General features: G+C 51.0%; 9 protein-coding genes across 10 annotated transcripts; 4 read left to right on the forward strand and 5 right to left on the reverse strand.

Annotated features, from left to right (window-relative positions):
- The first annotated feature begins 5485 nt into the window (after positions 1-5485).
- On the forward strand, positions 5486-32460 carry rev3l (REV3 like, DNA directed polymerase zeta catalytic subunit). Its single transcript, XM_030109646.1, is given in 33 exon segments — positions 5486-5701; positions 18318-18504; positions 18645-18719; positions 18815-18975; positions 19337-19460; positions 19653-19747; positions 19850-19954; positions 20072-20156; positions 21479-21639; positions 21743-21871; positions 21973-22195; positions 22317-22459; positions 22593-26295; positions 26506-26659; positions 26662-27313; positions 27445-27530; positions 27622-27747; positions 27844-28036; positions 28116-28227; positions 28307-28422; positions 28492-28610; positions 28706-28824; positions 28921-29062; positions 29162-29406; positions 29523-29631; positions 29728-29934; positions 30017-30126; positions 30288-30402; positions 30498-30635; positions 30736-30926; positions 31042-31288; positions 31530-31748; positions 31833-32460. Coding segments are annotated over 33 exon segments (8871 nt in total). The 5' UTR covers positions 5486-5562; the 3' UTR covers positions 31974-32460.
- mfsd4b (major facilitator superfamily domain containing 4B) lies at positions 32378-36248 on the reverse strand. Its single transcript, XM_030109647.1, has 4 exons — positions 35779-36248; positions 34535-34703; positions 34338-34454; positions 32378-34261 (listed from the first exon to the last, which is right to left on the reverse strand). Exons 1-4 carry the CDS (start codon positions 36049-36051, stop codon positions 32979-32981), a joined length of 1842 nt encoding a protein of 613 aa, XP_029965507.1. The 5' UTR covers positions 36052-36248; the 3' UTR covers positions 32378-32978.
- Positions 36249-38098: 1850 nt separating this feature from the next.
- On the reverse strand, positions 38099-60159 carry slc16a10 (solute carrier family 16 member 10). Of its 2 annotated transcripts, none has more exons than XM_030110381.1 (6): positions 59652-60159; positions 44223-44367; positions 42849-43266; positions 40754-40897; positions 40446-40674; positions 38099-39928 (listed from the first exon to the last, which is right to left on the reverse strand). In XM_030110381.1, the coding sequence occupies exons 1-6, from the start codon at positions 59956-59958 to the stop codon at positions 39699-39701; spliced, it is 1473 nt and encodes a 490-aa protein (XP_029966241.1). In that variant the 5' UTR covers positions 59959-60159; the 3' UTR covers positions 38099-39698. The 2 variants fall into 2 exon arrangements, with proteins under 2 accessions (XP_029966241.1, XP_029966242.1); XM_030110382.1 differs by having other exon boundaries at positions 40446-40668; positions 40748-40897.
- A 4139-nt stretch (positions 60160-64298) lies between these two features.
- Positions 64299-67875, reverse strand: rpf2 (ribosome production factor 2 homolog). The gene is given in 10 exon segments (XM_030110383.1): positions 64299-65031; positions 65567-65711; positions 65788-65890; positions 65962-66061; positions 66184-66260; positions 66390-66471; positions 66553-66591; positions 66768-66799; positions 67018-67154; positions 67853-67875. Coding segments are annotated over 10 exon segments (930 nt in total). The 3' UTR covers positions 64299-64839.
- Positions 67876-70572: 2697 nt separating this feature from the next.
- On the forward strand, positions 70573-74818 carry katna1 (katanin p60 (ATPase containing) subunit A 1). The gene is given in 12 exon segments (XM_030110245.1): positions 70573-70666; positions 71683-71845; positions 72075-72214; positions 72661-72814; positions 72817-72867; positions 72945-73057; positions 73134-73239; positions 73326-73484; positions 73609-73735; positions 73919-74053; positions 74197-74323; positions 74395-74818. Coding segments are annotated over 11 exon segments (1473 nt in total). The 5' UTR covers positions 70573-70666; position 71683; the 3' UTR covers positions 74594-74818.
- Positions 74819-74961: 143 nt separating this feature from the next.
- ginm1 (glycoprotein integral membrane 1) lies at positions 74962-78787 on the reverse strand. The gene is given in 12 exon segments (XM_030110247.1): positions 74962-76534; positions 76684-76752; positions 76755-76893; positions 76976-77013; positions 77016-77095; positions 77097-77199; positions 77274-77433; positions 77596-77750; positions 77831-77850; positions 77852-77928; positions 78007-78078; positions 78591-78787. Coding segments are annotated over 12 exon segments (1077 nt in total). The 5' UTR covers positions 78678-78787; the 3' UTR covers positions 74962-76457.
- Positions 78596-84431, forward strand: ppil4 (peptidylprolyl isomerase (cyclophilin)-like 4). The gene is given in 15 exon segments (XM_030110246.1): positions 78596-78881; positions 79066-79133; positions 79957-79984; positions 79987-80020; positions 80089-80108; positions 80111-80205; positions 80276-80418; positions 80520-80616; positions 80707-80823; positions 80907-81031; positions 81112-81178; positions 81285-81396; positions 81475-81571; positions 81682-81806; positions 83698-84431. Coding segments are annotated over 15 exon segments (1389 nt in total). The 5' UTR covers positions 78596-78811; the 3' UTR covers positions 83889-84431.
- Positions 84432-85437: 1006 nt separating this feature from the next.
- On the forward strand, positions 85438-92174 carry LOC115402489 (probable ribonuclease ZC3H12D). Its single transcript, XM_030111034.1, is given in 9 exon segments — positions 85438-85625; positions 88973-89147; positions 89150-89366; positions 90175-90314; positions 90379-90525; positions 90528-90612; positions 90689-90795; positions 90908-90941; positions 90943-92174. Coding segments are annotated over 8 exon segments (1323 nt in total). The 5' UTR covers positions 85438-85625; positions 88973-89068; the 3' UTR covers positions 91457-92174.
- A 1688-nt stretch (positions 92175-93862) lies between these two features.
- On the reverse strand, positions 93863-108862 carry tab2 (TGF-beta activated kinase 1 (MAP3K7) binding protein 2). Its single transcript, XM_030110531.1, is given in 27 exon segments — positions 93863-94807; positions 94810-94832; positions 94835-94858; positions 94951-95047; positions 95276-95371; positions 95543-95569; positions 95572-95673; positions 95675-95706; positions 97176-97419; positions 97421-97471; positions 97473-97556; positions 97558-97665; positions 97667-97744; positions 97746-97861; positions 97864-97939; positions 97941-98051; positions 98054-98248; positions 98250-98323; positions 98326-98505; positions 98508-98532; positions 98535-98631; positions 98633-98774; positions 98777-98867; positions 98869-98880; positions 98974-99042; positions 99044-99162; positions 108441-108862. Coding segments are annotated over 26 exon segments (2277 nt in total). The 5' UTR covers positions 99077-99162; positions 108441-108862; the 3' UTR covers positions 93863-94717.
- Positions 108863-137482: the final 28620 nt, after the last annotated feature.

Genomic DNA, 137482 nt, shown 5'->3' on the forward strand with positions numbered 1-137482 from the left:
TGTCGTAATTGCTAGTTTTTGACTTACCTTGACCTGCTCTTCCCCCTTCTCTTCGGAAGAGGAACCCCTCGGGCTGTCCCCCTCCGAGGCCTACGGCCCTGCGGATTGAACTTGTCTTTTGTGGCGCTGTTTCCGGGCGGTCGGGCCCCAGGGGAGGGTGCTGGAAGCTGAGGCCGCTTGGGAGGTGGAGGGCCCGTGCTCGGAGGCGGATGCATCGCCCTGCCTGTCCTTGCCTACTGACAGGCAGACAGACAGCTGCCAGATCAGCCTGGCACGTGACGGGGTTTTATGCAGGGCGTAGAACCTCTCCTGTGTCTCCAGGCTGCGGCACATGAAGTGTGACGCATTTTTTCACACCTCTTCGTCGTTTGTTTCCAAGTTCTGTAAATGAGACATGAAAAATGAAGACAAAGTAAAGAGGATGGCCTCGAGTCACAATGAGGATCGAAACTCTCCCCTGGAAAACAGTGTCAGATGATTGCAGTACTCGAGTAGTTGGAGTCCCGGGGTGGGGGCTCCCGGGAGTCCAGGCCCTCCACACGTAGCGGACCATGTCGTTGGCCTCCCCCGGCCGAGGCTGCTGAAGAAGTAATTATTCAGCGGGATTATTCTTCTTCTGAGCTGGAGCCACTGGCGGAACCAGCCGTGTTCTTCTGTGTCCAGATAAATCTGGGCCAGCCTGTATGGCCTGATGGTCTTTGTGGTCCATGACCTGCAAGAGACAGAGCAGAGGGACAACAGATGGGACAATCGATGGACTTTGCCCGCATTGTCATAGCAACGCAGCGACTGTCTATCACTCACGTTGATGAGATATCCCGTCTCGTCTGAGCCGATGGCATTCTTCACCTCCTGCACCCTTATCTTCGTCAGAACGCCAGTTTTGGATGTAGCCTCTCTCAGTTGTGATCATTATAAGTTGTGAACATTCAGACAAGTCACTAAGTTCTCACAACGTACGCTTTCAAGTATTTGGGGTTATGGAGGAACTGTCACGTCCAGTAGTGGCAGGACTCCCGCCCCAGCATTAGTATTTGAACGCTTTCGTCCGGCTGATCTTAGTGAGCGCACTTTGCCTCATCTTTTCTGTCCCCTCCGGGCAGAAGACAAATGCGGCGTACTCCTCGAGGTAGCTCTGTGAAGACACGTGACAAAAATGTGACGAACATTTAACGTAGCATTACACAACTCAACACACCTGCACACACACAACGTGTGCTCCCCTCACCTATCGAGGGAGGGAAGTGGATGGCCCTCATTTTAGACCCTCGGCTCACACCGCCAAAGTAGTTTTAATATTATCTCGAGGCACACGGGCTCGCAGATGAAAGAGGGTGTCGATAGGATAAACCGTCTCGCCCACCTCGCTCGGTGTCTCCTCCTCTTCCTCCCCCTCCGTCATCGCCTTGGCCCGAGGAGGCCTGCTGGACGTTGGCTTACGGGGTCGGGGCCCTTCTTTGGCGTGTCGCCCATCCAGGTTTTCCTGCAGCCTTCTCCTCAGAGATGTTTAATGTTCGTCCTTGTGAGAGGTTACAAGCTGCAGTAAAAGGCAAAGACCAATTATTTTTAACCATTTGGGCACATTTCCTAAATTATATCCCTTCAGATCTGAGAGACCTGCTACTGAGGGGCGGATAACTCTCTGAATGGAGGGGAGTCTCACCCTGTAACACCCAAACTCAGGGACAATGAGTTTGCTGGCTTTTGATGACTGGTTGTTCTTTACTGTCTATTTCGTATCGTGGACTGGAGACAAAGTAGAACTCTTTTCTTTGTTGATTTTATCTAACTTAGTTTTATATATGTGTATGTTATCATTACTGTTTAGGGTAATGGGGCTATACTGTGCTTTTTTTGTGTAAATGGATAACAGGCTGTCTGTAGGGATTATGGGGGGGTTGTTTAGTGTGATTATTTGATCATTTTGTTTGTGGATAAAAAAAAAAATCAATGAAGAAAAAAGAAGGACCACCGTTGAGGGGAGGCAGAAAAGAGATTAAAGAGTTTCTGCAGCTAGCCAAAGTAGCCAGTTGCATCTGCAGAGACGAGATTAACAGTGTGTGCTCCACGTGGCACAAAAAAGATCTGGGATTAATGCGAAGTAATCTGGCTTGGACTCTTTTGTTCTTTCCCTTCATGTTTGCTCCATTGTCATAAGACTGTCCTCTGCAGTCTTCAAATGGGATGTTCAGCTCTTGGAGTTAAGGATGAGTGCTGAGAGACTTTCTCCTGTTTCTTCTGCCTCCAAAAGCCCAAGAAATGTTCGTTCATTTGTGGAGCGGCTTCAGCTGCAACGATTCGAACCATCACTGACAACTGCTCCTTGTGGCTCAAATCTGGAGTGCAGTCCAAAATGACAAAAGTATTTGGAGTGCCTAATTTCTCTCATAATGGACTCCACAATCCTGACACTTCTGCAGTCAGTTTATTTTGAATGTTGTTCCCGAGGTGGGATGTATGATTGGCTCCTCCTTCCACCTTTGAAACATGCTCCTTCAACACAGGGTCAAACTGAGCCATAAGCTCCACTTCCTTTAGAAAATTGCCATTGTTGTTGGCATATTAAATAAGCGTAAATAAGGAGCGTTTTTTTAACAGCAACTTGGCGACCCCATAGACATTAATGTCTATGGCCGCCCCCTCCGGCGCCCTACGCAACCGCCTATGCTCAGCGCCGACCCTGCCACTGTGTGAGAGCGGGAGGGGAACGACCATCCTGATTGGCTTACTTGTAAAAAGAGGCGGGTCTTGGGGTTATCGTGCAAATCTGCAAGCTTCATGTAACTCTTGCAAACAATGGCGAAGAAGGACGATCGAGTCTTACTTACTCTCCAGTAAACCTCGTGTTGCAGAGAACAATGCTGATGAGCTAGGATTGTGAGGAAACGGCCAAGGCGAAATACACACATACACATTGCAGTTATTCATCAAGTTGTGTCTGAGTGGTTTTGTCTTGCAGCTCAAGAAGATGATGGAAGATGGGAGCTTTGAGGGTTTCTCTCACTTCTTGGCTGACTTGTTTGAGGCCATCAGCACATTCAGCCTTCTCCAAAGAAACGTTTTTGTTTATTGTTCAGGTAATGTTAAGATGTTAACAGTAGTATTGTTTCACTTCATTCATTTAGAGCACCAAATGAATCTAATCACGTTGTTTTTCTCCTCATTGCTTTTCACACGGCAAATGAAAATATTTTGCGGGCTGTGAGCGGGATGAGACTCTCACTGCAGACTGTTGAGGCCATGTCAGTGAGATGCGAGCTGGGTGGCTGGCAGAATGACTCTGAGACCTTCAGATACACAGAAGACAGCAAGAGGGCAATGATGAGGCTCAACTTTTAAACAAATATCAGGTGAGAAATTATTTTCACTATTTTAGCTTGTGAATTGACTTTTTCACATTTGTCTTAAAGATGGATCTTGTGTGAACTCAGGGGATCACCATCAAAGAAGAATATGCTGAGAAAAGATGGCAGCCACCGCACACCTGCAACAAGCTGTGAAGGCAACAGCTGACTGTATGATGAAGCACCTGAAGCAGGGATTCAGCATATGAAACATCTTTCTCTTCCTTTCCATTTCCCTCTCTCTTTCTGTTGATAGATGAAGGGTCCTCATCAGGCAGTGAAGTTGTTCAAGATCTTCAATCTCAATTCCTGGACAGAGCAACCAGATCTCCTGACAGTCGAGTACAGAGGAGCCGTACTTCCTGCTGGACCGCTCCTCCCCCGTCTTAACAAGGACAGTGGCCCTTTTCAGTGATCACGATAGAATTTAATAATTATATGACAGAAACTTAGTTTGATCAGGTTTTCCTTTCACTATTTTCAGAAATGGCTGTGATGCTCATCTGAAGAGAGGAGTACGAGTCCATGAAGCTTCACTACCAGGAACTATGTGGACAAGTCATACAAGGCCCTACGGGGGTGGACAGAGTAAATATGTCGACATTAATTTAGTTGGCATGATGACTTTTTGATTGAATAAACCTAAACTATTTTCCTCTTCTTTGTAGGACATCCTCCATCTCTTTGGGATCATGCTCACCCTCAGTCAGCTGTTGTTTTTTTAACTTCTGCACAATAAAATCTGAATTGAAAACCTTACAGTTTCAGCGTTTATTGTTCAAGTAATATCAGTAATAAAATGAAAATGAGAGGGAATGTGAATTTTTACTTTGCAGGTCTATTTCAATGTGTGCCTCTAAAAGTTCTGCATGCTCTCCTGAAATTTTAAGTTAGGGGCCATTGTGTTCAGAATTAAAAATGTTAGTGTGGAGTCCTGCATATATGGCGTAGCAAATCATGTGCAAAATCAAATTTCCTTTTTACAAGCCATGTGGGGATTTCTGCCACCAGAGAGAGGTTCGGTGTTCTGAAATTCTCCATTGATATAAAGCGAGAATATCCTAAACCCCACATCATTTCTGTGAAATCTGGGAAACAACGATCAACTTCCTGTCCCCCTACTGACCACACCACCATATAAAACTCATCAGACAGCTGTAACAGAGCTACACTGCAAAGTGTGGGTAAGAAAAATATCAAATATTTGTTTGACCCACAATTGACATTGTTTTGCATTGTACGTTTTCCCTAGAAAAGCGCATCTAAATGCTACTACGTGTCCGTTGATGGAGCATTTTAGAGAGTGTGTGTGTGTTCCGTTGCTATAATCTCTGGTAAAGTGGTCAGTATGGTGTTTCAGATTAAGTGGTTTCCTTGCTAACTGGTGACCGACTTCCTGTAGCACTTCCTGTTGCTGCTGCTACTGCTGCTGCTGCTAGTCACAGTCGACGTGAAATCAGACTCATATAAGGTCCAAAACGACTTCTTATCTGGTTTTTAACATCTACCGACAACAAGGGACGCCAAAGAAAGTCGGTCACAAATTAACAGGGAAACTAGTTAGTCCGAAACACCGGCTCAGCGCTCCTCCTCCGCCAGTTAGCTGCTGCGTTCAGGTGACTGGAGCATGCTTTGGAAAACTGAGACTCGGGGATGTGGTCAGTGGTTCACATGAAGGCGGCGGTGCCAGCACGGACTCATCAGGCACACGGGGGACACGTGAAGGAAGCCTGGACTGTTCGCACACGGGAACGGCTCTCGGATAGCTGTGAACCGGCTTTTGTTGTTCGCTTAAAAGAGCCGTTCAAACGACCGACTCGGTCCTTGAACGCCGCACCACCAGGGGCTGGGGAGCACCGGGACTTGTCGGGACTGGTCCTCAGACGTGATCTGCACAGATAACGCACCGGAAGCCGGGGTCGTCTCCTGGGCGGCTCGAGCGAAACCCCGCAGCCTGACCGCGACATGACGCCGAGCACCGGGCACGCAGCCACCGCCAGCCCGCCCCGTCGAGGCTAGGCTGCCGCAGCCGGACCCGCGCGACGGCGGCGGAACGTCGCGGATCTTTGTTCGGGTTTTTTTTCCCTTCTTTTTTTTTTTAATGGGACGCAGCAGCCGGGCTCCCCCTCCGCCGTGACAGCATCCAGCCGCCTCGCATGGACCCCCGGCGGTAGTCGCAGGCCGTTCCTCCTCCCCCAGCTCCGGCGGACCGTCAGTCATGTTCGCCGTGCGCATCGTCACCGCGGACTTCTACCTCTCCAGCCCCGTCAAGGACCTGGACGTCTGCTACTCGGAGTTCAGGGAGAGCGACGTGAGGAGAGTTCCGGTGGTGCGGATCTTCGGAGCGACCCCCGCAGGTAAGAACCCCCGCTGCCCGCCGCGGGTCGAGGAGCGCCGCGGGGGTGGAGAGCTGCGGGTCGGGGTGTTGACACGGTGGCAGCCTCCACCCCCCATCCCTCCCTCCCTGCGGGCCCGCCGCCCTATTGTTCCCGCTGCCCGCTCCGCCGGGGCCGCCGCTGGACACATCTGGCCCGGCGAGAGCCACATGTGGCGTTCAGGGACCCCACACGCACGCGCCCCTTTTAGCCATGTTTAAAGCAGAGCTGGCTAACATGCGGCCCGCGGGCCAGCATCAGGCCGCTGGAGGGTTAAAAACCTGCAAAGTCTTAAAATGAGCCCAGAGAAGGAGCAGGCTGATGTTGAAGCATCAGTTGTTTGTTTCTCATCAGTGAACCTGGACTCAGACCAGCGACAGATGAGGCTTTTACTGGCATAAACATCACATTATTGAAGAAAACCTGCAGAGAAACACACGTTTTCAGCTCAGATTCATCAAATGAAGCACATATCTTTAATATTCTTCAGTGCACATGCGGGAAACTGGGTGTTTTCATGAGGTGTTTTCTGGATTCAGACTTTTCCATGCTGTACTGCCGCCCCTTCAGAGCTTAAACAAAGCTGGACTCCGTGGGTTTTTAGTATTTAAAGGTTTTATCTTGCTTGTCTGCTGCACTCAGGATCAAATCTTTGTCCGTAACCCCCTACTGAAGTGAAATGAATTTGACCCCCCTGCTTTAAAAGCAACCTGTGGCGTGTGAGGAGCCACCCCGGCGTCTCTTTTCCCTCAGAAAGAGGGTGGGAGACGGGTGGAGGCAGAGCATTGTTCACCATGACAGAGAAATGAAGTGACTGCTGTGGAATAAACAGCCTGACGGGAAAACGAGACACGATTATCGGCTGCGGTTTGAAAATGTGAACCAGACAGCGATCAACGGGTGTCCTCAAAAATAACAAAAGCTACAAATAAACACGATCAGGTGGGTCAGGACAATACTGGGTTTTTTTTATTTATTTATTTATTTACTTGCAATCAGCATCTCACAATCTTTTCTCCAGTCAGCAATGCATTTACCAACAAGCTTGCATAATAGATGCAGATATTCAGAGTTGTTTGTTTGTGAGCTCTGGCACATGCTCTGCTCTTGTTAAAACCCTGTGCAGCTCTGCAGGCTGTTACCTTAATCCCCACGCCGCAAAACAATGGAGTCATTCCCCACACAATGGCACGGCGTGAGCGCCGGAGCCAGATCCCCCGGCGCTGCCGTGCCCCCGTTCCCGACCCCCGCCTGACAGGCAGCGCCGCGAGCGGCCGTCCGGTCGCAGGCTCCATCCTCACTGAACCGAGGTAATGGGAGTAAAAGTCCTCCCCCGGGCCGAGGCGCTCCGCCTGCTGCCGGTGGGAGCGGAGGTCCAGCAGGTCAGGACCAGACGAGACCGGACCCCCCAGCTCTCTGTCATCATGTGTGGATGGGCTGATCTGTATGGACTGTACACACACACACACACACACACACACACGCCCAGACGCTGCTGCAGAGGCAGGCTGATGGATGACTGTATGTTGAGGAGCGATTCAGCAGCACGATGAACCCGGTGAACACGGCGGGGCTTCAGATCTGGATCAGCCAGGAAGGAAATTAAAGATCCACTTCAGCCTGGTGCCTCGTTCGGATTCAGTGTCGCTGTGGACGTTTGTGTTAATATAACCTGAAATCACACAAATTCATGCACAGCCGTATTCCTCAATTATGACAGTGTTACTGTTGCTCTTCTGAAATGACTTTCTGAACAGTCTGTACTCCAGGGAGGTGAAGCCAGTGGCGTCTCTTTTATTTAGTGTAATGCAGAGGAGCTGACCTTTGACCTGGAGCGAACGCAGCCGATTTAGTCCCCGTTCGCACGTTTTCGTTCTCTGAAAGTGGTTTTTCCAGGGTGGAACTTTTTGAAAACGTTCCAGCTCCGTCTGCGTGCAAACAGGGGAGAACGCCTTTCTGCCAAGTAGCTAACGGCGTTCCTGCGTAGTCGAGGCGGCGGGCCTTCAGGTGAGGTTACATGAGTGTTTTTAATGTGGTTTATTCCAGACTAACCAATTCACATTTATATTCCTGAGCTTGGTGTTTACGTGGGAAAAACGCTGGGCTCTGTGAAGCGTTCTGATTGGACGGGGCGGCCATGATGTCGCGACGTCTCCCAGAAGTAAACAAAGAGTTACTCGCAATTAACTTCAATGCCGCAGCTCTGAAAACGTCGTCATTGTTCTGCTCCCGTCCGTCCACTCCTTTCATTATATCCGTTTCTTCTAAAGCTCCCGTTAAATAAATCGTCTCCGTACCAGTCGAACCGCCGCCATCTTGGAATATTGCGTCGCGTCGTGGTGACGGCCGAACAGACCGACCAGAATAAAGTCGCCTAATATCCATACAGTTCCACTCCAGAAGGAGAACAAACGGGCCAGTTTATTGGGATTTCAACTTAATGTCAAACAAAGTTTTCAGGCGTTTCCGTGGTTATTTTAGAGCGGAATTAAGCTTTATTCAGATTTAACCAGGAATAAAATGTCCCATGTGAACACACTGACTGTTTTCCTACTGTGACACTCGTAGTGTTTTCCTTTACCAGAGATGAAAGGAACTGTGGATCAATGATTCTCCTTCGTTGTGTTGACTCTATGAATGCCGGCACCTCTGACCAGTTAATCGGTCAGCGTTTGGGTCACACCATCTGTCACATTTTAACATCATCCTGATGTAAACATTCACATTATACTGACTGAACTGCAGTTAACTATAGCTATTTTACATACCTGGTGACAATCACACAAAAAGTGACCAAAAACAAAATGCTTCTGAAACGCTGCTGAGGAAACTCAGACTCACATGTGATGGAAAAGAGAAAAAACAAACGGTTCTCTGTTTAAAACGGAGTCCGATTGGAGACATAAGTTCCGGATGTTGTTGTTTGTCCCTCCTACCTCCTAATAACAGTGTTCTGTGTCTGTTTATCAATCAAGTGGTGAGCAACTGGTGACCCGTGGGCCAAAACCGGAACTGCAGAAAGGCTGCCAGAGTTCAAGCGTTTCCACAAGGTTCCACCGAACACCCCAGATGCAATGAGAGTTTTCAGATTTCTCTTAAACTCTGTGGTGTAAACAAGGCCTGGGCCGGCGCGGCGCAGCGCGGCGTGACGAAGCAGTTGGTTGGCCCGTGGTCGGTGCCCTGCAGGTCTGCGCGGCGTGATCCGTCTGTCTCTCACCGCCACTTTGTGTGTGGCTGCATTTCCAGAAATAACATGAGCTCACCCTCTGGAAGCCGCCGCGCTCTTTCCGTGCAGTCAGCCGCGCTGTGTGGGATTCCTCCCTGCGAGCGCCGCCCGCCGGACGCCTGCTCTCGCGGCACGTGAGCCCGATGTGAGTCAGCCGGGATCTGGACTCGGGTGTAAAGCGGTCAGCGGTTGGCGTGCACCACGTCCTCGCCGTCCCTGTCCTCCCCTGACCCGGGCCGTGTTTGCCCCCACCCAGCAGCCCGGTGTAATTCAACGCCGCGCTTCCTCATTTTTCCCCTCCCCTGGCTTTGTACAGCTTCAGCTGCTCTGGCTGGACCAGCGCTGTGAACACACACCCTTTTCTGGAAGAAGAGGTCAGGGAGAGGAAGACAAAGCCGTTCCCGTCGTGGTGGAAATGGTCCTTGTCGTTGTCCTTGCCTCTTATGTCCATCCTCGTGTTATGGCGGGCCGAGGTGAAGAATTCAGGTCAGGAATGAAACTGGCAGAACAATCTCATTTCCATCCACCGTGGAATTCACCGTCTCTTCTGGCAGAGGCAGAAGAATGAGAGCGCCTGCTGGGAATGTGGATGAGATGCTCTGGGAGGTGGAGGTGGGGGTCACTCCTGAAGCTCCCCCGCTCCGGTGTTTCCAGGCGGTGTCAGGCCAGGGCCAGATAAACTGCCTGACCAGTTGACCTGAATGGAGGAGGAGAGAGGGGGCCTCTTCTTCCCCTGGCCGCCCCTCCCCCGGAGATCTCTCTCCCTGTGGGGGGCCGATAATGCCATCTGAAGGAATTCCTCCGGGCTCTAATAAAGAGGATAATAGGCAGACTCCAAAGGGCCGTGCGGCTCATTAAACAGAAGGTCATTGTTCCTCCGACTGTTTACTTTCCTCTCCTCCCGGCTCCTCTAATGACTCTCGGATCGTGTGAGATGTGGGATCTATCCGACTCCATTCCTTCTTCGTTTTGGAGAGCCACATGCAGATCAGCCTCCTCCCCTCTCCGGTTTTCTTTTCTTCCTCCAGTTTGAGGCCCAGCTCTTTGTCAGGACTCTTTCCACAGTGAAAGGAAGGAAGATTGATTTCCACTTTAGGTACACACAGTTTGTTTTTATGTCGACGACTGTCAGACATGTGGATTACAGACAGCCGTTTTTGTTCGTTTCTCACTGCTGTGCTTCACATTTTCCAGTGTGGTTGGTCGGTGGTTATCGTGAGGGTTCTTGAAAAGCTTCCTGTTGTTGTAAACATTTGACTAATATCCACGCTGTGACTGGACGACCGTCCTCAGTGAGAGTTCAGACGGCCAGTGGACTGGTTTATCTCCTCAGCCACGCCGTTGTGCGTCTTCAGTTGCTCTGTTCTTACGGACGGAGCCGGGTGTCTCCAGATGTGACGGTGTTGTTCACTGGCTCCCCCAGAGGATCAATCCAGCCTCGCATCTTTAATTGCAACAAACTTTAAAAGGACTTGAGGTTTCACTGCATTTTCTACCAAATCATGTCTTTATTGGGGGTGATGTTCAATGTTTACATTTGCAAAACATTACAAGAGCAAGTCTCCTTCAAATGGGGTCAAAGGTCAGCTCAGACATGTTTGTTTTTTCTTGCTGGAAAATCAGATTTCCAGCAGCATCAACAGAGATCAGACACATAATGACTTTATTCATGATTTTAAAGTGGTTTTCCTCGTTCTGGGGCCAGATGATGAGAGCTGGATGTTTGGCTCCTCTTCCCCGGAGCTGTGTGGTCTGGGGAGGGGGGGTAGTGGGGGGCACGTGGTGCCGGGTCACCTCAGGTCCTCCTCGGTCTCCTCCTGCACCATTGTCCCCTCAGAGCGGAGGACTGTCCCGCCCCGGGCTGCAGGAGAACCGAGTGGTGCTTGAAAGCAGATTAAGTCCTCATTGAGGAAGAATGAAGGGTCTTGGCAGGCTGGAGTTTGAATCACTGTTTAGTGGGGTGGTGGTGGGGGGGGGGGGGGGGGGGGGTCTCTGAGCCCATCATGCTGTTCCTTTCAGCCTGGATGTTAACGAGGCCCAAATGTGGAAGTTTTCCTGTGGAAGTGAGCCTCCTTTTCGCTTCAGCTCAGAGACGCTCTGATTGGCTGCTGGATCCGGTCGGACATGTTTACATTCAGATCTAAATTCCTCTGGCGCTGCTGCGGTGTTCTTTTCTTTTAGATGTCGTTTCAGAACGGAGCCTGAAAGGTTCCAGGTGGGCTGTTCTGCTCTCAGGAGTGCAGTGTGAAACAAACCGAGTCCCTGGACTGTCCGGGTGTGAAGGCGCTCCTGCTTTCAGGTGTCTTCTGTCCTCTGAACGGGGCGTTCTCGTCCCGGCTGGAGTGAAGTGGAGCGGACGTGGTCCTCAGGACGGGGGGGACGCGGCAGACGTCCCTCCTCCTGCAGCCTCTCAGTCTCACAGGGCGTCTGAGGCTGCGGAGACGCTGCTCGAACATCGTGTTCCTCCTGTGCTGCTGCTGCAACATACGCTGCCTGCACTGCGAGCCATGGCTGCACGCTACAGTACAGCGCGGCGCAACACACACCACAGCTCTGTAGTGAGTGTGTGTGTGTGTGGTGAGTGTGTGTGCGCCAGCATGCTGCCGCAACCCCGAGGATTTCCCTGACTGCTGCGTCTCCCTGTCACGGCACAGTATGACCCTCCCTGCTGCTCCTGCTGCTGCAGAAACATCCAGGAAGGAATGCAGGCGGATGATTTTAGACTGTCGCTGCATCACGCAGTGAGATTATACTGCATTCATTCATGGTACAGCGTAACGGACAGCACTCTGATCACTGTTTCACTTCATTTCTGCTCACATGTTCAAGCATTCCTCTGATGGTCTGAGCACCAGCGGGGACAGGATCTTCTGTTAATGGTCATTTTCAGAGAGATGTCAAAGGTCAGGAGGCGGAGCTCTAATCCGGAGCAGGTTCGCCGTTTGCATTAGAAGAAACAGCTTTTTTCCACTCGTTCTTTGACTGTATTCGCCTCCCTCTCCACCCCTCCTGTTGCATTCCCCCCCCCCCTCCTCTTCAGCATGCGCTGCTGCTGCTCCAGTGCATTAGTTCCTCCTCCTCCGCCGCCGCCGGGGGCTGAGCTCGGCCTACATGCCGTACGCTGATGCTCTCCATATTTATGCAGAGTGCTGGGGCCAAGCAGACCTGCTTTCAGCCCCCGCCCCCACCCGCCCCTGTGTGTGTGTGTGTGTGTGTGTGTGCTGGGACGGGTTCAGCCGAGGTTATGTGGGAATAAAGCGTCCTGGTTCACTGGGTTCTTCCTGTAAGCTCTCAGCCTGCGCTGTTCTTTCACCACGTCTCCCTCTGATCTCCATCGTCTGGCCCTCCGCTCCACATTATCCCCGTTTGTTCATGTCCCTGCGTCTGCTCTCCGTCCTGCCCACATCCAGGAGAGGACGGAGCTTTCACCTCGGCAGAACTTCAGCTTTCATTAGCAGCGTGTCCACTGCGGCTCAGAGACAGTTTGTTTCTGATAGCTCGCCTATCGAGGCTCTGATCTGACGGCTTCACACGTTTTGTTCCTTCGATGGAAACAAGCCTGAAGCTTCAGTCCAGGGTTTTCCGTCTTCTTGATTCCTGTGCTGAAAAGAAACACTGATGGAAGCAAAGTTTTCAAAATAAAACTTAGTCCAGACTCGTGGAAGTTGAAAACTTTTATGTAATCTTTATTTGTTTAGTTCTGTAGCAATAGCAAAATGTAAACATCATACCGGGAGTGTGTTGAGATCGGCTGATATTCAAATCAGAGGTATTGTACGGTATCGGGGGTGGTTAAATGTGCTCAGGACACACACACACACGCACACACACACACACACACACATACACACACACGTGTAAATAAAAGAGCCCAGCGATCCTCCGTCCTCTGTGTGAACTCTGGCTGAAGAGTTGAAGAGGCGACACCTTCTTCACAGGCTGCTTGATCCTGAGGTGTGTGTGTGTGTGTGTGTGTGTGTGTTTGTGTGTGTCCTTGGCGGATGTCCAGTGATGGAGAAACGGGTTCAGTTACACGCCTCTCCATTGCTAAAGAAGTTTTTAAGCTAACGAAACACCCTGATGGTGACGTTGAAACTTCTGGATGAAGATTCTGATGGTTCTTAAAGCACAGTTTGTTTCAGACGCTTGAATGTAAATGTAGTTTTATTTTGGCAGTCTGGAAAAAGGAACACGCTTAAAAAATGATTATTTCTGATTATTTCTGATTGGAGGATCCCTAATAGAGACGTTTGCTTCTGAAACAGGATGAAATGATTTTCAGAGCTCACATTTCATTTGCTGTCAACCAGGGGAGCAGACTAGTCTTAGTGGTCGTTTTAGTTCAGTTAAAGGGATACTTCAACATTTTGGCAAATTGGCCCATTTAGCGCAATTCCTTAGTCATTTCGAACAGCATACTTACTGTTTTTTGTGATGGCGAGCTGTTGTTTATTCAGTGGTGAGTCGAGGAGTGCTTCGCGGCGGACATAATGGAAGTGGATGGTATTTTTGCTTCCCCTCGTCAAACTCATCAAATACACAATCCAACAACCCCAAAACACTCTGGTGGATACGTTATAATCCGCACATTCACTACGCTGTGAAACACCAACAAATAATATTGTAGCGTTACGACACTGAAGCAAATACTGGGAACTACTTTTTCTTTTGAAATCACTACGCCCAGACGGCATGTTTAGTAAGTAGTTCCGTCTTAGCAATTTTCGCAAAAACAACTCAATCTCATAATTTTGCATTAATATTTCACAGTGTAGTGAATGTGCGGATTATAACGTGTCAACCAAAGTGTTTTGGGGTTGTTGGATTGTGTATTTGATGAGTTTGATGAGGGGAAGCAAAAATACCATCCACTTCCATTATGTCCGCCGCGAAGCACTCCTCGACTCACCACAGAATGAACAACAGCTCGCCCTCACAAAAAAAGTAAGTATGCTGTTCCAAATGACGAAGGAATTGCGCTAAATGGGCCAATTTGCCAAAATGTTGAAGTATCGCTTTAAATGAGAACTTCTTCGGCTGTTTGACTCCTGTCAATCCGGACCGTTCTTGTCTTCCAACACAGATCTGAACATTCCCTCCCTGTTAATAACAGACTGGAGAGGATATCGGCGAGCGTCAGGTGATCTCTGGTCCTGGTCCATTGCAGTGAGAGCTGGTGAACTGACAGGAACCAGGATCAGACTCCACGGAGCAGCCTGGTCTGGAGGATCCACGGCCACGCTCTCTCTGCCGGCTCTCCTTCCCTCCGCCTGTCACGTGACTGCACACTCGTAGGTTTTCCCTCCTCCGGATCTGCAGGTCTGCTGCCTCCATCTGCTCCGTCCGTCCCGGGCCGCCCCTCTTGCCCCTCTCGCCCTCCTCCTCGTGTTTGGAGAGGTTTGTGTTGCCGTGTTTTGTCTGCTTGACTGAGAGCTGGCACCACCTCCTTCCAGGCCTCCACCTGCCGGCAGAGCTGGCTCCCAGGGTCCGCTCCGGTCCTCCTGCAGGCTCAGACATGCCGGCCGCGAACCGGTCCTCCAGGGGTCACGCAGAGGTCATGAAGGGGCGGGCCTTCAACATCCCTGTTCAGAAGGCAGTGTTCAGATTACAGCTCACAGAGTGATGGGAGTAAATGTATCTGTGGAGGATGGATGTGCTGGAACAGAGCGTTAATGTGAATATTAGCCACCCGGCGGGCCGTGGCGTTGGATCTCCACGCTTTTGGCCTGCAGCAGAGTCTGTCGGCTGACTTCCATCCAGTCTGGCTCGCCTCGCCGGTCCTCTCCCTCCGTCCTCTTCAGCTCTTCATTTAGGGAGCAGATGAATCCGTTGGAAAGGCTGTGATTTATAGACAAGCCGCCCTGTTCACTGCCTCTCCTCCTCTTCCTCCTCTTCTTCCTCACAGACAGGGAGTTTCCTCATTGTGTGGCTGTGGCTCAGGAGGAGACACTGCAGTGGTAATTATTATCAGTGCAAAGAGAAAGCTCGCTCTCTCTGCTGTAGGTTTCTACTGTAAGCTGAATTTATGTTCATTTGGGCGTTTTCATGAGATTTTCTAGTAGCCTCTTGCATGATGCGTGTTGTTTTAGATTCCTGTCAGCTTCTCCAAGTTAATGATCAAAGGTTAGAAGTCTGCCTGTGATCAAAGAAATACCTTTTGTTGGTTATTTTGCTGATATTTAAAAACTAACACTGCGTTTGGTTTTACATCTTTTACAGTGAGACAATATCAAACCGTCTATGAATGAACCAGATGATCAGAAAATGAAGAAGCTCACTGTGGCCTTCATGAGGAATGTGTTAAATGGAAATAGATTCCACTTATAGAGCGTTTCTCCACTGCTCGAGCAGTTCCGAGAGCACTTTGCCTATCGGAGAGAGAAACTGATTAACAACGTAATTGAACCTGCAACCTTCCAATTGGGAAACGGTCTGCTCTACCAACCGAGCCGCAGCCCTCCCCCCCCCTCTATGATAATATAGAGAATTGTTGATGAAGAGGCCGGTTGCAGTGAAGCTGGTCGGTCTTTGTCCTCTGCTCAGAGGTTCCCTCGGCGGTGAATGTGGAACCTTGATGGGTTCTCCGTCAGCCGCTCTGTGCCGCTGTGTCTGGAGATGGAGCGACGGCTCAGTCCCAGATTCCACTGCACTCTCTTAATTAACGCCAGCGTTGCTTTTATTAAGGTCTGGAGCCGTTCCTCCTCCTGGCTGCTGTGTGTAGAAACTCCTCCAATCACCGCTGTAAAATACAGCGCGCTGCACTGAATCACCGGCGTTTTAGGCTGTTTCTGCAACACACCGTTTACCCTGTAATGCTTTACTTAGCAGCCCTAAGACAGAGTATTTCAATGAGCACCTTATAAAGTGTTAACTGTGACGTCTTCATCAGGAAACTTGTGAAATAGAAACCATTAAACCGACTACATGTTCAGCAAACTACCATATACTACACCATCATCTGCGTACGAGGAGAATCATCTCGTGGATCTGCACGGTGAAGGAGGATGAAGAGAAGGAGCCGACAGCTCAGTGGCTTGACATGCAGACTGCACTGTTCCCGTGTATGCACTGAGACGGACTCGAGCAGATTCCAGGCGGTTATTCCGTCCTGATGGTTTGCTCAGTACCTCTGCAGTGTGACAGCAGTGTTCATACATGGACCTGGATCAAACCTGATCTGGTGTAAAAACTAATTATGGCTCCAGAACCTTATTCTATACATGCTTATCACTCTTTCTGACACTTTCAATCCAGCATGGTGCTGCAGGTTTCTTCTAAATGTTCACTTCACCTGAGTGAAGAAGCTCAACTTTAAAGGACTTTAATCAGTCGTCCAGATGTACTGTCATCCAGTCACGCTTGTCTTCCTGCAGAACAACCCCAGTGTCGACTGACAGTCGACCCATAGCGGCCCATTTGCTGACTAACAGATTGGAGAGTTATGCCATCCTTTCCTCCCAACACTTTGATTTATTTCGGGTTTTTTTATGGTAAATAAAAACCATAAACAGTCCTCCCGGAGGCCCCCTGGTGGTCATCTGGACCCTCCACACCCACAAATGTCTGAGTCCTGATTTGTCAAACGCTGCCAAACAGACTCACAGGCTACTTTTACCCAGAGCGGCTGGATCGCTCACTGCTGAGTCATGGAGCTGCAGAGGGGGAGGAGGGAAGACCCTCCAACCAGCGCCGCCTCCCCTCCCGACTCCTCCCACCCTCCACATGACCCTTTAAATCCGCGCTCCGCCTCCCGTCCTCTGAACAGCCCACATTCTCCCATCCTGCAGCAGGAGAACCACGAGGAAACTGTTAGAAATAAATAAATGAGCGACTGCGAACCGAGCATCCAACACCCAGCAGCTCCTCGTCTGCTGATCCCTGGTTAGAGGCGGAGGGTGATGGATGTTTGGACTCGCTCACGTTTCATTCTCTTCTTTGCACATGGAGACACGCACTTCTCTCTCTCTCTCTCTCTCTCTCTCTCTCTCTCTCTCACACACACACACACACACACACACACACACACACACACACACACACACACACACCTCTCTCTGTGCTCTGACCAGCTGGGTGGAAAGAACCACTTGTTTATTTCGCTCTCTGTCCATCATAGAGCTTCTGCTTTGCCTCCGCTGTTTCCTAGCAACTACGGCACAGGCCTTTATATATATGTGTGTGGTGTGTGTGTGTGTGTGTGTGTGTGTGTGCGTGCGTGCCGGGGAGGGTTTCCTACCTTCATCCACATTCAGGTTGCATGTTGGGGGGGTGGGGGGGGGGCCTTGTTATAGAACCTGTCCTCCTCCATCAGGACAGAAGGCTGCAGAACGCTGTGATCCCATGAAAGCTCAGACATGTCAGGGGTGTTTTCCAGTGGGGGACTCCAGAGTGTGAGTGGTGTGTGTTGACTGTGACGGCGGTTTGCCGGTTGGAGCCCTGCGTCGGAGGGAGAGCGCCTTGATGTCCCTCTGATTCCGCAGCTCACCTCAGACGCTCGGGCCGGGCTGCGGATCAGAGCGTAAGAGGATTACCCGCTGGATCACAGAGCCGGCCGTCCACACACCTCTTCCCTGTCCCGCCTCGTGTCTGTCAGGACTTTCTTGGGTGGGGGGGGTCGTGCGGGGGGGCGAGCTCACACTGTTCGCTGAATCTCTGCAGCAGAACAGAGCCGTGACGTACGTGTCTCGTCCTGACAGTCCCCGTCCACAGAGGACGGAGAGACAGCAGCACCGTCTCCTCCTCCACCCCGGATCCGTCAGTATCTGTCAGTGTGTGTGTGTGTGTGTTGAACGGTGTGTGAAGCCCCTCTGGTGGTGCCGATGCTTCGGCCATGAACCCCTCCACCTCCCGATGTCCTGATTCTCACACAGCCGTTATTATCCTTTATGTAACCGGCGAGCGGCGTGCGGGGAAAACGCTGCGTCCCGGAAGAGAGGGAGGGAATCAGAGCGTGGTGTCTGCAGCTCGGCTCACCTCACATGACTCCACACACAGTAACGTGTGTGTGTGTGTGTGTGTGTGTGTGTGTGTGTGTGTGTGTGTGTGTGTGTGTGTGTCTGCGGGGTTCACGTCATGCCGCCTCTCTTTTAAATACTGTATCTCCATCCCTTGTGCACCAGCTTCACCTCAGTTTCCTTTCAGACGTCTGTCCTCTTTCCTTCACTCCGCCCAGCAGCCAGTGATGCAGTGAAGGCACAGTTCAGACGTAATGCATGCTGGGAAATGGGTGCATGTTGATTATAGTGGCACAAATAACAATCGCCGAGCGCCGTTTCCTCCTCCGAATGAGCCGAGCAGCACAAACTGAACCTCTGAATCTTGGTGGGAGTCGCCGTCTGAAAAGCACCGGTTCCGTTTCCCTTCCCGCTGCAGGTCAGAAGACGTGCCTCCACCTCCACGGCGTCTTCCCCTACATCTACGTCCCGTACGATGGCACCGGGCCGGAGGAGCGCCACCTGCGCCAGGTGGCCTTCAGCATCGACAGGGCCCTCAACGTGGCCCTGGGGAACCCCGCCTCCAGCGCCCAGCACGTCTTCAAGGTGGTGCTGGTCTCCGGCATGTGAGTCACACCCGGACCCTGAACCCCGTCCCGGACCCTGAACCCCGTCCCCGACCCTGAACCCCGTCCCGGACCCTGAACCCCGTCCCTGACCCGGTTCTGTGGAACCTCTGTGGCTAACCGTCTTCTCTTCCTGGCAGGCCGTTCTACGGTTTCCACGCCAAGGAGAAGCACTTCATGAAGATCTACCTGTACAACCCTCAGATGGTGAAGAGGTGAGCGTCGGACTGAACGACGCTCCGGCTGTCTGTGGTTCTGAAACAATAACGCGGTGTGTGTGTGTGTGTGTGTGTGTGACGGTGCGTTTCAGAGTGTGTGAGCTGCTGCAGAGCGGAGCGGTGATGAACAAGAGCTACCAGCCCCACGAGGGCCACGTGCCCTACCTGCTGCAGCTCTTCATGGACTACAACCTGTACGGCATGAACCTGGTCCACCTGGGGGCCGTCAAGTTCCGCCGGAGCCACGCCCGGGGTGAGGCCCCTCCCCCGCCCGCCCTCCGTCTCCCCCACATCGCGGGAAGCGGTGTGTTTTGATCACATCCCTCCACGCACTCCCGCAGAGAGCCCCGCCCCCGCATGAGGGGGAACTAATGGCTGCAGACAGGAGAGCGAGGAGGCTCTTCACGCCTGGCCGGAGCAGAGTTCCCAGAGTTCCCCAGAACACAATGCCTCAATAACACACACACCTGTTCACCTTTTATTCTGCTCTCACTTGAAAGCAAGTTGCTAATCTGGGATCAGGAGGGAGAACAATATGGGTGTGGAGGTTCTGGTGCTGATGGAGAACCGTGTGTGTGTGTGTGTGTGTGTGCGTGTGCGTGTGTGTGTGGCAGACGAAGCCTCCTCGGCCACAGACAGACCTGCCACCAGCCCCTGGAGGAGCCCCTGTACCTCCAGACTGGACTCCAGCACGGCGGGAGGGACGTTTGTCCGCTGGGAGGAGGACTCCATCCCCTGGTGAGTGGAGGAGCAGCACCCACTAGTGGCCGTTCACGACAACTACATCGCTTTCGCATTTTCACTCAAAGCGTCGGCGTCTAAACCGGACTGTGGTCCGTTTGTTCTGTCCAGTAACGTTAAACTCCCGTTTCCATCTTTAAAGCAGAAACTGCGCTCTGCTCTTGTTTTTGACGTTCCCTCTGCCTGCAGCTCGCTGGTCCTGGACGAGGTCGGCAAGCAGAGCACGTGCGAGCTGGAGGTGGACGCCGTGGCCGTGGACATCCTCAACCGCCTGGAAATAGAGAGTAGGCACCGCCGTGTCTTTGTCCCGCCGCAGTGTGGCGCTGCAACGTGACCGCAGCCTGACCACTGTGTGTGTGTGTGTGTGTGTGTGTGTGTGTGTTCAGATCAGATCGGCAGGAATCCCGGGCTGCAGGCCATCTGGGAGGACGAGAAGCAGAGGAGGAGGGAGAAGAACCAGAGCTCCCAGATCGAAGCTCCAGAGTCTCAAGGTGAGACGCTCACACACACCTGCCTTTATTATGAGACCTTCATTTCTGTCTTCGGTCTCAAAAACCTAGTGTGCGTGTGCGTGTGTCTGTCTGTGTGTGTGTGCGTGTGTGTTTCAGACCGTGCGTTCGCCACGTCCACGGAGAGCGAGAAAGTCCTGCTGAAGAGGTTCAAAGACATCCTGAAGGAGAACAACTTTGATGTGTAAGTGGATTCTGTTTGTTGTCATGGGTTTAACACACACACACACACACACACACACACACACACACACACACACACACACACACTGGGGCACGTGTGAAGTTAAAGACAGCGATCACGTTTTCCCGCTCTTTTCTCCTTTGATGTGCATAAATCTCACTCAGGAAAACCCTCTGACCCTAACTGTACCTCTGCTGTCCCTCCCTGGGGTCCCACCCCTCAGCTTGGAACCAGTCTATCAGCTGGTGCTGCTGAGTGAGATCACACTGGAGTTACAGCAGTTAAAGGCTTGGAAATCTCACTTTTCTTTAACATTTTTTTCTATTTGTTTGTTGGTTTGGAGGGCCGAATTTAAGCCACTCGTGGGCTGGATTTGGCCCACGGGCCTTATGTCTAGACCCTTTACCCAGTCAACATTTCACTTCAGAATATAACTGAGAACACACTGAGAACTCTCCACAGCCCGACTCAGAACCAGCTCCAGGGCTTTGTTTGGGCTTCTATCTGGAGGTGAACACTCGTCTGCCGTCCAGGCGGCGGCAGCGGCGGCGGTGGTGGTGGCGGTGGCGGCGGCGGCCGTCCTGCAGGGACGTTTCTGTTGGACCGAGCCGTCTCTTTGTCTCCGGGCTGGGTGCGACGCCCCCCTGTGGATCCCTGCAGGAGCTGCGCCTCACCTCCTCTTTTTTTTCTCACGTGCCGCGTATAAATCCTGAGAGACTCGTCCAACCCGCAGGTAGCGGCCGCCGCTCGCTAAATGGCGAGTTGCTAGGCGATGCAGCGGGGCAGCATGGGTAAAGGAGCGTGATCGGCAGCCTGCAGCGGAGAGCGATCTGGAGGGAAACAAAGCTCTGCTGGCTGCCTGCCCGTTTTCCATTCATATTCCCTCTCTGGAACACACAGAGCACTTAGAGAGACACACACACACACACACACACACACACACACACACACACACACACACACACACACACACACACACACACACACCCAGTAAACTGAGCGTTTTCCCTGATTAAGACCCCCGGCAAAACGACGCTAATAAAACATGACTGCAGCAGGCAGATACCAGACGGTCCTTTGCTCTGAGATTCAGGTGTGTGTGTGTGTGTGTGTGTGTGTGTGTGTGTGTGTGTGTGTGTGTGTGTGTGTATGTGTGTGATGACAGGAAACCAACCTGAAGGTTCCGATGAAGCTTACAGTGTATTTATTTATTTTTATTTTTCTTTTAGCTCCATCACTTCTTCAGCTCACATGATGCAGAATCTTTGCAGCTTCCAGTGTTTGAAAATGTTCATAAAACTGTAATTTGTTTTCCCGCTCAGGACTCAGGAGCTGTCTGTGGGGGACCTGGAGGACCAGGGGGACCTGGAGGACTCGGGGGACCCCCCTGCTGATCTGAGCCTGCATCTGGACCCTCTGAGCCCGGACCACCTGCCCTGCTCCCTGGCTAACGCCGTGGAGGTGCACAGGGACTCACAGCCAGGTGGAGATCTGTTTCATGCCTCCAAGCTTTTTTAGACGTATCTCATGTTCTGCATCTCACACACACACACACACACTCTGACTGACGATGTTCCTGTGTGCAGACTCAGCGAGGAGCAGCAGTAAAGTCCCAGAGGAGGCAGTGGTGGACGAGGAGGCCATCCTGAGCCTCCTGGAGAGCAGTCAGTCGTTCCTCCCTCCGTCTCAGAAATCCGGCCGCTCCACCCTGCTGGGTACGCCGCTCCTCTCGACATCTTTACGGCTCTTTACAGACACAGAGTGGCCGGTCTGTTGTGTAGGCGGCGGCAGACTTACAGACTGTGGGTGTGTGCAGAGAGCAGCCAGGACCAGCCCCTCATCGACCTGCTGGCCGGCCTGGAGGACGACGGCTTCTGCAGGACCTCCGCCAGGCAGGGCTCGCAGCCGCTGGCCTACCACTGCAACAGCGACGAAGAGGAGGCGGAGCCGGAGGTGGACCGGGAGGAGGCGGAGCTCAGTGTCCTCATGTCTCAGCGGTGGGACGGCGAGGCCCCCGACGGCTCCCCGTCCTCTGTGAGGTGAGTCCAGCTCTCCAGCAGGATCCAGACAGAAGAATCATTTCCTCCACGCATCGAGCTAGATGAAGGTGGTCCACACTGTGGATTTTAATCGTGTGTGTGTGCGTGTGTGTGTGTACAGAACCGGTGTGAAGGATGCTGAGGACGCGCTGAGCGACGACCACCAGGAGTCCTCTGACGAGGACATGGAGTGGAGCGGGAACAGCTCGCTGTACGCCAACCTGTCCATCCCGCAGCTGGACGGGGCTGCCGACGAGAGCAGCGGTGAGTCTCACACACTCACACACACACTCATTACGAAGAAGAAAGACTGTAACCAGTACTGCAGAGTTGAAGGTAATACAGTTGCATGAGGAGTCTGTGAAACAGCTGAGCCTCTCCCTCCCCTGCGTTGTAGATTCGTCGCTAACGGACAGTGGCTCCATGACTCAGTCTTCACTCACAGTCACAGAGAAGATGTTGGGGAAGAGAAATCCCTTCCCCGGCGAGACGGTCCCCCTGGAAACTCCGTCCTCGGCCAAGACCCTTCTGGAGCTCAAGCATCACGAGCACAGGCCGGCTCACGTCTTGGAGAAGGAGCCGCCGTTAGACAAGCACTTTCAGCTGAAGAGCAGCCAGGACGGCAGCAGCGAATGTTCGGCAGGCTTCAGGGTCAATAAGGAGATGCCCTACATCCTGCCGGTCAAGCACCCCATTCCCTGCAAAACGGCCAGTCAGCCCGAGGTGTCGCCCATCTGCGCCAACACCGAGGACATAAGACCCCTGTACAGCTACGACAAGAAGGCTTTAAACAAGACGGAGCGAGAAAGTTTCACCAAGAACCGGAAGAAGTACGGCAGCATCAAGAATGTAGAAAGCAACTGTCTGTCCATCCTCCAGAACCACAGGACCTTCTCTTTCTGTTACTCCGAGCTGAGGAAGACCGAGCTGGAGCTCGGCGCCAAGGACACTAAGAGTCCCATCCTGAGGAACATCGCCTCTGCACCGTCGCCCATCAAGGACGAGTTCCTCGATCCCCAGGAGGAGGAAATGGGCCAGGACACCGAGGAGGGAGACGTGGGCGAACTGAAAATCAGGTACGAGGACTATCAGGAAAACAAGACTGAGCGGACTATTGTGGCCCAGCAGGAAGCACATTACGAGTTCTTTCCCAGCGTCATCCTCTCCAACTGCCTCAGCAGGAAGAAAGCCGGGAGCAAGAAGCTTGCTGATCCCCTCAACAAGACAGAACAGACCCAGCCTCGCCGGTCGAAGCTTAAGAAAAGGTTAGGAATGACTGGAAGTAAGAGCAAACTAAAGATTGTCCAGAACTCTACCTCCGACAGCCAGGACAGCACCAATCCCACGCCTGATCCCACCTCAGCCACAGCTTCTGATCCAGAGACCACAGAGTCAGAGAGGTCTTCGTCTGAAAGTCAGCCAGTAGAGGAGACACAGCCAGTCCCAGAGGGTCCAGCCACAGAGGAAGTGTTGGTCGTGAAAGAGGAGAAAGAAAGCGAGGAGATGCCTTCGGTTGAACAGACTGTAGATGTGACGAAACCCATCGAATCAAGCTCCTCTGCTGGTTCCTGTCTCTCTGAGGAGGTGAAGGACTCCGCAGACGACGGGCCAATCCAAGAACTGTCCGCTAAAATCACCTGCACCAAACCGTCGGCACTGCCTGGGAGTAAATACAGCCTGAGAGCCAAACGGAAGATGAACTGTGACGGGGAGGACGGAGAGCCGTCCGGCACCGCTCGTTCTAGAAACTCTGCCAAAGAACAGCTGAAGGACAACAGTGTTTCCGGCGGACACGAGCTCAAGTCCCAGAAAAGACGCAAGAAAGAACCTCCGATCATTATCAAGTACATCATCATCAACAGATTCAAGGGACAGAAAAACATGCTAGTGAAGATGTCCAAAGTCAGTGCAGAGGAACAGTTGGTGCTGTTGACTCAAGACAGGCTGGAGAGGTACGATAAGCTGGCTCCTCTTAAAGATTTCTGGCCCAAGGTGCCGGAGTCCCCCGCTGTCAAGTTTCCAGTGACCGAGCCGAAGGCCAAAAAGCACCCTAAAAGAAAAGCTAAGGTCAGCTCGTCAAATAAAAAGGTGGTGAACACTCCCAAAGCTCGGATCAGAAAGGTGGGGAAGGTGAAAAGGACCGGCGGCTGTCAGAGGGGCTTGGTGCTGCCCTCCCTACCGCCCGCTCGGCCGTGTTACTGTGAGCTGGCAGATGACCACGAGTCCGAGTTGACAGACGTTATGCTGGAGCTGGGCTACCTCTCAGATCGATCCCCCAGCCCCACAAATTTATCCCCCCCTCGCTGCTGGTCCCCAAGTGACCCTCTCATGGACGTCGTCGGTTCAGAGCAGCTGATCAACCCGCTCAACGACCCCTGTCTCAGCTCTGCTGTTCAAAAGCCACGGGCAGCGTCTTCATCCAAAGGAGCACAGAAGAAGCGCCAAGCTGCCAAACCCAAGAAGTCCCCAAACGGTAAGAGGAAGCCCAATCGGTCGGCGAAGAAGGCTCCAGAGGCAGAAGAGCCCAAGAGAGGGAGACCTAAACGAATCGGCGCCTCGCCCAGGCAGAGGAAGAAGGCTGAAAGTCCCGTCAGCAGTGCTACACCCACCACAAGACCTCGAAGAGCTCGGAAAAAGAAGAGTCCAAAACCGAGAGGTAAAAGCCGTTCGCAGGTTCCTTCCTCACACAATGAGGCGTGTTCTCCTGAAAACGGCACTAAAGACCCTGCAAACCTAGACAGCGGCAGTTCTCAGGGTCCATCTCAGAGTCGGAGGTCAGACTTTATAGAACCAAAGGTTGAAGACTGTGAGACCTCCATAATGGAAGTCAACCAAAGTGTTTTAGCTCCAGTTCAGGTGAAGCAGACCGGGTGCCAGACCACCACGGTGAAGACCGAAGCCTCGCAGGAGGAGAGCACAACTCCCATCCCTACTCAATCTGGTCCCTCCTCACTCAAACCCAGTGAGGACAAACCGCCATCAGCAGCTTCTCCACAGGCAGGGGAGACCCCCACGCTGTCCGGGACGCCGTCTGGACTGGCTGTGCTCAAGCAGCTGCTCCAGAAGAGGCGGCAGGTTCAAGCACTTCCTGTACAAGCTGTCGGCACAGACAGACACCCCACCGCCGTGGCTCAGGCTGCAGCCGCACTGTCTCCCGCAGAGAAACCCACCAAATCCAGAAAAGCTCCGTCCACGGCTCCCCGGAAACCCAGGGCCCCAAAGTCCACCAATCCCCAGGATAAAAGGCCCCGAGGCCGGAAAGCCAAGATCAGCAGCGCCCAGCCAAACACGGCGGTGAAGCAGGAGGCGAGCGTGGACGAGGGCTCCCCTCCCTTCCTCGCAGAATCCGGACTGGACAGTAACTGTAACTTCATGGAGGACAGCTTATCACCAGAGCTCCCGCACAACTACACCTTCGATATAAACGCCATCGACCAGACGCAGTTCTCCAGTGCTTACAGCGGCAGTCAGTTTATCCTGGCCGACAAAAACCTGCCAGTGAAATTTCTGAGTGACATCAGCCAGGAGGCCGTGTCTGCTCAGGCTCCTGCTGTTGAAAAGAAGCTGGATAAGCCTTGCAGCTCTGCGGAGGATCTTCACCGGGACGCTCCCAGTCCGGACCTCTTCGACAGATCGGACAACAGAGAGTCTGCATCGAACTTTGTGTCGTTTGAAGCAGACAAAATGAAGAGCAGAGAGTGGGACTTGTCTTTTGGTAAAGCCCATAACCTCAGCCCCTTCCAAGACTTCCACTGTGAGAGAAAAGAGCTGCTCTTTTCAGTTTTTGACCCGGTCTTGCCCCTGCCTTTAAGCTCCGCCTCCCTCGTCGACCACGACGGCTCGCCGACGAGCGAGCTTCCGGACGGCGTCGACGGGCTGACGTCCACCACGCCCAGCAGCTCGCCGTGCTCCATCAGCTCACAGGGGAGGGCGGGCCTCCAGCAGAGAGGGGCCGGGGGCGGGACGCACATCCTGAAGCCCCTCATGTCCCCCCCAAACCGCGAGGAGATCCTCAGCACTCTGCTGGACCTGGAGATGTCCGAGGCCACCTTCCAGGAACCCTTCTGCAGCGACCCTTCGGATGCACCAGGAAAACCAATGTAAGACCCCAGTTCACACTTCTTTGTTACTGTAATCGCGAATGTTTGTTGTTCAGCTAAGTTTCCTGTTTCATTTAACAATTTGTCATTTCTGTTGTTCTGGGATTGGATTATTCGCGTGCACATCTTTTTTGATAAATATCTTCCTGTTGATAAAGCCCACCTCCTGTGTCCGTCTGTACGCTGACGACGCTCCCGTCTCTTCTCCAGGGAGGTCGGTGGAAGGAAACTCACCGTGGAGACCAGATTGACCAGAGAACTTGCGGAGTTCAGTGGAGACTTGTCTTTGGACGGCCTCCATTTCTGGAAGACGGCCTTCTTGGCCATGACGCACCCCGCCGGCGCCGCCGCTCCCTCCCCCCACCTGGGGCCCACACGGCGAAGCAGCCGGCGGAGGCGGACCCGCCCGCAGATAAGAAGGTGGTCCTCCTCCCGTGCAGAAACCCACCCAGCCGCCAGCGGGTGCAGCTGTGGCTGGAGGCCCGGCGGCAGTACGAGAGTTTGCAGCGAGCGAGGAGGGAGACGGGGCTGCCCAAGAAGGAGGGGCCCGACTCGGAGGAGGGGGGCCCGGAGAGAGGCGAGCCGGCCGCCTCCAGCTGCGTGAGGGTGGAGCTGTGCGGGAACCCGTCCAGCGTCAGGACTCAGAGGAGGAAGAAGCGCAGCCTCGCCCTCTTCAACACGCAGCGTGAAGCCACCTGCCTCAGCCCCATCTCAGACCAGGACGGCGTGGCTCCACAGCAGGAGCAGCAGGAGGAGGAGGAGGAGGGGAGCAGCTGTCCAGACTCCCCGGAGCTGCCCTCGTGGCAGCCCCACCCCTCAGACCCGGACCGCCTCGGCCCCGCCGACCCGCTCTCACAGAGGCTCTCAGGACAGACCGGGAGTCCCACGTGTCTCCACGCCGGAGCCCGGAGGGAGGACCAGACCAGCCCCCTCCCCCGGGACGGCACGCCGTTCCTGAAGAGGCGATGGCGGAACCAGGAGGACGCTCAGCCGGTGTGCAGCACGCCGATATCTCAAGGTAAGAAAGGGAAGGGGGCCGGCGTGAGGACTTCAGCAGAAATGCCGTGAAACTGTCAGACTCCTCTGGATCGGCGCCGCTTGAGGCTCTTGGTGTATAAATGCGATCTGCTGGTGTGTGTTGGCGTGCAGAAGGTCCCAGCGCTCAGAGGCTTCAGCAGAGGAGGAGAAGCCAGGCGGACCCGCTGAGGAGAGTCCTGCTGAGCACCCAGATGAAGGTCGGCGCGAGTCTGAAGCCGTCGGCTGTCAGTTCGTCCATCCGGCGATTCAGACTTTCCTTCCGCTCACGGCTCCGTTCTCACTCCTCAGAACCAGTTTGCTGCTTTGAATGTGCCAAAGAAAGAGAACTCTCAGATCGAGGGGAACAGCATCGCCAACTCCTACGGATTCAGAGTCAGCATGCAGAATCTGCAGGACGCCAAAGCTCTGCACGAGGTGACACACACACACACACACACACACACACACACACAGAATGGCCAGCGATGGCGGACCGACGCTCCTCTCTGACGCGCCCGCCCGTCCCCTCAGGTCCAGTACCTCACGCTCATGGGAATGGAGCTCCATGCCAGAACCCGCCGTGACCTGGAACCCGACCCCGAGTTTGACCCCGTATGTGCCTTATTCTACTGCCTCAGCTGCGACGCCCCGCTGCCGGGCGCCGACGGCACCCAGGTGACGGGCGCCATCGTGGTGGACGGCGCCCACCAGAGCAGGGGTCAAGGTGAGCGTCTGTCCGCTGAGCCGCCGTCTCCACGCCGAGCTCCGGGGTTGGTCCTGATGGTTCTGGTCTCCGTCGGCAGGTTGCAGAGCCGCGGCGCCCCTGCTGGTCAGGTCGGGCGTCTCCGGCCTGCAGGTGACGTACGTCACCGAGGAGAAGACGCTGTTTCAGGAGCTGGTCGCTGTCATGAGGAGGTGTGTGTGTTTGTGTGTGTGAGGGGGGCGGGGTCTCTGGGTGTGAGTGTGTGTGACGGTTTGCCTCTGGGTGTGTCAGGTTCGACCCGGACATCCTGCTGGGCTACGAGGTGCAGATGCGCTCCTGGGGTTACCTCCTGCAGCGCGCCGCCGCCCTCGGGGTGGATCTCTGCCAGCAGCTGTCCCGAGTCCCAGGTACGTCCAGGAGTCCCTTCAGCGGGACGGGGTTCCTTTTCACTCTGACAGTCAGCTGTGTGTCCTCAGGCGACTCCAAAGAGAACCGCTTCGCAGCAGAGCGGGACGAGTACGGCGCCGACACCATGACGGAGATCAGCATCATCGGACGCATCACCCTCAACCTGTGGAGGGTGATGAAGACCGAGGCAAGCGTCCCCCGTCCCCCTCCGTCCCGTTCCGCCCGGCGGACGCCGCCGTGGCGTGAAGACGTCCCTCACGCCTCGCTCTCTTCCTCCCGCAGGTGACGCTCAACAACTACAGCTTCGAGAACGTGGCCTTCCACGTGCTGCACCGGCGGTTCCCCCTCTACAGCCCCGGGACGCTGACCGAGTGGTTCGACCACAACACCGACCTGCACAGGTCAGAGGTCACGGCCGCGACCGCCGCCACGTCACCCTCCAATACTTCACTCCGTGTAGATCCCAGTTCCAGAATCCTATGCACGACTTTTGGCAGGTGGAAGCTGGTGGACCACTACGTGAGCCGTGTGCTGGGCACCATGCAGCTGCTGCAGCAGCAGGACATCGTGGGGAGAACCAGTGAGCTCGCTCGGCTGTTTGGAATCCAGTTCTACCACGTTCTGACCCGAGGATCCCAGGTACACACACTCACACACACACACACACACACACACTCTTTCCATTCATTATCTCCGATGCAGGTGTGTGAAGAGTGTGTCTGTGATGCCTCCCTTCAGTACCGTGTGGAGTCCATGATGCTGCGCGTGGCCAAGCCGCTCAACTACATCCCGGTGACGCCCAGCGCGCAGCAGCGAGCCCAGCAGAGGGCGCCGCAGTGCATCCCGCTGATCATGGAGCCCGAGTCCCGCTTCTACAGCAACTCGGTGGTGGTGCTGGACTTCCAGTCGCTCTACCCCTCCATCGTCATCGCCTACAACTACTGCTTCTCCACCTGCCTGGGCCACGTGGACAGCCTGGGAACGTGAGCGCCGCCCTCCTCCTGCCAGCCGGCCCGGCGCGTGACGAAGAACCGGATCTCGGCGACGTCTTGGGTCTCGGGGTGTGAATAACGCTTCGCCGTGTGTGTGTGTGTTTCAGGCCGGACGAGTTCAAGTTCGGCTGCACGTCTCTGCGGGTCGCTCCAGAGCTGCTGCACCAGCTCCGCAACGACATCACAGTGTCGCCCAGCGGCATCGCCTTCGTCAAGGTACACACACACACACACACACACACACACACGCAGAGTCTCTCAATGCAGCAGTCCTGACTGTGTCCTGTGTGTGTGTGTGTGGCGCGCCTGCAGTCGTCCGTCCGCAGAGGCGTCCTGCCCAGCATGCTGGAGGAGATCCTGCGCACCCGCATCATGGTCAAACAGTCCATGAAGGCCTACAAGCAGGACAAGTCTCTGCTGAGGCTGCTGGACGCCCGGCAGCTCGGCCTCAAGCTCATCGCCAACGTCACCTTCGGATACGCCGCCGCCAACTACTCCGGCCGCATGCCCTGCGTGGAGGTCAGCTCAGTATGTGTGTGTGTGTGTGCATTCACTGATCCGGGAAGTGTGTTTGACACCGGGTGTGTGTGTGTGTGTTCAGGTTGGAGACAGCATCGTACACAAAGCCAGAGAAACTCTGGAGAGAGCCATCAAGCTGGTCAACGACACCAAGAAGTGGGGCGCACGGGTGGTGTACGGAGACACGGACAGGTGAGACACACACTCACACACACACACACACACACAGAGAAAAGTAGCGCTTAATTTAGAAGATATTTAAATTTAACCTTCAGTTCAAGAGACTGCTACGTCCTGCAGTAGAGTAACGTGTGTGTGTGTGTGTGTGCGACTGTGCGTGTGTGCGTATGCAGTATGTTTGTTCTGCTGAAAGGAGCCACTAAAGAGCAGGCCTTTAAGATCGGGAATGAGATCGCAGAGGCAGTGACGGCGACCAACCCCAAACCGGTCAAGCTCAAGTTTGAAAAGGTGAGTTTCATTCATCCCTCTCACACACACACACACACACACACACACACACACACACACACAGAGGTGAATACTGACGTGTGTGTGTGTGTTAGGTGTACCTGCCCTGCGTGCTGCAGACAAAGAAGCGCTACGTTGGCTACATGTACGAGAGCCTGGACCAAAAGGAGCCCGTGTTCGATGCCAAAGGGATCGAGACGGTGCGGCGCGACGGCTGCCCCGCCGTTTCCAAGGTAACCACACCTCCCTGGAAGCTGTGTGTGAGTGTGTGTGTGCGAGACGTACGCCCGCTGGTGAGAGGCTGCTTCATGCGACCGTCCCGTGCCCGTGCAGATCCTGGAGCGCTCCATCAAGCTGCTGTTCGAGACGCGCGACGTCAGCCAGGTGAAGCAGTTCGTGCAGCGGCAGTGCGTCAAGGTTCTGGACGGGCGGGCCAGCATGCAGGACCTGACCTTCGCCAAGGAGTACCGGGGCAGCGGCTCCTACCGGCCGGGAGCCTGCATCCCCGCTCTGGAGCTCACCAGGTCCGACACCACGCGCGTGTGTGTGTGTTGTACAGTACCGTAGTCTGTTGCTAGGCAACAGGCTGTGGCGTTCAGTCTGTTTAAGTCTCTTGTCTTCGGCGTGTGTGCGCGTCAGGCGGATGATGGCGTACGACCGGCGGCTGGAGCCGCGGGTGGGCGAGCGCGTCCCCTACGTGGTGGTGTACGGCATGCCGGGCGTGCCGCTCATCCAGCTGGTGCGGCGCCCCGCGGAGGTGCTGCAGGACGCCGGCCTGCGCCTCAACGCCACCTACTACATCAGCAAGCAGATCCTGCCGCCGCTGGCCCGCGTCTTCCAGCTCATCGGCGTGGACGTGTTCGGGTGGTACCAGGAGCTGCCGCGGGTGAGGCGCCACACACACACCAACGCACCAGCACACACACACACACACTCACACGCCCTCTGCTGGCCGAGCCGCTTCACTGCACTGTTTTGTTGCTATGGCAACAAATTACAAGTGTTTTACATGAGAGAGAGAAAAAAACACAAGTGCTGTTTAATGTTAAAATAAAAAAAAAACTGGAATCATTGAGATCCTAAAGCATCAGGTTGAGGGTTCAACTCCGTGTGCCCCCTCCCTGCAGATCCAGAAGGCGTCCTGCTCGGCGGCGGCGGCGGGCGGCGAGGAGCCGGGCAGGAAGGGAACCATCTCGCAGTACTTCACCACGCTGCACTGCCCCGTGTGCGACGAGCTGACGCAGCTGGGCGTGTGCGCTCAGTGCCGCCAGCAGCCCCAGAGGGTGGCCGTGACCCTCCAGCAAGGCATGAGGCAGCTGGAGAGCCAGCAAGAGCAGCTCCTGAAGGTGAGGATGGAGGGAGGGGCGGCTGAAGAACGTCGAACTGAAGTTGTACTTCTGATTGTAACCATGCCCCCCCCCCCCCTGCAGCTGTGCAGGAGTTGCAGCGGCAGTGCGGAGCGCCAGGCGTCCTGCGTGTCTCTGGACTGTCCCGTCCTCTACAAGCTGTCCCGGGTCAGCAGGCAGCTCTCCAGGGCGCCGTACCTCCGCCAGCTGCTGGAGCAGTTCTGAGGCTCCGCCCCCTCCCCTCCCCCGCCCCCCACCCACCCACCTCGCTCAGTGTTGATTGTCCTTTGAGTTGTGACCGTCGGTGCTCGGGTTGCGTCTCGTCTTGTGGCTGGTGTGTCCGCCGTCGGGCTGAAGGATCTTTTTCTATGAACTCTGACCTGAACGGCTTCACCTGGACTCATCTCGGCTCGTCTGCGCCGCACGAACTGGAGACCTGCAGTTCGTTCTGTTTGGTTTTTTTTGTTTTTTTTAACCTGGGACTGTTGCAATACTGTGTTTGAATCATTTCTGTCATTCATATGTGTGTGTGTGTGTGTTTCCACCGCCATCTGCAGACACACAGCTGTGTATTTGTATAAATGTAAAAAAAACAAACAAAACAAAAGCAAACAAGGAAAGAGTCAAAGTGAAGGACGTGTTTTTCTTTGTTTTTATTGGACGTTGCTGTTGGTGGAGCTTTGAGATTGATATAATAAAAAGTCAATGTATTGAAGTCTCGTCTTCGAAGCGTTTAGAGGTTGAACCGACATGAATCACAGTGCTGACGACATTTAGAGAAGCGCGAGTCCCGAGAAGAGACGGAAACCTTCGCCTCGTCCGTCACTCCCAAACAAAACCATTTGGTCATTTCACACCAGCCTCAGTAGTTTATTCTTGAAGGTAACTCTCAGGCTGGAAGTACTTCCTGGTGTCCTCGGACAAGGCACAGACTTCCCATCAGCCCCGGGGCCGGGGAATCTTCTGGAACAAGGCTGGACGATAGCGGCGGACATCGAGGAACAAAACACGAACCCGCTCCGGACCGCCTCGCCTTCAGAAACCAAACATTTCAGGGAATTTATCCTTCATTGTAAATCTAGTGCAGCAGAAACATTGATTCACGTGAGAAATCTGGAGTGTGGAATCAGGATGGGTTTGATTGGAGGGAACAGGAAGTGGAGAGAGAAGCGCCTGACGGATCTACGTGTTTCTAGAAGGAAGCGCATCGGGACGCACGGCGGCATCAGTTCAGTCGTTCTTCTCTCGGTCCAGAGACAGCAGCAGCTTGCGGCGGGGCGATTCTCCCCCGAGGGGGCCGGGGTGCGGGGGCGCCTCGCTCGGGGGGCCGCCGGCGCCTCCCAGCACCTCCGGCGCCGCGCCCACGTCGGGCGGAGCCGCGGACGCCTTGCTGGGCGAGCTGATCAGACTGGAGGCGTCGTCCATCTCGATCACCTCGAAGTCGGCGTCGTTCCACTGATCCGCCTCGTTGTCCTCCTCCTCCTCCTCCTCTTCGTCCTCGTTGGCTCCCGAGTGGAGCAGCGCCTGCTGGTACTCGCTGTCGTCGGCCTCGCGCTGGCGGCCGCCGGCGCGGGGCTTCCTGCTCTGGCCGGCGGGGGCGGAGGCCAGCTTGTACATGACGGGGAAGAGGATGGCGGTGCAGGTGGCGGTGAAGAGCGACAGGTACATGAGCAGCGGGTGCTGCGGGAAGACGCCCAGCAGGAAGCCCACCAGCGCCGGCAGCACCATCTCCCCCAGCGCCGCGCCCACCACGAAGGCCGAGGCGGTGTGCCCGGTCACCGTGGTGTACTGCTCCACCCAGGCGATGCCGCTGGGGAAGGTGGTGGACATGGCGGCGCCGTACAGGCCGGTGCACAGCCACAGCGCCACCCTGTGCCGGCTGAAGAGGCAGAGCAGCAGCGAGGACACGGTGGTCCCCACCAGGCTGAACAGGATCAGCGCGCCGGGGTACAGGCACGCCGCGAAGAAGATGGCCAGCCCCCGGCAGGCGGCGAACGTCCCCCAGAACAGCGAGTTGAGCCCGGCCGCCTGCGACTGCGACATGCCCGCGTAGTCCTTGGCGTAGGTGAAGATGAAGGAGCCGTACGCCACCTCGGCCCCCACGTAGGCGAAGAAGAAGAAGAAGAGCAGCACCACCAGCGCCAGGTGGTGCCGCGCCACCAGGGGCTTCCCCGCGGCGCCGCGCGCCCGGTCGCGAGGCGGGCTGCCGCGGGCGTACAGCACGAAGAAGACGAAGGAGATGAGGAAGACGAAGGAGCCGATCACGATGTAGGCCCACATGGACTTGAAGGTGCCCGCCTTGCCGTGGACGAGCTGGACCGCGGCGCGGACCTGGTCCTGGGGGGATTTGGGCAGCGGGGGGGCGGCGGTGGTCGGCGCCAACCCGTCGTTGCCGAACAGCAGCTTGGCGATGATGGGAGAGATGAAGGCGCCGGCGGCGAAGCTGAAGTGCAGCGCCTGCAGGTGAGGCCCGGCCTGCTCGCCCCAGGTGTTCAGGATCAGGACGTTGCCACCTGGAGGGGGGAGGAGTAACGCCCTGTCACGTCGGTTCCGGGTGCCGCTGAGCCGGAAGGCGTCAGGAAGTCCTACCTGTGTCCAGGACCCCCATGGAGACGCCGATGCCGGACATGAAGGCGGTGAGGAGCAGCGCCTGCTTGCAGAAGGGGATGGCGCACATCCCCACGGCGGTGAACAGCATGGAGATCCCTGCAGGACCAGCACAGCGTCAGTCGAGTCCTCCGGGGGCGCCGGGGAGGCGCCGGCGGAGCCGAGAGCCGAGAGCTCACCCAGCAGGATGTTGGCGTTCATGCAGTCGATCAGCGCCCCCCCGATCAGAGAGCCCCCGATGTATCCCGCAGAGCGGCCCACGAAGATGTAGGAGATGTTGCTGATGTTCTTCTTCACGTTGACGGCCAGGTCCTCGAAGGTGGGGCCGAGCACGGAGATGCTCATCCCCTGGAGGGAGCAAGAGGAGGAGGAGGAGGAAATGAGGCCAACAGCTCCAACCAGACCGGAGCCTCAGAGCCGCTGAGCCTGTCGGAGAGCCGAGGGCCGCAGGCGGAGTTCGCCTCACATGGAAGAACCAGTTCCAGATCCTGCAGCTGCCACCTCGCCTATTGTTTGCCTGATAAGGCGACTCCTCCTCAGGAAACCGTCCCTGAACTTTCGTTCCTGAAGGCTCGTCGAAACAGGATCCCTGTCCTACGACTGAGAGCCGAGCCACCTGAACCTTCCAAACGTGTTTCATACGATCTGAAAACCTGGTTTCACTTCTGAAAATGACTTCAAAAAATTGGCTTCACTTCTAAAAATTGTGTCATTTTAAATACTTTGTAACTTCATCTCTGATAGATGTGCTTGGTATTTTAAACAGGTGTAATTAAATGTTGCTACATTAAAGAAAGCAGGGGTGGTTTAGTGAACTTTCTGCACTTTGCACCTGAGTGAAAGTAGAGCTGAGTCAGCGTTCAGTGCTTTATAAGAGAGAATCAGCCGCTCTGACCAAAGGTCAACATGGAAATGATCCAGATATTAATCTGATGGCTTCACAGGACGACGAGGGCCACCAGGTCCTGAAAATACCACAGACAGAGCGGGAATTCTGACGAGGAAAACTGTCAGAATTCCCACAATTTCAGAAACAGCATTTCAGAATAAGTCCCAGTTCAATCTAAATAATAATAAATAGAAACCACTCTGCAGAAAAATAGAAAATCTTACTTCTGAATTTAATTACAGAAGAATTAATAATAGAAAGAAATAACCTGAATTCTGATACTGATCTCTGGATTCTGAATGAAATAAATCAAACTAAAAGAGAGTAGGACTTGGGGGGGGTGTATCACTACTGCAGGTGAAAGGGGATGAGCGGCGTCAGAGTGGAGGTTTTAATAATGTAATGAATGTTTTTAATGATAAATAGGAGGATTTAGCGGAGCGCTGGGGGTTCAGACCGGTGTTGGAGTGTGTGATCCGCAGGTTGAACCCAGAGCAGCAGGTCTAATAACACGTTAGCAGACTTCCAGCTCACCAGGCCCAGGAAGGATGCGCACAGCGCCAGCGTGACCATCCAGCGGCCGCACGCCCCGGGGCCCTGCCGCTCCCCGCCGACCACCACCACCCGCTGCTCGGAGCCCGGCGCCGCGGCCCGCTTGACCGCCTTCAGGGCGCTCTTCAGCCCGCGGCCGCCGGCGTCCTTCCGCTTGTCAAACAGGGTGTCCTCCTCCTGCTCGTCGTTGTCGTCGTCGTCCTCCATGCTGGCGAAGCGGACGTGCTTCTTCTTGGCGGCGGCGGACGCGGACATACCTGCGGGGATGGATGAGGGGGGAAAGCGGTTCACCCACGCCCGTCGGCGGCGCCCTCCCGGCTGCTCCCGGCCCTGCGGCTCACAGGGGGGCGGTCATGGTTCTCACAGCCGGGCAGCGGCGCTGCAGCGGCGGCCTGCCTCCGTTTGACAGCCGCTGGCGGCGGAGGCTCACCGTGTTGACGGAGTGATGCGGTCTGTGATGCCGCGGAGGGATCCGCCATGCGGAAACGATGCTGCGGTGCGTTCACTGTCCTCGGAATTAATACAACTCGGCGATTAAGCAACGAAGTAGTCCCTCAAAAATCTGTAGGCACGTGAAGAACGAAGTGGAAACTGTGTATTCCAGTTTAGTTTGCATGTTCTCTCTCTCTCTCTCTCTCTCTCTCTCTCTCTCTCTCTCTCTCTCTCTCTCTCTCTCTCTCCCTATCTCTCTCTCTCTGATTAAAGAAGTGTAAATAGATTACTGTTAATGTTGTTATCAGATTATTCATGGGATCTGTCACGTGCTTTTAATTTACTATTTGATACAGAAGCTGTCAGACTTCTGTAGAAATAAACGTTTTATTGATGCCTCAGAGTCACACTGATCAAACCAGACAGCAAAACCGGCTTACTGCAAAAAGAGGAAACGGGCTTTTTACATATTTATTGAAATGAGATAGATGCTGCTATTGTTCTAAACGTAGCCCTCAATATGAAGGAGTCTGACTTCCTGACCTCCAATAAAAATCCAGAAAAACCAAGTGGGGGCCATCTGGAGTCCTCCACAGGCTCATTTCTGACTCTAGTTTTTAATCTGTATCATAAAGGTGACGAGAGCAAAAGTCCAGGCTCTGAGGTTGACAGAGGAGGATCTCATCCAGACTCTCACAGTCCTCCTGCTGTCCTGAAAACACAGGACAGGAAGTTGTGGTGTGAAACTATCGGTTCATCTGGGAAATCAAGAAGAAGGAGAAGTTCCTGCTGTCTCTGTATGTGAGGATGTGGTTCTTGTTCAAACGGTGGGAAACAACACAGAGAGACTCTGTGGCGTTTTCCTCCACCTCTATCAAACATCCTGAGAATCAGGAGAAGGACCGTCCAGCCTCCCTCCAGCAGGGGCAATCCAAAGACACAATCATTCATACAAACACTAAATGTGGTGCAGATGTGCGCTCTCCATTTAAACAGTGGAACGCTGGGAGAAACGAAGTGATTATGAAGCAACCAACTCGTGTGATGTGGATGTGAAATGTTTGGGGTGTGGCGCCTTAAACCAGGAAGAGTGAGCGGCTTCACCTCCAGGCTTTAACGTGTCTTTGGCCGTCACGCCCGTTGATAAAGTCTGTCAGTGTTTAGATTCTGGGAGGAGAGAGAGAGCTTCCTTCACGGAGATGAAGAGAGATGCTCGCTTTTCTTCACTTCTGTGTTTGTTTTGTTTCCAGCACACTGCTGCTAATATATTCACCTTTACTGTTACAGGCCGACACCTCGAACACGACCCAACCCCGTCCAACAAGTGTCCCTGAAGGGGGTCAAAGGTCAAAGTAAAACAGGAAACACTCGAGTGCAGAACCCCACAGACCACTTCACACTCCCACAAACCACGACTGGAGACCGGGCAGTTCTGTACCCATAATGCACTCTGGGGGGCACAGCAGTGCTGTTCCTGTACCGACGGCTGACCGCTCCTCCACTCCAGAGAGGATGCTCCCAGACTGTGGTTGGGCGGTGTTGTGCCGTGCTGTCTGATGGAGGGAGGTGTGGTTTGGCTTTATTTGTAATTTTTTTTTTTTTTTTTTTAGTAGAAATAATCCTCAATAAAAGTTTTAAATTAACCCTGATCTGAAACGTGTCTGAACAGGAACAGTCAGTCATCGCTCCTGTGCTCCACTGTAATCCCGTTTAAAGCTAAAGTGTGATACTGACGTCCTTATTTACACACATCTGTGGTTTGGAGGAGATAAGGAAGCCACTAAAAACTCTCTATAACTCATATAAAGCTTTAAAGACTACCTGTCCGGGTGGAACGGTGTCATAACAGAAGAAGAGGACGACGCTCGTGAAAAGTGGAAAAGTTTCAACATGTTTTATAAAACAATGACGTTTGATTGTGTTTACAGACGCTGTGTATTCATTTACTACATCCTGCAGCCAGGACATGTAGGAACAGTCTTTTTTTTCACTTCAGAAAACCAAAAAAAAAAAAAACACACTTTGGTCTCAAGTCGTCGCTGAAGACAAACATTCTTCTTCATGACATCTGATGCAGTTTCAATAAAAGCTAAAGATTATCACACAGTGGATGCATATATAACAGCATGAAAGGCACAGAGAACTGAAGGCTGCTATAAACAGGCCGCAGCTTTAATACTAATCGTTAAAATCCTTCCTACCATGTAAACGCTGCGGATTTCATTCCCAGGTTGCATTAAAAAAAAAGGCACTTTGTGGCTGTAGAGAAGAAAAAGAAAGCTGAGGCTCCAGTCTGACGAAGGGACGGCTGAGACAGGTCTGACCTGCAGGGGGCAGAGGGGGTCTTGAGGGGGTCTAGAGGGGGTCCAGACAGGACCCGGGTGTTTCCAGGACTCGGGCCGACCGTCTTCCTCGGGCCTCCAGGCTTTGGTCTGGCTGGAAGTCGAGCTTCCATTAAAGGCACATTAACGATTTCCAAAATAAATACTTGGACGAGCGAAGCCCGCAGCTTCCTGCTGGAGGTTCACGACCTGAGAGTCCAGCTAATGATCAACCGGACTCCTCTGGACCCGCCGGACGCCGTCAATCATTAGTCAGACCGGCGTCACGCTCTGCAGCGGCTCAGAGGTCTCCAGAAACTCACACTGGACCCACGAACAGAAACAACGCCGCTAATACTGACACTGCACGACACACACACACACACACACACACACACACACACTCACCAGCCACAACATTACGACCACAGACGGGTGAACACAGCTGATGATCCAGCGGTCCGGGTGGGACCTCCCCTCATGGCTCCAGGTCCAGGAAGACCTGCTGGTCCGTGGTCACGGTCTGAGTTTTCAGGCACACTACCGGGTCGGCGTGAAGCTGGCTGAAACGGGTTACGTGTCGTTTCTCACATCGATACAGACTGACTGTCATAAATATTCCTGATGGAACGCTGGCACCGGCTGGAGGATCGACCGAACCTCTGAAGGCTAAACATGCGTGTTCAGTGTGAGACGACGCTGTCGAAGGTCAGAATGACAACAACAACCAGAACACACGAGGAGCAGGTGAAAGGTCGGCGCTGCAGCAGGCAGAACGAGCTTCCTGTGTGAAGCGGGGCCTCCGCTCACACAGGGAGCTCGTTCTGCCTTCGGATTGAGCTCACTGCGCTTGTTCTGTCCTTCAGGAGGTGGAATGAGGAACCCAGAGGGACGGGGCTGAGCGTGGAGCGGGAGGCCTCCTGCTGCTGCTCCCGCTCCGAGCAGCGTTACGGTCAGACAGCCACAGAGTTACAGAGACATTCACCTGCAGAACCGGAAACTAGGCTGAGTCAGATCCAAACAATCACTGTCGTCGTCCTTCGGCTCCGTGTCACTTCAGTTTACTGGGATTCAACACACACTCACACACTCACACACACACACACACACACACACGCAGTAGGGTCTCTCCTGCAGTCCGTGGGGCTCTTAGAGGACCGACTCTCCGTTCCTGCACGGCGCCTCCTCCTGGCTCTTCTCGTGCTCGATCATCTTCTGGCTCACCTCCGCCTCCTTGAGCTTGGCCTCCTTCTGCAGGGCCCTCCGGCGCCTGGCCTCCACCCAGGGAATGAGGCACAGCAGGGCGCCGCCGATGACGGGGGGGATCCCCGCCAGGTAGAAGGCCAGGTCGTAGGTCCCCAGCTTGTCCCGGAGGAAACCTGCAGCCGCGCGGGGAGAGGAGGAAACGGAGGCGTGAGCAGAAGACGCCCCGGTTCTGGACCCACAAAACACACAGAATGAACGATGGAAGCCGGGTCCGCTCACAGCAGGGGGCCATGGCGGGGAGGAGACAGAGCACGGGCATTTATTACAACCCGACAGTCACAGAAATGAGCTTCAGTCTCGTCAGAACGCCGGCAGCAGCTCAGTGACCTGACTCCTGACCTCACACACACACACACACACACACACACACACACACACACACACACACACACACTCTAGGAAAACACTTTCTAGGAAAAACCCCTCCCTTGTTTTGAGGCAGTCTGCACGCTGAACACACCGAGGAGCTTCTCGTGTGTGTGTGTGTGGCACGTCCATGTTGTTAACACCTCTGACCTGAAGCAGTCAGCTCGACGTGATTCCAGGAAGTTCATGTCAAAGTGGACAAAGTGCGAAGAGAAAGCAGGCGGATGTGAAGGAGTCCCGGTTCAGACCGCGGCCCCGCCTCACCTGCGATGGGCGGCCCGACCACCATGGGCACCGACATGAGTCCCAGCAGGAAGCCGATGGCCTGGGACACGTCGTTGGCGCCGACCAGCTCGAAGGCGATGGGCGCCATGATGGAGATGAAGCAGCCGTCGAACAGGCCCATGAGCAGGCAGACGGCGATCAGCCTGCCGAAGATGTCGCACAGCGGGATCATCATGGACATGACGCCGATCACCAGGAAGGACGTCACCTGCGAGCACGGCCGACCGGTTACTCCTTCAGCTTCTGACCGCCGGGCCGCTCTCGCCGCCCGGAGGCGGCCGGCTCACCTGCAGGTAGACCTTGTAGACCCCGGGGACGTAGTCCGCCACCCTGCCGAAGATGAGCCTTCCAATGCCGGACGTGATGCCGATGCACATGAGCAGCACCTCCTTGTTGGCGTCCGTCCCGAAGCGCTCCTCCACGTGATTCATCTGCGGAGGAGAAGGCCGAGTCAGTCCATCTCCGAACACTCAGCAGCTGATTTATAGGGGAGAGTTTAGGAGGGAATCCAGGGCGTCCACAGAGCCGGCCCGCTCGGTACCGACCCGTCTTCAGACACAGCTGGGTGTGTCGGCGTCTGCAGGCGGCGCAGAGGGGGAAGTGAGACAAGCAGCGCAGACTTTTAGGCTTTTGGTTTTCTGCAGTGAGCAGCCCTGTCAGCTATTTTAACCTCCAGGCGGCTGCTGGGCCGTCTGCAGATCCTAACCCCCCCCTCCAGCCCCCCCTCGGCCCCCCCTCCAGCCCCCCGCAGGTCACCTCTGGATGACTCGCCACACAACAGCAGCACGCTCTGTGTTCAGGAGGGACTTTCCTGCAGCGAGCTGCAGGCAAAACAACTGCAGGCTCAGTCTGTGTGTGTGTGTGTGTGTGTGTGTGTGTGTGTGTGTGTGTGTGTGTGAGTGTGTGTGTGTGTGTGTGTGTGTGTGTGTGTGTGCAAGTCAGCAGAGTAACTGATGACACACACTGCATGGAGGCTGACCCACAGAGAGGCCAGATGTGACTGGATTCCTCCCAGCTGGAAAGCTTCACATGAAAACACACACACAAACACACACACACACACACACACACACACACACACACACTCCATCCATCACCAAAAGCTGCAAGGAGCTGATTTACTGTTTTCATACAGTGGTGCTGAGTCAGGAAAAAAAAAAAACCCTCCCAGAAAGGCAACAGAAGGAAGTCACATTACCACAGGGGGAACATGCAGACTCCCACAGGTCTGGACTCTGCTGCACCAGGATAAAGCTGCACTGGGATGAGATGAGGTGTATTGGTGTGTCGGTGCACACAGGCCTGAACAGAGTCTACATTTGATGAAATATCTTTTTAAAAACTTCAACAACTGAAGAAAAAACAGGTCTTTGAACTTTTCACCGAACTGAGAGAAGCTGCCTGATGTCAGATACAGAGAAGTGTCACACACTGAGTGTGTGTTCGCATCACTCTGCAGGCTTCATGCATGTTTTCCCACGTGTCTGATCAGACACTGAAAAGTTCTCAGCGTCTTCTTTGTAGTTTGACTCATTATAAGGTCATCCTGTGGGCCGGACTGGACCCTCTGCTGGGCTTGGTTCGGCCCACAGGCCCTATTTTGGACTCCTTGAGTTTACAGGCTGTATCTGAGCCCTCTCCTTCTTCTCCTGGTTGGACCCTGCTCCGCCGAGCTCCATAAAACTGAACGTTATGAGCCTTGTAAAGGCAGAAACTGCAGATGCCTCCAGCTGTGACCTCTGACCTGCCGCTGAAGGCTGAAGGCGCGCCGCTCTGCGCTACACCTGACCCCTGCAGACCGGGGACACCACACAGGTCTGGGCCTCGCTGTTGGGTCTGATGACTGTGCACAAGCAGAGGAAGGAGATAAAGCCTCCGATGGACAGATCCTCTGACCTGAAGCTAAAGTTCAGCCTGGAGGGCTGATAGTGAAGGCAGCGCTTATCAGAAGGTTTATCTCTGCTGCAGCAGCGTTGGAGGAAGGTGGAGGCATCGCCGGGCCTCGGCAGGATTTCACAACAAGCAGCAGGAGGAGGATTCTTCCCCCATCTGTCTGGAAGACGAGATGAAGTTTTCAGATGTTTGGATTTGTTTTGCACGCGGCCGTGCTCGGCACGGAGCGGACACGCCTCGGCTCGGCCCGGCGCCGCAGACGGGCCGGCTGAAGGTCAGCGGCTCCCGTGGAGTCCTGACAGCGGGGGGCGGAGAGGTGTTGGTTCAACAGTAACACAATCAACACTCCGCACATCAACAGCACACAGCCGGAGGCTCTGAGCTTCACGGTTCAGTCTCTTAAATATCAGGCCTCTGACAACGTGTCAGCTCAGCGCGGTTCTCCAGTGTTGATCATGTTCGCTCACACTTTCAGAATAAGAAACTCACCAGGTGGACGTACGGCACGAAGTAGCCGTAGAGCGCCGCGGGGATGCCGAAGGCCCAGATGCGGTACCCGACCGACTTCCAGATGTTGACGTTGAAGATCTGGCTGAAGCGCGAGCCGCCGCCGCTCCGGGGCTTCTTGGGCAGCAGCGGCTTGTAGGTGAACCCGGCCAGCACCAGCATGAACATGAGGACGCACAGGACGCGCATGGTGTTGTAGAGGCCGATGTTCTCCAGCAGGTAGGACAGCACCAAGGGCAGCGTGATGGTGAAGAGGCTGCTGCCGGCCGTCACGATGCCGTTCACCAGGCCCAGGCGCTTCTTGAAGTAGTGGCCCAGGATGACCAGGCTGGGCTGGTAGGCGAAGGAGCAGCCGCACGCGAACACGATGCCGTAGGTGAAGTACATGGGGCCCAGGGACCTGGGGGCGGGAAGAACCGGGGACAGGACCGGGTTCAGGGTGAGGACTTATTCTATAAGGTACTTCCTGTTTGAACCCCTCCTCATAGCTCTAGTTCTGACACTTCACAGTAAAGTCCTAGACGCCTGTCTGCGGCGTGTTTTGCTTCACGGACGCCGATCTGTGCCGTCGTGCACATGATCGATGTGCCGCGACAGGACCCATGTGCCGTGAGGCAGCAGGCCGGTGTTTCCACAGCGGTTTCAGAGTCCGGTCTGAAGTAAATAGGAGTGAAACGCTGCCCTTTGTCCCGCTGGCGGCGGGCCTTGTGAAAGCGCCTGGCAGTCACTTGATAAGCAGTCATTCAAGTGTTTTATGACTGATATATTGTATGTGTGGGCGATAGCCCGGCGAGGACGCTGCTGTGCTGGAATCAGACGGCCCGGCGTGTTTGTGTGAGAGTTTCCTCACGTGTAGACCGGCTGGAGGTTCTAGGAAAATATTAGCGACGGCGTGTTAGCGCGGCGCCTCGAACCCGCAGACTCATGATAAAATGTGGGAGGCCTGCGCTCGGAGGAAAACAGAACTCCTCCGAGACATTTAGAGCTTCGAGGTCTGAAACTCAGAGGAAAATCCTCCACAAGCAAACTCTACACTAAATAGTAAACAGTAAATTTGATAAATGGTGGTAAAGCAGTAAAGTACTGTATTTGTTAATAGCAGAGGTAACATTTTCAGTCCAGACAGGTGTTGGATGGGGGGAGATAGGACCACATTCTTTCTATTGACCACATTCAGCTACATTCTGGATTCCTAGTTTGAGTGGAACTTGCTTCGATCTCGCTGACAGTTCTGGTGGAGGTCAGGACAGTTGGAGCTGTGTCTCGCTGTGTCTGCTCTCAGTGTGTTTGTGGAGAAGGTGCAGTCTGCTTTATGAACCGGATCTCAGCGGAAGAGGCAGTAAAACGTTTCCTCACGTGACGAAGGAGCTGGCCAGCAGGCCGACCAGGCCCACGGCGGCGCCGCCCACGGCGGTCACTCTGCAGCCCAGGATGTCCGTGACGATGCTGACGATGGGAGAGCAGAAGAAGATCATCCCCATGGAGAGGGAGCCCACCCACGCTGCAGACAGAGGAGCAGGGCGAGCCCGTTCACAACAGAGGAAACAAAGACACAACACTTCCTCCTGCAACCAGCGGCCTCACCACCGATCACACACACACACACACACACACACACACACACACACACACACACACACAACCGGTTTGTGTTGTGCGTCAGTTATCAGATGGTGAGCGTCAAGAGTTTTCCTTCTTGGTCATTCATCACATTCTTCATTTCCATTGTTTTTCATCACCTTACAGAAAACACGTTTGGCAGCATCACGGTCCTACGACACCCACACACACACACACACCACACACACACACACACACACACACACACACACACACCACACACACACACACACACACGCACAGAGTTGTTTTTCTCAGCACTGACGTCGGGTCAGATGAAACTTGTGGGAAGAGCGCCGGACTGTTTTTGTTGTCTGCTTTTAGCAGTGAGATCAGTGTGTCTGGTTTCAGGTTGTTGTTGCGGCTTCGACCAGCGTCTCCGTCCCCCCCTCTGAATCCTGGTGTCCCCCCTACATCCCCACCCCGCCACCCCCCGCTGTCCGAGGAGTCCACACACTCAGGTTTCCCCATCAGCTGGGAAGAAAAACACCCTTCAGCCTCCACGTTTTTCACCGGGAACATGCCGCCACCTCTGTTTTCAGCCCCAGAACAACACCGTCCTTCACACATTCACACATGAGTTCAACATTTTCCCACTGAAACCGTCACATGTTACATTTCTAAGGTTTTACAGTCAGCATTATGAATCTGAAGGGAAGAATAAAACTGAATTCTTCCACAGTCCTGCTGTCTCATCCCCAAACATGCGTGTGTCCAAAAACGGCGTCTTCTATTTGACCCTTGGCGGTTTGATACTAACGCTGCCTCATTAAAGCGATACTTCAACATTTTGGCAAATTGGCCCATTTAGCGCAATTCTTTTGTCATTAGAACAGCATACTTACTTTTTTTGTGAGGGCGAGCTGTTGTTTATTCAGAGGTGAGTCGGGGAAGGTTTTCGGGACGGACACAATGGAAGTGGATGGTATTTTTGCTTCCCCTCGTCAAACTCATCAAATACACAATCCAACAACCCCAAAACACTTTGGTGGACACGTTATAATCCACACATTCACTACGCTGTGGAACACCATCAAATAATATTGTAGCGTTATGACACTGAAGCAAATACTGGGAACTACTTTTTGTTTTGAGATCACTACGTCCAGACTACTTTAGTAAGTAGTTCCGGCTTAGCAATCTTCGCATAAACAACTCAATCTCGTAATTTTGCATTAATATTTCACAGTGTAGTGAATGTGCAGATTATAACGTGTCCACCAAAGTGTTTTGGGGTTGTTGGATTGTGTATTTGATGAGTTTGACGAGGGGGAACAAAAATACCATCCACTTCCATTGTGTACGTCCCAAAAACCTTCCCCGACTCACCTCTGAACAAACAACAGCTCGCCCTCACAAAAACAGTAAGCATGCTGTTTGAAATGACGAAGGAATTGCACTAAATGGGCCAATTTGCCAAAATGTTGAAGTATCACTTTAACAGCAGCCTCTCTCTCAGGAGGATCTCTGGAGTCTGACCCCGGGTTTCTCTCCGATACAACCGCCGGTCCAGGATCTGGAAGCAACAGCTGCTCTTGTTGGGAAAATTCAACTTAATGTTTAACTGGAACCGGACCGTCCAGTGTATTTTGCAGCAGTTTGGTAGTCAGTGTGCAAAGTTCAAGTCCTCTTATAAACAAATAAAAAGTTCTTTCATGCTACTGTGCAGACACACTGCTGGACCCGCGGTGTCCTACTGTCCTACTGCGGCTGTTTAGGAGTACGGTGACACTTTTTACAGCCGTCCGGTCATGAAGCTAAGTGCCGAAGACAGAAAGAGATGATGCTTATGATGATGATGATGATTCAGATACAGTGTCAAATCTTCATTCAACAACAATGCTGGACTGACTGATCGGCTCCTCCAACACTGTGAAGATGATTAAATGTTTAATGTGATAAAAGGAAGAACTCAACAGGACATGTTACGGAAAAAAAAAAAAAATAAATAAGATACTATTCAGAAAAAATTCTTTATCCAAACTTTTAGGCGACTCTCAGTCGGATTAAATCTTTCAGTCCATTCATCCATTCACCATCCATCCATCCATTATCCATCCATTCCATGCATCCATCCATCCAATATCATCTATCCATTATCCATCCATCCATAAATTATCCACCCATGCATGCATCCATCCATCCATAATCATCTATCCATCATCCATCCATCAATAAATCATCCATCCATGCATCCATTACCCATCCATGCATGAATCCATCCATCCATCATCTTTTATCCATCATCACCCATCCATCCATCATTCCTCCATCATCATCTATCCATTCATCATCCATCATCCATACATCCATCAACCATCCATCCATCAATTATCTATTCATGAATTATCCATCCATCCATACATACATTTCTTCATCTAAAGATCCACTGATCCATCCTTATTATTCTGTGACCAAACTTTTAGGTAAAAGTAAAAGTTCAACCACAAAGTGATTTAACAGAAATGATGCAGGACACGCAGAAGTCCGGCTGTATGTCCTACGTTTCCTCTGAAAAGCTGCCATTGAGAGTTTCTGTCTTGTTGGAGGATAAAATAAATTTGACTCTACTGCACCAGACAGAGCAGTTTGTAGATATCCCTCCCTCTGGATATCCCCCCACTCAGGGTGAGTGTTGGGTCTAGGGTCATCTATGTGAGTGTGATGTGTGTGTGCTCCTCAGACACACAGGTACAGCCGTGTCCTATATTTAGCTGCTGACCTCCTGCCTGATGCTCTGCCCTGGTTTCTCAGTCTGAGCCAATAAACTGTCAAAGTCTTCTGTGGGGTCGTCTAGAAGGGAAAAGAGAAGGAGCCATCCCTCTTGACCTGGCCTCATATTTAACAGGATATCAGCTGCTTTAAGCTACATCAGGTAATAAATGGCAGTGGACAAGTCGGGCTAAAAATCCCTCAGAGACAACAGGAAATTGCCGTTGTGGTCTGCTGCCCGTCTCCATCTCAACGTATTTACGCTTCAGACGAAGTCAAATTCCAGATTGAAAAATGTAATATCTGGGCGCTGTGTGTCGGTGACATCCCGGGCTCGCCCCGGGCCGCCCGGCCCCTCGGACCCTGACAGACCGGGCGGAGACGCTCCGAGCCGTCTCCTCCGCTACGGAGCGTCTGAACCCGCTAACCTCAGGAGGACGGCGGGGGGAGCAGAAGACGGCGTCCTGAAGAACGCACGAGGCCGCTCTCTGTTCACAGAGAAGAAACAAAGCGGCTTCAGCGCATCTCTGATGTCCTCGCCTGAGTGATTATTAACCACAGCTCATGGAAACTGCTAATGGCGTTTCCACCGTCTGGGCAAACAAAGCGTGTGTGCTAACGGCACACTTGGAGCGCTTGTCCACCGAACACCCTCAGACTGAAGTCGAGCTGGCAGCGCCGGGGATGAGACGCGCTTCATTAACCGCAGACCACCACTTTACGGTCTGTCCTGAATCCTTCGCCGGATCAATAATCATCTCGCCGTCACCAAAGTACAAACAAGAGCAGCTGTCCGTGGGACCAGCAGGAATAAAGACGAAGCTGCCCGGCTGCTGGTTAAAACTGCACTGAAAGGTATTGAAATTGAAAAAGTTTTCCAATGTTTCCCCACAAAAAACATTTAAAAAACCCTACAGTAGTTTCAGGTATGTGTATTTTATTGAACTTTATTTCCTGTCCCTGGTCCAACCAGCTCACACTGAGCTGTACGGCCCCTGAAATAAATCGACTACCACTGGTCAGTGTGTGAGAAAAGACTTCTACCTGCACCTGAAGGCAGCGAGGGCTGGGTTAAAACCTCTGTGTGTGTCCTGCTCAGGTTGTGTGTGTGTGTGGGGGGGGGTGTGTGTGTGAGATCACAACACTGTACACAGTGGAATGAAGCAGCCCTTGGCACTGGTTTATCAATGAACAATATCAGTTTCTGTCCTCTCAGGATAACAGAATGTTACCGGTGGGTCTGATCATGCGAACACACCCACAGATGAGCAAAGTTCTTCTTCTTTTTTTTATGCAGAAGCGTCCCCGCTGGGTTCATGTGCAGGCTGCACACATAAAACCCTTCAGTCCCCGCTCAGAGTGGTCTCCTGTAACTCATAAAACGTGAATTTCAAGGCTCTGCTTGCACCTTTGGACGAACGTGCAGATATGATATTGACTGTAGGCGATAAGCGGCGCAGTGTGGGAACCGGAGTGGGCGCGGACCCGGGACGCAACCTGTTCACACCTGGCGCTGGCCTGCGTTCTGGCGATCAGATCGCATGTGGCGAGCCGTGACGCAGACTCTCACTCTGGCCTGTATCACGCCATTTGGGCTGATCACTCTGATTGACTGTATCACGGCCTCTACACCACTTCCTGGTTGTGATGAGTCGTCCAGCTGCTGCTGGACACTCACTACAGTCCGTGTCTCTGCAGACCTCGACAAAAACCTGTGTTTACGTTTACGGGTCGGATTACAGGACTGTTCAGGCTGCAGATGCGTCCAGACCACCTCTGGAATGCTCCTGATCCTGTTCATGCTTGTCCTGATGGCTCACCACCCGAAGTGGGAACAGGCCGTCCCTGTGACCGTCGCTCACACACCGCTTCCTCTGATCCGGAGGGCTCATTCCTTCAGTCGCCGTTTTGTCAAACAGTGAGGAGTGATGGCTGGGGAGTGCTCGTGACGGCGCTGCAGCCCAAACGGTATGTACAGGTCTGGAGGGGAGGTTTCCTCTCTGCAGGGAACGGTGGCGTAACAAACCTGGCACCGGTCCACAGCTTCTTCTCCATCTGTCAGGTCTGATAAGCTGTGGAAGTCCTTCACTGCAGAAAATGTGCCCTTAAATAAGCAGATCCAGTTGAAGGCCGAGTCTTACGTAAGAGCCGAGCGCTGCCTTTTCCCCAGCGGGAAAACCTTCGAGGAAACGATTCCCGCTCAAACTGCAGACTCAACACCAGCGAAACGCCGAGCGGAGCTGCTGCTCGGTCACAAAGAGCCCAGTCAGGGTCTGACCGGGGCATCCTCCAGCCGCCGGACGGAGATATTTTAGTTATTTCACCTTTTATATCTTAATGAGGGGTTTCAGCAATTTCCACTCCATTATCCAATCACATGAATTTTGCGGTTTAATCCATTTTAGCCACTTCGACTGTTTAAATTCTTCTATTTTGTCTGTTTTTAGCTATTTGAAACATTTGGTCTTATTTAGCAGTTCTACTCGTCATTATTTCAGCTGTTTTCACAGCGTGTTTCGCCTCATTAGCATGAAGAGTTCAGTCCAGTCCGGTCATGAAAACATGCGTTCGCAGACTCTTTATGCTCCATTGTGTGTCGCTGGTGTGTTTTCTGGCCTCACCTCAGTGGAAAGGCGGCCGTGATTTATGGCTGCGTGTGACAGAAAACACATGTTGTGGAACATTTCCCTGGCTGGAGAGACCGCGGCCATATGAGAGCGGTTAGACGGCGAGCTGGGTCTGAGGGGAGGCGAGTCTGGCCCGGCCGGTGATTGGGGGAGCCGCTCTTCCACCCACTTTCTCAGCACACAGTATAGAGATGGCGGGGAGCCACGGCATGTGTGTGTGTGTGTGTGTGTGTGTGTGCACACACCCACGACCGAGGCTGAACATCACACCTCCGGGACGGCCCGAGAAACAGCGCACGTGTGCTTCCAGCCTCTGACTCCAGAAAGAGGGAAAAGCCAGAGTGTCATGAGTGGAACACCGCTCCGGGGAGGAAACACGTCGGTTTCTTAATGCCAAGTCAATAATCAATACACCAGAGAACTAAAAAAAACTGTCAGCCGCTCTGGGACTGACTGCACCAGCTTATCAGATCATCAGACGTAAACCGCAAACTGCGGCTTCTGCTTATCAGCACAAATAGAGCGAATTCTAATTACAGGCTGATTTATCCGCTCAGATTGACGAAGGAGGTTCTTTCATCTGCACAAAGAAACGGCTGTCAGCAGTGTCATTGCTACGGCTTGTTGATGTGAAGAGACCGGGAGGAGGAAGCTGTGGGTTTCCTGTCTGCATGTTCTCCCTGAGCACGGCTGGGTTTTTCTCCGGTTCACGAAGCACACTGACCCCCCGCGGACCCTGCGCTGGAGGGTCGGGCCGGGGCCGCTGGCACGGCGCCGCTGCGGAGCGTCCAGCGCCGCTCCATGCCGGATCCCCCGAGTTAATGTGTAGACGGGAGGGGTTACGCAATGTGTGCAGCGTGACCTGCTGTTCTCATTCATCCTCGCTTCCCCGGTTTTCGACTCATTTGAAATAAAACACACAAATCACAGCTAGCCGTTAGCCACCTTTACGGCTAAATGGTAACTACGCCTGCATAGCTACTCCTCGTCGGAGCGAGCGGTGACGGGGAGCGCTAGCGCCTGCCTTCAGGACTGGCTGCAACACGCCTGAGATCAGACGTCAAGTCAAACATTAACCTGTGCGGGCCCAGAACCCGTCACTCCGCCCGCGCTGCCGCCAGCTTTTCCCTCGCAGGGGTTTTATCGTGCTTTGAAGTGTGAAGTAGTGAGACTTTCAGACTTTAACTGAGCGCCCACAGCTACTGAACACCTGTCAGATTAGGCTTGACTGTGTTTTGAAAAATGTCAGAATTTCAGTTTGAAGAAATATGCAAATACAGCAGAGAGCGAGCCACGACTGCGCCGTGTGGCGTGAAAACAGGTGAACCTGAGAGCGAGAGGACCCCCCACAGAGAGACACCCGACGCCGAATCAATATTTTCTACTCGACAGCTCAGTGTGTGGCTCTCGCAGCCGGGGACGAGTCGCACCACATCCACACCCTCTCTCTCCTGTTCGCTACCAGCGTCTGTGGCTCTCTTCACGACGCGCCGGCCCATCCGTCCAACGGAAGGTCAAAACCCAACCCTATAAGACTTATAAGACCTCCAACTGAAGTGTCTCTCTGGAACAGTCTTCTTTCTCTCGGCTCAAAGCTTCCCCGGCAGCGACGGCGTTCCAGCGGGATTCAGAGACGGCGCCGCTGACGTCGTTGTTGTTGTTGTTTATGTTAAGCCGCCTGGTCTTGTAAACACTCGTATCTGATCAGAGTGTGCAAACAGCACATCGCGTCGCTTCCCACTTTGATCCGGAAAGTCACCACAAGGCATCGGATAAATAAATAAACAAAGAAGAGGTCGGAGGCAGAGCACAGCTGATCGATACAGGAGGCGTTACCACATCTAGAACCCTCTCATTCCACCACTCAGGCTAAAAGCTTCAGCACTTGTGGGATTCTGGGTAAACCTGAAGGTGTGATCATGTCAAAAACTTGAACTTCTATCTTTACGGATCGATCTGATCTCGGTCTGAACGCACCGTGGGAGTGAAGAGTGAAACAGAAGTGAAACAGAAGTGTGGCCAGACGGGAGCAGATCCTGGGCGGGGATCGGGTTTCCAGCCTCGGACCTGGCGGTTTTACGGCGAGCGGCTCAGGAAGGGACAGCTGTATTTTTCAGATGGTCGTTCTTCTCTTTTGAGCTGAAGAGGCGCCGCAGCTGCAGCCGAGCAGCGGTCCCCCCACAGTCCAAGGACACACATGGCCTGCGCTAACTCCATTAAAGCCAGACCCCGGGGAGGGCAAAGTCCTGCTGGAATTTCTAATTACTCCAAAAATCGGCGTGCTGTGACAGCACTGGCCACAACATGCAGCGATTTAGTTAAACATTTAATGAGATCAACTGACCAGAACTTTCAGTTTTCACATTACAACAGAGGATAAGAAGGTTGGTGGAACGCTGAACGCCCAGCCTCGTCTCCGCTGGCGTTCAGAGCAGCGCTCCACCTGAAGCACAGCGAAGCGTGTGAGCTGCAGCAAGCAGAGCAGGGAGCATGCTACGACATGTGCTGGATGTCGGTGTGGAACTGCTCAATATTTCAGCACTGCAGACGCCGAGAGGCGTCCCGGGATCTGCCTGAGCGTTCTCTGCGAGCCCACTGTAATCAGCAGAGGACCACCTACTGCTCGGTAATCCCTCCACGTCCCACGATGGGCTCACCTCCGACTTTCTCACCTTACCTTCACTCTCAGTCATTCTAATCAGCTGGAAACAAACTTGCTGACACGACAGTACGGCGTAAACAGTACTGCATACCACAGGCGCTGATTCAGAGTTTTGCCCAAATCATGTGAATAATCATTTAAAAACTCACATCATCTGAATGTCTACACACTAAAAATGTTGGGTTATGTTGTTAACCCAATCGCTGGGTTATGAAATCGGTAACTCAGTTTGGGCCATTATAATCCCTTTGGAGTGATTTGTTGCAGCTCTTGTGTTGGGTTCGAGTCCATCAGACCCCAACATAGAGTTTTAAACTCAGCACATGGGTTGTTTTGACCACTGTTGGGTTGTCAGCGGGTCCAAGTGTCACTTCTGTCTTCTCTCTCTGCAACACAGAAGACCAGAAGTGTTCCTCTGGCTCTCTGATGCAGAACAGGTTTCTGCTTATTTACATTACATATCTAACTCACATGACTGCGCGGCGTCACGTCATGTGAATTCGATATGTAATGTAAATCAGCATGTCATCATGTCATGTCATCCACAGAAAAGTTAGCTTGAGCGAGCGCCCTCCATGCCAAATAGCTAGCTAACACGTGTAACCCCCCCCCAGCTATGGGTAAATAAGCACCGTTACCTGTGGAGTGACAAAGGCTGAGGGAGACCCCCCCACACACAGAAAAATCTGGAGTGGAGCCCCAAAGGTGGTTGGTCCTCACATTGCAGGCACCTTCCAGCAACTCCTGTGGCCAAGCCGGTACCAACTGTAAGAGCCAGTCCCTTCTGGCTGACACTACCAGCCAGGCCGAGAAGGGGGAATCTGTCAACTGGGCATCTCAGTAGACTGAATTTAAAAGGGTTTGAAATTTATGAATCAATCTTTATGAATCAAAATTTTTGGAAGAATAAACCAATGTGTTTTAGTTGAATTAAGACAGAATTGTAGTTCATTTGACCCAGAGTTTGGGCACATTCAACCAGTATATATGGGAAAATTAGTTTCAGGGATGAAATTGATTTGATGCAACATTCAGGGTTAAAATGAGCACAATATCCAACCCAATCATACGGTAGAATCAACCAGGACCTAAAACTGATTTGACCAATGATTGTATTAAATCTGTGAACCCATCTGTTGGGTTAAAAAGACCAGCCCATTTTGTTGGGTATAAAAAACTACTGTTGGGCTGGTCCAATCTGATTAACTTTGGGTTAAAAAATAAACCAGTTTGGGTTGTTCTTCACCATTCCGTTTTTAGGGTGTAGGGTTGCTCACTGTTTCTGAATATCTGATTTTGCTCGCCGTGCCATGAGGGACGCTGAGGTTTGATTCCCTGCCAAGGCAACACATCTTTCAAGAATGTGTTCCGTTAAGTATTAGTTCTAAATCGGCTATCCCCCAGCGGGCGCTCGACCTTTTCAGCGGGGGTCAAGCAGCCGGGGTGAGAGGTCACAGCTTCACCCTCCTCATATTTTCAGTTGCCGCCTGTATTTGTTCCCAAATCTCAAAGGGAGAAAAACACCTTAAGAGGAGGAAGGAGGTCCCATTACAGTGATTCATGGTGTTTGCCGTCTTCCTGTCCATCCAGGTGGGACGCCCCTCCCCCTGTCCTTTTTCCAACCCGGGAACTTCCTCTTTCTGTCCAGATTCAAACCACTTGACCGGCCAATTAATCCTCATCAGGCCTGCTCTCACGACAGGAAGAGCCGCTGTACAGCGAGAGCGTCTGGGCTGGAGCAGCACTTCACGTTCCTCTGAGAACAGGCCGGCCGCTTCGAAGAAAAACACACCACACACACACTGCACAGTACACACACACACCCACCCAGACGTGCGCAGCATGTGCTTGTGTCAGACGGTGGGCCGCAGCAGGAAAAGCACAGCGGAGCAGGAAAAGCCCTCTGAGCCACACGGACATCTCACACAGGTCCGGAGAGTCCGACTCTGCAGCAGAAGTCACGGAAAAGTGTGGCGCTGCACGACGCACTGAAATCCTCATCACATCAACATAGCAAGACCGAACTGTGACATTCACTCCATGTTTTCCACGCTCTATGCATCAAACCTCTGTAAGGTCCCAGTGTCCGGATGAGACGCATGAGGCAACCTAGAGGACATGTTGGGATTTGGGGGACTTTTAAGGGCTTCGAATAGTCATAAACAGTCCTAGAATCCATTTCTGGCCCATGTAGTCTTTTCTTCAGCCGTGAATGATTGTTTATAGGCAAAGTTGTGTTCCAGGTACACACAATGTCGACATGCCGTCCTTTTTCAAACATTCATTGGTTCTTAGAGAGCCATATGAATCCGTGTTACGGAATCGCGGACGGGAATCCGCGGAAATGGCCAATAAAAACGGAATTGGAATAAAACGCGGAATATTGCGGAATTCGTCCTAATCTGGTCTGAAATTCAGTTTTCGGGAGAAAATGGAACCTTATAGTGCAAAGCAAACATGCCGGGGGGACCGCCCGAGCTGCTGCAACGTGTGCGTCACTTCCACAGCGCTGCTACAGCTAAAGCTGCGTTCACAACGCCAAATGCTTTCCGCAATTTTGCGTCAAAATACAATTGAAAACAAATGTGAACGCGCGTTCCAGCCACGACGAGACGCGACGCAACAACACGATGTCCAAGCGAGCTGCTCCCTCCCTCTCACACATTCAAGAAAGTTATGAAACTCCACGCTAAGCGCTAAATACAGAGCAGAACAGTACACGGACTTTTATGCCTCAGGGGAAAAGCTTTTTCGTAAATGCTGTCAACGTACTGTGGACTGGACTCGCAAAGACGCATGCGACTAATTGAAAATTATTTCTTTGTTGCAGGACTTTAAACATTAAATCGACTGTTATATCCTATTAAATTGTGGACATTTATTCATTTCCACTTACCAGACACCTTTTTTTATGGTCAAAATGAGCATAAAAAACAAAATACCAAATTCAGAAATATTAAAACGGAAAAAACGGAATTTGGGAAAAAATAAAACGGAATTGGGGAAAAAATAAAACGGATTTCATATACCTCTAGTTCTTAGTGTTCCCACACACAGTCACTGAGCCAATAGCAGTAGGTGTCCAATGGTGGGGAAGAGGAACACAGGGCAAATCCACATTTTTTCCAGAGGTGCAGAAAATAGAAAATAGCAATATTAGGCCAAACGATTTTTAAGTGTGTTATCGCTCAAAGTACTCAGTTGATTTAGCTAAAGAACCTCAACAATACTATATCTGGACACAAATGGAGCATATTTTTATGAACGTGTGAATGCAGTTATGCCTCAAATCCATGAGAGAGGCGGTATTATTCTCTGCTCTGCTGTCAGACGGCTGCAGACTCCAGGATGAAGCTGTGGAGGGAAACAGGCTTCATTCAGCAACAGCAGCGATCCATGGATCTCTGTCCGCTCCCATCAGCGTTACAAACAGCCGGTCCTCAGCTCTGCATCAGTGTGGATCCAGACCGAACCACTCCACTTCTCCACCCATGCCACCACCTGGAGCACGTCTCAATGTAGAAATACACTTTTTCTGCACATCCTGACCTTCAGCGATGGAGTCAGAGGAAGGTACAGACAGCAGACTGTGTGTGTGTGTGTGTGTGTGTGTGTGTGTGGTGTGTGTGTGTGTGTGTGTGTGTGTGTGTGTGTGTGTGTGTGTGATTCCCCACACCATTTTCATTATTTTTTATCTGTATTTATTCATTGTTGAATTGAGCCGATCAGCTGTGTAGCCTGAATGTGTTTTATTGTGAAACAACATTAACATTTTGTGGCCTGTGTGAGCCTGAATGAAAATGACCGTCACTCCCCTGACACTTTATCAGATATTCAATAAATCCACTAGTGCTGTGAATTTGTCAACAGTAAATTCAACTGTGTCGAACCAGAGAGCCCAACTGGAGGATCGATATAATGATAAGAAGAAAACACAAAGAACAAAGCACAGTGGACACAATAAAGAGTACGTAGGTTACAATAAACACGAATACACTAATACACCAAAACAAAGGGAGAAATGTTTTTTTAGCCTTTAAATTGACCCAGCCCAGTCCAGTCCAGACAAAAAGGGGCCTCTAAACGGTACCTGACACACTGAATGGAGTCATATTCCTCCTTAAAGACAGGAAGGACAAGAGACGTTTAACCCAATCAGGGACTGACGTCACGGACCAAGGAGGCTTCGCTTCTTCCTTTTCAGACGTGATTACTGCGTGTGTGTGTGTGTGTGTGTGTGTGTGTGTGTGTGTGTGTGTGTGTGTGTGTGTGTGTGTGTGTGTGTGTTTCACGGCTGGCTTCTACGCTCCATAGCTGCAGGCACACATGAAGAAGGGGACCGCTGTGGCGTGATACGGCGGAGCGAACCGCTGCACCACCTCAATACCCTCACTGTCTGAAAATATGTTTCTGAGAAGAGATAATGGGAGATAAACACAAACACGTCTCTCACAGCGGCGTTCACGGCTCCACTGCGAACCAGGAGACAGAAGGAGCCGGCAGACGGCAGAGCGCTAACGTTAGCACACATGCTAACAGTTTGGGTGCAGGAGTTCAAAAAGCCTCCGGAAAGTGTCACTGCGACGTCTCTGAAGCTCTTTTTCATGTCTGCGAGCGCCGCCGGCGCCGGCCGAGCCTCGACTACGAGTCTGAGGAAGAAAAATGGGAGAAAAAAGAAAGGAAGAAAGAAAGAAGGCAAATGGGGGGTGGGGGGTTGTGGAGTTCAGATGAAGTGAGTTTAGCAGAGCCGTTCCCCAAGGCTCGCATCAGCCGCCGCATATTTCCAGGAAACCTCCCGTTTTCTTTCGGGGGGAAACCGGCGGATTTAAGCAGATTCAGGTCAGCGACACAAAACCTCCACGCCGCACATTTCTGCTCCGCCGTCTCGAGGACGAGACCCCCTCGTTCCGACTGGAAGTTAAAGCCTGAGCTCCAGGGGCCGAGAGAGAGAGCACTGTTATTCAGCGGGGGGACAAATCGAGTATTTACCAACAGTTTCGAGTGTTGGCAAGGGCCCGACTATACGATATTCATTACCAAACAACCAGCGGAACATGTGAGAACTGAACCTGGAGACGTCAAGCAGCAGTTTTATAAGGACACTGCTGAACCAGCGCCAAAGGCACTACGTGTTCTGCTTCACGCCGAATCGCCGCTATCACCCGGAGCACAGACGGCAGCGTTTTCCTGACCTTTGAGCGGTTTCCCCTCCGCTCTGTGACCTCCATCTCAGACCCGAGGTCTCAGACAGACCGGGCCGGGCTCTGGAACCCCAGCTCAACAGATATTTGTTTTTGTGGTTTCCCTGACACTGGAGATATTTTTTGCTTCACAAAGGGAAAAGAGAAGAAGTGAAACCGTGGGTGGAAGTTGCCCAACGCCGTCCTCGCACTCCTTCCACTGTTTCTCCGGGATGAAAACACCAAGCCGCAACGCAGCGGCCACCGGCGGACAGTCGCCGGGTGTGACTACAGACAGAACACGCACGCCAGAGCAGAAAAAAGTAATTACATGGTTCCAGAGTTCCAAAAACAAAACAAAAAAAAGGAAATAAAGCAGTCAGATACATTTCTCCAGTACGTGCCTGACCGGGCTTTGAAGTTAACACACTGCATGACCGAGCTTGTAAACTACGAAGCGAGGAGTGAACTTTTTGATTTTCAGTTTCACTGAGAGGAGGGTTGCAGCTCCAGCCCAAACGTGGACCAACAAACAGGCCAGCAGGTGCTTCAGCTGAAACATGGAACCGCTCCGGAAACCTCAAGAACGCTCAAAGGTGCAGTTTTATACAAATCTGAGTAGAAACCGACTTTTCCAATCTACACGTTCGAACCAGTAGAAAGAATGGAGAAAAACAGCAAATGGATCACTGAATCTGGGAGACGCAATAAGAAAAACACAGTCTGCACGTCTAAAGAAGCGCTCGGAGCTGTGGCCAGAAGCATGTGGTTCTGTTCACACCAGATGGCTACAGTCACAGGGGAAAACACACACACACGTTCTCTCTCGCTTATTTCTCATTTCTATCACCAGTTGTTCTGATGTCCTCGTAGTGAAGCTGCCGCGTCACTTTCCGTCACCTTCCAGGTGTGTTTTCTTCCCTCTGGGAAAGTGGGACTTTTCCCAGTTTCTCATGAACACACCTCCAAGTCCTCCAAGAGAACTTTTTTTTTCCCAGAGTTGCTAAAAACTTCAAACAGAAATCAGCTGATATGAAGGCGGCCGACATATTATTCCACGGCTAACACGCAGCGACATGTGGGGCCACATTTGGCTCCAGAGCCGCAGGTTGCAGACCCCTGCCCTATCCGGACCTTAAAATAAAGACAGGGTGCGCTGCGTGTCACGTTCCCCGGCTTTCTGCTTCTGCATGTACACACTATCCGGTGACACACACACACACCACAGGCTTCCACCGCAGGGGATGCAGTAAAAACCTCTCCGTGTCCACAGACAGACGGACTGGTGTGAGGCTCTGCTCACACCGCCCACCGCCACAGGAGGCTGCTGGACTAACGGCCGTCTGACTCCGGTGGCGGCGGGCTGCGTCACTGCCAGAGCCCATGAGCCTGATTCAGAGCAAACATCCGCAACATACAAACACCAGCTCCACGTTTGCTTCTGTTTACCCTTTCTCACTGTGGACACACACTCACACACACACTGCAGACGTCGGCTGGCTGCCCCTGACCCGAAGCTGAAAATCAACAAATAGAACTGTATATTCATGTCTGCGTGTGCGTGTGTGTGTGTGTGTGTGTGTGTGTGTGTGTGTGTGTGTGTGTGTGTATGTGTTTGTAATAACCACAGCCTGACTTTAAAACAGCATCTTCTTCAACACACTCTGAGCTCTTCTCCTCACTGATTCCCCTGATGGAAGCTTTCAGTCATTTCCATGATTAATGATTCCTCATGAGTCACTTTCTCACACACACACACACACACCACACACACCACACACACACACCACACACACACACACTTCAGGACATATCTGAGGATGCAGTAGCATCATCAGTCTCTTTCTAGGAACTTTAACTCTTCATTCCAGTAACAGTCGTACCTCCTGTGTGCTCGCGCTGTCTCTATCGGGGGTATTTGCGGGTTTATTGCCCCACTGCCGCAGGACACGTGACACCGGATGCCCCAGCCGGCTGCACCCACCTGTCTTGAAGCGCAGGTCCGGGTCGTCCACGGAGCCGAACTGCTGCAGCAGGGACAGGAACATGAGGCCGAAGGCGTTCTGGATGCCGAACACCGAGCCGTTGCACCACATGGCGGCCAGCATCACCACCCAGCCCCAGCCGCCCTCCGGGTGCACGAACTCCGCCTCCGCCGGAGCGGGGCTCTTCTCCGGGATGCTGACTCTGCCGTCCCCCGCCTCCCCCGCCTCCTCCGCCTTCAGGCTCTTGTCCTCCTTGGAGCCCGGGTTCGAGTCCGGCTCTCCCCCTGACTGGTGTCCCACTGCCATCCTGTCCTCCGGGGCGTTGCTGAGGGACGCCGAAGTTTTCTTCTTCTTCTTCTTTTTTTTTTTTTCGTGGAGCTCGGATACCTGGACAGGTACCTGTGTGCGAGTGTGTGTGCGAGTGTGTGTGAGAGTGTGTGTGGTGTGTGTGTGTGTGAGAGCAGAGCAGCTTCAGACCGCAGCCGTCTCCATGGAGCTGCAGCTGGACGCGTCTCAGTGAGGAACTGTCCAACAGTCCCGCTGCGCGCGTGGAAATAGAGACGGCGAGGGGGCGGGGCTAGCGGAGAGGCCGCAGCTGATTGGCCGCCGAGATTCTCAGACCTGCGTGACTGACAGCTCCGCTCAGACACACCTCCATTCCAACACAAACATAGAGACAAGTATTCAGTCCGGTAACGGATTTATAGACAGAGATTTAGCAGCAGGTGGTAAAGTTCCAGACCTGGACAGCGCAGTCCGCTACTCAGGAGCATCATGTGAGGAGTTAACAGCCGGTCATGAATCTCTCCCTTCCTCTTTTATTGTGTACTGGCCTTCATAGCTTCACACTTGTTTTTCCAGTCTGCCCTCCTCCAGTCTGATAAGGCTGATGCTCCAGATCATCTCCGTCCCTGTGTCGACACTTCTTCTTGGACCGTTCTGTGGTTTTGACTCTGCTCTGGGGTTACCCTGTGGATACCTTCGCCTGAACCACACTCCCTGTGTCTGTCTCTGTCCTGTTGGCTGTTCGGGGACTCTGAGGACAGCAGATCAGTGACTGGCTCAGTGTGAGCTTCACCTCCAGCTTCAGGCTGCAGCGTTCCCGTCCTACCGGGTAATCAGAAAGGTCTTAAAGCAGAGACTGTCGTCCTCCCTCACAGAGACTGGAGCTGGTTCCACAGGACAGGAGCCTGATAGCTGAACGCTCTGCCTCCTGTTCTACTTTTAGAGAACCGAGGAACCTCCAGCAGACCAGCACTCTGAGAACGGAGTGTTCTCCTGGGACAGTATGGGACTAACAGCTGTTTAAGATATGATGGGGCCTGGTAGTTCAGGGCTTTATAGGTTAAGAGGAGGCTTTAAATTCATTCTATTCTAGATTTAACAGGACGCCAGTGAAAAGAAGCTATTGGGCTGATATGATCTCTTCTGCTGGTTCTGGTCAGAACTCTTGCTGCAGCATTTTGAATCAACTTAAGACTTTTTAGCCAGTTGTTGGGCCCCTGATACAAGTAATTACAGTAGTGTTCTCTGGAGAGAACAAATGCATTGATTAATTTCTCAGCATCGCTTTGAGTTCACATGTTGATTTTAGAAATATAACACAGGTAAAAGAAGGAGGTCCTGCAGACCTGCTTAATGTGGCAGTTAACCTGGTCTAAAGTGGCTCCAGGTTCCTCACAGTGTTACTGGAGGTTAAAGCAACACCATCCAGGCTCACTGTTTGTTTAGATCATTTTTCTCTCGGGTGTTTTGAGCCACATGTGATAAAATTTACAACTCATCCAGGTTTTTATGTCTTTAAGACAAACTTCTGGTTTGACCAGTTGATCACTGTCATCTGGCTTCATTAAACAAATAGATCTGTGTATCATCTGCATAACAGTGGAAGTTAATGGAGTGTTTCCTGATGACATTCCCTACAGGAAGCATGTATAATGTGAAGAGTATGGGTCCTAAGACGGAACCCTGTGGAACTCCATGTTTAACTTTAATCTGAGTTGAAGAGTCAGGTGGACCTAGCTTTGTTGAAAAAGTAAAGTCATTCTGTCCCTGCATCAGCTATCAAGGATTAAACAAAGTATCAGTGTCGAGTACAGGGGCCAAAAACTGGACCTCTGGGGCACCTAGTAAATCATCTGGACCTGGGAGGGGGATGAGTGGAAGATGGTTATCACCCACAGGCATTACTACAAGTACCTGGTCACGCCTTTCAGACTCACGACCTCCCTGCTTGCTTTCAGGCCTGAGTGAACGAGATATGCTGAGCGTCAGCGTATCCGTATACCTCGATGACATTCTGATTTTCTCAGGTCTTCTCACACCTCCAACAAGTACAGTGGGTCCTGAACTGGTTTCTGCGCCATCAACTATACACCAAAGCCAAGTAGTGCAAGTTTCGTGTCTGCCGGGTCTCCTTCATCAGGACTCCAGTAAGGTCAACACTGTCCAGACTCGGCCTGCCCATCGCAACAAGAAGGAGCTGCAGCATCTCTTGGGTTCGATAACTTGCACAGCAGATTCATCCCTGGTTTCAGCACTGTTTCCACTCCTTTCTCTCAACTCTGCCCAGACCCGTTACTCCTGGACCTCTCAAGCCGACATGGCCTTCTGTCAGATCAGGACTCTCTTCACTTCCGCTCTGGTCCTGGTGGTACAAGACCCCGCCCAGATGTGGATGTTGGAGTGGGGCTACGGTGTCTCAGACCCCTGCACCTTCCTCTGCTGAAACCTGACTCCTCTGAACACATGTAACGTTTGCGACTGGGAGCTGTTGGCTGTGAAGGCTTGAGGGTGTGGAACTTCCTGTGATGGTTTGGACCGACCATGAGAACCATGGATACCAGTTCAGGGCTCGGAGGCTGAACTCATGACAGCTGTTTTCTTCAAGTCCACATCATAATCCAGACCTTTCAGGAGGTAGAAGGTGCAAACTTTGTTCAGATCATCCCATGAAGCATTTTCAAGGACAATAAGTGGCAGAAATTCTGAATTCTATGATCCATCTGTTTTTCCTCGCCTCAAACACGACGCTGCAACTCACGAACACTGGAAAGACGATCAAGTTAAAGGAAGGAAAGAAATAAAGGATCAATCAAAGTATTGACGACACTCAAAATGTTGAACAATTTCTTTGTGACAAACTGTTTCATCAGGAAATAAAACCAATCAATAGTCCTATGTATGTAACAGAAGCATGATCACACTGAATGCTGATATAAAAATTAAATTAAATGTCCTGCCCCACCAATTACTCCGACATTAGACTGGTAAGCTCTTGTTCACTTTGTGTCGAGTTGATTTTAAAAGTATGTACAGCTTTGCTGTGAACGACCAGCAGAGCTCAACAGGCGCTCACAGAAACTCCTTCACGCTGGCGTCTGTGTCATTTCCATTTGTTTATGTTTCATTTTTTATCACAGGGGATTTCCAAACTAGTGATGTAAAACACTTAAAATACTATTTCCGATGAAGATAAGGCATCGAGGCAGTGAGTGTAATAAACTACATCCGGTGCAGCAGGAGAGACAGCTGTAGCGAACTGCACAAGGTGCCATCCCACCTCATCCTCCACCAGGCCCCCGTACTCCCGCGCCCATCCAACACCACAGCATGGTCCGAGTGCTTCTGGATGCGGCTGAGCTCAGACTCATCCTGGAAGCCAGACGTGTGGAGACTGAACCTTACAGGGACCGGCTCGGTGCCACACGGGCGTAGAAGTCGCTTTCTGATTAAATCTGAATTTCATCAGCTGTTAACAGAACGATTGTCTGATGACACTGACATCAGGAAGCCCAGCGCTGTCTTTGGGGGGCGGTGGGGGGGTTAGTCAGGGAGTTGCCGGTGAGAAACCTCCTGGACTCCCTGCCTCCTCTTTGCGATGCTTCCCGGGTTCAGTCTGCACCTTCTCCCTGTGAGCTCCAGCAGGACTCCTGTGACCTTTGACCCAGAAGCAGCTGGAAGACACGCCCCCTGCAGCTCTGGAGCCACGTGTGGAGTGAACTTTCACTGTACTGACCTCTAGCGGTGAGACTAGAACATTACGGTCACCTGAGGAGAAAAAGCACTGAAAGGTTGAAGTCTGGATTTTTATCTTTAATGTGTTTTGCTTTGTTTTACGAGTTTGTGTCTAAAACAGACCGTTCTGGACGATCAGACTGATTCTACATATTTCTTAAAACAGTAAATATCTCTGCACTGTGATCTTTAGAAAACCAGATGAGTTTATGGGAAAAAAAAACCTGGTGACAAGAGCCAAGTAACGAAGGTTTAGCCATATTGCCAGACAAAATATAGCAATAAAAATGATTGAATTTAAAGAAAAAAATAAGGCTAGAAATGGTGCAATATGTGTGGCTTTGCTTACTTTCAGACATTCCAACAGATTTAATTGTCTTGAAAACTAAATCTGAGAAGTGAAACAGCAAATTAGTGCTGAAAGAAACTAACATGCTATTTTGCATTTTTTTACACACCGTAACGCTTTAAGCTGGTTTACAGTCTTTAACCCGGATTACAGAGACTTGACTATTCCAGTGTCTTTGAAATGGTTTATTTAAAAAAGTCTTAAAACTTCGTCTGAACTTTTCAGACCCGATAAGATCTTTAAAAATCAGACAAACCCAATCAAGACTCTTTAAAATTCACCAGATTTGTTTGAATCGGACGAGCAGCTTTAACTTTTTCGCAAAAAAAACCCCAAAAAAACAACTAACAGGTATTTAAAAAAGAGTGAACGAGGGACTTTCAGGTGATCACACAGTAAAACGTGCATCTCTGCTAATAGGTGAGATTAAAAAGCTAAAATAAACAAAACTTCTCTGGCATGTTTTCAACCGTCACATTTTTGAAAGAAGAATCTGATTTCTCTTCCTGCTTCACAGGAAATCAGAGCGGGATTCATCACAGTGATTTATGTATTTTTATTAGAGCTTCAAACAGCTTCTGGCACGTTGACACACAGTCAGCTTTGACAGACTGAAATTGTGGTGAAAACAGTCTGTTTTTTTTATTTTTCTGGAAAAACTCTGCGATGAGAAAACGTGGAAAAAGTCACAAAAATGGCTTCTGAAGTCCCAGAAAAGGGGAAAAAAAAAGATTGAATTGAATTTTGGCCGTTCACAGGCCCCGCCCACAACAGTCTCACAGTCCTGAACATGGTCCAGGTCCAGGTCCAGGTCCAGGTCCTCAGCTCTCCACTTTGGCCACTTTGGGGGACTCCGCCGGCCCCTCGGCCCCCTCGGCCCCCTCGTCCGCCCTCCTCTTCCTCAGACCCTTCATCTTACGGGTGTGCAGCTTGGACAGGTCCTGCTTCTGCATGTGCACCCGGCCCAGCTTGGTGCCAAAGGCATCGTGGGAAATGTTCTTCTTCTTCTTGGGCTGCGGCGGAGGACAGACGGGAGATGTGAGTTCAGGCAGCAGAGGCCTGCAGCTGCTTCAGAACACTCAAACACAGAGAGATCCTGCCTCTCCACCACCCTTTATGAAATGTTCTCAATAAAACTGTTTTTAAAAGGAGGTGTGAGCCTGGATCAGTTCCGTTCACTGTTCTGATATTTCTTTTTATTGGTCAAACTGTTTTCTGATCTTTCTCAAAGATTTTCTTCCACACTGTCTCTGCTTTGTTTTTCCTTCTTTACTTATTTTGTCTTTTTTTTTTTAGATGTTCGAAACAGAGCTTAAATCAATCAATCAATCAAAAGTTGACACCAGAGATATTTTCACTTTTCTGTTTCCAGACTAGTCTCAAAACGTTTCACCTCTCTGATACGACAATGAGGAAAACATCGGTATTGCTAAAGAGGCGTGTTGTTGTCACGATGACTTCCCGATGTGAGAACGACCCACCGACTCGTCTTACCACTACAGGACGGAGGAGCTGCTGACGGAGGCTCCGGCCCTCCAGCTGACTCACCTTCAGGGCTTTGGGCTGCTTGTGAGCCAACTTGTACAAGTCGTCTGAAGCCAGGTGAGTCCTTCTGAGGACGAAGTCGAACGAGGGTCCGATCTCCTCCAGCTCGATCCTGGGGGTCCGGCAGCCGGACTTCTTGAGCAGACACCTGCAGGGACAGGCGGAGTGAGACCCGGCGCGGTGCGGGCGGCGGCCCAGGCCCGGCTCTGTTGCCCCTGCTCTACCTGTAGCTGTTCATGTGGATCTTCCCGTCCAGAGCGGTGAAGTGCAGCACGTGTTCCAGCCCCGCCAGCCGCACCGCCGACACCGTGGGGCCTCTGAAGAAGTCTGGGGACACCGAGCAGGACTCAGAAAGCAGCTCCCACACTGACAACCCTTCAACAGTCCCAGGCCGGTACCTATGAGGAGGCTCTTCAGACGCCTGTGCTCGTTGTCCGTGTCGAAAGCCTCTCCTGCGAACACCAGCATGGGCTTCGTCCCCTCGGGACACTTGGCGGTCTGGAACAGAAAACACACTCAGCTCTTCACCACGCCCGTCACCTCTGATGAAATACAGCCAGATTTTAATCTATGAGGAGGAAAGGAAACAGGCCGGGGATCACTGACGGAATCAGCTCTACCTTGATGTCATTCATGGAGACAAACTTCTCAACTCCCAGTTCGATCATGTCCAGCACATGGAAGTCAAACAGGCGGCCTGCAGAGAGAGAGCAGCAAGGACTTAAACACGATGTAGAAATCAGAAAGCACCGAGCGTATTCTAAAGCCTTCTTCTTCCCTGAACCGTGCACCGAGGATGAGCGTGTTTCAGAGCTTCAGAACTGACCGAATATGAGGTTGTTGGGTCGTTTCTTGTTGTGGGAGCCGAACAGAAACAGCGAGCAGTCGGTTTTCTTGGAGAAAAACTCCTGCGGAGACACGAGAGAGGATTCAGAGACACGGGGACAGACAGGGTGCTGCAGCACCGAGGAGCTGCTGTCCTCACTCACCAGGGAGGTGGAGTCCTCAAACGGACGGGTGATGTTTTCCTGCAGGGCAGACGGAGACAGCGTGTCTGATCACAGCCATTCAACTTTAGAGTATGAGGTCCCAGATAAATGTTAAAGACTAATTGACGTTCTCATCTTTCACAGTGCCACCCAGTCCGGTCCGGTCGGTGTCGGACTCAGGAGCAGGACGTAACGGTGGCTTCCCTCAGGTTCACTTACTTCTTGTAGAGCACAGCGTTGGGTTGTTCTTCAGGGAATACTGCAGGAGACACATTTCATCTGGTTACAGACCTGCTGTCCTCCAATAACAAGCAGTTCACTCTGTCAAAAGTGATTTTTTAAATCCTTTTTAAAGACACTGATTTGTACACAGAACCTGAGGAGATGAGATCAAACTGAAGACACTCTTTAGGGTTAAAGTTGCTCTCAGAAGAAACACAAGTGTGTGTGTGGCGTCCTGGTTACTCACTATGTCCTTGAGGGCCTGAGTGACGGTCTGGCTGGTGTTTCCTCCTCTTCATGATCATCACACTCTTCCATCTTCGGACAGTTTGGGGGCTCTGCTCTCCAGGAAGCGCTTGGAGCGCTTCGTCTTGGGTTTTCTGTGGACGGACGGGCACACGGGCACACACACACACACACTATCAACTGCCTGTATTGTTCTAACTGTGCCAGACAGAAACAGGTTCTTTGAATGGACCCTGACAGACTCACCATAGAGGTTTACATGGCTCGTTTTATCATCTTATGACAGTAAGTGCTGTTGATTCTGAATCAAGTAAATAAACGTGAAAGAACTTCAGTGTGTGTGTAGCAGTGATGAGTGATGATTATGATGATTGGCTGTTTGAACAGTGAAGTTTCTGACAGCACTGCTGCGAAGGGAACAACTGTTGAAACACCACAGCTGCTCATCAGAAATAAGAAGAAAGTGCGCCGAGAGCCTGAAATGTTGAACCACCACACAATGTGACCAAGTCAGCAATACAAACATGCTATCGATGTTACAGCAGACACACTATATGATGTGTGTGACACAGAAATACAATCACAGGGAAAATATGAGGAATTTAATGAGAGACAAACCATGGAGCATCCACTAGTGAACAGCACTAAGTTTTATATTCTAAAGCTCGTGAGATGTTAGTAGAAACTGGGCACACATGAAAAGCTCACTCTGCACTGCAGCCACGCGACCGGGAGTTGTCCCGGTAGGACAGGTTTCACGAGCAGAGAACGAGTGTAGTGAAGGCAGAATCAAGACACGCTGTGAGAAACAAAAAGCTCGTATTCAACTTACATGACACCTTGTAATTGTTTCATTCTGTTAGCCGTTAGCAGCTAGCTCCGCACGATACACGTGAACCACCGCGCCGGAAGTCAACAAGGGTTTTCTTCTTCTTCGTTGGTCAGGACCGTTACGTCACTCCGCCACACAAAAAAGTTTCCGGCCAACTTCAAATATCTTTTGTGCTTGAAAAGGCGTGCCTGCAATAAACAGACCCCCAACAAATTATTTTTTTTTAGTTTACTGTTTGCAAAGAAAAAAAAATCGGTTCTCAACACGGTCGGTATCAACAGTCAACAAATAACAGAGAATAGGTTCCAAAAATAGCAAAAAAAATTAATATCTATCCTATCATAGAATTCATATTTAGTAGGGCCGTCAAAAGACTATTTTTACACTGATGAATATAAATCAGTTCATCCTCCCTGTTGGAGCCTGCGGCAGGTCAGTGGTTGCAGTGTGCAGGCGGAACCAGTTGGTGGCAGCAGAGCAGCGGTCAGGAAGTTGAAATACCAGCAGAAGAAGAAGGACGCCGAACCACCAAAGTGGATTTAGAAGGGGGCGGGGAACAATGGATGCTGTTTTGGTGTTAGATAGGGATATCAAGAAAGCACTGAGCAATAAGGAAGTTGTGGTAGCTGTATTTTTAGATATTGAGAAAGCATACGATATGCTGTGGACAGAAGGACTATGTGTGAAATTATATGATGCAGGGATTCGAGGTAGAATGCTGAACTGGATCAGGGAGTTTTTGGCAGGCCGAACATACAGGTGAGAGTGGGAGGAAAACTTTCCAGCACTGTAGTAATTGACAATGGTACACCACAGGGCAGTGTCATTAGTCCAGTCCTGTTTAATATAATGGTAAATGATGTGTTTGATGACCTGGGTGAAGGCTTTGGTAGATCCCTATTTGCGGATGATGGAGCAATCTGGAGACGAGGTCGTAATGTAAAGTTTTTGATTAAAGAGATGCAGAGAGCTCTTAACATGGTGCAGGAGTGGGCTGATAAGTGGGGCTTCAGGCTTTCTGTCGCAAAATCTAACTATATGATCTTTGGAAGGAAAAGGGCAGCAGGCAGTGAAGGCCTCAGATTATATGGGTCACCACTGGACAGAGTCAAGGTTTTTAAGTTTTTGGGAGTGTGGTTGGATGAGAGGTTGACATATAGAGTGCATGTGGATAAGATAGTGAGTAGGTGTGGAAAAGTAATTAATGTTATGAGATGTCTCACTGGTTGTCCCTGGGGGGCAGATAGGGCTGCAATGCTGACAATATATAAGGCACTGGTAAGGTCTATCTTTGACTATGGCTGTCTGGTGTATGGGTCAGCAGCCAAGACTGTCCTGGCTAAACTGGATGTAGTGCAGGCCAGAGCACTGAGGTTGTGCATTGGGGCCTTCCGGACAACACCAATCTCGGCGCTGCTAGTGGAGGCAGGGGAGACCCCGCTGAGGCTGCGGCGTGAGAAACTAGCTCTAAATTGGGTGAAATTGAAAGGACTCGCTTCAGCTCTACCTTCAAGTGTTCTGCTGTCTCAATGTTGGGAATTTGAGAAAGGTCAAAGCAGGCATAATGAGGTCAGTTACTTGGAATCTGTTCAGAAATGCATAGGGAGCTAGGACTGGGAAATGTCAGTATAGCTCCCCCTGTGTGCTGGCCACCTGTCCCACAGTGGCTTTGGGCTGAGGCAGATGTGGATATGTCAGTTAAACAATTAATTCAAGAGGGGATAATAGGGAATGTGGTGGAGGGGTAGGTAGATACCTCGAGAGTAGATGGGGGGGCTTTATTAAGGTTTTCACAGACGGGTCAAGGGACCCAGAAAGTGGGAAAGTAGGTTGTGGAATATACATTCCCCATGTCCACATCTGTCAAAGCAAGAGATTGTCTGATGGAGTCTCTATTTTGTCAGCAGAGCTGATAGCGCTACTGTGGGCCCTGTGGTGGGTTGAGGAGGGGGGGTTTCGCAAGGTGGTCCTGTGTTCAGATTCTCTTTCATCTCTGATGGCACTAAGGGGGGCTGAGGGAGGACATGCCAGAATGGAGATAGTTGGGGAAATTCTAATGGTGGTGTCCAACCTGGAGAGAAGGGGATGTAGTGTTGGGTTTATGTGGGTGCCATCACATGTAGGGATTGAAGGAAACGAGGTGGCAGACAGGGCAGCAAAATACAGCTTAGGGAAGAAGGAGGTGGATATTAGAGTCCCTTTAGGGAAAATGGAGTGCCGAAGCTTTATTAATAAGAGAATCCATCGCCAGTGGCAGCAGGAGTGGGAGGGAGACAGCAGAGGAAGGAAGCTTTTTCAGATTCAGCCATTAGTGCATCCTACAAAGAGAGCGTATATGAAGAGGGCAGAGGACGTCAAATTAACAAGGCTTAGGCTCGGGCACTGTGGGTTAGCCAGTGGGTTGATGCTAATAGGGAAACATCTGGATGGGAAATGTACTCACTGTGAGTGCTTAGAGACTGTGAGCCATGTCTTAATGGTATGTCCAGCATACACAGACCAGAGGAGAATATTATTTATAAATCTGGAAAAATTGGGTCTGAAAGCATTTTCTCTTTCTACAATACTGGGTGAGGGATTGAGGGACAGGGAAATTGCACGGGCAGTAGTTCTTTTTCTTATGTTAACGGGTCTGTATAATAGGATATAGATCCCAGAAGGTGAAGATGTAATTTGCGGGATTCACTGGGGGTGGCAGCAATGCACCAATGTTGTGCACAGTCTGCCGGAAAGGAAGAAGAAGAGAAGAAGGACGCCGAACTTCCAGATCAACTCCGGACAGACGGACGGACGTGGACCCTTCACCCGGGAAAAGTGAGTCTCCTCCGACACACAGCAGCTCCGCCTCACCCTGCTCACTTCGGATTCTTCACTCTGCTCGTGTCTGCGCTCACATTCACCCACTTTTCACACTTTGTTCAACTTTCCCTGTCTGAGCCGAGTTAGCGCTCACCGGCTTCCAGCTGCGGTTTGCAGTCTGAGCAGCTGTTTGGAGGCTTTCCTCTCTCTTTACAGGTTTTTACAGGTTACACTCCTGCAGTCAGCTTATTTTATGTATTTATCTGTTTCGTCTTTATTGTAGCAGGTCGGTCAGCCTTAGAAACACGTTCAGCACATACATAATACAATATCTAGTGTTCTCACTCTAAACCAGGGGTCTCAAACTCCAGTCCTCGATGGCCGCAAACCTGCATGTTTTCCGTGTCTCCCCCTGCTTCAACACACCTGAACCTCATCACCGAGTTCAGCAGAAAGCCTGATAACGAGCCTCGTTGCAATCAGCTGTGTTGAAGCAGGGAGACATGGAAAACATGCAGGTTTGAGGCCCCTGCACAGAGAGAAGTGTGCACTGATGTATGTACTGAGAACCAAACTGGTCAAACCAGGGATTTATTTGTATAATAAATGTTGAAAGTTTCCAGAAAGTGAAGTTTGGAGCGTTACAGGCTTGAGATGTCCAGGCTGATGATGTGATTTGTTGTGAACACTGAGAAGGGACTGTATCTATAGAGGAGTTTATCTGAGTGCATGAAGAGAGGGTTATTTATCAGGAAAACACAGACAGCAGTGGTGAGAGCTGAATGGAGCTCCGGCTCCAAGCGGACAGCAGCACCCAGCTGGGAAGGAGGGTTTTTCAGGCAGATCTGGCTCCATTTCACAAAGCAACAGTCAATAACTCTGTCTGATCCCAGTTTTCAGAGACACGGCATCAATGGAGCCCTGATTCTACCTGTCACCATGGCAACAGGGGAGCAGAGAGATGGGTTTTCACCCCACGAGAATGTGACATCTTCAAGAGGGTTACCTTACTCTGACCCTCTGTGCCGCAGGATGAGTCTGCGGGACATTAGCGAGGATCTGAGGCTGGCTCGCGAGTACGCCCTGCTGGGGAACTACGCCTCGGCCAGCGTCCTGTACCGCGGCCTGCTGGAACAGATCAAGAAATATGCGTACACTGTCCGAGACACCAGCTTCCACCAGCGCTGGCAGCAGGTAAACACACCCACAGCGCACTCCGCTCGGCTCCAGGTGTTTCTGGGTAAACGCACCACAACAAACATCCTCCTCTGTCCTCACTGAGTGAATAGATCAGAGGATCGGCGGAGACAGCAGGTCCCCGAGGCCCCGCCCACTGTCCACACAGTCCATTTCACCTGTACGAGACTTCCTGAGACTTAACAAACGTAATCTTAGATTCTGAAGCCCGTGTCTCTGTCTCCAGTGGTGGCAGGAGGTCAGCGAGGAGAACCGTCAGCTTCAGGAAATCATGTCTGTTCTGGAGACCTTCCAGCAGGGAACCACCGTGGCTAAATCCAGCAGCTTCGACGACATGGAAATCAGATCGGTTCACGCGGAGCCCAGGTATTTATTTCCACCGTCTGAGAAAAGATTAATTTTCAGTTCTGAAACATCGTGGAAGTCATGAATGCTGTGTGATTAGCATCAGCCTGTGGCTACATGCAGAGTGTTGAAACCAGCGGTCGTGTCGGAGTCCCAGCAGCCCCTTCGCTCTGCTTCGCTCCCAGACGTTTCCTGAGGTCCGGCTCAGCTCAGATTTTCTGGTCTGATCACATGACGGTGATTATTTAGATCCGGAGCTGCTGATGTGAGGAGGCTTTGTTTCCGAGCGGTGTGAACCTCACCCTGATCCTCCACTGCTTTTGATCCTCTACTTTTCTTGCAGTTTCTAATTTTGTTTGGAAAGCTGGCTCATGGGCTGTGTGTTTGAGCCTCAGATGGTTTAGGTCCTGTGTGAACATGCTGAGGGAGTGTCCTGGGCTGAAAGTAACGGTTTCTCTCCGTCGCAGACACTCTCCCTGTCCCGTCAGGCGACCTTCGAACGTCTACAAGGAGAGCAAACCTGCCAACAACCGCCTGAGCGCCAACGTGCGGCCGCAGCAGAAGAATTCCCCCCGAGGAGCCAACGGAGACCGGGCCAAGCCCAACAAGGCCAAGGACAAGGAGAGAGGGAGGCCAGGGAGGGCAGGGAGGCCGGCAAGGCCAAGGATGACAAGGTGGGTGGGCGTCGAGTCCGGAGCAGGAAGTGGCGCTGTCCGTGAATCTGAGGTCACCGGGCTTCTTCTGGTTTCAGAACAAAGACGGTCAGGAGAAGGAAGTGAAGAAGTTCGACGGCACGGGCTACGACCGGGACCTGGTGGAGGCGCTGGAGAGGGACATCATTTCCCAGAACCCCAACGTGACGTGGTGGGTGTCGACGCAGCCGGCGGTGCGCCTTCGGCGTCACGGGTCTCACACGTGTCCGTCTGTCCCGGCTCTCCAGGGACGACATCGCCGATCTGGGAGACGCCAAGAAGCTCCTGAAGGAGGCCGTCGTGCTGCCCATGTGGATGCCGGCGTTTTTCAAAGGCATCCGGAGACCCTGGAAGGTGCCTCGCCAACAATAAACGCTCCTCTGCTTCGTCGTGAGGTTTCCCGCCGTCGCCGTGGTTACAGTGCCGCCGTTTCCCTGCAGGGAGTGCTGATGGTGGGACCTCCGGGCACAGGAAAGACCCTCCTGGCCAAAGCCGTGGCCACCGAGTGCAGGACCACCTTCTTCAACGTGTCGTCCTCCACCCTCACGTCCAAGTACCGCGGAGAGTCGGAGAAGCTGGTGCGGCTCCTCTTCGAGATGGTGCGTTCCTCCGTCACCCGGCCGCCGTCCGAACCGGGCCTTCATCGATGCCTTGTGGGCGTGGTCAGCCGCGCCGGACATCTCCGATTGGCTCGTCGCGTCTCACTCCATGTTTTTGGAACAGGCTCGTTTCTATGCGCCCACGACCATCTTCATCGACGAGATCGACTCCATGTGCAGCCGCAGAGGAACCTCGGAGGAGCACGAGGCCAGCCGCAGGGTCAAGGCCGAGCTGCTGGTGCAGATGGACGGTAACATCATCCATATTTTACCACTGTTCACCTTATTTTACATTCTGATTATTTTAAACTCGTTTTTGCTAAGAAATACACACGTGACCTTAACTGACGTCCTGCCAGTCCACAGCTGGAGGACTGTTGTCTCCACAGCAGTGTTTGTCCTGACTCTTTGGTCTGTGGCGTTCTCCTGCGCAGGCGTGGGCGGAGCCTCGGAGAACGAGGACCCGTCGAAGATGGTGATGGTGCTGGCCGCCACCAACTTCCCCTGGGACATCGACGAGGCGCTGAGGAGGCGGCTGGAGAAGAGGATCTACATCCCGCTGCCCTCCGGTATCGCTCCGCCGCCGCACACCGCTCGGTCCACGCTGTTCTTTTAATTTCAAAAGACGTGACTGAAGCTGCAGTGACGTGTGGCGTGATGACCGCATTGACGGTTTGAGCGCGGTGGACTGATCCTGTCTGTTCTGAACCAGCTAAGGGGCGGGTGGAGCTGCTCAGGATCAACCTGAAGGAGCTGGAGCTGGCCGCAGACGTGGACCTGGACAAGATCGCCGAGCAGATGGAGGGCTACTCCGGAGCAGACATCACCAACGTGTGCAGGTCAGAGGTCGTCATTATCTGAGCCTGAGTGGTGGAATTCCTTTGACGACGCTGCTGTGGCCCCGCTGCAGGGACGCGTCCCTCATGGCCATGAGGAGACGGATCGAGGGTCTGACCCCGGAGGAGATCCGGAACATCTCCCGGGACGAGATGCACATGCCCACCACCATGGAGGACTTCCAGTCCGCGCTCAGGAAGGTCTCCAAGTCCGTCTCCGCCGCGGACCTGGAGAAGTACGAGAAGTGGATCGAGGAGTTCGGGTCCTGCTGAAGGAGCCGAGCGGCCCGGCGTCGACACTCAGCTGCAAATCATTTCATGTTTTCATCCGCGTTGTAAAAATCAAAGACTGGCCGATGAGTTCCTCACCAGGAAATGAACTCGAGCATTTTATATTTTCTTTTTTCAAGAACACTACCTTATTTTTCTTTTGATTCTTTCACACTTTTGAATCTATTATGTGAAGTAATCTTCTATTAATAAAGTTTATGGACATTGTTTTGTGGAGCTTTTTTTTAAACTCGATGCAGTTCTAGTTCAAATATCTCTAAATGAAAGGCCTTGAATTAAAATGTCACAGGTGTGTGATCTCTGAGCTCCACAGAGACTCGTTCTTCCACAGATCAGGATTAACGACGGCGTGATGGCAGAAGGAAAACATTTATTCACCACAGTTCGACAGTCCAGCTGTAATTCATACAACAGATGCACACTGGTGTGGGGAGGGAGGAGAACGCGGCGTTCGGGGCGGCGTTCGGCCAGGTGAGGGTGAATCCTGGGCGGCATGCTGACGGACCGACCCGGGTCCGGTCGCAGGTCCGAGGCACGTTCCGGTGCTCTTCTGAGTGCTCATGCAGTTCGTTACACATGCTCCTGGTTACAACATGCAGCCCACACTGATCTGAGCCCTGAGGAGACCCGTCCGTCCTGACACACACACACACACACACACAGGATGTGCTAAGACTGTCCAGTTAAGCTGCGGTCCCTGGAGAAGCAGGAAACCTGTTCAGAGCAGATGAACTCCTGGAATTCACACACACTGATCTTTATTTCCCATCAGTTTGGTGAGAGACCGTGTGTGTGAGCTCTGAGACGAGCCTGATCCAAGTTCAGCTCGGAGGCCACGTGCGACACAGTCCGGCCCCGTCACATTACAGCTCAATAATCTCAGAATGAAGAGCAGAGAGAGAATCCAAGCCAGTCATTAATGCAATCAAAAAAATGAAGTTTTCTGCTAACAAACAGCGAAGCAAAAAAAAAAAAAACAAAAAACAGAAGATGTGCAGATCACATTCAGGACACGGCTCACACACTGCAGCTCACTGCAAACTTCATTTACATTCTTCGATAGAGAGAGAGAGAGCAGAGAGCGCTGCTACAGAGAGTCCAGACAACACACCACCAACGTCCTTCACTCAGGTTCTCCGACTGCCTCGTAGTTTTCACTGCAACACGTCGGACGTGGCGGCTGGTCGCCTTCACAGACTGTCACTGTTGGTTTTATGAGCCGACGGTGGATTTGGTTTGATAAAGTAAGAATTGACGTTGCTTCGTTCAGTCCAGTGAGCATGCCGACGGCGGCACGACCCCAGACTGTTTGGGTCAAAACAACAGGCGGCGGTGCTTCATGAAGGGAGGAGGCGTGGCGTGGCGTGGTGGGGAGGGGGCGGCCTGGAGCTCAGTTAGTGTTTCTCCTTCCCGTCATCGCCGGGGTCGTAGTAGTTTTACATCAGACATAGATGAGACTGACGCTCAGAGGGGCAGCGGAGAACGCTAGCTTAGCTAGATCCATCAAAAACTGAATTATTTTAAGATTGCACTTAGTTTTTTTTTTTACAAATGTATTTTATACTCAAAGAAATGGATAAAGTTGGAGCAGTGTGAAAATGTGTGTTTCAGGGTTCTGAAGCCTCTACTGAACTGGCGACTCATGCACGGCGCGGTGTTTCATTTCCACGAAGCACGGAGCTCTCTGCGGCGGTGGAACTGAGCTGAGCGGCGTGTTCCGGCGCCGGAGGAGCCGACGCCAGCAGGCATTACAGAGGGAGGAAAGTGGAGCTGCAGACACCGGTGGAAGCTTCAAAACCAACAGGAACAAACTGAAAGGAGCTGCTCTCGTCTATCCGTCCCTCCATCAGGGCTTCTGCTCCTCCTCCTCCTTCTCCTCCACCACCTGGACCTCTATGTGCTCCAGCAGGTTGTGTTCTCCTCCTCAGGTGTGACGTTCACAGGGTCCAGTGGAGGATGTGTCTGTGAACAGAACACCGACATTAGAGACGACCTGACGGGATTCGAGTCAACCTCAGGAACCTCGTCCTGGTTCTCGCAACGAATCAGAAGATGAACCGACTCCAATAAACGATCAATCAACAAGGAAAAGCAAACGCCGCCGTGTTGCCAGACTCACTTGTGTTCACATGAGGGGAAAGCAAGTCCAGGATCTTGACGATCACCGCCGACCCCGCCACGCCGATCACCACCACCCACATGACCAGGAAGAAGAGCGGCAGCGACTCGGAGCAGAAGTGACGCAGACGCTCCCGGGCGCGCTCCACCCACTGACACATGGCCTGAGCAGAGACGCCACAGAGGTCAGGGGTCACCGCACAGAACCCCAGACAGCAGCTGCACGGGGCCTGAGGCGGTTCTTACCGAGTAAGAGGACATGGAGTCTTTCGGGGGGTTTCCATCTGGTTCTGGTCCGGCTGGCTCGTGTCGCCGTCGTCGAACTCGTCGTATCGGACGTCGTACAGCAGGTCGGGTCCATGCGCGCGGCGTCTCCGGGAGCTTCCCGGGCGCCGCCGTCTCCTCCTGGGTGGTGTCGGTGTGCTTCAGGGGGTACTGGCTGGTGGTCTGGGAGATCAGCTGCTCCTCGTCTGCTTTGGAGACAGAAAGAGGGAGCTGAGGCGACGCTCCTGCACAGGAAGCAGGACGGCGTCGGCAGACCGACCTCTCTGGGAGGTGGGGGAGTCTGTGACTACCACGTCGTCTTCCCGGGGGGCTCTGAAGATCTCGCTGTGTCCGATGGGGTAGACGTTGGTAAACTGAGCCAGTTTCTGGAAGTCTGGGCTCATCAAGATCTTCACCTCACACATGTCGGGCTGCTGGACCTACACAACAACAAACACAGTCACACACAGAACTAAACACTCCAGAACGACTGGACGGGGTCTGGACCGGGGCCCAATATAAAAGGAACACCAGAAGACAAATGTCTGAGTCACACAGTCAAATATTGAAGAAGAGAAGAAGAAGAAGAGCAGCAGCTTCACCTCTTTGCCCTCCATCTCTATGACTTCACTGAACACCTGCAGAGCCACCACCTCGTCCGAGTCGCTGTAGAGCCGGTTCTGGCTCACCATCACCCTGGTCACCGTGGAAACCAAGTCCCCCGACTCAAACTCGCTGCTCCCATTAATGCTGTCCACTGAAGAGGAAAAACAAAGTTCTCAGATATCAGGAGGAGCCTGGCATGAAGAGAATGAGAGATGTTTGAGGGAAGCTCACAGAGAAGTGCTTGGCAGTTTCCTGGTGACCCCCGACAGCTCCACCGGGACGTCGTTGACCAGCACCTGCTCTTCACCGACCGATATGTTTAGATTAATCTGAAACGGAGTGAGGAAGCCTGGTTAAAACATGATGTGTGTGCAGAGCGAGGCGGTGCTGCGTTCAGCACTGTGTACCTGTAAGCTGTTTGAATCTTGGAGCTCTGCGTCCGTCACCGTCCAGGCTGTCACGTTGATCAGGATGCTCTGCTGCAAACATCAATGAAAAGAAAGAAAGAGGATTCAGCTAAAAAGTGGCACATTATGTCCCTTTTTTTTTCCCGGCATGCACTGCAGTCATAGTGTCCTGGTGGATTGTTAAATGTTAAAATCACAACATTCCTCTTTGTGTAAACTTTCTGCTCAGCAGCAGCTGAAATCCACCAATCAGCAGTTTTCCTCAAGTAGCAGCCAACTGGACTTGAAGCTAAAAGGCTAGAGTCAGTGTGAAGACAGAAACAGACGGCTAATCTCTGCTGTTTTCACAGGACCGTGGATTAAAAACCTTCTCTGAGGGGGCACGTACAGCTGGGACGGACTCTACAGTGTACCAAAAACTTAAACTAAAAAAAAAACAAACAAAAAAAAACAAACAAACACGACAGGCTTTAATTTACCCCATTAAACATCAGCAAGCTAGCTATGCTAACTATGCTAACGGTGCTAACCATGCTAACACCACCAGCTAACTGTGTGAACAAACTGCTCCGCCGCGGCCTCACCGTGTTCGCCGGCCTGCTCCACGACTCGATACGAGCCACCGAGGCGAAGAGGACCAGCACGCATACCGTGGACGCCGCCATTATCATCCCGTCGGTTGCGAACCGGGCCGGAGACGCGCACTGAGCTAAAAACACCAAGCGGGCTGAAAACACCACAAACAACAGCGCGAGGAGCAGGAGCAGGAGGGCGGGCTGCGCATGCGCGGGACCCGCGGCTCATCATGGCGGTGCTGCTGGAAACCACGCTGGGCGACATGGTCATCGACCTGTTTACAGAAGAAAGGCCGAAAAGTGAGGAAAACACAAGTCCTTCGTGACACGGAGGCAATAACGTGCTGTTTATTTATCCGAGCGCGCGGGTCCGCGGCGCGAGAGTCTGCTAGCAGGAGCGGAGTTTTAGCTAACTGCAACCCGAACAGCAACTCTCTGTTTTAAAAAAATAAACTCCACTAACCTCTACCGTCTCCGTTCGCAGCTTGCCTCAACTTCCTGAAGCTATGCAAGATAAAATACTACAACTACTGCCTCGTTCACAACGTCCAGGTAAGGCTGGGGAGATGAGTGTCTGGATGGAGCTGCAGGAGGAGGAGGACTCCTGCCTGATGCCTCTGAGAAGTCACTGACATTCTGCCTCATTTTCTTGGTTTTACTTTAAAGGCCAAGTCTTTGGTATTTTTTCTTAATTTTCAGTTTTTCGATGCAAATTTTAATTCATAACACTTTTTAAAGTGTGATACTGCAACAATAGTCTTGTTATTTATAAAGGAAAGGTTAAATATTCATGTTGCAATGTCAAAGAAATAGAATAAATTTCTATTACTGTGATCACAGAGTTAGGGTTAGAGTTAAATTGGCTCAAAGAAAAGAAATGGTAGGAAAAACTAATTTCCTGTCACTGGGACTTCTTAGTTTTCTCCTCCCTGTTCAGTCCAGGTGATTTATGAGGACCAGATTCTTCATCTGAAGCTTGAAAATGTTCCAAACATCCTGAGTTCTAGACTGGCCTTCCCTCGAGCAGCTCAGCTTTAAAATGTTGGCTGGTTCAATTCCACCTTTCTGAGTGTTTTCTGGTGAGACTGTGCTCCACTGAAGTTAAAAGATTCAGATAAAGACATTTTTGGGCATTAAATTGCTGATTTTGTGTGTTACTGAAGATGTAGGATGTATTGCTATGGTGTTTCTGCACTTTAAAGGGGAAAATGAAAAAGGATGCTCAGGAAGGTGATGAGAGAAACACTTTGCTGTTTAATATTCATGAAACGTGTTTTCAGTTCGTCATCCTGTGACAGTCTGTAAAAACCAGATCGTCTTGTTTGGATTGTACTGAGCATCCTTGTGGGTGTGTTTCCTGCGGTGCTGCTTCCAGAGAGACTTCATCGTGCAGACCGGAGACCCCCCGGGACGGGCCGAGGCGGAGAGTCCGTCTACAGGTCAGTCCCCGCGTTTTAAGCTCCGGCTCCTCCGGGCGACCGTCTGAATAACGCCGTCTCCCGTTCAGCAAGCTGTACGGGGACCAGGCCGCTACTTCGACGCCGAGAAGGCGCCGCGCATCAAACACAAGAAGAGGGGGACGGTGTCCATGGTGAACAACGGGAACAACCAGCACGGCTCCCAGGTGAGAGCGGCGCCGGGCGTCCCGCCGATCCGCCGCTCGGGGAGAGTTACGGAGATGTGGTTCTCCGCAGTTCCTCATCACGACCGGGGAGAGCCTGGACTACCTGGACGGCGTTCACACTGTGTTCGGAGAGGTGACGGAAGGCCTGGACGTCCTCAGTAAGATCAACGAGGCCTTTGTTGACAAGGATTTCGTCCCGTTTCAGGATATCAGGTCGGAGCTGTGTGTGTGTGTGTGTGGACTTTTCCCAGGACATGATCGAAGCAGTTGTTGAAAGCTCTTCCTTCAAAGCGGCGTTTGAATTTGCCCTCCAGGATAAACCACACTGTGATCCTCGAAGACCCGTTCGACGACCCCGCCGACCTGCCGGTGCCCGACCGCTCGCCTGAGCCCACCAAGGAGCAGCTGGATGTGAGTGGAGTCTGAAATGTTCTCCCAGAAAAAAAAAAAAAAAACCAAACACTTCCCCGTGAATCCAGAACGAACGTCCTCCGTCTGCAGAGTGGCCGGATCGGAGCCGATGAGGCGATCGACGGCGACGACGGGAAGGGAGCCGAGGAGCTGGAGGAGCGGCTGAAGGAGAAGGAGGCCAAGACCAACGCCATCCTGCTGGAGATGGTGAGCCACACACACACACACACACACACACCAGCCTTCAAACCAATCACCGGGAGCGTGCTGAGACGGCTCCTCCTCCCCAGGTGGGCGACCTGCCCGACGCAGACATGAAGCCTCCAGAAAACGTGCTGTTCGTCTGCAAGCTGAACCCGGTGACCACCGACGAGGACCTGGAGATCATCTTCTCTCGCTTCGGATCCATCAAAAGGTGAAATCCGTACGACGTTTTTCCGTTCTGAGAGTTTGGAGCTTCTCACCTGACCTCTGAACTTCCTCCGTCCGGCGCAGCTGTGAGATCATCAGAGACTGGAAGAGCGGCGACTCTCTGTGCTACGCCTTCATCGAGTTTGAAAAGGTGAGACTGTAAACGGAAAACGCGGGTGCAGTGCCTGTCCCGGCCAGCAGAGGGCGCTGATACAGCGTCAACTTCCAGAAACGGGTCCTCCGGTTTGTCTCCGCAGCAGGAAGACTGCGAGAAGGCCTACTTCAAGATGGACAACGTGCTGATAGACGACCGCCGCATCCACGTGGACTTCAGCCAGTCGGTGGCCAAGATCCGGTGGAAGGGAAAAGGTGGAGCGGCCGCAGCGCCCGCGGTTTGCATGTTTCCCCTCGGCGACTGTAACCGTGGGGGAATGTCTCCGTTTCCAGGTGGGAAGTACACTAAAGACGACTTCAAAGCCTACGAGAAGGACGTGGAGGCGCGCTCCAAGCTGAGCCTCAAGGAGCAGATGAAGCCCCAGAAGGAGTATCTTTAGTGTGTGTGTGCGTGTGTGTGTGTGTCACTGTGCAGCGATCAGCTGCTCTGTTTTCATTCTTTTCTCTACTTCCTGGAGCGTTCCTTAACTTTCCCCGCAGCTCCCGTTACGACCTGCTGATGGACGAGGAGGAGGAGCCGAGCCGGCGCCACTCGGAGAAGAAGCACAAAGAGAAGAAACACCGTCAGTCCGACGACGAGGACGGCAGGAAGGCCAGGACACAAGGTACCTGTGTGTGTGCGTGTGTGTGTGTGTTGACTAAATGCTTCCTTTTTTTTAACCATCTGCTGAATCGTTTCATCAAATAAAGAGCAAAGAACACGTCCACACACACACTTATCAATAAAGTCATATGAACAGGAATACAAATAAATGAATAAAGATCAACCCAACAGTAACGGCGTCGTCTGAACCAGTGGTTTCCTCAGGATACGTCGGTTAATCAGACTTTTTTTGTACGGTACATTTCAGTTTACAAGAACAACACAAAGTGCTGAACAGCATTTAAAAGATGAAACGACATAAAAAAGAAAGAAAGGCCGTCCCTCCCACCGTCCACATGTAACACGCATAAGTATAATAGCACACACACAAACACACACACACACCCTGGATGAAACCCTCCACTGTGACAGCCCCCTCCCCAAGAAACTCTGGGGTAAAAAAAAAAACTATAAACTTTAAAATATCAATGCATTGAAGGCCTGATGTGAGAGACAAAAGTGAAGTTACAAAGTAAAAGTACTTAATAAATAAATGAATAAATGGAGCCAATGCAGCGACTTTAGAACGGTGGTATTAAGCCGTGTCTCCTGGTGACTCGGCCAGTAGAAACCTGATTCACTGTATTTCAGACATCAAGTCATGGATGTCAGCGAGTCTCCTGCAGCTCAACCAGGACAAGACGGAGGTTTTAGTTTCGGCCCTGAAGGCCAGAGAGAGAAACTTTTACTAAAACTACTAGATTTTAAACATTCGCTTCAAATCCTGGGCGTGTTTTTTTAGTCTGAGCTGAATTTTATTCCACATATTAAGAATAAAAGATCGTTTTTTTTATCATCTTCAGAATAAAACCAGTCTGTTTCTCTCTCAGGAGGAGCTAATGCTGTGCTGGTTAGATTACTGCAATGCCTTGCTCTCTGGTCTTCCCAAAAAGAATATTTCAGATCTCCAAGTATTACAATTTTTTTTTTTTTTTTGAATGAAAGTGCGTTATAGTAAAGGATGTCCTTGATTTTCGCTCTGAAGTGGCCTGCAGAGCTCTGACAGCGAGCGTCTGCTGGAGAAGAGGAACCGGGTTGTTTTTATGATCTGAGCTGAGTTGAGAGAAATGGGAAGTCCGGCCCGTTTTACTGCGTTACTGTAAATTGTGAGTTGTTGCCGTGGGACCTGGTGGTGGACCGTCGACCTCCTCTCAGCACCGCTGCACTTCACACACAGCCAGGCCACATCGCCACACCTCACTTCCTGTCTGCGTGTGTGTGTGTGTGTGTGTGTGGTGGGTGTTCTGGTGTGACTGAGCTCCTGTGGTTTCACTGATAATACTGGGTGTGGGACTGCTGGCATGTGAAGCTGTCAGCCTGTTCAGAGGAAACCAAAACACTTCAGGAGGCGACAGGAGGAGCGTGCAGGACGGACTTCCCTCATTAACAGATGATTAATCAGTGTTAATCAAATCCAGCCACGCTTGTTAATCGCATTAAAAATAAGAGTCCGCTTTGTGGAGATTAGATGTGAACTCCATCTGTCATCCTGTGGTTCGTACAAACAGCAGAGCATCTTCCTCCCTCTAACATCCAGATTATAGAGCATCTTCCTCCTCTCTAACATCCAGATTATAGAGCATCTTCCTCCCTCTAACATCCAGATTATAGAGCATCTTCCTCCCTCTAACATCCAGATTATAGAGCATCTTCCTCCATCTAACTTCCAGATTATAGAGCATCTTCCTCCCTCTAACATCCAGATTATAGAGCATCTTCCTCCCTCTAACTTCCAGATTATAGAGCATCTTCCTCCACAGCTCTAAGTTGAATGCTGATTTACAGTTTGATCTGTTATCAGTTGAATCCGAGGCGTCTGTGCTGACTGAGTCTGTCCCTCTCCGCTCCTCCAGGACAGGAAGCCTGCTCGCCAGCGGTCCAGGTCCGGTCTCGATCCCGGTCCCGGTCCCGGTCCAGAGACGGGGAGCACAGGCACAGCAAGTCCCAGGCGAAGCACTGGAAGGAGGGCCGGGACCGGGGCCACAGGGACCGGAGCCGCTCCCCTAAGAAGTCCAAGGACAAAGAGAGGAGTCGGTACAGATGAGGGAGGAGGAATCGGACTCGCCACTGCTCCACCACGCATTCCTTTAACGTCACCTCAGGCTCAAGGGAATGATTTTTATACGTACAATAAAGAGTTACCCGTCGCCTGTGTGTCTCCTCTTATTGGATCCAGGCGGTCAGCTGGACATGGACGATTAAAGAAACACAAACCCTGGGTGTCATTTCTCCGACACACTCACACACCCAATTTCGCTGACAGAGAAAAAAAATCAGCCGTCACATCATTGCTTTTCCTCCTTCCTCATTTGCTCGCATAAAATAAACAGGAAAGAACAGATGTTGTTTTAAGGAACTAAAAAACTGTATATGAAAACGAGCGTTTCTCCTTTCTGCCATCAAAGACACTGATTGAAACGAAGGAACAGTTTTTTTTCCTGTTTTGGCGTTTGAGCCTGTGAAGCTTCTGTTTGTCCAGTGAAATCATTTGAAAGCAGTTTGATGATCTTCAACGTAGCAGCAAAAAAAAAACATTTTTCATCCTTCAGGAAGATGTCTGAGGCGTCTGCAGCCGTAGTGGAGGCTGTAAAGACTGAGGCGAGGCAGCTGCAGCGGCGCCTCACCTCACATCCGATTTTGGACTTCTCAGAAAACGTAAATCGAAATAAAAGTTTGAGGTTTCATGAGTTTTGTTTTCCTCCTCTCTCTGAAGCAGAGCTTTGGGCAGGTTCTGCTGCTGCTGTGTGGCTCACAGTGAGCTCTGATCACAGCCGTGTCTGGAATCGGCCGCGAAACCGAAACCCCCGTTTCCTGCCACACACACCACCCTCTCACGCCATGTCAGTCGTCCGTCACATGATCTGTGAATTACTGAGATTACATCTGGCCTTGTGAATGTTTTTAAACTCCAGAACCCACAAAACTTTGACGTCCTCACGCTGAAAAATATTAGAGCATTGAAAAAATGTTCCACATCATCATTTCAATAATCGTTTTAAAACTTCACTAAAGTCCTCCTTAAAGAACGTAAACTGATGGATAAAGTTTGTGAAGTTCAGTCGCAAATGTTCGCTTTGAGTTTCCAGGCTTCGTTTCACTGAGGGGTCAGATTTTCCCCGTTTCCGTGACGACTGAATAAAGCGATCAGATTTCCCGTTCAGTCAGTGGATCAGTCCCATAATGCTTTGTGACATGATCACATGATCACATACATCCAGCGTCACATACAGCCCAGAGTTCAACCCAGGCTGCACAAATCCCCAAAGACCAACACCGGACTCTTCACGTTCGCTCTAAATCACAGCTAACATCTGTAATTGTCTCATTTTGAAGGTTATTTTGTTGCGTTTTTTTCTTTCTTGCTTGTCTGACCGTGACCTCTGACCTCATGCTACCTGTCGAAACCACTGAATTCAACATGTGAATGAAAGCGTGGCGCCTCAGCCTCAGATGTTAATTACAGGTTAGCAGACGGAGGAGCTGACAAACAGAGGAGTGAGGAGGAGTGACTCCTTCACACACAACACACACCAGACACACACTCATCGGCCCTGCCTCCGAACGAGGAAGTAGCGATCAAATAATGCAGCAGCCTGCCGTCTCTTCCTTACGGGTCACAGTGTTTTTTTCTTCACAGCTCTCTTCCGCCTGGTTGAGTAACTGTGCTGTGACATGTGTGTTTGTCAGAGCGAGTGACAGGGCAGATATCTCTCACCACACACAGACAGACACACACTCTGGCAGAGGAAGGAGGACGGCGGCGGCAGCAGGGACTCGTTCAGTGAGTATACAGACCTCCGAACGCAGCTGTTCATCATGGGACTGTTCTGGGCTCTGGCTGGAAGACACAGGAGTCGGGAACGCACCGAACGCAGGCGCGACTGAAAGTTCTCAGAAATGAAAAGTAGGGACGGTAACTTTTCCTCTTGGTTAACGCTCTCAGAAATGTTTCAGGGTGTTTCAGGATCTCACACAACTGAAGCTTTCCTTTGCCTCCAGTGTTTTGTGAGTTACCTAAGAAGAAATCTGTTCTGTCAGCGAGTCATTAGCATTCCATCCATCCTGAGGATCTCCGCCTGCACGGCAGGAGTCAAGGCTCGGAGTTTGGGTTGTGACCCGTGAGCAGCAGTGGTTTCCAGTCTCATGAGGGTCTCTACGGACTCAGAGGTCTGGACTCATTTCACTGAGACAGAGTTCATCAACAGACTGCTGCTGTGACCGAGCTCTGAACAGTTCAGGACGTCCAGACGTCACAGACCAGATCAGACAGTCCACAACCAGATCAGACTGTTCACTACAGACCAGATCAGACTGTTCACTACAGACCAGATCAGACTGTTCACTACAGACCAGAGGATCTGACTGTTCACTACAGACCAGGTGAGACTGTTCACTACAGACCAGAGGATCTGACTGTTCACTACAGACCAGGTGAGACTGTTCACTACAGACCAGGTCAGACTGTTCACTACAGACCAGAGGATCTGACTGTTCACTACAGACCGGGTCAGACTGTTCACTACAGACCAGATCAGACTGTTCACTACAGACCAGAGGATCTGACTGTTCACTACAGACCAGATCAGACTGTTCACTACAGACCAGATCAGACTGTTCACTACAGACCAGAGGATCTGACTGTTCACTACAGACCAGGTGACTGTTCACTACAGACCAAGGATCTGACTGTTCACTACAGACCAGGTGAGACTGTTCACTACAGACCAGGTCAGACTGTTCACTACAGACCAGAGGATCTGACTGTTCACTACAGACCAGGTGAGACTGTTCACTACAGACCAGGTCAGACTGTTCACTACAGACCAGGTCAGACTGTTCACTACAGACCAGAGGATCAGACTGTTCACTACAGACCAGGTGAGACTGTTCACTACAGACCAGAGGATCTGACTGTTCACGACAGACCAGGTGAGACTGTTCACTACAGACCAGGTCAGACTGTTCACTACAGACCAGAGGATCTGACTGTTCACTACAGACCAGGTCAGACTGTTCACTACAGACCAGAGGATCAGACTGTTCACTACAGACCAGATCAGACTGTTCACTACAGACCAGTCAAACTGTTCACTACAGACCAGGTCAAACTGTTCACTACAGATCAGAGGATCAGACTGTTCACTACAGACCAGTCAGACTGTTCTCTACAGACCAATCAGACTGTTCACTACAGACCAGGTGGACTGTTCACTACAGACCAGAGGATCAGACTGTTCACTTCAGACCAGATCAGACTGTTCACTACAGACCAGAGGATCAGACTGTTCACTACAGACCAGATCAGACTGTTCACTACAGACCAGAGGATCAGACTGTTCACTACAGACCAGGTCAAACTGTTCACTACAGACCAGAGGATCAGACTGCTCACTACAGACCAGATCAGATTGTTCACTATAGACCACGTCAAACTGTTCACTACAGACCAGAGGATCTGACTGTTCACTACAGACCAGGTCAGACTGTTCACTACAGACCAGAGGATCAGACTGTTCACTACAGACCAGGTCAGACTGTTCACTACAGACCAGAGGATCAGACTGTTCACTACAGACCAGGTCAGACTGTTCACTACAGACCAGGTCAAACTGTTCACTACAGACCAGAGGATCTGACTGTTCACTACAGACCAGTCAGACTGTTCACTACAGACCAGTAGATCTGACTGTTCACTACAGACCAGGTCAAACTGTTCACTACAGTCAGACTGTCACAGACCAGGAGACTCGCATCACTGTTCACTACGACCAGGCAGACTGTTCTCTACAGACCAGTCAGACTGCTCACTACAGACCAGGATCAGACTGTTCACTACAGACCATCAGACTGTTCACTACAGACCAAGGATCTGACTGTTCACTACAGACCAGGTCAGACTGTTCACTACAGACCAGTCAACTGCTCACTACAGACCATAGGATCAGACTGTTCACTACAGACCAGATCACACTGTTCACTACAGACCAGGTCAGACTGTTCACTACAGACCAGATCAGACTGTTCACTACAGACCAATCAGACTGTTCCTACAGACCAGAGGATCTGACTGTTCACTACAGACCAGGTCAGACAGTTCAGTACAGACCAGAGATCAGACTGTTCACTACAGACCAGGTCAGACAGTTCAGTACAGACCAGAGGATGAGACTGTTCACTACAGACCTGGTCAGACTGTTCACTACAGACCTGGTCAGACTGTTCTCTACAGACCAGATCAGACTGTTCACTACAGACCAGGTCAGACTGTTCACTTCAGACCAGAGGACAGAGCTATCAGGTTTACTGTACAGTACCAAACTGACTCCATGGATACTGGCTTTAATAATAACATTAACTAGATTAAGGTTAGATTAAGGTTAAGATGACTCTCATATTAAAACTAACAGTAGGCAGATTTGAGAGACAGCAGCTCTGCAGCTCAGTTACCCATGTTACACTGAGCCTCGTTTGTGCACCATGGTACGGTACGATACTGTAATGCATAACCAGATCAAATCTGCTGTGTGGAGGGGAGGCCCCTGCAGAGAGTACGGTTAAAATGTAGACGAGGTTGTCAACGGCAGCGTAACAACGCAGGTATGAGACATTACGAGACGGTAAACATGGGCTCCACTGTGGCTGTCAGAGCCCTTCTCTCTGGAACCCGTATGCTTCAGGTACTGCAGCGGTGAAGTGGGAACGGTTGGGTATGGTTCTTTTGGTACTGTCCACAACTTCAATCATGGAAACACATGAAAATTTAGACGATAAAATGATTTATCCCAAAGGCTAGGAGCTCGAGTGTCTGCGTCAGTGTCAGAGGATGTGGTTTGACGTGAAGAGTTTGTGCAGAACCGTGCAGCCGGTCGGCGCTGACACGCTCGCCGCTTTCGGGAAATGAGACATGTAACGCTGAGATGAAACAAAAGGAAACAGAAAGGAGAAGATAGGACAGGATTAGATAAGACTTCAGTGCTTCCTCATACAATAGCCGCCAAAATGACACATCAGGCTCATCGGCTCACAGCAACTTTATTAAAACTTCTCCGCTTTGGCATGCTGTATGTGTGTGTGTGTGTCTGTGTGTGTGTGATACCACAGCTGATCTCCCTCTGCTCACACTGACAGGTATGAGGAGTTTTCTGCCTCCATCCCTCGTCATCTGACAGCCGTCCACTCCTGAAAACCCAGACCATCGGCGCAGAGCTGCGAGGACGTCGTCAGATGGACAAGGAGCAGCAGCAGCACACCAAGGTGGAGCGGTTCCTCAAGCTGGGGTACGCCCGCAGCGACATCCTGAGGGTCCTGGAAGCCTCCGTCAGGACGCCCAGACCAACGACATCCTGGAGGAGCTGATAAAGACCTGCCACGCCCGCCCCCCCAGCCACGCCGTCCCAAACAGTCCAAGCTGGTCAGGGCTGCAGCCCAAATCCCGGCCCGGCCAGACCGCCGGCCGAGCCGGGTGCCGGCGCCTGCTGACTTCAGACCCGTGGTCATCGATGGGAAGCAACGTGGCCATGAGGTGAGTCCTCCCAGCAGGCCCTCCTCTAGACCCTCTTTCTACTTGGTCTTCTTGGTCCGGTGAATGTTGTCTCGATGTAGGAGTGTCCCTGGTCTCAGTCTGCTCTAGCTTCTGTGCCTGTTTCTGGTTTTGAGGATGGTGAAGGGTTAAAACCCAGAGGAGCGTTGCTTCACTTCTAGCTGAAACATGAAGTAATAAAGTACACGAGTTCACAGGAGGAGATCAGCCCGAGCACTGCAATTATTTTCTACTGAATCAAAGCTGCTCAGAGCTTCACCTCCGTACCTGGAACGCAAACTGTGTCAGCACTTCCTGCAGAGGGAAACAAAGGGGAACCCCACACACACCACACACACACACACACACACACACAGGAAACACACACCCACACACAAAACACACACAACTGCGTTTTTCCCGCAGGCAAAACCGTCCGGTTTGCAAGCTGACTGCTCTGAGTACGGAGAAGCTTCAGGTTTTGACTCATTCTCTCAGGAAGCTGCTGAAAGTCAACACGAGGTTTCATCTCTTCAGATGTAATCTACACTAAACACCGAACCAGAGTCAGAGTCAGAGGTCAGAGGTCAGACCCCCCCCCAGGCTATGGAGATTTTATGGTTTTCATAAAAGTCATTTCTGAACTCTTTATTCTGGGGGACTTAGCACAAACCTTGCAAACACCATTAGTTTCCTTCGAAAAAGAGAAGGTGTGTGTGGTGTGTGTGTGTGTGTGTGTGTGTGTGTGTGGTCAGGAGAAGAGGAAGTTCAGTGTTCTTGTCGTCTAAACCCTGCCCTCTGTCCCCGGCAGCCACGGCGGCAGGAAGGTGTTTTCATGCCGGGGCCTGCAGCTGGCGGTGAGCTGGTTCTGGGACCGCGGCGTGCGGGACATCACCCTGTTCGTCCCGCTGTGGAGGAAGGAGACGCCGCGACCCGAGGCGCCCATCACAGGTGAGCGCGGCGCGACGAGACCCGGGGCGGAACGCCGGACGCTGAGTCGTGTGTCCTCCTGCAGACCAGCACGTCCTCCACGAGCTGGAGCGCAGGAAGATCCTGGTGTACACGCCGTCGCGCTGCGTCAACGGCAAGCGGGTGGTGTGCTACGACGACCGCTACATCGTCAAGCTGGCCTTCGACTCGGACGGCGTCATCGTGTCCAACGACACTACCGCGACCTGCAGATGGAGAACCCGCAGTGGAAGAAGTTCATCGAGGAGAGGCTGCTCATGTACAGCTTCGTCAACGACAAGTACGAGCGCCGGCGCCCGTTGGAGGAAGCTCCCAGCCGTGCGCCTTGTCTTCACCGCCGGACTGTCTCTGTGCAGGTTCATGCCTCCGGACGACCCTCTGGGCCGCAACGGTCCCACCATCGACGACTTCCTGAGGAAGAAGCGCTGGACTCCAGAGAACAAGATGCAGCACTGCCCGTACGGTGAGTTCCATGCTTCGGGAGGACGAGGACGGCCGGGACGCCCTCCCTCCGGGATTCGGACGTGAGAGCCACCTGACGCCTGGCGTCTTCTGTCTCGTCTGGTTTCCTGCAGGGAAGAAGTGCACCTACGGAGTGAAGTGGTAGTTCTCCACCCGAGAGGACCAACCAGTCCCAGCTGTCTGTGGCCGACGAGCTGAGGGCTCAGAGAGACAGAGCCAGGAGCGCTACCATCCCCCCCGCCGCCAGCCGCCGCCGCCGCCAGCCCTCGGCCCGGAGGAGGAGGACGAGGCCTTCGGCTCCATGGAGAGCGGCCTGTCCGGGCTGTACCTGCAGGACGGGTCCACAGCGCGGACCGCGCCCTGCTCAGCTCCAGCAGCGGCGTGGCCAGCTACGGTCTGAGCCGCGACGACGTGCACGGAGCCGGCGAATTCCACCCCGAGTGCCCCTCGTGCAGTCATTGCCGCTGTGCCCAGCAGCAGGGCAGGACGCCCTCCGTCCGCTGCAGCAGCCGGCGTGGAGCTCCTGCCCCGCCCTGCCTCCCCGCGGCGCCCGAGGACCCGTCCTACAGACTGAACCGCAGCTTACCCATGAGCCCTGGCTGCAGGCCGGGGGGGCCGGGGGCGCGGGGGGTGCCAAGCAGCAGAGGGAGGAAGGATGCTGAGGAGCCAGCTGAGCACCGTCTTCCCTCAGAACATGGTGGAGCAGGTCATGAAGGAGCTCCACCACGTCTTAGACTTGGCCTAGACTCATGTCTCTGGTCCAGAGCTACAGGAGCAGCCACGTGACCTTCTGATCTGATTCACCCGTTTACATGGAGACTGATGCGGGATCAGATTGAAGCTACCAGTATCCTCCCATAACGCTTTGGTGACAAGATCACCTGATCCACATCCGGCTTCAGCATGAAGTGCTGACGCTTGTTATGTTTCTTCAAAAGTGAGACACAAACAAACAGGAGAGAGAGCAGGAAAACGACGGCTCTGTTTGAGGGCAGCGTTTCTTCGGAATCCTCCAGTCCGGTTTGACAGCCCACATTCTTCTCCGAGCAGCATTCATAAGGCGTCACGAGGTGACGTTATGCAACAGAGAACCTGACCGGATCTGAACCGGTGTGTTCATGGACCTTTTTCAGACCAGGTCACGCTGTTCTGGACTCTCTCTCTTCACCCCGTGGTTTCTCCGACTGTACGGTGCAATGCACCGGCGCTCCATGCAGCCTGAAGTCGTGTCTGACCAAAGCGCGTGTGTTGTTTTCCCCGAGTGCCTCAAGGTGAGGAATGTTTCTGTACTCGTCTACAGGAAGTAGCTCAGTGTGTTTCCTATGGATGCTAAGAGCTGTTGTTTTCACGCTCTCTGTGAATTAAAAGTTTTAAACTGCAGATTCCTGGTGCCGAGTGTTGGATGTGTCACTTCTCTTCACTGGTAGGTCAGCACTGCTGCCCCCCTGCTGGTCACTTCTATGAATACACACAGTGGATCCTTCAGGAACGACACCCAGCTTTCCCCCCCCAGAGGAAGCTCCCTGCTGCCCCCTGCTGGAGGCGACCGACATCACAGAGCCCACAGCAGACATTCAGAATCTTTTTTTTTTATTTTTACAAATAAACTTATCTGTTACAAAGACAGTTCCCAGCTAAAAATCAAAAAACACTTTAGATACCAAATTGTTTTTTTTCTTTAATAAAACAAGAATAAACTGCCTCTTCACACCAAGGTGCAGATAAAGCTGAAAACTGGAAACGTTTGACATAAGTGCTTAAGAGACACTAATTCATCTTCTGCTTAAATGGGTTTAGACAATACTAAGATCTGTTTTTAAATGGCACTTGGTTGTGACAAAATACATTATCAATACAAATTCAAAGGCACTAATGCAAGGCAACATTTCACAAATGTGGAAGAAACACAAAAACAAAGTAACTGTACTCCACATATAAGGTAACTTAAGGAAAGAAGTAAACTTTAGAAACACCCTCATGGATAAAAGCTTAGGAGGATGAAGTGAGCCAAATACAAATACGAGTATAGAGAGTGGACTGTGGCGCTGTGCTTCGTTTCGGGGCGCTCTATCGCCTCTTTCTCGTGTCGAGGAGGAGCAACGGCGTCGAAGGCACGGGACCACAAGTATTTGCACATTAGAGGAAACACTTCAAAGGTACAATATGTAAGGTGCCGCCGCAGCCGGGCCGCTGTATCTCCGTAAAAACATCCAGTCTGTCCTCAGCCTCTCCAGCTGAAGAATCAAGTTTCCGTGTGGCGCCTGAGCGCACAGCTCAGCAGACGACTGGCTCCCAAAACGCCAATCAAATCCGGAACCCCGCCTGGAATAGTAAAACACGCTGAACGTCGTCGTCTCTGGTGGCCACGCCCCCCTGTGGTACGAACCGGTATCGCCAGACTCCGCAGGCTCCCAGAGAGCTTCACAACTTTTAAAAAACCTGTTTATCTCTGATTCTAAATCAAGTCTCGCGTTGGTTGAATTTAGTTTTCAATGAGGATTTTCCACTTGATTGTAAGACTGCATGAGCGAAGAGCGGAACCACAAAAACATGAGAGACGGATCCCTCTGAGCGGACTCCAACTCCACACCGGATCCGTGTTCAGAAGGCCTGTGTCTGTGGTTACACACAGACACACACACAGACACACACACACCAGGAGCTGCTGTCCTCCTCGGTGATCTGAAGCCTTTTCTAATGCTTTCAATGTAAAACTATTACATATTGTACCTTTAACAGCAACATCTTCTCTTTGGTACCTTTGAGAAACGAAACATGACCCCTCTGACCGTCAGCTGGTCCGGGACCAGGAGGGCCTGGGACCTGGTTCCTGATTGTACTGGAAGAGCGAGCGTTGTCTTTGCACTGAGGTGTGGTTGTCCCCGAATATTAAACCTACATTCCAGTTGTTAGATAAAGATGGCACTTTGTGATTTGTGTGTTTTTTTTTTGAGCCCCTCCGTCCCCGGTCCTGTGGAGGAGGGGCGACTCCGATCCTCTTCTGCAACCCCGACCCCCCAACCTCCCCCTAAAAAACAAACAAAAAAAACAAACAAACTGTGTGACCTATAAGAAAAAAAAAAAAAAGAAAAAAAAGAAAACAAAAACCACCCCAAAAGGCCCCTCCATCGCCTTCCTCTGCTGGATCTGCAGATCGCACACAGGAAACTCAGCGACTAGCGGACCGGCAGATGTAGCTTCATGATGACTGCCAGGATTCCAACTGCTCTGCTCCTCTTCCTGCAAGGCTTCAACTCTCACAGAAACTGAGGGGAAAAGCTTAAAAGGGACCCGCGGCGCTCATTTCGCTCGAGGAGGGGGGGAAACGAGACGAAAAACAAAACAAAAAAAAAAAGTTAATAAAGTATATAAAGCTATACTTACAGGAAAATACAAGTGATTCATAGTGTGAGGAAGGCTTGTAAGGCACATTTTAAACTTATGTACAATAGAGAGCCGAGGGGAGTTTCTGCCTCCGTGTGCTGGACACAAAGCATGCAACAGAGTTTCCGTGTCCACTCAGGACTGAAGAGACGGGAAGCTCGACAGAGGGGCGGGGCCAGAGGCGGGCTCCCCGTCCGCCCCCACCCCGCCAAACCACCGAGTCCGGCAGCTGCCCTCCCCCACCGAGGGCCGCCGGCCACCCAGCGAAACGCTCATTCCAGGTTCCCGTCCACCAAAAGGGCGATGTGTGTGTGTGTAATGTGTGTGTAATGTGTGTGTTAACTACTGAGTGGGAGCAGTGAGGTTTCCCTGCAGGTGGAGGGCCAGGCGGACCGGTGCGCTGCGGTTCTGTTCTCGGTCTCTCGGTGAGGTCGCGGTCGGGTCCGTTCAGTCTGACGGCCCTCAGGAGGAGGAGAACCGGTCAACGCGGGGCGGGCGGGGCGGGGCGGGGCGGGGGGGATGGTCGAGGCCTGGCCGGCTCAGAAGTGCCGAGGGACCTCGCACTGTTCACAGCGGTTGAGGGCGGGGTGGTTGAGGAAGGTGCAGGCCGTGCAGTTCCACTCCGTCCCCCCTCGTCCTCCTCCTGGTCTGTGATGGACTCACAAGCTTACTGCCCGGGTCTGAGGGGCAAGAGGGACAGCGGTTACCCAGGGAGACGTGGGAGGGGCCTAACATTCATCCAGGAGTGAGCGCAGAGAAGTCAGAGACTCACCGATGGATAAAGTACCTTTGGGTTTAGGCGGAACAGGACCGAGGAATCCAATGTTGTCATAGAAGTTATGGCTTGCACTGGGAATTAAAGTGTGGTCCTGGACACAAAACACCACACCTCAGCCTCCTCTTATCTTACATCTTCTGATTCTTTTCATTCCAAAAACAGTCACTCATGTAAATATCATCATTTAAAGCCTTTAAACAGCAGCGTGATGAGTCGAGTCACGATCAATCAGACATACTGAACATTAGATTAGGACTCTGAATTGTGGTTGAGCATTTCCACGTGGAAATAAAGAAAAGGAGCCGAGTAGGACTGGTACTCTTGTCTGAAGGAGATCAATTTCTTTGCTGAGGCAGTCGATATCGATTTGGAGTCGCGACCGGTTTTTTGCATCGTAACTGCTTCATTCCTCGATCTGAAAGAGGCGAGCGGGTGAAGAGGTGCGACCGGGAGACAACGCCGAACCGAAAAACACCCGAGCTCGGCAGCAGCAGAGCGTCTGAAAGAAACACACACCTCCAACACTTCCGCACACCACACACACACACACACTCAGTCACATCCACCAGAGTCGAGGCGAGCTTACAGAGGGGATCTGGGAGGCGGAGGTTGGACCGCCTCCAGCCGCCTCCGGGTCAGGTCGTTCTCCATCTCGTTGACCTCCTCTTTTAGCTTCTCCAGCTTCTTCTTCTTCACCTCCAGCTCGTGCCATAGCCGGCTCCATACGGGCCTTCTGATGCACCAGCAACGCTGAAACAACAACACACACACACACACACACAGAGAACATGATGCTTCCAGGCTGAACCCTCTCAGGACCAGTTCCAGGCAGAGAGGACCTGTGTGTGACAGGTGTCCTGGTCTGCTGCAGGTGAACATGCAGCCGTGTGTGTGTGTGTGTGTGTGTGTGTGTGGTGTGTGTGTGTGGTGTGTGGTGTGTGGAGGCTAAACAGAGACAATGAGGACTCAAGTAATAAAAGGATTTGTCTCACATCGCGCAGCAGACTTGAGTAAAATGACTTTCTTGGAGCGGAGCAGTGGAAAAAGCATTTAAAGCCTGAGCAGAGCGGCTCATAACCCCGTGAACCGTTCTACTTCACCCTCTTCAACTTTCCTGGACAACACAAACACTATCTGAAGGAGAACCCTCAGTGAACCGACTCTGCACTAAACAGCAGGAAATGAAGTGGTTTTCTGAAGCTGAAATGTGTACCCTGTGACGTCCGACTGCCGTCATTCCAGAAAAATCTGTTCTTGACATCTTCGTCCAACTCCGATATTTGAACGGTCTCGAATCCAGTGAGCCGTCTGCACATGGCGAAACTTCTGCACTGACCCGCTCACTGATCATTTACGTATACTTTTACCGTCTACTTGACAGAAAACTCGATTTCACTTCCTGGAGCAGCGGAACGTTTGGTTACGATACGATTCAACACGAATCTAACCTGATTCTCTACGATAGCTACCAAATTCAGGTACCTCACAACCACTGACACTACTGCAACAGATTCAGACAGTTCACAAAAATGACGGCATAAAAAGAAGAAGAAGAAAAAGTCATTTCTGTCCATCGCAACCAGCGACAATTCTGTCACACACAGCAGGAGCTACAGGCATCGACATGTGACCATAGACATGGCGACTAGAATTAGCCACATTGTAATAAGCGGCTGTGTTTCAACGGATGCACTGTACTGGTGGCTTGATGCTCTTTGCAATCGCAACAGAGTCGCAAGTGATCCGACATGCTGGGGCTTGGACAAAAGATGACAGATCTGAAAAGATACGGACGACCGGATGGCAGTCCTTCAAAATCAAAGAAATTCCCCTTTGCACTCCGCAACGCATACTTCTCTTGGGGGAATGGCAAAGCTCAGCTGTAGAGCTCCAGATTCACTCTGGTCGGAGGCAATATGGCCAATTATTACAATCAGGTTCATGCTAGTAGCCTCATGCATATCTATGGCCATAGATCTATGCTTGACGCTCCTGCTGCATGACGTAATTGTCCGCTGTGGATCCGCAACGCAACCGGTGTGCAAAAGGCCCCCAACATGACCAAATTTCAGCTTTTCTGCGAAACGGAGACTCAACCGAAAATATCTTAAAAAAGACTTCAGAATCGGCTTTACACTGAAAACGCCTCAGCTTCTGACTGAAGAATCGATCCGGCTGAGGTCCAGGGCCGGGGCCGACCTGGACCTGCCGAGCCTCACCTTGCGTGTAGGCGGCGTCGTCGGAGCCCATGCTGAGCCTGCGGGGCTCGCTGGGCCGCTCCCTGTGAGGCGACAGCGGGTCCGACAGGTGCAGCGGGTCCGGCTCCACGAAATGGTGGTCTGCGGGGAGGCTGAGGAGGTTGTTGGGCCTCGGAAGGTGGGGAGACCACGCCGGGGACACGGCCGGGGGCTTTGTTGGGAGACACGTGATTTTAAAAGTGTACTTGGTGTTGGGCTGGGTCACCAACCACGCGGGGGGAGGAGGCGGGGCCCGCGCCGCCCACACCGAGCCGCGGGACTGGGCGGGTGGTGGTGGATGTAGGCGGGGCCCATGCTCATCTGGCCCCCCATTTTCCTGGCCCCCGGGGGCCCCTGCAGGGGGAGGGTTTGCTGAGATGTAGACCGTGGGGGGGTTCCGACCCCCGCCGTCGTCGCTAGAGGCGTTGCAGAAATGTAAAACTTGGGGCTGCGAGCGGGAGCCGGCCGCGGTCCGCCGGGGCGTCCTCGGGCGGGCGGCGGGGGCGGCGGCGGGGGGGGCTGGCGGAGATGTAAACAGTGGGCTGGCTGCGGGCTGAGACCCGCCCCCCCGATGGACAGGGGGCTGGTGGGGGCGGCGGACGCCCCGGCGGAGGGCGAGCAGGAGGACGACGGGCAGGACGAGGAGGCGGAGGAGGAGCGCGGGCCGCGCCGGTCCGCAGCACGGCCGTGCTGGAGTTACTCCTCTGCGGAGATTCAAGTTTGATCTCGATCTGGTTCTTGCGGGGGGCCCGTGGAGATGTTCTGGATGTTGTACTGGCTGACGTGCGGACAGGGAGCGGGCGCCGCCGAGGAGGACGACGAGGACGAGGAGGAGCAGGAGGACACCCCGGAGGGAGGAGGACCTGGCTGCCGGCGGGGGGGATGGCGGGCGCCTGCGGGTTGGTGGGGGAGCTGATGGGCATGTAGACGTGGGAGGTCTGGTGGCCCTGCGGCTGTTGCTGCTGTGAGGTATGCAAGGAGGCGGCGTACTGCGGCCCGGACCAGGAGCCCGCCAGCGAGGACGGGTGGGAGATATGGTAGATCTGCTGCTGCGGGCTGCGAGGTGGGGCTGTACTGCGCCCGGCCGCCGCCCTGCTGGCCCTGCCGGCCGCCGCGGCTGGCTGACGTAGGGCCTGGATGTAGATGGAGTTCCCCTGTGGACTGCTGAGGCCCGACTGCGGCCCGCCGTGTATGTGCAAAGCAGTGGGCGTGTTGCGGCCCGTCTGGATGTTGGGCGCCAGCGTCACGGTGATGGGGTTGAAGCGCGGCGCCTGCTGGCCCCCCATGGCGGATCCTTTGACGCAGAGCGGTAGAGTCCCAGGTGCTGCGGCGGCTGCTGGCTTCGCGCGTGGGCTCCATCACGCCGAACACGTCGAGGGAGGAGGGCACCCCGCACGGGCGCCGACTGGGGCTCGGCTGGTAGAAGTCACTGCTGGGGGCCGGTGGGGAGGGGCCCTTCGCTCACGCTGTGGGCCAGGGTCCGGCTGCCGTTCATCCTCAGGCCGTCCCGCGCGGGGGCCACGTGCACATTCTGCGGCTCCAGGCCCAGGTTCAGCTGGGTCATGTGATTGCGGAGCTGGTGAAGCCGGGGTCGTCGCAGAATCGGAGGCTCCCCTCTTCGGCGTACAGGTAGCCTGGACTGACCTGGGACAAGTACTGGCAGCACGCGTCGATGGTTGTTGTTGTTCTGCGGAACAGACAGACGACACACTCGTGTTCCCAGCTTCGACAGCGTTTCTTCATTTACACACACACACACCACACGCACACACTCGCTTACCTGCAGAACACACTGGGACACGACACCCTCTGGGACTTCTGGGAACTTCTGGCGCAGGTCACGCAAAACCCTGAATGTCAATGGGCTGGCTTCCCTGGGCCATTCGTATTTTGCCGGTTCAGGTCTGCGGGTTCTGTTCGGCGCGCCGGGGCGTCAGTGGTGGCAGCACATCGCCTTCATTTCAAACATCTTCTGAAAACAGAGAGGAGAGAGAGAGAGGAGAGCGAGCAGGTTCATTATCACCTCATAACCGATCAATCACGTCACTAATTATAAAACGTTTCCAGTTAAAAAAACAAAAACACACACTAACATCTGTCAAAATCTGGAGAGACGACGACTGAAAACGAGCTTTGGTCTCATTTCCTTATTTACCTCTGCAGACTGACACCTGAAGCTCAGAAACTAAACCGTACTCCTCTCAGCGCAGACCGCCGAGACACCCTGCTCAGCTCTGAGTGCCCACCGTTAATACAGGGAGGTGAGTGTGTGTGTGTGCGTGTGAGTGTGTATGTGTGTGTGTACAGGAAATCAAAAATTCTTCAGCCTCTGCTTCCATTCAGCCACTGTCTGCAGGCTGGCCCGCGTCACGCAGGGTGATTAAGGTGAACCGAGAAAGAATCCAACATGGCTGCCGCACCAGGCACTTCCTCATCATGTGGCGCTCGGCAGGAAGCACAGCAGCGCGCACGACTGTCCCCTCAGAAAGTCCATCTTTATACGAAGACAATTAGAAGAGCGAGCTGAAACATGCACAGAATAAGGTAATATTTTAGGGAGATACTTTGCAGAAGACTGACAGCGAAGCCGCTCTTAAAGCAAAAGAGCATTTCGTCCCTCTTCTTATGAACGGATGATGAACCCCAATAACCTGCTTCACCTGGATCTATCCAGCCCTCCTCCACCAGCCGGTGCCGATACCGTGGATTATCAGGCTGTGTTGAGGCGGCTCCGACACGCTCTGCGGACTTTCCATTCAGCTCCGTAGTGAAAGTAACACAGACTTAAACACTATACTTAAGTACAATTATGAGGCGCTTATACTTTACTGGAGCATTTCTGTCTAATGCTCCCATTATGCTTGAACTGCTTTTCTTCACTTTATTTATAGAGAGAGAATTAGCAGACAGTCGTCTCACATGTCCAGGCCAGTTGGTGCTACGCTGTATTTATCACACAGATTCACTTTGAAACTATAAACTAATAAAAAAAAATTGATCTTTAATGAGCTACTGATAAGCTCACTGCCCTCAGATCTACCAGCTGGTGTGATATTCCAGAGCATTAAAGCACAACAGCTGTCAGAAAAACAGATATTTGACCATTTCAGTGAAATATCACCCCTTTTTTAAGGTAAACAGCTGTCATGAGGCTGGAAAATTACCGGCACCAAGGAATAAAAACTACCTGAGAAACTACTGGGTTCATTTGCAGGAAGACCAAACCGCTCATTTCCTCACTGGGCAAACCCAGAGATCAATATACTTCCAACATGTCCCACCGCATCGACCGGTCGGTCCATTCAGGCTCTGCGCGTCCGACCAATCAGATAAGGAGAACCGGAGGTGCAGATCTTGCTGCGGGTTTTGGTCAGGGGGGGTTAAAACATGCACCGTCACAGCGAGCCGGCCGGCTCACTGAAGGAGATAAGAATGTGTTGAATGTTTTCAGAGAAGACTGCTTCTATCTGACACCGCGGTGGAGTCACAGGACTTGGCCGCTCACTGTCTTTTGGTTGGCCTCAAGGTGGAGGATGATCCACCTAACAGCTGCAGGAAGCATTTCCTGTGGAGGTTTTTCCCTCCAGCCCGGCAGACGGAGGTCCAGCAGCACATCCACTGCTGCGGAGCGCTTCACCTCGCTGGAAGAGGAACATTCCCTTCGCTGGATTTTACAGAAACGTCCTGAATTCCCACAGTCAGAACCACGACTGGCCGAGAGCCGAGAGAGCCGCCGACGGCCGGAGCCGTCGCTGTGCTGCGTCAACAGGATGAGCAGCGATAAGACGGCCTGCTCACTCCATCCTGCACAGAACGCACAGCTGACGACTCCAGTCACACAACACACCGGCTGCAAACATGGCTGCTGGGCTCGGATCACCCATTTATATTCCCCAAACAAAGTCTGCATGAAGAACAGCACAAAACGCCTCATTTCTGTTTCCCTGACGCATTAGAATCTTTAAAATCACTGCTGACATCCTGAGGACGCACCTCAATTTCCCCTTGAAAAATGATCCAATAACAACTCGTGTTTAAAATCACAGTAACTGACAAAAGAAACAGAATAAATCAGCACAATAAAAAGACCTGTGATCCAATATTTCTCTCTTTCATTAAATATTTGCAAAGAAATGCATGTTTTGAACCGGAGACTCGGTGAAATCACCTCCTTCACTACAATGAAACCCTGCCAACATCACTGACAGGATATACAAACAAAGCAGCATGAAACAGCTCCAGTTAGTTTATATCAGTAATAATTAATGAGTTGGTTTAATTTATTGAATATTGAAGACTAACCTACAGCTACTGACCATCCTGACACACGGTTCAGAGACGGGTGGGGGCAGCTGCCACGCCCAGGCACTGAAACTGAAACTGACAGTCTCCGACCTTCCTCTGTGAGAAAACAGTCCACACACTTTAACCTCATAATATCAGGACTGGTAACTGTCTGCAGATTCCACAATCCTCCCACTGCCCGGCCCGACCACGAGTCTTTGTCACTTCTTCCCTGAAGGGAGTGAGGATCGATGACCGACCTGCTGCGCTCGTCACGGGAAACACCGTCGTTATCTGAGCAGTTTAACGACGGGAGACAACGTCTGAGACTCTGATGGACGAGATAAGTCAACCATCTTCCTGTGTACAGTCATCCGGGCCCGACACTGAGCTGCATGTTGCACAAGCTGCGAACGCCGCGCTGTGGCACCGGGCTCATGTCCAATCATGTCCCTTCCACTGCAACATCTGGAAACATCAGCCGCCGCTTCTTCGATTGCTTAGTTTGGGTCTCAGGTTACACCGATTTAAAACACAGTGAAAGTTTGTCTAAACAGGAGTTTTTACATCCCCGCGGACCGCAACGGATCCTCAGGCAGGGCTGTTTTGGCCCGTGGGCCACATATTTGACACCACTGATCTGACGGCGCTTCACAAGTAGAAACAAGCACACGCAGGGAAAAAAAATAAAAAGAAACATCTCACAAGCTCAGGCAACTGGAGGGGGGGAAAAGTTGCTTTAACAGGAAGAAATGTGTAGATAATCCACCATCAGAGGTTCAGAGGTCACAGGATGGCAGCGTAGGAAGAGAGACAGACACGAACAGCAGAAATCAATGGATCAATAAGGCGTAGAGCGACGGGAGCAGGAGCCACAGATAAGAAAGCGGCGCTCCCGCCCAGAAGCCCTGCCATACATGGGAAACAGCAGCGGGGAGGTAGTTATTGACGTGCAGCGATGACACACGGACGTCTGGAGAGCGAAAGAGCGCCGTAAATACGGTCTGCAGCGGCTTGACCTATATTATCTGAGAGAGCAGCGCAGTGAGTCACGGCCTGCGAGTGACTAACAGTCTAAAAGTGCTTTCACAGCGCTGAAGCAGTCAGAAAAACGACTGAAAACGTCCAGTCTGCCGTTTTCCAGGTGCATCCTGACGGTCGGGCCAGCTCCCAGACACGGCGGAGTCAGAAACACACAGCGGGACGTCTTCAGAGGAAGAGCAGCGGCTCGCGATAACAGCGCCGTCATCCTGCCATCAGGAAGTGAAACGCTGAGAAACTGAGTCCGATCAGATCGAGATGACTCGGTTTCTTCAGAAACCTCCAGTCCGGTTTAACAGACAGTTTCCTCTAAACGGCGTCTCGTTACGTAACAGAGAGGAGAATCTGACCGGTGTGAGCTCAGGAGGACGGACAGAACCTGTGTCCATGTACAGCAGGGCTGGGCGATAAAGCGATCAAGATAGATATCACCAAACAGCTTTTCCTGGACGGACATGTGGAACATGGTCGATCAACGAGGCATTTTTCAATATTTTAACCGACAGTCGCAGCCGCCCCGCAGCCGCCCCAACTTTTATATAAAAATGTATCCTCTAAAATCTTTCTGAAGATTAAATGGGAAGCTTTAAAATGGACAATTAGTGATTTGTTTCATTTCATGATGCATATCGATAAACTGATGTGAATAAAGTGATCTTGAAAGGACTTTTTACCCAAATCATCCAGACCTATTTGTTAGATTTAGAGAGCTGTTTTCTTTCTATTTATTGGGATGTTTGTGTTTTATTGTGCTGTCATTTCTCTGTCACTGAGTTTCACACAGCTGGCTTAAATCTGACCAACATTTTTTAAATGCATGCCACTCCTGAAAAACTATTTTCCTAAGAATTTGTGTTTATTTTGTGCAGCTGGTGGTTAACAGAAGTGCCTGTGTTGCAGTTTGTTACTGACTGACTCAGAATTCTCCTTGGGTTAATATATATATACACATACACATATATATGTATACATATACACATAGAGAGAGAGAGAGAGAGAGGAGAGAGAGGAGAGAGAGAGAGAGAGAGAGAGAGTTTAATATCATGCATCACTATTTTCTATCATATGGTGAACGTGGCAGCGTTAGATTACAGAAAGCTCCTCGACTCACAGATCAACAGTTGAAACTCTGCACCAGGAAATAAAAAATTTAAGCAACGAAGTTCCTGGAGTTTTTTCTGGTCGACACGTTTCATTACTGCGACTGAATCCAGAGTTGGTGAAGATTCATTCTGTCATTTGAAGCTTTGTCTGCGACTCGTGGAGCAGTTAACGGCAAACCGAGCCTCGATTTAGTTTAGTTTGATCAACAATATATTTGCATTTTAAGAAAAAATCCACATTCGGGAGGAAACATTTCATGGCGAGCACATTGAAAAGTTGTTTCTCTTGTTTGCAGTGTGTTTCTTTGTTGCACTCTGGGCATGGCGATCGACTGAAGCATTGCAAAGCTCTTTAAAGTGAGGAGGAGGAGGAGGAGGAGGAGGAAGAGAGGGGGGGGGATCTCTCGCTGGCAGCAACACGCCGGAGAGGGAGGGAGGGTTGAAAACACCCGAGTCTGCAGAAACTGCCCCCAGCTGATGGACCCTGCCCCTCATCCTGCCCCACACCAGCCAGCAGCACAACAGGAACTTACCAAACGGGACGTTTGAAGCTCGTCGGTCAGAATCACTCCCGACCCTGAAAAAGGAAAACGTAAAGCCGATCGTTTCCTGGCCGTAACTCACGATGCACTGTGGAGCCGAACAACAAGCACACACACACACACACGCAGCAATTACCCCCCCGCCCCCGGTGACGGGAGGGGGTGTCAGCGTGTTGTGCAAACTGAAAATGATAAATCAGGAAAACAAGTGTTCAGGTTTTAACGTGTTGGCACAGAGTGAGTGACAGCACGCCGCGATCCCAGCAGCTTGTAAAAGCTCTCTGTGATTACTGCTGCTGCACCAGCCCAGGAAAACACTCCAGGCTGGGAGGGGGGGCACCTCGATTCAGGGGCCACATACACCCCCACTACAGCATAACGACCTGTAAACAACCGCAGCTCCGAAACCTTTCCATTTGTTTCAGGTGTAACGATGAAAATGGAAATCTGAGGTTTAAACGTGGAAAGATAAATAAGAACAACTTTAACAACTTCATACCTCGATTCAACGTATGGCTTTTCTCTTCAATTCTGTTGGATATAAAAACACAACAAATGACTCTTGGACAGAAAACTGGCTTGACTGAAACGGCCCCAGAAAATAAACCAGAGTCGGATGTTACTGATAGCGATGCACGGCCATGGGCGTACAGGACGCTGGCTGACGGTCACTCAGCCTCCCTCCACTAGGGGGAGCTACTGACTGACAGAAGTGGCTACGCTAATACGCTAACAGCTGACTCGGTTAGCTAGTTCCGATCTAGTCCCCGACGGTGCAAAAGAGGATAAAGTGCTGCGCGGTCCCCATCTGAAGCGTGCTCCAAATAGCACCGTACACCTCTGGAAAGTCTCGTAGAAGATATTCATCACACGCCTCTACCAGCACACCAACGTCAGGGACCGCATGCGAGTACGAAGCCAGACACACACGAGAGCTTCTTTGAAAGGGAAGCGCCAATTTCCGTCAGTAAAGGAGACGCATTTGGGGCTCAACAGTCAATATGGCTTCAAAATAGGAGAAATATGCTGCAGACTCCTCCCGTCCATCGGGGAGTTTCCACAAAGTATCCAGCTATCCACCTGTGACGGCATCAGGGCCGGTGACATTACCTGCCTGAGGAACATGGCGAGGTGGAGAAAGTTCCAGATCTCCCTCCTCAGGACGGGACAGCCGGAGCTCCGTCACCGCTCCGTCTCACCCAGCGCTGCAAATCAGCTCCGACAAATCACCAAACTCTCACAAACCGCATCGATTAGCAGCAGAACAAAAATGAGGACGGGTTCAGCAACGACGCGCTCATTTCTCACCTTGAACATTTTCAGAAAACAATGCTACGAGTAGAACACAACGCACATGACAGAGCAGCCAGTTATTTTATTTAAATTAGTCATTTAGATTGTAGACTAATCGAAAAATTAGTTAAAAATTGTTATGTCAATCATTCAAAAAATGTAACTAATTAGTAGCAACTCTGACCCAATTGCAACTAATCACACCATTGTGAACTCGTAATCAACCCACAAAAATCACCAATATAATACAAAAATGTCTGACAGTGGAGCAGCAAGCTGGACTGAACAGGGAGGAGAAAAGAAGGAAAATGAGTTTTCTCTTCCATTTCTCTTCTTTGAAACAATTTCTAACCCTCACTCTAATTCTTCGATTAACTGTCATGAAAAAAATTAATCATTGACAATCCTCCTGAAGTACTTGCGATTAATGCAATGAAAAACTGACGGCCTTGCAAAAAATGATCAATGGAAAATGAAGTCATTAGTGGCAGCATGAGCACCGTTTAACATTCAAATGATGGTTTTGATGAAGTGACTGACATGTTTATACAGACGACCACAAAAACCCACCTGCAGGAGGTGGCCTGACCCTGCTGATTAACCTGCTTCACACCCAAACCCCCACCTCCACCCCCCACTGGGCTTCCCAATCAGCGCAAAAAACAAGCCAAAGTGAAATGAGGCCCCGTTCACCTGAGAACAACCTGCTGGAAACTGGACCGGACTGTTTTTCCCCTTCAGAAAACTTACATGTGCTTGATGAAACCCCCCCCCAAAACACACACACAGGCACACACACACACACACGGAGGGGTGGCAAACAGCAGCAAGCACCACGCTGATGCCCTCTGCGGTGGGTTAGCGGTATAGAGAATGTAATCACAGTGTCCACATACAGGAAAAAGACAGTTTTCCCTGTTTGGAAGGAGACGGTTTGGAGATCGTTCCACTCCAGAAGTTGTATAATGTCACCAAAACGAGCAGCCAAATGGACAAAACTTCACCGTTTCCACTAGAAAAACAGTAAACATGGACCCCAGCCGACTGACGGGACGCAGATTCCCAATTCAACACTCCAACAGCAGGATCATATGATCCATACCTTTACATCCAAAATCACAATACAACAACACTGAAGAAGAGGTGGTTTCTGATGGGCTTCCTGCGCTGGTCACACAGGCCCAGTGTTCACTGCACAGCCTCCACACGGTGGCAACCAGCGGAGTATTTGCCCGGCTCCAGACCACATGGTTCCAGTTAGGGGTCTGCACCTATAAACAGCCAGGCATGTCAGCTTATTGGTCAGGAAGTGCAATGTTGACTGCAAGTCAAGACAGGCACATAGCTGCGAATGAATGATCGACGCTCGAGTGAGCCGCGGCTCTTCAGGAACCGTGGACAAATTCTCCCAGCATGCAAAGCCGCCGATCATAGCCAGTGATGGAGGGAGGAAAGGTGAAACCAGAAGCCGCTTTTTCCAATATACACGCCGGGCTGTGTTCATTTGGATTTTAAACTTGGAACACTGCGTGTATTTACATCCAACGTGGAAATAACCTGAGCTCTAGCTGGTGGCGGCAGGTTTACCACGGAACCGATTCACTGACTTGTATTTCTTGGGTATACTGCAGATTCTTTGATCATATTTGCACACGGCCCGCGCTCTATCTAGGTTTCCTCCTTCAGACTGAAACTCTCTGTTTCAATATCACATCCGTTAGCTGCCAATGTTAGCTACGCTGATGCTCTGCAGCGTCGGTGAAAGGAGGCGCAAACGGTTCTGATGGTCATAACCACGCTGCACGTGCAGGCATTATCATTTTCTGGAATTTACTGATTTGCATTAACATATCAAGGTCTAATCAAAACACTTCCATGTCCTTTACAACTACATTCAATACACTTTCAACACTGCTCTGTCACCTTGTGGTGGTTTCTCAATACAATTAATGCAGGATCAAAAGATATCCAACTTCCTGACTTCCTGTTCAGGAGCCACATGCAGTCTGAAGGGACCAGAACAGTAACACAGAAGGAAACAAGAGTCATTTGAAGTGATATTCATTCCCAATCAAACTTCTCCAGTCTTACACTCAGGGAATGAAGAGTCTGAGAGGCTGCTGTAAAGCTGCTGCTGAACCATGAATAATCCTCATCCCAGCAGGAAACCTGTCCCCTGAGCTGTCCACACCAGGACAACGTCCTCTTTTAAAATACACATCTTTCATAAACACATGAAGACAGAAGACTAAAACAATGTCAGACAAATGGATCCTAATCTGCAAACCAATAGTGCTGCTTTCTGAGGGAGAAACAGATCCTCACTTACAGATATACTGACTGAAAACAGGACATTGATCCAGATGATTTCAGTCCTCCAGCTAAGCCAGTAACCTGAGGAGCCTGGCTTCAGGCTGCTGGAGGACGGAGGTGTGGATGTGGTTGTGGGGTGGTGGAGGTGTCCTGCAGCAGGCCCAGTCCCTGCTCGGGAGGGGGGACCGGGGACAGCTCAGGTGCTACACACGGGGAAAACCTCCCCTCCGTCCCGAACCGGTCCTCCTGACGGCGGTGAGCCCGACCCCACGTCGAGGCCGGTCCTCCGGTAAAGGGTTAAAGCGGAGCCTGGCTCTCGTTGATTTAAGGTTTCCATCCGCGACCAGCTCAATGGAAAAACTAGCCTCGGCTAGCAGCGGCGGCTACAAACATGTAGCGCCAGGAGCCAGACGGCCCCCCCCCAGGACCCGGACCCGGGTTCCGGCCGGACCCCGCCGGCCCCCAGGAGCCACACACCCACGGCCCCGGAGCCCGTCGGCCCCGAGCCGCCGCGGAGAGCCGTCCCGGGTGGAAACACTGCCGCTAGCCGCTCCGCGGCTAAAACCTGGACACAAAAACTTTTTCCACTTCTCTAAACTTTTCCCCCCGCACGGAGCCGCGGCGCTCAGCGCCTTTTCTCCCGCCTCCGGCAGCGGAGAAGCGATCCTCACCTTCCAGTCCCGCCGCCGCCGCCGCTCCCCGGGCCGCCTTCGACGGCCGAACCCGCCGCCGGACCTCCGCAGGGCCGCGGAGGCGGAGAGGAGAAGCCGAGAGACGGGCCAAGCCGCACCGAGGCCCGGGGCCTTGTGTCCTCCGCGCAGCGTCGGGGGGGCTCCGGAGCCCCAGCAGGCGGCCGTGCGACGCGGGCTCGGCAGCAGCGGTGTGACAGTCGGTGTCTGCGCCCCCCCTCCCCTCCACAGCCCGACTCCAAGAGCTTTTTCTCCACTTCAGCACATACGAACCAAAATACTGACACACAACATGGCGGCCGAGCTGCTGCTGGTCCCGCGAGAGCCGAGCTGCTGCCGCGAGAGCGGCGAGCCGCAACACACACACACCTGACACACTCAGAGACACACACACTGTGGAGAAGACACACACACATATACAGAAACACACAGGCATGATCAAGAAAGTTGATGCAGGTGAAAAGAAAATCCGCGTTTCTTAACTCAGAGTCAGTTTGGTTCCATTTTCCAGGTTTTCAGAAAAAAGTTTGCTAAAATGAGAAAAAGTAAAACTTCTTCTTTAGAAAATATAAATCAACCTTTTCACATTCTTGCTTTTTATTATTCTGCTTTCTACAAGTCCAAACAAATATATAATACATTGTGAGTGTGATAATCTCATCTCCATCTGTCCCTCACTCGTGAACAAGACGCCAAGATACTTAAACTCCTCCATTTAGGCCAGAGGTCTCCACCGACCTGGAGAGGGCAGACCACCTTCTTCTGGTCCAGGACCATGGCCTCGGATTTGGAGGTGCTGATCCTCATCCCTGTGGCTTCACACTCGGCTGCAAACTGCCCCAGTGCATGATGGTCCAGGTTCCATGGAGCCAACAGGACAACACATCTGAAATCCTGTGGTCCCCAAACCGGACCCCCTCCGCCCCCTGGTCTCTAAACTGGACCCCCTCCGCCCCCTGGTCTCTCTAAACTGGACCCCCTCCGCCCCCGGTCTCTAAACTGGCTGCACCTAGAAATTCAGTCCATAAAGATTGAACAGAACCAGTGACCAGCAGCCCTGCCGGAGTCCAACATGCACCGGGAACAGGTCCGACTTACTGCCGCCGATGTGGACCAGACTCCTCATACAGACTCATACAGGTCATACAGAGAGAGACCGGATGGCCCTTAACAAGGGGCCCCAGACTCTTAATTCTAAAGCCGCTCCACAAGACACCAGGAGGGACGCGGTCGGACGCCTTCAAGTCCACAAAACGCCAGTTGGGTGAACTTCCTCAAACCCTCGAGCCCCCCGATGGAGGGTCTAGAGCTGGTCCCGCTATAGACCCTCCAGCTTAATGGTGGCTCTGTTCATTGCCATGACTTTATTACACTTTTAAATGTCATCCTGTTGGTGCCATCTTCTGCCAGTCTATTTTTAGTGATAAATCTAGTATTTTTATATCTTGTGGATAATAGAATCTGAGTTCTGAATGGAGGAATACCGTATAAATCCAGTTCAACAAATCAAGCTACAACTACAGAACACTAAATTGACTGTTTTTCAGATGATGTCTGATATATTTAAAACAGCCAGCAGCTGATCAGCAGGACGTCCCACTGAAGCTTCACACAGGAAGTCCTCAGACCAAGAGTCCACTGAGTCCAGAAAGACAGAGACCCAGAGAGACGGGAAGAGTCCGGAGAGACATTGTCCATGGACCATGATGCTCCAGCAGCACGGAGGAGGCATCATCATCAGCGAACGGCTGCTGGACACTGGGTGAACCTCAAACGAGAGACCTGCTCTTCCTTCAGACCTGAAATCCAGAGAGAAGGTCTGGATCAGCTCGGAGCTGAACCCAGAACCCCATGAGCGCGAGTCCTTCAGGAAGAGCAGGAAGCCAGATCTCAGCAGCGGTCCACTGAGGGACAGCTGAGACGTCAAGCTGGAATCGTCTCCGCCTGGGATCACAGCCTGGCTGGAAACTCAAAGGAGAGGGACAGAACGACGAGAAGAAGGACTTTTATTTCAAGGAAGAAAGAGAACAAAAGCAGGTCTGACCGGAGGAGTCAGTGATTCTCTTTCGTCTTCATAAAAGAACAAAGAAGCGTCTTCCAGCTTTTCTGCTGTTCTTATTCACCTGAAAGCCAAATATCCCAGCCTTCCCATCAATACTTTATTTCACTGATATTTTCTTTTATTAACTGTGAAGCTCTGACATCGTTTTCAAGGTCTGGGTCAAATATCAGTGCGTGGAGTTTGCATGTTCTCTGTGTTGTGTGTGGGTTTTGTTCCAGGTAGTTTCTCCGATTTCCTCCTACAATAACATGCATGATCCTAAATTCCCATCAGTGTGAATGTAAGTGTGTGGCTGTCTATCTGTTTGTCTTTGAAGACTGTTCAGGTAACCCTGTCCTCGCCTGTCCGATGCAAAACAGCAGGCTGATGAACTTTCAGTGAAATCACCAGTAAATGTGATTTTACTTTTCACAGTGAGACCGGTCCCTGCTTCAGGATGTTCTTCAGGATTCTAATCGCAGTGACTCAATTTGAACATTTTCTTGTTGCTCAAAAGAAAAACACCAGAGCAGTGAGTCAGGCTCTCACGATGACGAAGGGTTTCATCAGCCTGTAAAACCAAACCTTTAAGAAAACAAAACCTGAAGACGAAGCTCGAAGCTGCTGGGCTGAACAGGAGGAGAAGCCGGGGTTTGCTGCAGTCTGAGCCCCGGCGCAGGGCGCTGGTCTGGACGTGGGCCGGGACTGAGTCCTGCTCCGGCCCAGCTCCAGACAGCTCAGGTCACACCGACCCTGTGAGAGGACAGAAAACAGACGAAAACGTGGCCGAGAGTCACAGAGACTACAGAGAACATCGTCACCGTTTCACCAAACCGGCGCCGCCAACCGTTTAGAAACAAAGCCACAGAAACCCCCAGGACAGGATGAGAAACTGAAATACAGCCGAACAGGAACGAAGGATCTGTCTGTAGGATCAGAGGTGTGTGTTTTGTTCAAACTCCGCTCAGAGACGTGATGGTCGCTGTGTTCCTGACAGGTTACACTGAGCTCGTGGAATGAAAGCGTTTTCGCCCATGTGAAGTCAGACGCTCTCTGTCCTTTGAGCTCTGCTGCAGAGACTCTTCTTCTGTGGTTCCTGTCGGCTTCATTCTCACGTAAGGCTGGAGCAGGCTGTATATCAATCATGTTTACATCCTGTCTTGTCGCGGCTGCTGTGGTATGTTCAGCTGTGTGTTTCGTCACGCTGTCATTTGCATGTTGCAGCGGCGCGAGCGGCATCAACACACACTCCAGGTTTTCCTTTCAGGCTGTTTACAACGAATCTGACAAACGTCAGAACATTATATGGTGAGAATGAAGAGCCGTGACAGAGCGGTGTGTGAGGACTCCAGAGCTGCTGCTGCTGCTCCCAGAGCCGCCAGAGGGATGAAGCGAACCAGGCCTCAGCTTGTCTTCACTGGAGCAGCTCGCTCCACCAGCAGCCCAGACTCATGAGCACGTCTCAGGAATGTCCCGAGGGCTGATGGAACTGCTCAGACCGAATCGTCCCACTCTCCTGTGTGTGTGTTTATTATGCAACATAGGCAAATGCTATGAGCACTGTGGCCTCCAGGGAGCAGTATTGAGCTGCTGTTCATGGATCTTGAATGTGTGTGACTTTGATCCAGATTGTTTTCTTTTCAGGTTTTCCACAAAGTTTCAGTCATTCCAGGAATCGTCTTTCTGTCAGTATTTGTGTGTTTGTTCAACATGTAAAGTAGGTGACACGCTATATAAACAGGGAAGAAAAGTAAGTAAATCTTCCCGAGGTTCGATTATTTGGACCAGCAGAGAAGTGGAGGTCCTCCTGAATGCGGCGTTAAATTTTGATCACCAAACTGTAAACACAGGACACACACACACATTCTCTCTCGACTTGCGACTTGCAGCTTTGTTCCTGAGTAAACCAAAGGCCCAGAAGCACTGAACATGGCTGTTGTCTGACGCCCGTTCACTTCGCTTCGGACTTGTTCACAGATTGTACGGCAAAAAAATGAATGCATGCAAATGAGGAAGAGCAGAGGCCCTGCGGTTGTGGCACGCCATGTTTACAACATCCAGAACACATTTTTGAAGTTTCAATATGAGAATTTATAGTCGAATGTTTCAAATGCTTCAGATAAAACCAGAAAAACACCAAATACTTTATTATTGCATTATATTAGCCTGACTCTGCATCTGGAGTTGGGTCCCCGGGCGCTCCCTGCAGCTGCTCACTGCCTTATGGAACGCTTCAGCGGCATCGAAGGATGGGTTTAAATGCAGCAGGAAGAGTTTCGTTGTACATTCACTGTATAATGACAGATAAAGTACCTTACCTTATTACTTACCTACCTTATTATATATTCTGATGTTGTTGACGATTGAACAGGAATTTATCTTTGAAATGTTTCATTATGCTTTCCAGTAACGATGGAGAAAGACAAAAATGTGTCAGTAAATATTGGAAACAGAAGGATCACTGCCGCCATAACGGATTCTGAACTGGCGCCTTTTGACAATTTTTCTATTTTAATTCAGTTGGAGCGCGCTTCTTTGTCGAGGCCCAGAGAAGAAGTGTGTTCGTGGTCCATGGTTTTCGTTTGTGAGGTTTGAACTGTTGCTCCTCAGTTTCAGTATCATTGGGTTTCTCTCGCCTTCCTGCTTGTCGGTGTGTCTGCGTGACTTTACTGATATCAGGATCTACTCCTTTTAAACTGAGGTTTGGCTTCATCATGAGCAGATCCTGGGACTGAATGTTAACAGGTGCCTTCAAAAATTAAATAAATGAGTAATTCATGTGTTTCTAATGTTATTTGAAGACTGAATTCATCAGATATAATTTTTTATTTGCTGTAAGCGAATAAAGGAGTAAATTTATTCGTGTTTTCTGGGAAAAAAATTCTATACAAATGCCTTTTCTTCATCGAGGACTTCAGTAACCAGGTTTTAGTGAACCAAGGTTTGTTAAAACCATGAGTTTACCTTTAATGGTCACAAGTGGAAACGGAAAAGATTGATCAAGCTGTGAAGCATTGATGGACTTCCTGCTGGAGCTCAACATCATCCAACTACACTGTCCATAATTCCTTGAAATGTGGTTATATATCATATATCATATACATATGTAGCAACCAATTTATGATTGAATCCAGATCTGTTCTCAATTCAATCTGGTTTTGAAGAAAGGTCATAACCTTCTCCTTTCTCTCTCCGGAGACAGTTTTCCACACAGAATTTTCAGTCTTGCTTGTTTCCAGAAACGTTCCAGTGTCCTTCATGCAGACGAGCCTCGGTGGAGTCAGACACTGGCTCAGAGGAGAGGACCGGTCTGCTCATCCCTCTCTGATCTCAGGATGTGAGAAACGTCTCAGTCCGTCCAACGGCTTCTCCGGGACTGAAAACATGAAAACGCTCTGGGCAGGTGGCTCAAAACGCCTCGATCTGGGAGTTCAGCGCCGAGTGAACATCATGTTGACCCCTGTTTGAACAGCAGGAGGAGTTCAGCACCACGGACAGCGACCGCACCTTCACAAACAGCTGGACTAATGAGGGGAATTAAAGACGCCATCATGGTGGGATGCTGTGAGAGCAGTTGTGTTGATGTTGTGTGTGAGCGGGGGTGTAGGACGACCCGAACATGATGGCAGAGTGTTAGAACGTGCATGTTGAGAGAGTGCTCTTAGACGTCCTTCATCCTGTATAGAGAACTCTGTGAAGCACCTTCGTTTTGTACCAGCTGTATATCGGTGTGTCTTTGCCATTTCAACCACGATTGTACAACTTTGTGACGGAGGTTGACGGGACATTGTGACATTTCAGCATGTTAAGACTGAGATGGTTTAAGTTGATTTTGGCGGTGAGGTCTGAAGTCAGGTGGATCCGCTCGAAATTAAAAAATGTTTTATTAGTAGCCCTAACCTGTACCCTCTGTCGTTTCACCTGTAATCTGCGTCGTTTCACTGTGACCTCCTCTGTTTCACCTGTAGCCTCCGTCATTTTAGGTGTAGTCTGTTGTTCTCTGTAACCTGTCGTTTCACCTGCAGATTCCACATTTACTTGTAACCTCAGTTGGTTCCCCTGGAACCTCCCATACTTAACATGGAACCGTGTTTCACCTGTAGTCTCCGTCGTTTCACCTGTAACCTCCGTCGTTTGTCCTGTAGTCGCTGTCATTTCACCTTCAACTGCTGTTGCGCCTGTAACCTCTGTGTTTATATGTAGTCTCGGTCGTCTCACCTGTAACCGCCATCATTTTGCTTGTAGCCACCATCGTTTTGACTTTAGCCTCCATGGTTCGCCTGTAGTCTCCGTCGTGTCACCTGTAGCCTCAATCGTTTCGCCTGTAGCTCCATTATTTCACCTGTAGCCTCCATTGTTTTGCCTCTAGTCTCCGTCGTGTCGCCTGTAGCCTCTGCCATTTCGCCTGTAGCCTATCGTTTTGCCTGGAGCCTCCATTGTTTCGCCTGTAGCCTTCATTTCACCTGTAGCCTCCATCGTGTCGCCTGTAGTCTCGGTGTTTCGCCTGTAGCCTCCATGATTTCACCTGTGGCCTTCATTTCACCTGTAGCCTCGTCGTGTCGCCTGTAGCCTCCATATTTCACTGTAGCCTCCATCGTTTTGCCTGTTGTCTGTCGTGTTACCTGCAGCCCATCGTTTTGACTGTAACCTACGTCGTTCACTGGAGTCTCTGTCGTTTCACCTGTAACCTCCGTCCTTTTGCCTGTAGTCTCCGTCGTTGCACCTGTAACCTCCGTCGTTTAGCCTGTAGTCGCTGTCATTTCACCTTCAACTGCTGTTGCACCTGTAACCTCTGTTGTTTATGTGTAGTCTCGGTCGTCTCACCTGTAACCGCCATCATTTTGCTGTAGCCACCGCGTTTGCCTTTAGCCTCCGTGGTTTCGCCTGTAGTCTCCGTCGTGTCACCTGTAGCCTCAACCGTTTCGCTGTAGCCTCCATATTTCACCTGTAACCTCCATCGTTTTGCCTCTAGTCTCCGTCATGTCGCCCGTAGCCTTCATCATTTCGCCTGTAGCCTCCATCATGTCACCTGTAGTCTCTGCCGTTTCGCCTGTAGCCTCCATTATTTCACCTGTAGCCTTCATTTCGCCTGTAGCCTCTGTCGAGTCACCTGTCTCCGTCGTTTTACCTGTAGCCTTCATTATTTCACCTGTAGCCTTCATCATTTTGACTGTAATCTCCGCATGTCGCCTGCAGCCTCCATCGTTTTGACTGTAACCTAGTCGTTTCGCCTGTAGCCTCTGATGATTTACCTGTAACTACATCATTTTTCCTGTAACCGCCAATGTTCCACCTGCAACGTCTGTTAATCTTCAATGGAACTCAGTGAAGTATTTAGAAATGGAGACTTAGGCACATTTCATCCTACTGCTTGACAGCGGTACCTTTTGGGAATCAGTCTTAAAAACCAGCACATTTCTTTGATGTGATAAAGACCCTGGAGAGAGTGTAACACTGACCCAAATGAAACCATATTTCACAATCATCGTTCAAAACTGTTTATTAATAGTCGAAAATTCGCAGTGGATGTTTTCAAAGCTTTCACTGTCCCGTTGTTTTGTCCCTTCATTGTAACAAAAGTCTTGCAACCACGTAGTTTATCAGAAATGTATCTCATGATGGTCCATTTTAAAGAAACAAGAAAACTCCGCAATGACAACCAACGCTTCACTTCCCATCAATACAGAGTTCAACATGGCTGCATTTTGTTTTGTTTTTGTTTTTTACAGAGTTTGAATTGGAAACAGTGAAAAACCTTTCATGTTTTGATCATGAAGATAAAGAAGAAATAAAAAGGCACTTCTACATGGACCTCTCATCATCATCATCATCATCATCGTCACTGGAGAAGCTGCTGGGTGATCTCACACTTCTGTACCATCTGACGCTACACACACATTACACTACCCACCAACTGAATGTGTGTGTGCCATCCCAATGTGAGAGTGTGTGTGAGAGTGTGAGAGAGAGAGAGAGAGAGAGAGAAAGAGAGAGAGAGGAGAGAGAGAGAGAGGAGAGAGAGAGAGAGAGAGGCAGCTTCCTACAGCGACTGGAGTTAAGGCAGAGGAAACTTCAAACAATGGGTTTCATTTATACGGAAGGAAACAATAAATATGATTGTATGCTATCCATATACATATATTTTATATATGCATTTCTTTACAATAGTTCATTTAGAGTACATTTTCAAACGCTGTAGAAAAAAAGGACAGGAGTGAGACGACCGGACTTTATATTACAGGAGCAGTGAAAAACACCTCCAACGTCCAAATCTCTCAAACCAGCAAACTCCGCACAGCTCAAAGTCTGCAGTCTGTTTGCATAGGAGAGTCTGACAGTAACCCACACACACATGCACACACACAGACTCACACACACACACAGCAAAGGTTGGCTGCTATACTTGATCTGCTCACACATGGCTTGAGGTGGACTCGTCGTGCTGTTTAAAGCTGCACAAACTGAGGTTCCTCCATGTTTGATTTGGCGGCTCGCTCACCGTGTGGCGTACTGAAGGGTTTGACAGCAGCACGGCCTCACACGCCCTCACTTCTACACACCTCTTCATCCTGTTTCAGATGCCTGACGGTGGAGCTGAGGGAGCATGCTTCCACTTTCCATGTGCGGGTCCTCTACCATCAGACAGGGGGCGCTGCAGCAGCACCACCTGCCTCCGCTTCACCTGCTCTACACTCTGGATATTAGAGGGAGGAAGATGCTCTATACTCTGGTTGTCAGTAGAGACAAACGTGACGCTGAGCCGCTCCACTGAACCCACTGACAGAGACCCCAGAAGGAGCTTCTTTAAAACGCAAAAAGAAGAGAGAAACCACAATGTTTCCACGAAGGAGTGGTGTTTGAGTGAGGATCATGATTAGTGACTGTTCAGTTGTATCGTCCCAGTAACCCTGTGACCTGGACGTCCTGTTTTGTGTGGATTTACACAGGTGATTCTCCTCTGTTTTGGGCTCTTTAGGGGACGGAGTTTTTTCTTTTCGGTCATATTTTCTTTTTCATTTGTGTTTTTTGGAAACTACTCTTCAAACGTTTTGCCTTTTTAGTCGAATCAGCTACTTTATTTAGTAATTCAAAGAAGTTTAATGAAATGTGAAGCAATACGAAATAAATCTGAAAGCAAAAATTGGTTTGCTTTACCAACGAAGAAGAAATGAAAATTCACCAATATCACTGCTGAATCTCTCTTTTATTAGTATTCTCAACATAAATGCCAGTGTCATAAAAACCTTTTTTTGGCTCAAATTATGACAAAAGAAAAAAAATATCTGTTCTTTTTGTTGTTCCGTTTCCTAATCTGTAACTCTTTCTTAAATTTTCTCTATCCTCTTCTGTTCTCCTCTTAAAGTTAATATTATGTTTGGCCATTCAGTGATTCAAGCATCAGATTGTGTTCACAGTAGACCTGGTGTAGCAGAGAGAGGGAGAGCCTGGCCGTTCTCCAGGAGCCGCTACACATCTGCACTTCTTCCTGATAAAGGAAATGAGGCGCCGGAAGCAGTTCCTCTTCTTCGTCTTCGTCTGGCTGCTCTGTCTCCGTCCCTCCCTTCAGCTCCTGATTATTGTGTCCACACGTCTGGCGGTCGACTCACACCCATCAGAGACTCTCCAGCACCGTCAGCGATGGTGGGAGCTTCGGGAGGCGGGAACCTTCAGGTTTTCGCCCATCTGAGCAGTCCCGCCTCCTGCAGGGCCTGCTGCAGCATTCTGAGGCACAGCTGGGGCAACTTCCCTTGTGGAAGCGCCTGCCCACCCAGGACGCGAGGCGTCCAAAGCAGTTCTTTCTCTTCTTCTTTTCAGACGTCGTCTTCGTCTCCTCGCCCTTCTGCTCCAGGTTTACTGCGTCCTCAGGGCCGACAGAAGGCCTGCAGCACAGTCGCAATTCTGGAGCTTCGGACGTGTGAAGACGTGTGAGAGGCTCACAACCGTCTGAAGAGGCAGAACAGCTGTTCTCTGGGGCGGGTGTGAACATTCAGGTTCCGGCTCCTGGTGATGAAGGGTGCTTGATGCCATCAGGAGTGATCCTCTCTGTGGCATCCAGTGGAGCATGGCCTTCATCAGATCCACACATCCCTCAGGTTCAATCCGGTCATCGTCCAGATCAGGGCGCTTTTTCATCATCTCATCCAGGGGTTCAACACATCGAATACATACAGACATACCTCTCACCCTCAGATTCACTCTCAGAGTCATTCTCAGAGTCATTCTCAGAGTCATTCTCAGGTTTTCTCCTCCTTTCATCTTCTTTCTGAAACTCTTTGGTCGTCTTCAGGTCCAGGAACACCCGTCCGTCTTAAAGTACTGCTGGGTATACAGCCCAGCATCCAGCAGATGTTCCGGTGGTGGTCCCAGCACTTTGATGATGTTCTGCAGTGTTTCCTGTTCACTGCGGCCCTCAAAAAATACAAGAAAAGGAGCATGGTACCGCAGCCCAGTGACCAGATGTCGATGGGCTCCGAGAAGGGAGTCCCAATAGGAGCTCTGGTGCTCTCAGTTTCATGTATCTGACAATGCTTCCTGTCACAGCTTGGCTTGTAAGATGGACACACCAAAGTCATGATTTTGACTCTCAGAGGTTGTTTGACGTGATCAACCAACATGACGTGTCCATCTTCAGATCAGCGTGAATCACGCCGACCCTCTCCAGCCCACCGAAGGCTACGGCCAGCTGCTGGATGACGACCCGGATTTCATCCAGATGCATGGGTTCACCCCGGAATTCAACCAGTCAAGCAAGCTCATATCCAGAAGTTCATACTCCAAACTCATGACACCATCAACATACAGCTCCCCGTAGAATTCACAATGTTGGCCTCGTCCAGCTTCTTGCCATGAGAGCTTTCATGATCTCCGCCTGCAGGGACATGAAACATTAGTGAGTCATGTGATCAAATCAACATTTCTTTAAATATAAACATCAAGAAAACCCAGTAGAGCTACTCAGATCCTACTAGTAGGACTATTGCTGCCTTTTACAAAGTAACATTTCTGTCATGATATTTGTCCGTACCTCATATTCCATATCCTCTGGGTCGATCGACGTTTTAACAGCCACCTCTCATTGGTCCTCTCCAAGCACTTGTACACCATACCGTAGGTCCCTTCACCCAGTCGTTTGATGACTTTGTGGGACTCTGGGATGTAGGAATACTTTTCCGTCATGGTAAAACACGCTACGCTAGATCCTGAAAATCCTGAAAATCCTGAATCCTAAAAATCCTGAAAATCCTGAAATCCTGAAAGTCTGTCTCGATCTGAACAACTAACTCCGCTGAGTGTCTGATAGCACTGGACCTAACCTCGAACTTAGCCATGTTCTCTCCTCTGGGCTGCTTTCATCTGCAACACCATGATGTCATGAGCCGTCGCCATGACGACGGTCGTTTCTATGGCAACCCATTCAGCTTGTCCACTTCTGTTTCACACTTGTTGTGAATTACCATTTTTGAATTAATAATAATTAAAAAAACCAAAAACAATGTAAGAATTTGGTGGCAAATGTTTCAGAGGATTAATCGAACTTTTGAAAACTCCGCCCCTAAACAGTCACCGTCCAATCACACACCCAAGCCACCATTACTACGCAACAAGGTCCGTCAAGCTGCAGACCTCCAGGAAACAACATGGTGAAGCTATGGCGTTTGTCAGTGGGACAGTAGTCGTGTTCTTTCTCTTTGCAAAGCTGAAGACACAACAGGAGCGTGTTACAGCGGGTCAAACAGCCCTTCCTCCTCCTTCAAACTTTTCTCATTTCAACTTGTATTCTGTGCATCTCTCAATGTTGCGCCACCATCTTTTATTTTCTATTCTGTTGTATAATCCTGTACAATCCTGAAGATGCTCCATAAATGATTACATGAGCAGAAGACAGCTCTTCAGAAGAAGCTAGCTGTGCTAACGACGGGCTGCTAATGCTACGGTGAGTTCAGGCCGATGCTTCAACTGGAGTTTATCTCAACAGAACAGAGCTGCTGCTCACTGCAATGATGCCAATGCTAACTGCTAAAGCTTTTACTGTTCTTGAAATATTGATGAAATGATCACAGAACACCGCTACATGATAAATTTCCTCTGCTCCTCCTGAGCTGATCAGTTAGTGCAGCTTTAAAACAAAGGAGCGAGCTCTCCACAGCCGGCGGCGACAGGGAGACGAGGATCCGCCTGTCAGACTGGACAGCTCCGGACGAACGTCGTCCTCACAGGAAGCATCCTGACAGAAAACACTGATCTGGCGACTGTTGGATTCGGGGGTGTAGTGGTTCGCGCTCCAGCCTCCTCGGGAGAAGGTCATCGGTTCTGTGTGGTTTGCATGTTCTAGCCGAGCATGTGGGTTCTCTCTGGTACTCCGGGTTCACAGTCCAGAGCATGCATGTGGGGTTAGTTGGTGACGATGGTCGATCCCAGATGTACGTGTGTTGTGTGTGTGTGTGTGTGTCCTGTGATACCCTGCTCACCTGTCCTTCACTCTCAGTGGACCAGAGCAGCTCTGTGAGCCTGAGCTGCAGGAAGCGGTTTGAAGGAGGTGCAGTTCCACCTCCAGCTGGAGGTGTCAGTGTTTCTTCATCCTGCAGCTGAAGGGGGGATGCAGTGGTGCTGTGTGGCGGCTCGGCCTCGGTGGAGCAGCGAGGACCCAGGTTCCCAGCTCTCCTCCATCGTCTTCAGTCAGTCTGCTGGAGATGGAAAAGCACTAAATAACACTGCAGGTCAATCTGCACTGAAATCATCTACCAGGAGCAAGCTGGGGGGTCAAAGGTCAGAAATAATCTGAGAGTTTAACAGATTGGATTATTTTCACAGGAATGCATGTTGCAGAGATTAAGTTCATGAAATCTGATCTTATTTTCTGGAACACGTGAGAATCCAGCTTTTTGGAGTTCAGCTCTGAATCTGGACTTCTAGAGAGTGACACAAATAAACAAATACACACACACACGCACACACGCACGGCTCCTTTGCTGCCTAAAGCGCTCCTTTGCTGGTTCGGAGACGGGGCTAGACAGCGCTTTTTCTCGTTTCTTTCTCAATTACTTTGACGCTGCCGCTTTGAAAATGTTCGCGTTGTTAAACACCCATCGATCCGCTCGTTTCATTACATCCAATTCTTCCGAAACTGCCGTCTAAGTCGTCTCCATACGAGTCGAACCGCGGACCGCCATCTTGGAATATTGCGTCATCACGATGGAACATGCGCAGAACGAAATCAACAGAGCAGGGCAAGTGTATGCTTGCTCTCTTCAATATTTCATTAAACCTTTTGTCTTCCCTTAGAGTGGGAAAATTGATCGTCAACTGTGTTACCTTTATATTACAGTGACCTTTGTTTCGTTATGAGATTTTAAAATATACATAGAAATGATTGAGTGACATTAGTTGATCAAAGAAGAGTTTTGACAGATTCAAGCTAAGCAGCTAGCGTGGGCCACAAAATGGCTGAAATGTCAACCGTGTTACCCGTCAACTGTGTCACCCATTTCCTGTAACACAGTTGACGGGTGTGAAGGCAGGATTTAATGGCCTGCCGTCCTGGCTGCGTAACTCGCCCTCATCCATAACACACTTTAGTTGTGGGGTAGCTGGGAGTATGTGTAGTTTGTTTGTTGTGAAGAATTAGGTTTGTTTATAGGTTACAATAGCTTATTATATTTGGGATTGGCCAATCAATTTAATCATCATCTTCACTCTTATTCCGTTAAAGGGCTGTATCATGCAAATTCACTTTTTGTATGTTTTAACTTGTTATATAGTTATGTACTCACCTAAAACACCCCAAAAGCGTTTTTTTCCTCCGTGCCCGCGTGTTTAAGCTTTCCTCCTGTTTGTGCTGCTCAGAGAGGCAGCCCCTCCCGCACCCATGAAAACGCTCTGTTTTCCGTTCACACACTGTGAAGACGGCTTCCCTGAGCCCCCCCCTCCGCAGGCCCTCGGCAATCAGCGTTGCTGCTTTTTGTAACTCCGATTTTGAAGATAACTTTGACCATCTTCTGAAAGCAACACTCAAGCAAGAGCAAGAGTCTGAAGGGTCTGAAGGGTCTGAAGGGTCTGCGCTTGGTGAGTTTCTCACAGGAAAAGACGTTTTCGCGTGTAGAGAAGCCAGAGCTAAAGAGCTAAAGCTGGCCAGCGTATTTGTTTTGAAGCGCTGATTGGTTGAAGTACGCTGTCAGTCAAAGTCCACAGGGGAGAGGCGGGATTTCAGTGAAACGGAGCGTTTTCTCTTCCGGGTTTCAGAATTAACCTCCAAAAATCCTTTATTTAACACAAAATGACTTTTCCTTAGCGCCAAAAATAAACTATTACCATGATAATGCCATTTCTAGGGTTTGGACTAGCTAAAAAAAGCATGATACAGCTCCTTTAAAACGTTTTCCCCGTCATTGCATCTTTTTCCAGTAGTCATTAAGTTGTGGTATTTAAAGGGGAATGGTTTATTAGTTTACTTTCTGAGAGTGTGGGGTTAATTGGAGCACCTGTGGGGGAAACCATAAAGAGGGAGGCGTGGCTGCAGGTGCAGTATCTCCTCTTTGCTTACAGAGAAGTGCCACAATCTTCCACAGGGTTTTCCCCATTTGAACTGTATATGGCAAAGCGGTCAGGGGGCCCTGGATGTATTGAAAGAGACGTGGGAGGAACCATCGACTACCACCCCCAAAAATGTGATCTCTTATGTCCTGCAAATGAGAGATAAACTGTCCCAGTATGCAGTGATGGCGAAGGAAAAATGGTGGAAGCCCAAAAAGTCCAGAAAGGGTGGTATGACCGCCACAGCAGAGAGAGGGTATACACCTGGCCAGAAGGTGTTATTGTTACTAGAGGTCGACCGATTTATCGGCCGGCCGATATATTAGGCCGATATTTGGACATTTTTCTCCATCGGCCATCGGCGGTATTTTCTTTTAAAAAGCCGATTTTTGATCCGTTGTATAGAATGACGCAATTTTTGATCAGGCACATGTGCGGGCAGCTAAAGCTGCCGCTCAAGAAAGGACCCCTGTGGCACGCTGCTGCATTCAGTTACGTCAGAGCGGAGCGTGCCCGGTGGAATCCAAGCTGTGGGAAAAACCTGCATCTGTTGCATCTGCAATGAAGAATGGATTTGTTGAACATTTCAACGTTTTTGTGGCTCTGTGGCTCCAGTCTGCAGCTTCAGTGTTTACTGCAGAAAAAAAGTTTGGCCGGGGAGCGCGTCGTGCCGCGGTGCTAACGCTGCTAATGCTGCCGTGTTCGACCGTCGGAGAGTTATTTTCTTCTTCTTTTTCTCCGTTGTCCGGTCGCTGCACAATTTAGCGTGGGCAGGGCGCCCGGACTGAAAAGGTCTGGCAGAAACCCTGCATATTGTTAACTTCAAATGCTACTTTGTGATAAGTTTTAGCAGTAAGAGATTAGCGTGGTCTGAGCTGACTTTACTTGTGCGTGTTCAACCCTGTTGGTGAGAACACATCACTACTGTAGTTAACAGCAGAACAAAGTAAATAGGAGGAAATGGCGAGAGTAAATAAAAGAGTAAATAATCAATCATGGGGCTTTTCTGAAGCATGTATTAGCCACCCGCAAATTCCTCCACATAATGCATGGCCGGAGTTATGTTTTTATTTGCATGTATGGCTTTTTTTTTTACAGCCTTGTTTCTGACTACTTTTGTTCAAATTACATTAAAGTTTAAATTTCTTTTTTGACACTTTAAGAAGAGTGTGAATTTTTACTACTGCTTGTTACATTGTGTGTTTACTCAGACAACATATTTCATTGTTTTGAAAGCTGAATAAATGTTCAGAGGACTGGACATGACTTGTTAATAGATTTTTTAGTTGCCCAGAAATTGCTGCATTTCACAAAAATGTGATATATATTTTTATTAAAAAAAATCAGCCTAAATATCAAATTGGAAAAATCGGCTATGCATATCGGCATCGGCTGCCCAAATTTGGAAAACATCGGCATCGGCCCCCAAAAAACCCATATCGGTCGACCTCTAATTGTTACTGCCTTCCTCGGAGCACAAGCTGCTGGCGAAGTGGCAGGGCCCGTTTGAAGTGGTGCGTAAAGTGGGCCTGTTACGTATGAAGTTAACATGGAGGAGAAGGGGAGAGCCAATCAGGTGTTCCATGTGAACCTCCTCCAGGCGTGGAAGGAGAGGAAGCAGACTGTGGGGCTGGTTTGCAAAGTGGAGGATGAGGAAATCGTGGAGGGTTTTTCCCTTCTGATGAAGAGGTGGAGTCTAAGCCGAGCCTGGATCATCTGTCGGAGGGGAGGAGAGCGGAGGTCGGGCAGGTGCTGAATAGGCCCGCATTGTTCACCAAGAAACCAGGACTGACTTCGGTGGTGGAGCATAACATACATCTGCAGGACTTCACACCAATCCGGCAACCCATGTATCGTATTCCAGAGCGTTTGTTGACACATTAAAAGGAGAGGTTGATGCTATGTTGCGATTGGGGGTGATAGTGCCCTCAGAGAGTGCTTGGAGCAGTCCTTGGTGCTTGTACCAAAGAAAAACGGCGAGATGCGCCCCTGTGTAGACTTTAGGAAAGTGAACAGTGTTTCCCGCTTTGACTGTTACCCCCCGCGCATTGATGACCTCTTGGACCGCCTTGGTCCTGCCAGATTCCTGTCTACATTGGACGTCAGCAAAGGTTACTGACAGGTGCCGTTAGCCAAAGAAGCAAGACCGCTGACTGCCTTCAGGACCCCCTTTGGACTCTTTGAGTTTACAACGATGCCATTCAGCCTGCAGGGGCACCAGCAACATTCCAGAGAATGATGGACAAGGTGTTGCAGGGCTGTGAGGAGTTTGCAGCAGCATACCTGGATGATGTGGTGTATTTAGCCGCTCGTGGGAGCAGCACCTGAAACACCTTGAGACTGTTCTGGATCGGATTCAACAAGCCGGACTAACAGTTAATGGTTCTAAATGTGCAGTTGCTCACAAGGAGATCCAGTATCTTGGCTACACCATTGGTCCTGATGGTTTACGACCACAGGTGGACAAGGTGGCAGCAGTTCAGAACTGTCCATCCCTCGTGCATGGAAGGCAGTGAGGTCTTTTCTGGGCCTCATTGCTGGTATCGTCGGTTCGTGCCAGATTTTTGCGGACATTGCCTATCCTCTGACTGAACTGACCAGAACAAAAGATCAGAAACCCTTCCGGTGGACCAAGAGTGTGAGGGGCATTCCACAGGCTTAAGAATGTGATATGCAGCCATCCAGTGTCAAACCCAGACTTTTCAAAGGACTTTGTTGTTCGACTGATGCTTCTCAGTGGGGCTTGGAGCGGTATTTGCACAGGGAGAGTCAGGACAAGAGAAGCCAGTTCTGTTCATCAGCCGCAAGCTAAAACCCCATGAAATGCGTTATTCAGTTATTGAGAAGGAGTGCCTGTCTGAAGTGGGCGGAGAGCCTGCGATATTACCTTCTCGGACGTCAGTTTACAGTGGAGACTGACCACAGGGCTCTGAGGTGGTTGCTGCAGATGAAAGATGCGAATGACCGCGTCACCCGATGGTACCTGGCCCTTCAGCCTTACAGGTTCACGATCAGGCAGGTCAGGATCATCCAATGTGGTGGCTGATTATTTATCTCGTCACCCAGGCTCCGAGATAACTGATGGGGTGGGTAAAATGTGAAGGCAGGATTTAATGGGCCGCCGTCCTGGCTGCGTAACTCGCCCTCATCCATAGACACACTTTAGTTGTGGGGTGCTGGGAGTATGTGTAGTTTGTTTTGTGTGAAGAATTAGGTTTGTTTATAGGTTACCATAGCTTATTATATGGGATTGGCCAATCAATTTAATCATCATCTTCACTCTATTCCGTTAAAACGTTTTCCCATCATTGCATCTTTTTCCAGTAGTCATTAAGTTATGGTATGTTAAAGGGGAATGGTTTATTAGTTTACTTTCTGAGAGTGTGGGGATTAATTGGAGCACCTGTGGGGGAAACCATAAAGAGGGAGGCGTGGCTGCAGGTGCGAGAGTCCTCTCCAGAGCTTGGAGCTGGAGAGGCAGGTGAGGGAGAGATCTCCGTGAGGAGCTCTTCCTGTGCATCTGTCCTGTGAATGCTGTTTCCACAATAAAGATCTGCGTCCAGACGAGCCTGAGATTTTCTCGCGCCTGTCTGTTGAGTCGGGGCATGACAACGGAAATAACACAGTTGACAATATTCCCAGATTTGTTCATAAATATAGTGTTGTTGCACATGCATAACATGGTAATTAAATAGATATTACTTGCTAAACATGATTAAGACAAGATTAACCCATACAGTACACATATACAGGGATTACAGTGACTTGTAATTTCTGTATTTCTAATATCAGTCCCTCTGGAATTAAGTGGGGCTTGTCAATTTCATTTTTCACATTGTTTGGATGTGGCAGTAAAGGACTTTTGTGGTATTTTCATATCACCTTTATAATTGTAACACATTTTGCAATTTTCTGGAGAGACTTTAATTCAGGTATGGCTATTGAAGTGACAGTGTGATTACCTCCGCCAAGGAGGTAATCACACGGTTGTTGGTTTGTTGGTGTTGGTTGTTGTTGGTTGGTTGGTTTGTTTACACATTACGAAAAAAGTAATGGACGGATTGCAATGAGACTTTGTGGAAAGGTGGGTCTTGGGCTAACTTAGAATCCATTACATTTTGGTGATGATCCGGATCACTGTCTGGATCCAGGAATTTTTTAAATGATTCTTTATCATTGAGAGATAGGGCAGTGTTTCACATAGTTGGCATAACTCAACAATAAATGACAAGGGGGCTTAGCAAAAAATTACAGAGTGAGTTCTTCAAGGACTCTAAGAGATCAGCTGCTGATCCAGATCAGGAAGTATTCCAGACACCAGGATCCACAGCAGACAACACGGGGATTCCGGAGTGTCGGTCACTGTGAGGCAACACATTGAGATATGAACATGCAACAAACACAGCTTTCTCCCCAGAGATTGTTTGTGTTGGGGAGAAATACAATGTTGTTCTATCATATGGTGTTCTTATGTGTTTTGGTGACTGATTTGAGCTGTGGCGAAGGTCTGCGCTCTCTGAGTGCCAAATTCTGGTTGATGTTTTAGGGTGATTGTGTTATGATCAATCTTAAATACAGTAACAATTATTATTTTGAAATAATCTCAGAGGTTTTAAATAAATTATACCATTAACTGCAACTAATATATACAAAATACTTTTACAAAGAAGCTCCCTCCTTTCTACACGGTATGTCCTGTCAACTGTGTTGCTTACTACTTTTTATGTTGTAAATCAATAAGATGTTGACGAAAGCATCCAAAATTTATGAAGGGCATCACCATTGATAGAACTCATGTATTAGGATAATGGATTTGTCGAGGCCCAGAGAAGATGTGTTCGTGGTCCATGTGTTTTTCGTGAGGTTCGAACTGTTGCTCCTCATGTTTCAGTATCATTGGGTTTCTCTCGCCTCTCCTGCTTGTCGTGTGTCTGCGTGACTTTACTGATATCAGGATCTACTCCTTTTAAACTGAGGTTTGGCTTCATCATGAGCAGATCCTGGGACTGAATGTTAACAGGTGCCTTCAAAAAAAATAAATGAGTAATTCATGTGTTTCTAATGTTATTTGAAGACTGAATTCATTAGAATATCATTTTTTTTTTGCTGTAAGCCAATAAAGTAGTAAATTTATTCGTGTTTTCTGTGAAAAAAATTCTATACAAATGCCTTTTTCTTCATCGAGGCCTTTAGTAATCCAGGTTTTAGTGAACCAAGGTTTGTTAAAACCATGAGTTTACCTTTAATGGTCACAAGTGGAAACGGAAAAGATTGATCAAGCTGTGAAGCATTGATGGACTTCCTGCTGGAGCTCAACATCATCCCAACTTACACTGTCCATAATTCCTTTGAAATGTGGTATATATCATTATATCATATACATACGTAGCAACCAATTATGATTGAATCCAGATCTGTTCTCATTCAATCTGGTTTGAAGAAAGGTCATAACCTTCTCCTTTCTCTCTCCGGGAAACAGTTTTCCACACAGAATTTTTCAGCCTTGCTTGTTTCCCTGTGAAACGTCCTTCATGCAGACGAGCCTCGGTTGGAGTCAGACACTGGCTCAGAGGAGAGGACCGGTCTCCTCATCCCTCCTCTGATCTCAGGATGTGAGAAACGTCTCCGTCCGTCCAACGCTGCTTCTCCCGGGACTGAAAACATGAAAACGCTCTGGGCAGGTGGCTCAAAACGCCTCGATCTGGAGTTCAGCACCGGAGTGACCACATCACGGTTGACCCCTGTTTTGAACAGCAGGAGGAGTTCAGCACCCACGGACAGCGACCGCACCCTTCACAAACAGCTGGACTAATGAGGGGAATTAAAGACGCCATCAGCTGGTGGGATGCTGTGAGAGCAGTTGTGTTGATGTTGTGTGTGAGCGGGGTGTAGGACGACCCGAACATGATGGCAGAGTGTTAGAACTGTGCATGTTGAGAGAGTACTCTTAGACGTCCTTCATCCTGTATAGAGAACTTCTGTGAAGCACCTTCGTTTTGTACCAGCTGTATATCGGTGTTCTTTTGCCATTTTAACCACGATTGTACAACTTTGTGACGGAGGTTTGACGGGACATTGTGACATTTCAGCATGTTAAGACGAGATGGTTTTAGAAGTTGATTTTGGTGGTGAGGTCTGAAGTCAGGTGGATCCGCTCGAAATTAAAATGAATGTTTTATTTAGTAGCCCTTAACCTGTACCCTCTGTCGTTTCACCTGTAATCTGCGTCGTTTCACCTGTGACCTCCTCTGTTTCACCTGTAGCCTAGGTCATTTTAGGTGTAGTCTCTGTTGTTTCTCCTGTAACCTGTCGTTTCGCCTGTAGTCTTCCACATTTTACTTGTAACCTCAGTTGGTTCCCCTGGAACCTCCCATACTTAACATGGAACCGTGTTTCACCTGTAGTCTCCGTCGTTTCACCTGTAACCTCCATCGTTTGGCCTGTAGTCGCTGTCATTTCACCTTCAACTGCTGTTGCGCCTGTAACCTCTGTTGTTTATATGTAGTCTCGGTCGTCTCACCTGTAACCGCCATCATTTTGCTTGTAGCCACCGTCGTTTTGACTTAGCCTCCGTGGTTTCGCCTGTAGTCTCCGTCGTGTCACCTGTAGCCTCAATCGTTTCGCCTGTCGCCTCCATTATTTCACCTGTAGCCTCCATTGTTTTGCCTCGAGTCTCCGTCGTGTCGCCTGTAGCCTCTGCCATTTCGCCTGCAGCCTCTATTGTTTTGCCTGTAGCCTCCATTGTTTCGCCTGTAGCCTTCATTTCACCTGTAGCCTCCATCGTGTCGCCTGTAGTCTCCGGTGTTTCGCCTGTAGCCTCCATGATTTCACCTGTGGCCTCCGTCGTGTCGCCTGTAGCCTCCATTATTTCACCTGTAGTCTTCATTTCGCCTGCAGCCTCTATCGTTTTGCCTGTAGCCTCCGTCATGTTGCCTGTGGTCTACGTCGTTTTACCTGTAGCCTTCATTATTTCACCTGTAGCCTCCATCGTTTTGCCTGTTGTCTGTCGTGTTGCCTGCAGCCTCCATCGTTTTGCCTGTTGTCTGTCGTGTTGCCTGTAGCCTCCATCGTTTTGACTGTAACCTACGTCGTTTCACCTGGAGTCTCTGTCGTTTCACCTGTAACCTCCGTCCTTTTGCCTGTAGTCTCCGTCGTTGCACCTGTAACCTCCGTCGTTTAGCCTGTAGTCGCTGTCATTTCACCTTCAACTGCTGTTGCACCTGTAACCTCTGTTGTTTTGTGTGTAGTCTCGGTCGTCTCACCTGTAACCGCCATCATTTTGCTGTAGCCACCGTCGTTTTGCCTTTAGCCTCCGTGGTTTCGCCTGTAGTCTCCGTCGTGTCACCTGTAGCCTCAACTGTTTTCGCCTGTAGCCTCCATTATTTCACCTGTAGCCTCATCGTTTTGCCTCTAGTCTCCGTCATGTCGCCCGTAGCCTTCATCATTTCGCCTGTAGCCTCCATCATGTCACCTGTAGTCTCTGCCGTTTCGCCTGTAGCCTCCATTATTTCACCTGTAGCCTTCATTTCGCCTGTAGCCTCTGTCGAGTCACCTGTCTCCGTCGTTTTACCTGTAGCCTTCATTATTTCACCTGTAGCCTCCATCGTTTTGCCTGTTGTCTGTCGTGTTGCCTGTAGCCTCCATCGTTTTGACTGTAACCTACGTCGTTTCACCGGGAGTCTCTGTCGTTTCACCTGTAACCTCCGTCCTTTTGCCTGTAGTCTCCGTCGTTGCACCTGTAACCTCCGTCGTTTAGCCTGTAGTCGCTGTCATTTCACCTTCAACTGCTGTTGCACCTGTAACCTCTGTTGTTTTTTGTGTAGTCTCGGTCGTCTCACCTGTAACCGCCATCATTTTGCTTGTAGCCACCGCGTTTTGCCTTTAGCCTCCGTGGGTTTCGCCTGTAGTCTCCGTCGTGTCACCTGTAGCTCAACCGTTTCGCCTGTAGCCTCCATTATTTCATCTGTAGCCTCCATCGTTTTGCCTCTAGTCTCCGTCATGTCGCCTGTAGCCTCCATCATGTCACCTGTAGTCTCTGCCGTTTCGCCTGTAGCCTCCATTATTTCACCTGTAGCCTTCATTTCGCCTGTAGCCTCTGTCGAGTCACCTGTCTCCGTCGTTTTACCTGTAGCCTCATTATTTCACCTGTAGCCTTCATCATTTTGACTGTAATCTCCGTCATGTCGCCTGCAGCCTCCATCGTTTTGACTGTAACCTACGTCGTTTCGCCTGTAGCCTCTGCTGATTTACCTGTAACCTACATCATTTTTCCTGTAACCGCCAATGTTCCACCTGCAACGTCTGTTAATCTTTCAATGGAACTCAGTGAAGTATTTAGAAATGGAGACTTCGGCACAATTCATCCTACTGCTTTACAGCGGTACCTTTTGGGAATCAGTCTTAAAAACCAGCTACATTTCTTTGATGTGATAAAGACCCTGGAGAGAGTGTAACACTGACCCAAATGAAACCATATTTCACAAATTCATCGTTCAAAACTGTTTATTAATAGTCGAAAATTCGCAGTGGATGTTTTCAAAGCTTTCACTGTCCCGTTGTTTTGTCCCTTCATTGTAACAAAAGTCTTGCAACCACGGAGTTTATCAGAAATGTATCTCATGATGGTCCATTTTTAAAGAAACAAGAAAACTCCGCAATGACAACCAACGCTTCACTTCCCATCAATACAGAGTTCAACATGGCTGCATTTTGTTTTGTTTTTGTTTTTTACAGAGTTTGAATTGGAAACAGTGAAAACCTTTCATGTTTGATCATGAAGATAAAGAAGAAATAAAAAGGCACCTTCTACATGGACCGTCATCATCATCATCATCATCATCATCGTCACTGGAGAAGCTGCTGGGTGATCTCACACTTCTGTTCCATCTGACGCTACACACACATTACACTACCCACCAACTGAATGTGTGTGTGCCATCCCAATGTGTGTGTGTGTGTGTGTGTGTGTGTGAGTGAGAGTGTGTGTGAGAGAGAGAGAAAGAGAAAGAGAGAGAGCGAGAGAGAGAGAGAGAGAGAGAGACGCAGCTTCCTACAGCGACTGGAGTTAAGGCAGAGGAAACTTCAAACAATGGGTTTCATTTATACTTGGAAGGAAACAATAAATATGATTGTATGCTATCCATATACATATATTTTATATATGCATTTCTTTACAATAGTTCATTTAGAGTACATTTTCAAACGCTGTAGAAAAAAAGGACAGGAGTGTAGGCGACCGGACTTTATATTACAGGAGCAGTGAAAAACACCTCCAACGTCCAAATCTCTCAAACCAACAAACTCCGCACAGCTCAAAGTCTGCAGTCTGTTTGCATAGGAGAGTCTGACAGTCACCCACACACACATGCACACACACAGACTCACACACACACACACACAGCAAAGGTTGGCTGCTATACTTGATCTGCTCACACATGGCTTGAGGTGGACTCGTCGTTCTGCTGTTTAAAGCTGCACAAACTGAGGTTCCTCCATGTTTGATTTGGCGGCTCGCTCACCGTGTGGCGTACTGAAGGTGTTTGACAGCAGCACGGCCTCACACGCCCTCACTTCTACACACCTCTTCATCCTGTTTCAGATGCCTGACGGTGGAGCTGAGGGAGCATGCTTCCACGTTCCATGTGCGGGTCCTCTACCATCAGACAGGGGGCGCTGCAGCAGCACCACCTGCCTCCGCTTCACCTGCTCTACACTCTGGATATTAGAGGGAGGAAGATGCTCTATACTCTGGTTGTCAGTAGAGACAAACGTGACGCTGAGCCGCTCCACTGAACCCACTGACAGAGACCCCAGAAGGAGCTTCTTTAAAACGCAAAAAGAAGAGAGAAACCACAATGTTTCCACGAAGGAGTGGTGTTTTGAGTGAGGATCATGGTTAGTGACTGTTCAGTTGTATCGTCCCAGTAACCCTGTGACCTGTACGTCCTGTTTTGTGTGGATTTACGCAGGTGATTCTCCTCTGTTTTGGGCTTTTTAGGGCACGGACTTTTTTCTTTTCGGTCATATTTTCTTTTTCATTTGTGTTTTTGGAAACTACTCTTCAAACGTTTTGCCTTTTTAGTCCAATCAGCTACTTTATTTAGTAATTCAAAGAAGTTTAATGAAATGTGAAGCAATACGAAATAAATCTGAAAGCAAAAATTGGTTTTGCTTTACCAACGAAGAATGAAATGAAATTCACCAATATCACTGCTGATATCTCTCTTTTTATTAGTATTTCTCAAATATAAATGCCAGTGTCATAAAAACCTTTTTTTGGCTCAAATTATGAGCAAAGAAAAAAAATCTGTTCTTTTTGTTGTTCCGTTTCCTGTCTGTAACTCTTTCTTAAATTTTCTCTATCCTCTTCTGTTCTCCTCTTTAAAAGTTAAATATTATGTTTGGCCAGTTCAGTGATTCAAGCATCAGATTGTGTTCACAGTAGACCTGGTGGTAGCAGAGAGAGGGAGAGCCTGGCCGTTCTCCAGGAGCCGCTACACATCTGCACTTCTTCCTGATCCAGGAAATGAGGTGCCGGAAGCAGTTCCTCTTCTTCGTCTTCGTCTTCTGGGGCTCTGTCTCCGTCTCCTCGTCCTTCAGCTCCATGATTATTGTGTCCACACGTCTAGTGGTCAACTCAGCACCATCAGAAGACTCTCCAGCACCGTCAGCGATGGTGGGAGCTTCGGGAGGCGTGGAACCTTCAGGCTTTTCGCCCATCTGAGCAGTCCCGCCTCCTGCAGGGCCTGCTGCAGCATTCTGAGGCACAGCTGGGGCCAAACTTCCCTTGTGGAAGCGCCTGCCCACCCAGGACGCGAGGCGTCCAAAGCAGTTCTTTCTCTTCTTCTTTTCAGACGTCGTCTTCGTCTCCTCGCCCTTCTGCTCCAGGTTTACTGCGTCCTCAGGGCCGACAGAAGGCTCTGCAGCACAGTCGGCAATGGCTGGAGCTTCGGACGTGTGAAGACGTGTGAGAGGCTCACAACCGTCTGAAGAGGCAGAACAGCTGTTCTCTGGGGCGGGTGTGGAACATTCAGGGTTCCGGCTCCTGGTGATGAAGGGTGCTTGAGGATGCCATTAGGAGTGATCCTCTCTGTGGCATCCCAGTGGAGCATGGCCTTCATCAGATCCACACAATCCCTCAGGTCATCCGGGTCATCGTCCAGATCAGGGCGCTTTTTCATCATCTCATCCAGGGGTTCATACACATCTGAATACATACATACATACCTCTCATCCTCAGATTCACTCTCAGAGTCATTCTCAGAGTCATTCTCAGAGTCATTCTCAGATTCACTGTCAGAGTCATTCTCAGAGTCATTCTCAGAGTCATTCTCAGGTTTTCTCCTCCTTTCATCTTCTTTCTGAAACTCTTTGGTCGTCTTCAGAGTCCAGGAACACCCGTCCGTCTTAAAGTACTGCTGGGTATACAGCCCAGCATCCAGCAGATGTTCCGGTGGTGGTCCCAGCACTTTGATGATGTTCTGCAGTGTTTCCTGTTCACTGCGGCCCTCAAAAAAATACAAGAAAAGGAGCATGGTACCCATCATGCAGCCCAGTGACCAGATGTCGATGGGCTCCGAGAAGGGGAGTCCCAATAGGAGCTCTGGTGCTCTCAGTTCATGTATCTGGACAATGCTTCCTGTCACGGCTTGGCTTGTTAAGATGGACACACCAAAGTCAATGATTTTGACTCTCAGAGGTTGTTTGACGTGATCAACCAACATGACGTTGTCCATCTTCAGATCAGCGTGAATCACGCCGACCCCTCTCCAGCCCACCGAAGGCTACGGCCAGCTGCTGGATGACGACCCGGATTTCATCCAGACGCATGGGTTCCCCCGGGAATTCAACCAGTCAAGCAAGCTCATATCCAGAAGTCATACTCCAAACTCATGACACCATCAACATACAGCTCCCCGTAGAATTTCACAATGTTGGCCTCGTCCAGCTTCTTTGCCATGAGAGCTTTCATGATCTCCGCCTGCAGGGACATGAAACATTAGTGAGTCATGTGATCAAATCAACATTTCTTTAAATATAAACATCAAGAAACCCAGTAGAGCTACTCAGATCCTACTAGGAGGACTATTGCTGCCTTTTACAAGTAACATTTCTGTCATGATATTTGTCGTACCTCATATTCCATATCCTCTGGATCTTCGATCGACGTTTTAACAGCCACCTCTTCATTGGTCTCTCGTCTCAAGCACTTGTACACCATACCGTAGGTCCCTTCACCCAGTCGTTTGATGACTTTGTGGGACTCTGGGATGTAGGAATACTTTTCCGTCATGGTAAAACACGCTACGCTAGATCCTGAAAATCCTGAAATCCTGAAATCCTAAAATCCTGAAAATCCTGAAAATCCTGAAAGTCTGTCTCGATCTGAACAACTAACTCCGCTGAGTGTCTGATAGCTCTGGACCGGAACCTCTGAACTTAGCCATGTTCTCTCCTCTGGGCTGCTTTCATCTGCAACACCATGATGTCATGAGCCGTCGCCATGACGGCGGTCGTTTCTATGGCAACCCATTCAGCTTGTCCACTTCTGTTTCACACTTGTTGTGAATTACCATTTTTGAATTAATAATAATTAAAAAAAACAAAAAACAATGTAAGAATTTTGGTGGCAAATGTTTCAGAGGATTAATCGAACTTTTGAAAACTCCGCCCCTAAACAGTCACCGTCCAATCACACACCCAAGCCACCATTACTACGCAAACAAGGTCCGTCAAGCTGCAGACCTCCAGGAAACAACATGGTGAAGCTATGGCGTTTGTCAGTGGGACAGTAGTCGTGTTCTTTCTCTTTGCAAAGCTGAAGACACAACAGGAGCGGTGTTACAGCGGGTCAAACACAGCCCTTCCTCCTCCTTCAAACTTTTCTCATTTCAACTTGTATTCTGTGCATCTCTCAATGTTGCGCCATCAACTTTTATTTTTCTATTCTGTTGTATAATCCTGTACAATCCTGAAGATGCTCCATAAATGATTACATGAGCAGAAGACAGCTCTTCAGAAGAGAAGCTAGCTGTGCTAACGACGGGCTGCTAATGCTACGGTGAGTTCAGGCCGATGCTTCAACTGGAGTTTATCTCAACAGAAACAGAGCTGCTGCTCACTGCAATGATGCCAATGCTAAACTGCTAAAGCTTGTTACTGTTCTTGAAATATTGATGAAATGATCACAGGAACACACGCTACATGATAAATTTCCTCTGCTCCTCCTGAGCTGATCAGTTAGTGCAGCTTTAAACAAAGGAGGCGAGCTCTCCACAGCCGGCGGCGACAGGGAGACGAGGATCCGCCTGTCAGGACTGGACAGCTCCGGACGAACGTCGTCCTCACAGGAAGCATCCTGACAGAAAACACTGATCTGGCGACTGTTGGATTCGTGGGGGTGTAGTGGTTCGCGCTCCAGCCTCCTCGGGAGAAGGTCATCGGTTCTGTGTGGTTTGCATGTTCTGGCCGAGCATGTGGGTTCTCTCTGGGTACTCCGGGTTCACAGTCCAGAAGCATGCATGTGGGGTTAGTTGGTGACGATGGGTCGATCCCAGATGTACGTGTGTGTGTGTGTGTGTGTGTGTGTGTGTGTGTCCTGTGATACCCTGCTCACCTGTCCTTCACTCTCAGTGGGACCAGAGCAGCTCTGTGAGCCTGAGCTGCAGGAAGCGGTTTGAGGGAGGTGCAGTTCCACCTCCAGCCTGGAGGTGTCAGTGTTTCTTCATCCTGCAGCTGAAGGGGGGATGCAGGTGGTGCTGTGTGGCGGCTCGGCCTCGGTGGAGCAGCGAGGACCCAGGTTCCCAGCTCCTCTCTCCGCATCGTCTTCAGTCAGTCTGCTGGAGATGGAAAAGCACTAAACAATCACTGCAGGTCAAGTCTGCACTGAAATCATCTACCAGGAGCAAGCTGGGGGGGTCAAAGGTCAGAAATAATTCTGAGAGTTTAACAGATTGGATTATTTTCACAGGAATGCATGTTGCAGAAGATTAAGTTCATGAAATCTGATCTTATTTTCTGGAACACGTGAGAATCCAGCTTTTTGGAGTCCAGCTCTGAATCTGGACTTCTAGAGAGTGACACAAATAAACAAATACACACAAACACACACACGCACACAGGCTACCTGTTTGTGGGGGAGGGGTGGCGTACTGGTAGCTGCCCTAAACGTAATGCGCACGTTGTTTCAGGACCTGGAGCGGACGACGGGGCGGAGCCACTGTTGACCCTCCGGAAGCTGCCGTGTTGTCGGGGGAGACGGAGGGATCCCGGCACTTCATGTTCCAATCTGACTCTGGATCGGGTCCAAATGTAGAGACTCTGTAAGAGGATGGCGTGAGGCGGAGCTTGTGAGATTTCCCTGCAGTGGGCCGAGGAGCGGGATAAGGTGGTTCTCCTCGGACTCCGGCTCCTGGGAACAGTCCTGGGGAGACCGCAGTGAAGGGCTCCTCCT

The sequence above is a fragment of the Salarias fasciatus genome, chromosome 15 (assembly GCF_902148845.1).
Source record: "Salarias fasciatus chromosome 15, fSalaFa1.1, whole genome shotgun sequence".
NCBI classification, from domain to species: domain Eukaryota; kingdom Metazoa; phylum Chordata; class Actinopteri; order Blenniiformes; family Blenniidae; genus Salarias; species Salarias fasciatus.

Bases quoted from the DNA above. Each gene is read 5' to 3' on its own strand.
- mfsd4b (XM_030109647.1), bottom strand. From the start codon at position 36,051: ATGTCCGCGTCCGCCGCCGCCAAGAAGAAGCACGTCCGCTTCGCCAGC. The intron at 34,455-34,534 runs GTGAGCTCTCGG...CTGGTCCTGCAG, and splicing joins GAACGCCAACATCCTGCTGG to GGATCTCCATGCTGTTCACC. The intron at 34,262-34,337 runs GTAGGACTTCCT...TCCCCCCTCCAG, and splicing joins CATGGGGGTCCTGGACACAG to GTGGCAACGTCCTGATCCTG.
- slc16a10 (XM_030110381.1), bottom strand. From the start codon at position 59,958: ATGGCAGTGGGACACCAGTCAGGGGGAGAGCCGGACTCGAACCCGGGC. The intron at 43,267-44,222 runs GTGAGGAAACGT...TCCCGCCCCCAG, and splicing joins CTGGCCAGCTCCTTCGTCAC to GTCCCTGGGCCCCATGTACT. The intron at 40,898-42,848 runs GTGAGTTTCTTA...TCTCCTCCGCAG, and splicing joins TCGTGCCGTACGTCCACCTG to ATGAATCACGTGGAGGAGCG.